The 144,179-nt window shown below is 46.6% G+C and overlaps 1 protein-coding gene across 1 annotated transcript; it reads left to right on the top strand.

Moving 5' to 3' along the window:
- Positions 1-40,214: 40,214 nt before the first annotated feature.
- Positions 40,215-83,979, top strand: LOC147700936 (taste receptor type 2 member 40-like). Its single transcript, XM_086929276.1, has 3 exons — positions 40,215-41,005; positions 45,028-45,229; positions 83,872-83,979. Exons 1-3 carry the CDS (start codon positions 40,215-40,217, stop codon positions 83,977-83,979), a joined length of 1,101 nt encoding a protein of 366 aa, XP_086785402.1.
- The last annotated feature ends 60,200 nt before the right edge of the window (positions 83,980-144,179 follow it).

Here is a 144,179-nt window from a genome sequence, read left to right as displayed (position 1 = left end):
CCCGCATGAACCAAGCTGTTGTAGGAACGGAACCATCTCGACAAGTAACAACACCTACGGCTGCAGTGGGAGAAGTTATACAGAATAACCCTGAATACCGAGTGGATGCTCATCCACCAGATGACTGCATTATTAATCTTTACAACCATCAGATGTCTCCTGCAGAAAGAAGTGTTCTGAACAAAGGTCTTTCGTTTGTGCCTAGTAACCGACCAGATGCCTTCACTACAAAACTGGAATTGCAGAAATTCTTCTGCAAAGTGAGGTTGCAGTACTACTTTGGAAGGAATGAATACACCCCGAAAATGGCTGCCACACCATTCAAACCACCATCTACTTTCACTCCTGGTTCATATTGTGTGAATCAACGGATATTGGCATTTGAACAGATTGTAATGCAAGAAGTGATGATGAGTATTGAAGAGAGGCACTACATACGATATAACCTCACCAAGGAAGAGGCCCTTGCACTTAAAGACCTCAGCAACAACACCTCCATCATCGTCAAAGCAGCAGACAAGGGTGGAGCAGTAGTACTACAGAATACGGATGATTATGTGGCTGAAATTAAACGTCAACTGGCTGTCACAGAAAGCTACCAGCAGATACCCAGGGACCCGACCACCAACATAAAAGCATTGATCGAAACATTGGCAGAGGATGGGGTCAACAAAGGCTTCCTGAGTCCACCGGAGAGAGACTTCTTAATCAAAAAGGAGCCCCGGATTCCAACAATCTATACCTTACCCAAGGTACATAAGGGGTTAAACAACCCACCTGGAAGACCAATAATATCTGGCTGTGGATCTGTGTTAGAGCCAGTAAATCAATTTATTGAACACTTCCTGCAACCACTGGTACCTGAAACTAAATCTTATGTGCGGGACTCAATGCACATCATTCAACTTCTAGAAGGGCAACCATATGACGAAGCCACACAATTCATGGTTACACTTGATGTCTCTTCGCTGTATACATCGATACCGCAAGACAATGCAATCAAGGGCATCCAGGACATATTGGAGAAACGTCCTGCACCCCATTGGATACCTACCTCTTTTCTGATTGACCTTCTGGAGATCGCCATGAAGCGAAACTACTTTGTGTTCCAGCAACAATTCTACCTACAATGTAAAGGGGTAGCGATGGGAGCGACTTATGCCCCGAGCCTGGCGAATTTATGTATGGATCAATACGAGGAACGTCACTTGTACACAGAAGAAAATCCATTCATTGACTCAATTTCGATATGGAAACGTTACATCGATGATGTGATTATGATTTGGACTGGATCTGAAACTTACCTAAAGGATTTCTTCCTCTGGCTGAATGCAAGGAGCAAAGACATACAATTCACTATGAACTACGACAAAAGGAATATTGCGTTTCTGGATCTTGCTTTCAAATCAGAAGAGGGTGTAATAATCTGTGATCTCTATAGGAAACCCATGGAGAATAACACCTTACTGAAATATGACTCTCATCACCCACGCAATCTACGGGACAACCTGCCCTTTGGCCAGTATCTGCGGATTAGACGCAATTGCACCAAGAAAACAGACTTCTTTAATGAATGTGAGACTCTCACTAAAGGCCTACGTGAACGTGGCTATCCATTAGGACTCTTAAAACGGGCTAAAAAAAGAGCTTGGTATTGTCCGAGAGAAGAACTATTGACCCCGAAAGGAAAAAGTCCCGACTCTGTTGGCCTAGTCTGCGTCACCACTTTCCATTCAAAGAGCAATGTGGTGAAAAAAACAATAAAGAAATATTGGAACCTGGTGGCATCTGAACTGAATACCGAAGCAACTCCACTGTTTGCATTCGAAAGAGGGAGGAATATAAAGGACAATGTAGTCAAAGCCTTTTTGGAACCACCTAAACCACTAACCCTCAGAGACCATTTAGGCTTACCACCTATAAAAGGACATGTCAGATGTGGAACTTGTAAAGCATGTCCCAAGTGCATGGATGGACCATCTTTTGCCTACAACAATAAGACATATAACTTACCCACCCTGACTAATTGCAACACTGCTAATGTCGTATATATCATCTTCTGTCCATGCAACAAACCCTATGTAGGACAGACGACACAGAAAGTAAAATCCCACATATTACAACACATGAGCAGGATTCGTTGCAAAGTACAGGGCGCACCCATGGTAGATCACTTTCTCACTAGCAATCATGATCCTATAAGGTTGCGCTGGCGCATCTTAGAGAAAATCAATGTGAATCCAAGAGGTGGGTCTTTGTCCACCACATTGAGCAGAAAAGAGTGTAAATGGATCCACATTTTGAACTCTGTGAGTCAGGGATTGAATGAACATGAAGAAATCTCAAAACAGATGGCTTTACTTTAACCTGTATTTCCAAATTAGCCATATTTGTTTTCACACTTCTGTTTTCCAAGAGATAACACACAAATGTCGATGTTTGTTAACATTTACCTAGAACATGCAATGTATATGTATCGAACTGTGTACTTTGTGTTGTTTTAAACAGAATGGCTTCATTAACTGTTTTGAAACCTGTGATATTGCCATCAGACATCACGGCAATTACCCTTTCAATTTACCTTCCGAGAGACTACGCCCACCCCCTCCATGACTGGACTTAGGTCGGCTCGGCATTCCTCTGTAAACGTTGCTTAGTAACCGACGCACAGTGCGTCCTCGAGGAGACAGGCTTCACGTCGTCTCAGGCTACGCCTCCATCCTGATTGGCCAAGCCGGCTCCAATTCCATTTCCGGCTTGGGTTGCCTGGTTACGAGTATACTTAACATTCCAATTTGAGCCCCTCAGTACGAGCATTTCTCACGGACAGCTCGCTTGGCGTTCATATCCAGATCGCTTTTGCTACATCGCGGAGTTTCATCGCTGATGATACTGCATCGAGGGTAAGCCAGCCCACTGAGTATATGGATTTCTGATCTCGGATTTGCACCGAGTGAAATCTGTAATCCCATTTGTTAGGACCCCGCCTGCAATTTCCGTGCCCGGAATTGCACCGGTTTTTAAAGGATCACTTAGGCACTCCCATTAATAGGTTAAACTACTTTGTCACCTAGGCACCATAATAAAAGAAATGTGGTTGTTAGAACTTCACACCACATGGTTCTAAAATTTCTCTTTTGATTTAGGTTGACCAACGGGCTACCCTCTGGAATAAATCACCTCTTGACCGATCCCCCTGTAAGTAACCTTGAGCGACTCTTGTCATTTTTGACGTCATTTACAAGCATCTCTCTGATACCTATCCCTTTCCTTCCAGCCCCTCCCCTGTCTTGATAAAGACCCGCCGCGACCACCAACTGGGGCGCAACAAGGGTCGAAACGTCGACGCTCCTACATTTGGCCAAGCTAACTCCAGGAACTTGGACACTAACCACTTGTCTTCCTTGGAATATTTATTTGTATAATACTGGCCACAAAACGATAGAAAATACCTCGTTCTTACTTCCCCCGGTCCCTTTCTCTGTGATTTTATTGTAAATAAATGTTTTGTATATAAATGTCACTATATGCATTGCACTTGTCACCTTAATCACCACAGTCACTACTCACAAATTTAATAAGTACTCGTCAGTAATGTAGTGGAATGAAGTAATTCCAATATATTGTCTTTTTCTTGTTTTTAATATATATAAAAACTTTACCTATCAGAGAGTTTTGCTTGTTGTGTGTATTGGAGCTGTTTTTCAGCCTACCCTAAAGAGATCATTTTCGATACCCAACAGAACCACTTGTTTGTTAATCGGAACGGATTTTGCGCCCATGCTTATTGATAATCCTTGTTTAGGTTACTTGGAGCACACCGGTGGAAAGGGTTAGGGGAGATGAGGGAGGGGGAGGCATCAAGCTCGGATTCCATTATGTTGTGGGATGTTACAGACTGCATTTACTGATGGCGATATTGACAGAAAGGGAGGAGGCTGGGAAGTTTACTGTGGCACTGATCAGGGTGAGCATATAAACCCAACTGAGAAAAATGACTACTTATGCACTGTACCAAGCAATGTGACCCCATCGAAAATGTGCTTTAAATGCAGGGGTTTTGAGTGTGTTAAAAAATCAATGCAAATATTATTATTATTAAGTCGAAGACAGACGATAGGTCAAGCAGTATCAGAAAGCATGATTCATTTCAATCCAGCATTTTTAATATGTCATCGACCAAATGGGTAAGCGCAGATTCAGTGCTGTGACCTTGATGGAATCCTGAGTGGTGATGATCAAGAATTTGATAGTTGTCACTGTGATTGCAGAGTTGGATCTGTACACATTTTTCTAAGAGCTTTGCAAGAGTAGGGATATTGGATATGGGTCTGAAGTTATTAGGCTCAGAGCAGTCTGAGTTTTTTTTTAAAGCAGGGGTTACTTGTCCTGCTTTTAGGCAATCAGGGATAATACCTTAATGGATTAAGTCATTTACAATCTTAGTCCACAAGGAGAGAATACATGCTTTGATCTCTTTGAAAATAGCTGGAGGTAGAGAGTCAGTGAAGTGATTGGATGGGTTTAATGATGAAAGAGTGTTGTAGATGTCTCTTTCGTTATATCTGTTTTAATCAAATAAGTGATGGGGGACGTGGTGGTACATGGTGTAAAAGTGTTTCAGGGGTAATGAATAAAAATCATGAGGGAACAAAGGTGTCATAAAAAACAGGAAGGTTGAATGTAGGAAGATTTTGAGGAGAGTTACACCCAGGTGAGCCCTTCAGCACATAGCTAGCTGTTAGTCCCATGATTTGGTCAGCTACAAAAGCAGTACACTGTAGTAGTAGTAAGCTTTATTGTTTGGTTAATTAAAACCATAACAATGCTACTTATAAAACTTAAAAAAATTATTATATCAATTAAAATGTGGTACCATACAGTACATCTAAACCTTCAATATCATATCAGTTAAAATATAGTACCATACAATGCATGATTGCTGTCTTCTCAGTGAAAATAGTATACTTATTCTTCAAATACAATTCTGTGCACATTTCTAGTTATACTAAAATCAATGTCCTGATCCCTCTTGCTATGAAGTTGGACCTTAACAAAGTGGTGCATGCAGTATGCAAATAAGGGCAAATACAAACCAAGTGAATAAAATCCTCCTTTTTATGACCACAAAGTCTGCATGTTGTGGGACCGTTCCCCTTCCAACTTGGTTGGTCCGCTGTTGTTGGTAGCTGGCCAAACTGAAGAGCCATCCTGCCTTTCTTGTGAAATGCCGAAAAGGTGAGACATAAAGAGGGTGCTGGTTTTAAAGTCTCATAATTACAAATTACCATACATGCATGTGCTTGTTGACTAAAGATTGTTGTTGCTGGGTTATTAATGATTTGTTTAAAGGCTGTAAAGGAAAGGTTTGTCTTCATGAATTCCCCATGTTGGGGGTGTGAAGGGCTTTGAATAGGTATTGTTTATAAGAGGATGTTTTGTCTTTTTCCACTTCAGTCCATAAAGCTTTAATTGATTGGTGAGGGGTCTGATTATAGTTTTACTTTGTACCAACGTTTTATAGTAGTAAACAACCTCCCAACGGATTCATTAATTATCCCAAATTCCAACCGCACCTGCGCTGATGTTGCCTTTTTGGGTAGTCGAAAAACCAGTTTGTAGGTGGCAACATGCAGTTTATTCAAAAGTAGTGAGTCTTTTCCATATAAGGTGACACTGCTGTAGGATATTGTTGGAAGGAATCTTGCAGCTATCACGGATAACAGTGGCATTCCAGTGTTTTGACTAGTGTGCTAAGGACAAATATTAACACCTTAGCTGCGTGTAAACATTTCTCCCCAGTGCTGCGCTGTCCATTAGAACTAGTGCTGAATGGACGTTCAATGGTCGTGCGCAGCACTGGGGAGGTAGTGCTGCTGACGACCATTGGCCGTCAGCAGCACTTAAGGGGTTAATGCACCAGCCCTTTTAGACAAGTAGTTCTTCTGTTCCTGTTGGTTGAATCTATTATCTAAATAGACTCCTAGATATGTGTAATTAGTGACTTCTTCCAGCTGCTTTTCATCCAACCATATTTTATGTTTTTGGCTAGGTTGGTTTTGGATTAACATGGGTTTGAATTTTGTTTTGTTGATTTCCAGCTTATTGGTAGTAATATGATCCTGCATTTTGGCTTGCAACTGTCGGGGGCTAGACTCATTAATACCACATCATCAGCATATGAAAGATGTGACAGATTTAATTTGCCCAGTCAAGGTGGGTGATATTTGATCTAGTTAACCTTTGGTTCTAGATCTTACATGAACAAATTAAATACATGGGGAGCCAGCTTTCATTGTTGTTTCAAGTCCTTGCTTGTGGAAATCCTTCTTGAAAGACTGGTGCCACCCCCCAGCTTGACTCTTACCCAGGTGTGCGGGTAAAGTTGCATTATTCCTTTCTCTCTGGGATATTCCAATCTTTCAATTTTCTCTATAACAGATGTCGATCCACACAGTCAAATGCCTCCTTTCGGTCTATAAAGCAAAGATGTAATCTTTGCTTTTTCCTTTTACATTTGTCGGGTATGAGCAAAACTGCTAGGATGTTTTTTATTGTTCCAGTCCCTTTCCAAAATCCGGTCTGATTAACTGGGATCAGATTGTGATTATCTGTCCACTCCATCAAGTCAGCCAGGATCAATGATACACAATACTTTGCTTCTACATTGAGAAGTGCTATAAGCCTATATTTTGCCAGATTAAACTGATCTCCTTTGGGTGGCCATACCACTCATTTGTATTTGTTTCCACTGTGAAATGAATGAAACCTTCTAGGGGTAGATTATCCAGGACCCATATCTACTTGAGGGCTATTATTATATCATACATTTTCCAATCCTGGGGTGGTATGTCTTCTTCCAACTGTTTTTTGCCACCCCACTATGTTCCATTAGAGAAGGTGTAGGTTGTCTCTCACTTTATTTCTTGGTGGGAACTCCCTGGGTCATTCTCCCTTATTCACATTTAATGTGGTTGCAAGTCTATTTTAGTGGCCAGGTTGTTTCTCCTCAGAGAGAGACTTGGACTTCTTCCTCTGGCATTCTGCACAACTGAATTAACCAGAATCTTTTCAGGTGATTTTGTTAGGGGTTGATTTATTTGATGATGGGCTTTTGCTATCAAAGGGTGGGGGTAGCATGTCTTTGTTTGGTTAGTTTTATGCCCCATGCTTCAAATTGTTGTGTGTGGTTGAGTATGATTTGTACTGTTTCTTCTAATTGCCATACAGTAAGAGTATGTTCTGTGCATTTTGAATCCTCGTTTAGGAGAAATTCAAGTGAAAGCGGATATACTGTTTCGATATGCTTCAGACCTGGTATTTCAGTTGTCAGTTTTTGTATATTTGCCCTCTAGAGAATGTTGTGTCGACCCTGAGAATCATATAGTGTAGTAAAGATGATTTGTAGCATATTATTGCTGGTCAGGGGTAAATGGTTCTGGGTCTGGTGAGGTTTCCAAAAGTTTTTTTGTAGATTCAACTTTCTATGGGTTTGCACTGCTGCCCTAAAGCCTGAATGGGATGTGGTTTTGTCCACTTTCACTTACTGTGTTAGGGTGCCCTCTTCAGGTGTAGTATGAAGGAGGAACCCCTTCATTCCTTCCTGCTGATCTTTTTTCTGGTCCAATAGCTGGTCTCCCAGTGCTATCTCCAGTGCACTAATCATTACATCTTTTATTGACAGGATATGCTGAATGGGATCCTTCTTGTTATTTGCTGTAGTCCCTTTAGTCTGGTTTGTATTATTAACTTGATGGTTGCTTAATGTCATATCTTCCTGACTTCAGGGTCAGTGGCCTGGACCATGTTTATCATTGTCACTGATCTCTGGATAATGCTGCGTTGTGTCTTTTATATTGTTTTTAAGTTGCTTTTGTTGATATGGTGATTTTAATGTTTTATGTATTCTGCTACTAATTATTTTTTTCCGTAGCGTTGATCTTATTTCTTCCTCTACCACTTTAAGACCATCATTAATGATATCTGTTGTTATCATGCTGTCTAGTTCTCTTATTGATGGAGATTGCGGTCTAGGTTTGTTTTGACATACATTTTCTGATCATCTGCCTCTTCTGCATCACACTTGGGGGCACATTATGATGGCGGACAGACCTGAGTCCGTCCGCCACCATAGAGTAGGAGGGAACCTCCGCATGGGCTGCGGATTTCCCCCTGTGCAATTAGGATGTGACCGCCACCCTGGCGGTCACATCCTCTATTTTTAACATTGCGGCGGGTGCGGCTTCACGCTGCACCCGCAGCAATGTTAAAAATGCACGCATTGCATTTGTATGTAGAAAGTGGCAGGCACTGTGCGGTGACTGCCCCTTTTAGCATACAAATGCAGGGGGGTACCATAGGTACCCCCCATGTGCACCCCCACCCCCCCTTCACCTAGGGGGCCCGCCACGGGCCCCCGCAGTGAAGTTACACATGCTTTTCCACGGCAGAAAAGCCGCCATGGAAAAGCATGTTTCAGAGCCCATCCTAACCTGGCTGACGGTGTCTGAGAGACACCGTCGCCATATTAGTGCTTTTCCGCCACGGTTGTAAGCCAACCGCGGCGGAAAAGCTGCGGACGGAAACCAGGACCCACCAGCCATCCTAATGTGGCGGTGGGTCTTTGGTGGGTCCGCACAGGATTTTCCGCATCCTCCGGGCCGGCGGTGGCTCCCGCCGGCCCGGAGCATACGGAAAATCCTCCATCCTAATGAGGCCCTTAGTTTGGCATTCTCCATCTACTGTACTGGAATTCAAGGAATTACGCACACTGAGATCCATCCAGTTGACTCAGGGTTTTTTTAAATATAGGATGTATTCTGGATTCTTGTTGATTTGTAACTTGTCTTATTTTCTGTCACTTTTTTTCTTGCCTCCTTGATTACCTCCCCTTTTTGGTGTCATTTATACTAAGACCTACCATTGAGGTCTGGTCTTCCTTTATGACTGCCTTTCCCAGTTTCTGTTTCTTCAGGTCATCCACCGCTTCCTCTGGAGATTCACAGGATACCTTTGGTTTTCTTTCCCCTATATTCCACTGTTCACTGGGTTCCTGAGATTTAATTTCCTGGTTTTTGTTTGGTTTGGTGTTCTTTTGTGATTCACAGCAATTGGTCAATTGGATGTTTGCCAAATTGATATTTTAATATTTATTATCTGTCCCAGAATTGGGGGAAGAGTGCTTAACTTGTCAATATTAGTTCCACATGGGCATGGCGTTGAAGTGGGGAGTGAATGTTTTGTACTCTTACAATTAAATCAGTGAGTCTTTCTGGTTTGGTGTTGATACCTACAATGTACATGGCCATTATATTCATTAAATCTATTTGGATTTCCAGTTTGTCTGATTGCAGTATGGGTGCCTTTGTTGTGCCTTGTAAATTTTGTAGTAACAGAATGTAGACACCGTGCAAACAGCATGCAGAATGCTCTTTTGCTGTTTCTATGCTGGGTTTTGGTTTTGGTTCTGTTACATCTGTATTTAACTGCGAGGGGTCCAAGGCAGTATCTAGTAATGTTTGAACAGATTTACTAGTGATAGTGCTCTTGCTCTTGTCGTGTGGTTCCATATCATGTTTTATAGTTATTGTATACTCATTTGATGTTGTAATACAATCATCATCTTGTTTTCCCAATCTTTTAGTTGCGCTCTCCTGCTTGATAGTATTTTCATCCATAGCCTGTTGAAGTTCACTGTTGCCTGTGAGGGAGACAGATCTCAACTAGCAGTTTTCTATATCATCTGCTTTTACAGTAACATCTGCATTTAACCCCTGGGAGATCTCCTGATTTATGATTGCTCTTGGCGTGAAATGTGTGGGTTTTGTTATGTTAATTTGAAACCTGGTTTTAAAAATTTTATCAATCACCATGTTCTCTAATTTTCCACTTTTAATGTATTTTATAGGTGTATTTGCTTTTATCGCTTCAGTGATGATTCTGTCTTCTGTGACCAGATGGGGTGCTGTAGCCTGAATTTGAGCCTCCGTGATTGTTCAATGTTTTGGTATCTCACTGACTGCCTTGGTGCCCCTTTCTTTGTTAGCAGGGTGTCTGACCCCTCTATCATCTCTGGCCCATGGCTGCTTCCTTTACCCTCTTGATCTTTTGGTGTGGCGTATGTTATGTTTATTGATAACTGTTTAGCTTGCAGATTTACTTTCTGTGGGCCCATGTGTGTCGGGAGAACTGTTGCATTTCCTGGCATTGAATACATTATGGCACCTGGATCTTATAGGAAACTGAACTTGGGGCATGTGTTCAATCTTCCAAACATAGTTATTATTGCAGTAATAAGAGGGCTCCTTTGAGTACTGCTTACAACACTTGCCTCACTTGACCTAATTGCATTCGTATTCTTATTCACTTTTATTCTTCTTCATTCACGCTTCTGATTGGTATTCGCCTGCCCAGGCGTATGTCTTATTTTCCCTGATCTCATCCTTTTTTTAAATTTTCTTGACACCTCTCCTACTCTGGAGATTTTGAATCGGAGTCTTGCTCTTTGTGCTTGGTCCTTTTCCTCCTTTCAATGTTTTCCTGTTGAGGGTTTTTTCTGGCTGGGCTCACCAGGGGGTCCACGGGCCACACCCAGTCCTGACCAGGTCCTAGCTCCTTATGTCTGATCCTTTTACTCTTTTTGGTGTGTACCTGCTGCTGTTCTTTTTTCCTTTCCCCCCCCTTGGGCTGGTGTAGAGCTCACCGTGGGTCCATGGACCCCAACCAGTCCTGGCTGAGTTTCTTCCGTATCAGTTCAGTGTCTGGCCAGGGGTCGACTACAACCACATTGCTTGTCCTTTTCCGGTATGCTCCTGTTAGTTCCTCACTTAAATGGCTGCATTGGGGTTTGTAATTCGGTTTGTAAGAGGGGAGGAGAGAGGGGGCATGAGAGATGAGGTGAGCAGGCCCCCTCCCCAAGGGCAAGCCACAACAGTCTAATACTAGCCGTTTCTGCACCCGGGGGGGGGGGGAATCCCACATCTTTAAGACTTACGTGGCTCCAAGACTCACATGGCTCTGACGCTGGCACCACCCTTTTCGTCTTTCTCTCCTTGCTCGCCACACTCACTTTCGCTCTTTTTTTTCTGCTGGCGCCAGCGGCCTTTAGCTGGAAGTCCGTAATAGCAGTGGCGTCACTAGGTGGGTCCGGGGGGTGCGGACCACACCGGATGACACCCTCACATGGGGTGACACCTGCCCAAAATACAAAATATTACTGAATGTCTGTTTAACCTTATCCGGCCAAGGGAAAGATTATTGGCCAATTAGGCTACCGCTACGACGTTGGCGTCCGGACGTTGACGACGTTCGAAACGTCACTCACGTGACGTGGCTCCCGGACCCGCCGTTTTTATCACTGCCCACGTCCACCACTGCACTTGCTATGAAATGTGAAGGAGGAATAAGCATTGGTGAATGGAGTCGCTGGAGGTAAGCGGCAAGCTGAGGATCGGGGAGGTTTACAAGCCAGGCTGCTCTGGAAATGGGCCCCTAACCTAAATCTGATCAGGCCCGCTAGACTGGAACGCATTGACCCGGCAACACCAGGGCCTGTAAATAAATCACAAAAGAGCTGCGCCTACGTGCCGCAGTGTGAAGGCCAAATTTCGGCTTTTTACGATTAGAATGTAATCGACATAAAAACGACACTGCTTAACACCTCAAAGAGTGCACAGACACTACAATTGCTTTGCAAGTGTGAACACCTCTACTGTTGGTCAGGGCGTGATTTTAACTGATGTGCATGGAAAATGCCACGGCCATAAACCTTACGTGCAGATGAACAGAGTATCATAAAGAAAATTATTAAAATTGTTCTGGGAGTGGAGGGGCATCTGGACTGACTCAACACACACGTTTAATAGATAGCATAAGTCACACTGCGCATATGCATCTATAACATGTGCCCCCACACCTGACATACAGAAAGTGCTGCTATATGGTATATAGAGATAACTCTAATCACCAGTCTCTTCTTTGTGTGACTTTACATCTTGTACATTTGTAATTTTTCCTGTTTGTATCTTTTATGTAGTGCATGTAATCCTTAGTCCTTATGTTTTGCAACTGGTTCTTATGTAAAGCGCTCAGACACCTTCGGGTAAAGTTCGCGCTATATAAAATCACATTAAATAAATAAAAAAATAAAAAATAAGGAAGACGGCAGCCTGGACGGTCGAGGTATTGCACTTTCGTTTGTTGATCCCGTCGGTAACTTAATGCATGTTTAACTTTGTTAATCATTTTGTTGGTTTTGCATTCCCGCTCGAAATGATTTTTTATTTTGTAATCGCTTCCATGCTTGTGATTGCGAAGATGTCACTCCAGTTTGCAGCTGCTTCGTCCATTTTACATCTGCACATGTTATGCTCACATCACACAACAATTCGTGATCTCTCCAGCTACCGCATTCCAGGCACTGTAAAACAGACCGTGTGTGGAATTAAATTAAGTAGTGTGATTTCGAGGATAACATAAATGCTTGAAACGTTTGAGTTACATGCAGCAGCATTTTCCTTGCGCCGTCTGATTGTTTGCTTTCTGTTGCTTCTGTTCTCGACTGAACACCCTTGTACATTTCTTAAAACTAGTCCTAAGATCAGGTAAGAGCGTGCCACCCTACTCCATTTCTCTGCTCTCTCCCATGCTCATCCTCCGTCTTCTCCTGTGATTGTTTTGGAGTGATGTGGTTCCTTCGACACCGCCACCTTCCCGGAGAGCTGGAAGCACGCCGAACTCAGCGCCCTACTCAAGAAACCTACAGCGGACCCCACCGAACTCAAGAATTACCGCCCCATATCGCTCCTCCCGTTTCCAGCCAAAGTCATCGAGAAGACCGTCAACAAACAGCTGGCCGCCTTCCTCAAAACGAATGGATCCCTCGACCCCTCACAGTCTGGCTTCTGAGCCAACCACAGCACCGAGACCGCCCTCATCGCTGCCACCGATGACATCCGAGCCCTGATGGACAACGGAGAATCAGCGGCCCTCATCCTCCTAGACCTCTCCGCTGCATTCGATACTGTCTGCCACCGCACCCTAGTGCAGCGCCTCAGCAACGTCGGAATCCAGGAGAAGGCACTGGAATGGATCATCCCCTTCCTCGACGGAAGAACACAGAGAGTCCGTCTACCACCGTACAAGTCAGAGGCCACCGAAGTCATCTGCGGCGTCCCTCAAGGATCCTCGCTGAGCCCCACCCTCTTCAATGTCTACATGAGCCCCCTCGCGGCCATCGCACGCCAACACAACCTCAACATCATCTCCTACGCTGACGACACCCAGCTGATTCTCTCCCTCACCAACGACCCCGCCACCGCCAGAGCCAACCTTCACGAAGGGATGAAAGACGTAGCCGAGTGGATGACAACCAGCCGCCTGAAACTGAACTCAGACAAGACGGAAGTCCTCATCCTGGGCTCCTCGCCCTCTGCCTGGGATGACTCCTGGTGGCCCCCCGCCCTGGGCACCGCACCCAAACCGACAGACCACGCACGCAACCTGGGCTTCATCCTGGACTCATCCCTCTCCATGACCAAACAAGTCAACGCCGTCTCCGCGTCCTGTTTTAACATCCTGCGCATGCTACGGAAGATCTTCCGGTGGATCCCCACTGAGACCAGGAAGACGGTCACCCAGGCCCTCGTCACCAGCCGACTGGACTACGGCAATGCCCTCTACGCCGGAACCACCGCCAAGCTCCAGAAGAGACTCCAGCGGATCCAGAACGCCTCAGCCAGACTCATCCTCGACATCCCCCGACGCAGCCACATCTTCGGACATCTGAGAGACCTGCACTGGCTCCCCGTCAACAAGAGAATCACCTTCCGTCTCCTCACCCATGCACACAAAGCCCTACACGACCAAGGCCCGAGCTACCTCAACAACCGCCTCAACTTCTACGCTCCCAAACGCCACCTCCGATCGACCAACCACGCCCTCGCCGCCGTCCCCCCCATCCGAGGAGCGACAACAGGAGGGAGGTCCTTCTCCTATCTGGCCGCTAAGACCTGGAACTCCCTCCCGACTGACCTGCGCCTGACCCAAGACCACCTCTCCTTCAGGAAGAAGCTCAAGACCTGGCTGTTCGAGCAGTAGCAGCACCCCCTCCCCCCCCGCCCCCCAAGCGCCTTGAGACCCTCCGGGTAAGTAGTGCGCTCTACAAATGTCTTTGATTGATTGATTGATTGGTTTCTGTTCTCTGGTAAATAACTGGGTTTTTTTGTTGCTCCTTGTGGTTAACACATACTAGACAGCTTGCTTTTGTGGACTCAACATGATGCTAACGTTGGCCGACTGTGTGCTGAGCCTTTTTTTTAAACCATGCTTTTAGATGAGAGTATGAAATCAAGAATGTGGGTCCAATTCCTCCATTGGTTAGTAAAAGACAGCCACAGTTGGGGTGCACTGGCCCCATCCCTGCATTGGGCGGCACCACTGTGCTGTACTCTATTGACAGCTACACCCCTGTTGTGTAGAAAGAAGTGGGTTAAGAAATCTTAGCTGTTGTGCATGGAGTGATTTATAGAAGTTGATCTTAGTGAGTGTATACTGGAACCATAAATAACAATCTCACTATTTTTCGAAATACAGACATTCATTGTCTGACGTCACAGCAGTGACCAAACACAGGATTTTCACTGCTTTGATGTGATATTCGGCCGAAAGAAATTCCCATTAAGCACCCTCTACTTCCTAAAATACAAGAAGACCTCAACGCACATAAAGGGAACAGTCCGGAAAACATGACTTCCACACAAAAATGAAATAAAGAGAAATACTCCGGAATAAACACAGGCTAATATATTTCAAATGAAAAAAGCGATTTTGTGGTGTGCATAAACACAAGTAAGCTAAATATAAATGGAGACGTGTTCTTATCAGTTAAAATACCATTCTCCATTGATAATCATTTTAACATCGTTTTTACCTGTAACTACAACAAAGAACGGTGTGTTAATAATTACCATATATGGGAACCATATCATACCAACATTCTCCGTGGGTATCTGCCAAAAAAGAAGATGTTTTCCACAGGGCGGGTCTTTGTGACATCATAGAAAGCTCACATTTTGCGGTAATTGTTTAAGATGTCCCATGGAACCTCTTTGTGGAATTCGCTCCCTTTGGTGACATCACCTGTCAGCACTTCCTTTTGTTCTTTGCTCTTGTGCAGTGGTAACAAAAACAAGGGTTTTCCTTTCTACACAATCAGCACAGGTACATTGGGAGTTTGCCTGCTGTTTGGTGAAGTCCGATAATGCCGCATGGTTTTCGCACACAAGTGTATGTGCCTTCCAGGAGTGAGCTTGCAGTTGTGAACATGTTGGTAGAGCCATAGCATTTTATACTGAATAAGCAATCAAGCTCAAGTCTCACAGATTTGCCAGTGACCTTTTTCGAGTACTTAACTTGCTGCAAGTGTGCCTAACAAAATGAATGTGTGTCCTTGTGTAACGTAACTGGTGCTATCTAAAGCGCTCTGATACCCGGTTCAGTTCGGGTCTAGTTCGTGCTATTTAAAACTGCAAAAAAAATAAAAATTCCCTGTATTTCCAGAGTTACATAAGTAGAGTATTGAAAAGTCAGACTGCACCCATATATACGGACTCAGGAGCCTTGAAGTGAGGGCAGTATTTTCACAATGCTTACCCTGGCCGGACCTGTAAGATGCTGGAGTAGGATTCAGGAGATGTCATCTTGTAACTGTGAAGGAAAGGCGATGGTGTGGAGAGCTGAACAAGCCATGAAAGCTACAGTGATTAGCACATTTTAAGGCTGCGGATGGGTGGGAGTGGGAGGTAGTGGGAGTTAGCCGGGAGATATGCACAAGGCCTGTGTTGTAACTCAAAATGATGGCAGAAGAAGGACCCCCTCCATGGGTGCTGCACAGATGAATACATCTCCTCGAGGAGGATGGATTCATGGGGTAAGTCGTGTCGTGAGGGGGTGACACCATGAGTAACCCGCACTGGGTGACACCAACCCTAGTGACGCCACTGCGTAATAGTGGTGGGGTTGTCGACTACACTGGGTCTAGCAAGCCCGCTTCCTTCCCCCTATATTCTGGCCTGAGTAGGGGGGTCGAGGGTGGGGGTCCGAGGGGAGCAAGTTCTGAGGTCAGGGCTCCAACCGCGATGACTGCCGCTGACCAACTCCGCAACCTCAAGACATGTGACGTCAGTGTGAATCCACTTCAACAACCAGCAGGACACATGAACAAACGAATTTCTTAATACAAAGTGAAGGAGACCTTGTTGTAGAAATGACCAGCTTCCTACTTGACCAGAACATTGTGTTTACCTACGGGTCATTCCCCTTACATGCCCTCTGAGATCAGTAAGTGTCAAAACATCATGCACTTGCTCAGAGTTGCTGCATAGATGTCAAAGGTGACTTTGTAAACCAACCTAGTGCTCCGAATTCCACTTTTATAAAAATCCGTTTTTCAAATAATTGATCTTTGACTCGAGGGCCAAGGGATGAGCTTGGTTTGTTTGAAAATGTCTTTTCTGTTGAGTTTTAAGTCAGAGCCTCTGAGTTTGCAAACATTCTAACCACAGTATTTGAGAAGAAGCTAAACATTAAGTTCAGCTCATATATTAGCATTCTGAAAACCATAAACCACAGCAGAACAATTGTGAAATGGGCTAATGAAAAAAACCTGGAATATAGGGACTATGAGGAAATGGTGATGTTGAAAGAGGGTCTGTGTGCTTATGTAGAGTCTGACAAATGTTTCAGAGAGGGTCAGTTCATGAACCATTTAAGTTTGAAAAGAAGTTTAAGGGATGGCCACAAAAGTGGTCATAATATGAGAAAAGAGTAGACTGGTACTTTTTTGAGGTTATAAACTTTTCTTTATGTCTCATCATTATGACACATTATCAGGGCGACTTCACTTCAGTGTACAAAAGAATATAAAAACCTTAAATGATAGTTGTTAGAACTGGGGGTCTCTAGTTGGCAGAGGTAGGTACCACTGTCCAAATAGGGACCATTGCTTCTAGTCAGGGTAAGGAGGAAGCACTCTTCAGATAACCCCTGCTCATCCCCTTGGTAGATTGGCACGAGAAGTCAGGCTTATCGAAGGCAATGTGTAAAGTATTTGTACCCACATTCACAGTAACACAGGGAAAACACCGCAAATGGTGTTCACAACAGTTAAAAAAATAAAGGTATTTAATCTAAACTACACAAGACCAAAATTACAAATATCCCACATAGACAGTTCAAGAATATGGGTTCAAGAGTGTTCTTAAGGTTGCGTTAAAATAATCCACAGTTGCGTCACGTTTTAGCCAACAGTACCTTTAGATGCGACAAAAGTTCCAAGTGAAAGCTGTAGTGTTGAAAAGCAAGCAATGCATCACTCCTGAGACCCTGGGGAGGCAATGCGACAACCCCGCTGGATGCAGCGGGTGTTTTGTGGTGACTCCGGTCTGTATGGGGAGGGATGCAATACCTTGCGTGAATTCCTGTGCACAGGTTTCGGTGGAAGCAGCTCACAAAAGGTACAATGCGACGATCTTCGGGGCGGCGAGGGTCTCAAGTGCGACGACGATGCGCGGCTCAGTGGCGATTTTCTCCTCTTGCGGCCCCTCGATGCGATGTCTCTGCTACGACTCTCGCAGCGACGTGAGGCGGTCCCCAAGCAAGCGGTGCGATGATCTCACCCAGTGACGACAGGCTCTGCGACAACACTTGCAGCGATGATACTCTTCCCGCACCGGACTGATGCGTTCTGCAAGCGAAGGATGCGACGACTCTTGCAGCGGCAACAGGCGCTGCGATGATCTCGGCCTTCGAAACATCGGGAATTTCCTCGCACTGACGTGGATACGTTCCGCTGGCGAGCGATGCATGAAACTTTGCAGAAAGATCTTAAAATCTTGGATTCCAGCTTCCCAACACAGGTACAACTTCCAGAGGCACCACAACTAGCCCAAGTACTCTGGGAAGGACAGAACTCTCTCAGTAGAGTTTAGTTAAGCTTCTTCAGGCCCTTGGAGATTCCTTCAAGCAAAGGGACACAGCACAAAGCAAATTCCTTCCCCTCTCATTGGCAGCAAAGCAACTGCAGGTGAGTCCACAGCATACAGCAGGACAGTCTTCCTTCTTCAGTCTTCCAGCTTTCTCCTTGGCAGAAGTTCCATCTTGATTCTAGGATGATCCAATTTTCTGTAATCTGGGATCCTATACTTATACCCCAAAAACAGCCCTTTGGTATTGCTTTGTTCGCCCTAAGTTGGCAGGGTATGCCCAGTCCCTTGCTCACTCTACCAGTGGATTCAAGATAGCCTGGCTGATGAGGATTATGAATCCGAAACCGGTCCCAGGATGCTGGGAAGACATGGCGTGGCAGTTCGGGCTGGACTATTCCCATGAGGCACAAGGTCAGACTGATTTGCAAATGGCCATGTCTGAACTGGGGTGGTGGAGTGAGCTAAAGAATGGTGATGGGTTAAACCCAGATCAGTTGACTGGGGGTGAGTGTTTGATTTGCTCAAACGCTCCGTCCATCATCCCCTTTGGTATCGTGCAGGCCCACTAATTGCATTTGAATCACCAGACCTGGCACACCCAGTACACTTTACTAGGGAATTCTTGGTGATACAAATATTCCAATCGTGGATAACCAATTACAGTAACAATTTATACAGAGAGCATATGCACTTTAGCACTGATCAGCAGTGGTAAAGTGCCCAGAGTCCTATTGCCAAAAAACACAGGTCAGGAAAAATAAGGGAGAAAGATGCAAAATGTTTGGGGATACCCCTGCAAAAAGGGCCATTTCCAACATAACCCCCTTCCAGCCTAAAGCCAGGGTAGACCAAACGATACCTCAATGGGATTCCCTGCTTAAGGTGATAGAACACGGAAACTGGCCCAAACAGCAGGGCACTATTTCTGTTCTACACCGTCCTGAACCCAGTTGTATCCCTCCAGCCATACTCTCAGGATCCACCAAGCCAACCCAGGTGGAACCCTTCTCCACACCTTGAACACCACCTGTGCAGCACCTAACCTTAACTTACTCACAGGTGTGTCCCAACAGACAGACTGCCAGCAACAGTGACCACCGACAGTGATCAGGGATGAGGCCCAGGCCTTATGCCTCTCAGGAATCTCAAACCCCTGTGGCATCAGAGGGTGGGGGCAGTAGCCCCAGGTGCTTGGCACCCTTTGTCCACTCTCCCTCTTGTCAGGTCAGGTCTGACATCCTGGCACAGACCCACCAGTCCCGGACCTGTATCTGGTGGCTGGACAGGAGGCTGGGGTGGGCTTCCCCACACCCGGTCCTCCTCTTCCTTGGGGATCTGTACCCTCCCACCTGGAGAGGTACTCCCTTCTAGAATAGTCAGGGTACCTGTGGCAGGTGGCCCGCACCGTTCACCCACCAGTTCAGGGGTTCTATCCTGCAACTGGGATTTGAGGTCAGGGGGGACATCCCGGGCTTGGCCCTCAAACCTAGGCTCCAAAGCCTCCAGGTCAGACAACACCTGAACTTGGCTTCCCTACCCAGGGACCAACCCCTGCGGTGGAACACTTGCCCGACGCACCAGGACCTCACTCACAGATGTGCCCACACTGGTAGACAGTACCCACCTGGCCAACACAACGGTGTGGCCCCGTCCACCCCCAGGGTGAGACTCCTTCCCCCCTTCCAGGGGCAACCCTGTCCACCAGGACAACCAGCCATAGGGGTCACTGACAGCTGTCAGCTATGAGAGCCAGGCTGCATGCCTATCAGGCCTCTCTAGCCTCTGTGGCGTCAGAGAGTGGGGGGCAGTAGCCCCAGGTGCCTGGCACCGTTCCTCCACTCTCCCTCTTGCCAAGTCAGGTAAGGTATCCTGACACTGGCCCACCAGCCCAGGGTCTGTACCCTCAGGCTGACCAGGAGTCACGGGCGAGGCTCTCCTCTACCTACCCCACCTTCTGGGTTCCCGCACTCTACTCCCAGGAGAGGCGCCCTCAGAACACAATTCTACTACCAGTTCAGGACCTCTCTCCAGCAACTGATCTCCCAAACTAGGGTCTAAACCCTCAGGTTGTACCGGGGTCAGAGACGAGGACTCCCTCCCTCTGTACCTCTTTCCAGAGCGCTGCACCCTCCCTACTGGAGGGGTACCCCTGGAAGCCAAACTGGTCAGGAAACTGGTTACAGATGTCCTTCCTTCCAGGTCAGGTAGATCCTGAACCTGGTCTCCCAACCCAGGGATGAATACCTGCGGTTGTGCACTTGCCTGGCACGCCAGGACTTCTGGGGACTCACACAGTACCCCCTTGAGGGTGACACATGATTCATGTGTCCTGTGACAGTCTGCCTAGCGCAGATCTCCCGACACCTGTCCACCTGACAGTGCGCGAAGATCCCCAAGGACAGAAGTGGGGTCACCATGGTCACTCCTGGGAGACTCGCCCTTCTGGCTGGCTCCTGACCCACTGGTTATCCCACTGGGGACTCCTTCCCCCTCCCACCCCTCAGTCTGGACTTCTGTACCCTCCAAATGGAGCGGCGCCGCCAGACACCAGAACCACCAGAGCTTTGTTTACTGAGGCTCCAGGTTCTCCTGACACTAGGCGATCCTCCTCAAATGGCCTACTAGCACCTTCTAGGTCCCCAACCTGGTGTTCCCTTAAGGAACCCTCCAGGCCCTGAGACTGGGTTTCGGGCACCGTGAGACACACCGTCCCACACTCACTCCTTCTCCACTGAGACCGGACATGAGCCCCTGCACCCCTCCCACTACACTGGGACCTAACTGGGCTACAGTGAACCTCTTCCTCATCACAGGTCTGCAAGATATCGGTGCCACTTCTTTTGGGATCACTCCCCAATGCCTCCTCAGAATCTCTGGAATCCACCAAGAGTTCTGCCTCCAAACCAAGCTCTCTGGGATCAGAGAACTCACACTCCACCGGGTGTTGGCATAGCTCAGGAAAACAAGGATTTAAAGTATGTTTTCCAACAAATGAATCACACAGCCCCCCACAGTTGTAAACCAAGCCACCCTTTGCCTCACCCCAAGTGCCTCACACAAGTACCCCACGCCACTCTCCTGAGATTGGCAAGACAGTGTCCTACTGTCTCTGTCACACAACCCACATTCTTCTGGCTGATCTTCACACTCACACACCAAAGTTTCTACCATGGGGGAACCCCTCTCCCTGCACCTCTCATGTAGTGTCAGTAGAGGATCCCTCCCATCACTAGGAATATGATCTCCTATGTCAGTCCCCCAATCTACTTCAGGGATACTGCACACCACTGGCACTGCATCATAAACCTGAACCCCATGGTGTATGTCGACCCCCTCCTTCAAGTTAGGCGCCACATCTCTGGGTGTTTGTACCTTTCTCTCAGCACTGGAAACTATCATCTTGCTGCCACCATCTGAGCTGGACTCCACCTCCAACTCAGCAAAGCTCACCTCTTGAGCTACCCATGTGTCTTCTTTAGCTGAGACACTCATGGCCTCAAGCCTCTCGAGCTCCAAATCAAGCTCCCTCATTCTCAATTCATGGGCCAAGGTCAATTTCAATTCCTCCAGGGCACGGGCATTTTTGCTTTCCTCCACCGCCCTTTCTCTCTCCTCTGCCACCCTTTCTCTCTCTTTCTCTATTTGCTTCAGCTCCAATTCAAGCCTCAACATTTCTAACTTATGATCTCTAGCCATTTGGTTTTCCCCCAACTCCTCTGGGGAAAAACTTTCAGCTGAATGGTTGCTGCCAGCCCTGGAGGCTGCTCTGGACACAGGCAGATCCTGTGACCAGAAACCATCCCTTTCTGTATCCTCCTCCACTTCTGCATCATCTGTCTCCCCAGCCTCTTTGGTTTCCCACCAGGCCCTTAAGTCCTTCTGTAGCTCCTCCTTCTTGGAGCGGTGCTTTTAATGGGGCATCCAAAGCTCCTGCAGAACTGCTTGAGTTGACCTACTTTGTAACCACTTAACATTTCAATATCAAACTCCAGTTCTGCAACCTCAATTGCTGGTTTGCCATTCAGAGACATGATGCTTGGATTCTTTCAGGGTTATGGAAAAAAATAGAACCAAAACAAAAAAACTCAACCGCAGTATGTGGTGGCGTAGTGGTCTGCACTCACTAGTGATGTACACCAGTCACTGGGGGTCTAGTACAAATACAAGTTCAAATCCCATCACTGACCAACAATGTTAGAACTGGGGGTCTCTAGTTGGCAGAGGTAGGTACCACTGTCCAAATAGGGGCCCTTGCTTCTAGTCAGGATAAGGTGGAAACACTCTTCAGATAACCCCTGCTCAATCCCTTGGTAGCTTGGCACGAGCAGTCAGGCTTATCGAAGGCAATGTGTAAAATATTTGTACCAACATTCACAGTAACACAGTGAAAGCACCACAAATGGACTCCACAACAGTTTGAAAAATAAAGGTATTTAATCTAATCTAACGACAAAAATCCAACATACACAGTTCAAGAATATGGTTTCAAAAGTGTTCTTACGGTTGGGTTAAATTAATCCACAGTTGTGTCACGTTTTAGCCAACAGTACCTTTAAATGCGACAAAAGTTCCAAGTGAAAACTGTAGCGTTGAAAGGCAAGTGATGCGTCACTCCTGAGACCCTGGGGAGGCGATGCAACATTCCCGCTGGATGCAGTGGGTGTGTTGCGGTGACTCCGGTCTGTATGAGGAGGGATGCGATACCTTACATGGATTCCGGTGCACAGGTTTCAGTGGAAGCGGCTTGCCAAAGGTACGATGCGATGATGTTAGGGGTGGTGACGATCTCCGGTGCGACGACGATGCATGGCTCAGCGGTGATTTTCTCCTCTCGTGGCCCCTCGATGCGATAGCTCTGAGACGACGCTCCAGCGACGTGAGGCCGTCCGCAAGCAAGCGGTGTGACGATCTCACCCAATGACGGCAGGCTCTGCGACGATACTCGCAGCGATGATACTCTTCCCGTACGGTACTGATGCGTTCCGCATGCGAAGATTGCGATGACTCTAGCAGCGGCAACAGGTGCTGCAACGATCTCGGCCTTCGCATCGGCTGGAATTTTCTCGCACCGACGGGGATTCGCTCCGCAAGCGAGCGATGCGTGAAACTTTGCAGTAAGTTCTTAAAATCTTGGTTTTCAGCTTCCGAACACAGGTACAACTTCCAGAGGCACCACAACTGGCCCAAGCACTCTGGGAAGGACAGAGCTCTCTCGTAGAGTTCAGGGAAGTTGGGGGTGAAGTCCTTTTGTTCCTGGGATACCTTAACAGGAAGCCAGCTCCTCTTCAGGCCTTTGGAGATTCCTTCAAGCAAGAGGACACAGCACAAAGCAAAGTCCTTCCCCTATCATTGGCAGCAAAGCAACTGCAGGTCAGTCCACAGCATGCTGCAGGACAGTCTTCCTTCTTCAGTCTTCCCGCTTTCTCCTTGGCAGAGGTTCCTTCTTGATTCCAGAATGATCAAATTTTCTGTAGTCTGGGGTCCTATACTTATACCCCTAAAAGTCTTCGTTCCCTTTGTGCAGGAGGGCTCTGAGCTCGGTCTGAACCAGTTCTGGGTGTTCCTTGAGCACTTTGTTTTCCTGGCTTCTCCTTTCCTTTCAGTGTGAGGGGCAGGGTCGTCAGCCGCCCAGCAGGAGCTGGATCCAGCATTGTAAACGGCCCGATTCAGGCCCAGGTGCTATCCCCTCCCTCCACTCAAGATGCAGATGCAGTCATTCAACCTAGGGCTGACTCATCCAGCCTCCTGGGGGCTCCCCAGCCCCTGTCACTCTCAAACCAGACAGTCAATTCACAAACAGGCCAAGGCACACAGAAAGGTCAGGCAAGAGAACAGCCACATTCAACACAGGATTTAAAAACAACCTTTCCTAAAAGATATGTTATTAAATTCTGAGTACAGGGATTCCAGACTTTTATGTCCTATCTTGCTCCTATCGGAAGATATGCTGGTAGCCTCTGTAGCCAGCATTCCCCATGATAGCCTATGGGCAAGATAGCCTTACAATACTGAAAAACAAAAATGGCAGTAATTCATTACCAGAGCATGTCACCTGCACTAGTACATGCTCTACCTTTCACATGCACTGCACCCTGCCCAGGGGGTACCTTGGGCCTTCCATAGCGGTGACCAATGTGTACAGGAAGGGAAGAGTTAGGCCTGGTCAGTGGGGACACTGGCCAGGTTGACATGGCAGTTCACAGACTGCAGTACAAAAGGGGGTGGTGATGGACGGAGCATCTGAACCAATCAAACACTCACACCCAGTCAACAGATCTGGGTTTAATCCATCACCGCTCTTTAGCCCACTCTGCCACCCCAGTTCAGACATAGGCATATGCAAATCAGTCTGACCTTGTGCCTCGTGGGAACAGTCCAGTCCGAACTGCCAAGCCATGCCTTCCCTGGACCGGAAACAAGCTTCCTAGGACCGGTTTCTGGCATTCCAGCCGTCTTCAGTCAGGCTAGCTTGAATCCAGGGGCAAAGTGATCAAGGTACTCACGTCTGAGCATACCAAGTTCAAGTTCAAGTTCGGAGATTTGTATAGCGCACAACTCACCCAGAGGGTCTCAAGGCGCTTGGGAAAGGGGGGGTACTTTACTTATCGAATATCCAAGTTTTCAGTTGCTTTCTGAAGGATAGGTGGTTCTGTAAAAGGTGGAGGTGGGTGGGGAGAGAATTCCAGGTTTTGGCCGCTAAGTAGGAGAAGGTTCTTCCCCCCATGGTGGATCTATGGATGCGCGGAATTGCGGCGAGGGCTTGATTGGATGATCGTAGTTGGCGGGTGGGGGTGTAGAAGTACAGTCGCGTGTTGAGGCATTCGGGTCCTAGGTCGTAGAGGGCTTTGTGTGCGTGGGTGATGAGACGGAACGTTATTCTCTTGTTGACGGGGAGCCAGTGGAGGTCTTTCAGGTGACCGGAAATGTGAGCTTGACGGGGGATGTCCAGTATGAGTCTTGCTGAGGCGTTTTGGATGCGTTGGAGTTTTTTCTGTAGTTTGGCTGTGGTTACGGCATAAAGGGTGTTTCCGTAATCCAGTCGTCTTGTGACCAGTGCGTGGGTGACTGTCTTTCTTGTTTCGGTGGGGATCCAGAGGAAGATTTTTTTGAGCATGCGTAGGATGTTGAAGCATGAGGATGAGACGGCGTTGACTTGTTTGGTCATCGAGAGGGAGGAATCCAGGATGAAGCCCAGGTTACGTGCGTGGTCCGTAGGTATGTGTGCGGTTCCCAGGGCTGGTGGCCACCATGAGTCGTCCCAGGCGGAGGGGGATGATCCTAAGATGAGGACTTCCGTTTTGTCCGAGTTCAATTTTAGACGGCTGTTCTTCATCCACTCGGCTACTTCTTTCATTCCTTCGTGTAAGTTGGTTTTGGCAGAGTTTGGGTCTTTGGTGAGGGAGAGGATCAGCTGGGTGTCGTCTGCGTAGGAGATGATGTTGAGGTTGTGTTGGCGTGCGATTGATGCGAGGGGACTCATGTATATGTTGAAGAGGGTGGGACTGAGTGATGATCCTTGTGGTACGTCGCAGATGAATTCGGTGGCCTCTGATCTAAAAGGGGGAGGCGGACTCTCTGGGTTCTTCCGGTGAGGAACGAGATGATCCAGTCCAATGCTTTTCCTTGTATTCCGACGTTGTTGAGGCGTTGTATGAGGGTGCTATGACAGACTGTGTCAAAGGCTGCGGAGAGGTCAAGTAGGATGAGGGCAGCTGTTTCTCCTTTGTCCAGTAGAGTTCGGATGTCGTCTGTTGCTGCGATGAGTGCGGTTTTGGTGCTGTGTTTGGCTCGGAAGCCGGATTGTGAGGGGTCGAGAGATTTGTTGGATTCAAGGAAGGTGGCGAGCTGACTGTTGACGGCTTTCTCAATAACTTTGGCAGGGAATGGGAGGAGCAATATGGGGCGGTAGTTCTTAAGTTCCGTTTGTTCTGCTGTGGGTTTCTTTAGAAGGGCGCTGAGTTCGGCCTGTTTCCAGCATTCCGGGAAGGTAGCGGAGTTGAGTGAGCAGTTGATGACGTCTCGGAGATGGGGTGCGATGATGGAGTCTGCTTTGTTGAAAATGTGGTGGGGACATGGGTCGGTTGGCGATCCTGAGTGGATGGAGTTCATCAGGCGGATGGTGTCTTCAGTGGAGATTGGGTTCCAGGCAATGAAGGACTGGGTTTTCTTAAGACCCAGCGGTGCCAGGGATAACACCTGAAACCTTCGTGGGTAACCTGTTCCGGCGTACAAATGACAGAGACACGGGACACTTCCTTCGGCGTCAAAGATTAGAGGTTGATTACTGCAGGGAACACAGAAGTCACAGGAAGTACAACATGTGTAGGTTCGAGGAGTCTGATTCGACTTGCCTCTGTGGATCGCTCCTTTTATACAGTTTTCATGCATTGAATATCATAGTACACAAAGGTTTACAACTCGGTTCCCATCGTAAAGACCATAAGGGGTTGCTTTCATGTATTCAAGGCCCGGAACATAAGCACAGAAACGTTTGGTAGTTCCCAACTGTAAAAGCCCATCTTCCCACCGTTAGTACATTCCAACCAACAGTAAGCAAATCGAGGAAGGGACAGAAACAGGTGCAGAGGAAGACAGAAACAGTGGGGAGATCGGAAAGGGTGTAAAAGGGGTGGTATCGGGAAACACGAGCTGCAGGCATCAAAGGGGACGTGCTTAATGAATGCACAACTAAGACAATAGACCGGCACGGCAAGATGAGCCTCGAGCGGGGCCATCTGCCTTACAGTGCCATCCCCCTCATCATAAAGACACTTTCAAAGGAAACGTGTCTTCCGCAAGAGTTTGGGAATCCCAGGGTCGCGAAGCGGACAACGTCCGTTCGCTGGCTACTTGAGGGCAAGAGACAAAATGGATGCCGCATCTAAGATGGAACCCGTGGGCTCGGATGTAGAAACCCACGAAACAAATGAACGGTTTAGGCTAGCACAGCGAAAAAGCGTACACCCACTAAACTCGTCATTTGCGGTTCATAGATACCAGACTCGACCATATTCGTGCGAGTCGAAAACACCACTTACGATCATCACGGAACCTCAGCGAAAAGGTTGTTAGAGGGGTTATTGGTTCGGAGGTGGGTGGAGTGGACTGGTCCCCGGACTGGTTTTCAAAGCTGTTATATATGTCGGCGATTTTGTTGAAGAAGAAATAGGCTAGGGAGTCGCAGAGGCCTTGGGAGGGAGTGATGTCGTTGGTGCCGGCTGTGGGGTTGGTAAATTCTTTGACGATGTTGAATAGTTCCTTGCTGTTGTGGGCGTTGTTGTCAAGTCGATCCTTGAATGCTGATTTCTTGGTGGATCGGATCAGTTGTTGGTGTTTGCGGATTGCGTTCTTGAAGGTGGTCAGGTTGTCAGTGGTTGGGTTTTTTCTCCAGTCTTTCTCGAGGGTGCAACATAGCTTCTTGGATTTCTTAAGGTCATCGTTTAGCCAGGGGGCTTTTTTGTTACCTTGATTGATTTGATGGTTTTTCAAGGGTGCTAGTTCATCTGCGCTGTGGGTGATCCATTGTGTGAGGTTGGTGGTTGCTTGGTTTGGGTCCAACGATTTAGCAGGAGGGTTGTGGTGAAGCGATGTGAAGAGCTGGTCGGTAGTAATTTTGCTCCAGTTTCTTCGGGGGATAGGTTGTGGGGGGTTGTGGGTCGTGGTCTTTTTGTAGTAGAAGTGAACGCAGCTGTGGTCCGTCCAGTGGAGAGCTGTGGTGTGATTAAAGGAGATGTGCTTGCTGGAGGTGAAGATTGGGTCGAGCGGGTGTCCAGCATAGTGGGTGGGGGAATTGACAAGTTGTTAGAGTCTGAGGTTGGCTAGGTTGTCCAGAAGGGTGGTGGTGTTGGAGTCGTTTTTCTTTTCCAGGTGGTAGTTGAGGTCTCCCAGTAGAATGTAGTCCTCGGAGGGGAGGGCGTGTGGGCTGATGAAGTCAGTGATGTCATCGCTGAATTGTGTGCGGGGTCCTGGTGGTCTATAGAAGAGGGTGCCTCTGAGTGTGGTCTTGGAGTCGGTGTGGACCTGGAAGTGAAGGTGTTCGGCAGATGTGAGGTTGTCGTCGGAACTGGCCGTGATGCGGATGGTGTTCTTATGGACGAAGGCGATGCCTCCTCCTGTTTGGTTGGTGCGGTCCTTTTGGATGATCTTGTAGCCGTCCGGGATGGCTATGGCAATGTCGGGAGCTGATGAGGCGTTCATCCAGGTTTCTGTAAGGAAGGCGACATCCGGCGATGTAGTGTTGAGTAGGTTCCAGAGTTCAATGGCGTGTCTGTGGACCGAGCGGGTTTTGAGCAGGATGCACTTTAGGTGGTTAGTGTCGGAGCTCAGATTGGAGTCTGTGGATTTGGTGTGGGTCCTGATGCAGTCGAACTTGCAGGAGTGGCAGGTGAAGGGTCCATGGGTGTGTCCTGGGACGGCTTGGTAACAGTTTGGTGGGCGACCGGGGTTAAATGCTGAGAGGGTTGAGGCGTCGTATGTTAAGCGGGCGGAGGGGATTTTGCAGGGGCCAGGGGGTCTGGCGCTGGGCGCGGTCCAGGCGCGGACGGGCGTAGACGGGCTTACCTTTGGCGCACCTTCAGCGCACATGGGGCGCTTCCGCTGCGCGTGGACGCTGCGCGCGAATGCATCTGTCATAAGAGGATGGTGGAGGGGGGCGGAGCGAGGGAGGAGCAGCTGGGAGGCGAGAGTGGGGTGGAGAGCCGGGCAGGGAGGCACAACAACAAACAACAAAATGGCAGCAAGCCAAAAGCCTAACAGGACGAGATTGGGGCAGAACTTAGATAATGGCTATGGAATGGCCAGTGGTACTGACAGAATCAGGCACAAATGAACAATCCGGCCAAAGGCAGCAAAGCACAACCGAATGTCCAAGAAAGCGCACCTCAGCCACACAGCGCTACGATATAAACGCTATCAGCGCTACAATACAAATGCAATTATCAATCAGGCACAATAATGAGCAGGACCAATGCGAGCAATGCGGGTAATGCGATATGGCTTAAGTTGCAAAGAGCGGTTTGGGGGAATAGCGCTATGATACCAATCCGAGCCTGGAGCAGCGTGAGGAGCGACCACTTCTGATGAGATCAGGACGAAAAAGCGTAACAAATGGCGACAAATGGCTACAAAGCGGTACAAAAGGGGGTGGTGATGGACGGAGCATCTGAACCAATCAAACACTCACACCCAGTCAACAGATCAGGGTTTAATCCATCACCGTTCTTTAGCCCACTCTGCCACCTCAGTTCAGACATAGCCATATGCAAATCAGTCTGACCCTGTGCCTCATAGGAACAGTCCAATCCGAATTGCCAAGCCATGCCTTCCCTGGACCGTAAACAAGCTTCCTAGGACCGGTTTCTGGCATTCCAGCCGTCTTCAGCCAGGCTTGCTTGAATCCAGTGGCAAAGTGAGCAAGGGACTCATGTCTGAGCATACCCTGCCAACTTATGGCGAGAAAGCGGTACAAAAGGAGCTGGTGATGGACGGAGCATCTGAACCAATCAAACACTCACACCCAGTCAATAGATCTGGGTTTAATCCATCACCGTTCTTTGGCCCACTCTGCCACCCCAGTTCAGACATAGGCATATGCAAATCAGTCTGACCCTGTGCCTCATGGGAACAGTCCAGTCCGAACTGCCAAGCCATGCCTTCCCTGGACCGGAAACAAGCTTCCTAGGACCGGTTTCTGGCATTCCAGCCGTCTTCAGCCAGGCTTGCTTGAATCCAGTGGCAAAGTGAGCAAGGGACTCATGTCTGAGCATACCCTGCCAACTTATGGCGACAAAGCAGTCCAAAAGGGGGTGGTGATGGACGGAGCATCTGAACCAATCAAACACTCACACCCAGTCAACAGATTTGGGTTTAATCCATCACCGTTCTTTAGCCCACTCTGCCACCCCAGTTCAGACATATAGCCATATGCAAATCAGTCTGACCCTGTGCCTCATAGGAACAGTCCAATCCGAATTGCCAAGCCATGCCTTCCCTGGACCGTAAACAAGCTTCCTAGGACCGGTTTCTGGCATTCCAGCCGTCTTCAGCCAGGCTTGCTTGAATCCAGTGGCAAAGTGAGAAAGGGACTCACGTCTGAGCATACCCTGCCAACTTATGGCGACAAAGCGGTACAAAAGGGGCTGGTGATGGACAGAGCATCTGAACAAATCAAACACTCACACCCAGTCAACAGATCTGGGTTTAATCCACCACCGTTCTTTAGCCCACTCTGCCACCCCAGTTCAGACATTGCCATATGCAAATCAGTCTGACCCTGTGCCTCATGGGAACAGTCCAGTCCGAACTGCTAAGCCATGCCTTCCCTGGACCAGAAACAAGCTTCCTAGGACCGGTTTCTGGCATTCCCGCCGTCTTCAGCCAGGCTTGCTTGAATCCAGTGGCAAAGTGAGCAAGGGACTCACGTCTGAGCATACCCTGCCAACTTATGGCGACAAAGCGGTACAAAAGGGGGTGGTGATGGACGGAGCATCTGAACCAATCAAACACTCACACCCAGTCAATAGATCTGGGTTTAATCCATCACCGTTCTTTGGCCCACTCTGCCACCCCAGTTCAGACATAGGCATATGCAAAGCAGTCTGACCCTGTGCCTCATGGGAACAGTCCCGTCCGAACTGCCAAGCCATGCCTTCCCTGGACCGGAAACAAGCTTCCTAGGACCGGTTTCTGGCATTCCAGCCGTCTTCAGCCAGGCTTGTTTGAATCCAGTTGCAAAGTGAGCAAGGGACTCACGTATGAGCATACACTGCCAACTTATGGCGACAAAGCGGTACAAAAGGGGGTGGTGATGGACAGAGCATCTGAACCAATCAAACACTCACACCCAGTCAACAGATCTGGGTTTAATCCATCACCGTTCTTTAGCCCACTCTGCCACCCCAGTTCAGACATAGCCATATGCAAATCAGTCTGACCCTGTGCCTCATGGGAACAGTCCAGTCCGAACTGCCAAGCCATGCCTTCCCTGGACCGGAAACAAGCTTCCTAGGACCGGTTTCTAGCATTCCAGCCGTCTTCAGCCAGGCTTGCTTGAATCCAGTGGCAAAGTGAGCAAGGGACTCACGTCTGAGCATACCCTGCCAACTTATGGCGACAAAGCGGTACAAAAGGTGGTGGTGCTGGACGGAGCATCTGAACCAATCAAACACTCACACCCAGTTCACAGACTGCACACAGGCACTGCGGTGGCAGGCCTGAGACACCATTTTAGGGCTACTCATGTGGGTGGGACAATCAGTGCTGCAGGCCCACTAGTAGCATTTGAATCACCAGCCCTGGCACCCCAGTGCATTTTACTAGGGAATTCTTGGTGACACAAATATGCCAATCATGGATAACCAATTACAGTAACAATTTATACAGAGAGCATATGCATTGTAGTACTGATCAACAGTGGTAAAGTGCCCAGGGGCATATTGCCAACAACCACAGGTCAGGAAAATAAGGGAGGAAGAAGCAACAAGTTTGGGGATAACCCTGCAAAAAGGGCAATTTCCAACAATAGTTGATATTGATAACTTAAAATATAATGAATAACACTATAAGGATGACCCAACTAGATGAACATAGCATGTGCCAAGTCTTCTTTAAGCTGCTACAATGTCACTTGGTATGTATTGGCATCTTCAGGGCCCCAATAAGCAGTGGTCTCAAATGGATTATCCTTTTCTTGTCATATACCATAGTCCAGGCTTCCTTAGACCATTAATGGCCTCATTGGCCCAGTTTATATTCTTTCAAATATTTCCTATTTGTTGCTGAGGGATGAGGAAAGGGCCATGGTGTGAAAGTGCAGAGAGCAAATGGGGTTCCTGAGAAGATCATTTGCATCTGTTCTTTATCATCCCTGGAGTGGTAGCAGCAGGGGCAGAGTAAGGGTCACTAAATGGCAACACCTTTTACTTCTAATTACTCTTGTTTAAGTCCATGCCCCCTGGTGATATGACTTGGAGACAGATAAAACAAGGGTTGGGAATGGAAGTGATGCGGTTAAAAAGTTAGACTCAAGGGAAACTCAGAAGATTGAAGGGAAGGGGGTCAGAGGAGGAAGGAATGAAAGGGTGAGATGACATTTAAATATCTGCCACAGCATTTCCATACACAAAGTGTTATTTTTGAAGAGGGAACTAGTACAGTGCTGAAAAAACAAGGTCATTAGGAAAATATCTGTGCGTCAGGACCAGCAGACAAGCAGAAGATGTAAATATTAAGCTTGAGTGCGGACTTTCCTCAGACGAACAACATAGATAAGGGCTCTAGTCATCAACTACAATAACCAAGATGTCTCCACTTCATCTTTTATTCGTTGTCATTCTTTCAATTAATCTGCTAATGGGCATCACCTCTAACACCTTCATAGTAGCTGCGATCGGTATCCAGTGGGCTGGAAGCAGACACCGGCCACCAACAAGTGATTGCCTCCTGCTACTCCTTGGGCTGACCAATGCTTTTATGCAAGGTTCCACATCATCTGAACACCTTCTCCGTTTGCTCAGGAGAGAGGTGTACGACAGAGAGAGTGTTTGGAAAACCTTCTTAATCCTCAGTCCATCTTTTTATTTCTCAAGTTTCTGGATCAATGCCTGGATCTGTGTCTTCTATTGCACCAAGATCATCAACTTCTTTCATCCTCTGTGCCTTCGTCTAAAAATGGTTATCCCTGCCATGCTTCCGTGGCTTGCGCTGGTGTCTGTGCTTGCATCCTTGGCCACCAACATCTTAGGTACCTGGAGTTTGGAAGGACAGCTTAGAGATAATTTTACCACGATAAACGCTACCTCTAACGGCACAGGCGATATCATTCACCTTTCCTACAAGCTCTTCCTGTCAATCGCAGGATGCTTTTTGCCACAGATCGTGATTGCAATTACTGCTGTGCTTGTCCTAACCTCACTTTACAGACACACCAGACGCATGCAGCAAAACAGCACCGGGCTTAACGGTGGACCCAGCATGGAAGCCCACACCCGGGCAGCAAAAACCATCCTGTCCTTGGTAATCCTTTATGCCTGTTTTACCTTGGCTATAATTTTGTTTTTAAAAGATGATAACTGGTTTACAGAGTCAGCTATTTTCTATAGCTATGTGTTCATAGGTGTTTCCTACCCTTCCCTTAACTCTTTCATTCTCATATTTGGTAACCCCAAATTGAAAGAAAAAGCAAAAAAAATTCTTTGCTCGACTCTGGCTTTTTACAAATTTAATGAACATAGACAATGAAATCAAATCTTCATCAGTAAGTATACACTTTGTATACCAGACTATATTTATTTATTTAAGAGCAATTATGACATGGAGCTTAGTTGAAAACCACATGGAGCAAAGTAATCATCCCAACATTCATCCTCAGGAAGTCCAGCTTTGCCCTTGTGGTAGAATTGCTTTTATCCCAAAACCACATTGAATTACAGGGAACATTTATTGTCCATATTTTATAGCTGTTTGTATCTCTAAAACCACATTTAATGCAGTAGAAACGGGGATACTATTTCTTACCATTTTCCATCTACTACTATAGTTAATATCTGTAAAACAACATTAGATGAACTAGAAGGGCGTATTTTGTTGTCATATGCTAAAGATGGTTTGTTTTCAAAATTACAATGAATGACTCAGGAGAGTAGATTCTATTATGTGTCTGAGATTAAGAATAAGATCCAAATTCACCTCTGTATATCTTTCACAAGTCCCTTTACATATATTAATGCAAATGCAAGAATCCATATCATTTAGTCACCAACAGCCAGAAATAGATTTGGCAGATGGGATACTCGTCACAAACGTGACAGATGTCCAGTGCGTCGTATTTCAAGTCCATTAAATGTAAATGTAAATGTAAATGTGTGTGTCTTGTAAAGCGCACTGCTACCCGGAGGCGTCCTGGCGCTATAGACCGCTGGGGAACCCGTCCTGGCTTTCCCTGTGAGAAGTTCCCTCCTGGGTATCTCCAAGGTAAAACCAGGCAACCCCAGCGTTTGTGAGGTGCCATTGTGGAGATGAGGCAAGCTAATGCCCAGAGTTGCCGAGTGTAATCCCTGATTAGAGTAGGCACCGAGGCGAGAATTATCGAGTCCGCTGCCCCTGGTTCACGACCCTGCCACGTCGGGGATTGAACCCTGGTCCCGGGCCGTCCTCTGCTTCCGGGTCTGCCGCCTCTAACCAGTGAGCCACACCACTCCATTATACTTAGTGGCCTTTGTGGTACGGCCAACAAGGAATTTGGTGCATTTGTGACAGAGTCCCATCCGCCAAACTCTAAATTAAGCCCCAAGCTCCTATTTGTTTAGAACACATTCAGCCTCAGACTTATCATAAACTATAGTATACCATACGGATGTAGATATGAAAATAGATGTAATAATTCCTATCGGAAACAAGGTTTCAATGAGTTGCGTAGTTAGATTAGGATGATATATGATGATAGTTCTTCAGATGTATTGTTTTTTGTTTTTTTCCATGTATTTATTGTGACGTAGTGTATTATGTTAAAATCTGCTTTCTTTACTTTTGACTGCTTATAAATATAGTATTTAACACATCGAATATTAGGATTAGGAAGATGGATCTCCAGATTCTCCTATTTTTTTAAAGAATTTGTGATAACATTTTTGTGATGTGGTGTATTATGTTATAATTAGGGCTCCCGGTTTTATGGTATTTATTTTTTTGACATTTCCGTCTGTATTTATCCATATTTATTTTTTGCTCATTTTATCTGTATTTATCCATATTTATTTTAGGTTTTGTGAAAAAATGAAGCTGAATTGCGTTCATTTCTACATTTATTTAACGAGTTAATGTACACTCGTGCCTGAACAGCTGCCACGTTTCCCACCTGCATCCCATAATTATCGGATGTGTTAAATACCTCAACATTCGTAAAATATTGGCAGGTCAAACAGGCGCCAAGCAAACGTTATTTACCGTATCATCCTTATTTTATTGCATTAAACACCAAAATCTGCCTGTTATCCTTACAAACTCTAAAGATGCTATTTCTTGTACTTTATAAATAATGTACCCCATGTTATCATTATTTATCAGTGTGATAAATAGCATTTATACTCGTAATCATGGTGTTAATATTGTATTTTTTAAAGTCAATATAGCAATTCCTCTAAGTCAAGTTGGATATATTTTAAATGCAGCTGTTCTCTTTGGTGCATGTAACTTCTACTATTTGTGTAAAAATACTGCTTTCATGTCATTATTGGCCTGTTTATTGCGATCAATCTAATATATATATATATATTTTAATTATCTAGAAAAGGCACTCTCATATTGTCTTTATGGTAGATTTGTTTATATCTCAAAACTATCATTAAAAGTACTAGATCCACTGATTTAATACGTGTTTGTTTATTTATTTGCCTCTATGTTTATTCACGTGTTACTGATTATCGAGTTTTGTAAATACAGCTTGGTTGTTGGAGAGGAAGTCAGAGCACAGGCAGGTAAGGTGAGAAACCATGTCCAATATTCCTCCGCCTGACCCTTGTCAGGAGCAGCGCTCAGTTGATGGCAAGTCTGAAAAGTTAAAGTTTCTTAAGGTGACTGAACTATTAGGGGCAGGAGTTTTGCCTTTAATTTACAAACCTGTGAGGTGTAGCCAAAGCAGAATCATTGAACCTTTTACACCCTTCCCATCAATGGCGGCTGATGACATTTGAAAGTGGTGGGCCGTAAAAGTTCTCAATTAGTGACCTGCCGCGAGCAAGCAAGTCTGACCGTCATAAGTAGGGTATGGGGTAGGTTCTCCCCGAGAAACATTAGGGAAAAGAATGGGCAAATCATGCATTTTCAAGCAAATTTGACAAAGCAAGAAAGTAAATAAGGCAGTTCTGAAAGTGTAGTTATGACATCAATAAAGAGATTTCATATGACAATGATGTAGGTACCTGCTTATTCAGTACAGCCGCAGAACTAGATCCTAGATCAGCTATAGGAATATACCTCCCTTGAGGGGACCAGCCTCTCCCACCTCAAACTAACTGCCACTGCTCGTGCAGGGCGTTACACCGGGCAGTGACGTCAGGCAGATGAGGGGCAGGGTGGGGGGTTGTAAAATGCAGGATATAGACGATGTCAGGTAAGTACCGAAAATAAATAAACGAATTTCGTTACCCGCGCTGGCGTTTGGCGATGCAGCGCGGGTAACGAAATTCGGGGTTTTTTTTTTCGGTACTTACCTGACATCGTCCATATCCCATATTTTACAACCCCCCCCCCCCCTGCCCCTCCTCTGCCTGATGTCACCACCCGGTGTAACGCCCTGCACGAGCCGTGGCTGCAAACTTAATCGCTCCATGAACACCTGTCCAGCTGGAGCAGAAACCTTCACCAGGCCAAGATCCTAGAACGTTTTACCACTATAATTCTGAGTAGTGCAAAAACACCTTTGAGCTCAGCTCATAAACTGTTTGATTGCTACATCTCCAACTGGAGGTAAAACCTTCTTCTTGACTCCTTCATGAACACATCTCCTAGGGGACGAAAAATCTTCCCTGCCTTTCGAGACCACCTTGACATTTCATCTCTCCAGAGCTGCGGCTGCTCTATTACCAAATCATTTGCAAAATCTACTCTGCCCGACCCCATCCACACTCCTTGGTAATATCTATACTCTTGTCCCTGATCTGCTGCCTCTTTAACCATACAGCCTGTTTATCCCATTACAAATCCGGAGTATATGTCCAAGAATTGAAAGAGAAACCTGGACTAGAGCATTAGGTCATACTTATTGCATAACTTCTGGTTTATATCAGATGACAACAATATTTTCCCCCAGCAGAAGGTTTTTCACTCACAGCTGTGTTGCAGGTTTCATTTAGGTTTACTGTGACTTTTAATATCACAATTACAATCATTGCATTTTACAAAATAAAAACAAACAAAAAATGCTAATGAGTAGGCGACTTGCCAGAGTCTTTTGCTCCATCTTGGAGTTCTAGTCACAGGTTTCAGAAAATGGACCAGCCCACAGCGTTGCATTCTGGTACCTGTAGTTCTGTTTTTCTATCCAGTGCAAAAGCTACGAGTAGCAACAACATATAGCACTGTGATCAGAGCGCGCTTGGGTGTCAAACAGATTAACCCTGATCCTGCTGAGTAATCACCACGAAAATCTGTTGAAGCAGATCAGGTTTTCTAATTGGATCACACAGCAGCAGGGCATATATTTACTCCCAGAACAAACAGTGGGGCATATTATCAAGCAGGGCGATAGGCAATTATCGCCACTTTAGCGTCCGTTTTCGGCCGCTAAGCGGCGATAATTCTATCGCCATATTAGCAAGCTGTCGCTAACTGATGTTAGCGACAGCTTTTAGGCGATAGCGAGCGGTTTGGGGCCCGCTTTGCAAGTCAGCGATGTTTATCGCTAATGACATGCAAAGTGGGCGTACCCAACCAGTTAGCGACTGAAAGCAGTCACTAACGTCGCTATCGCCTATTAGCAAGGCAGGCATAGCGATGGAAATATTAGCGCTAAGCGCGAATATCTCCAAATACTAACACCTGCCCAGACCAGTTCTTAGCCATGTTATCCAATGGGAGGTGGATAACATGGCTAAGAGCATTTTGCCTCTATCGCTGGATATTTTAGCACAATGGAGAAAAACGTTGCTAATAGCATGTTTTCTCCGCTAACATATCCAGCGATAGGCAGCGATAATAAAATTGTCGCTAAGCCTATTTAGCGATAATTATTGCTACTTGTTGGTAATATGCCCCAGTGACACTTCTTGCATTGCAAGCTCTCAGGGGTGGGTCATCTTTTACCATCGGTACTGGAAGAAACAAGAACAAAACAATCACCGAATGTAGAATTCAATTGGGATGCTTTTAAGTGCTGCTGAAATATTGTTTTATGAAATAACAAGTAGATATGTGAATACATTATGCTATAATGTAGATAAAAAAGCCACGCAAAGCATTTCATTACTTCTCGAAAAAATGTACAATGTCATTAGGATGTCTTTACAATGTTATATTAATAAATGCGTGTTTTTCAAAAAATTATTTACCATGTAATCATACTGTAACCTGAAGAGTAACAAGTCCCAAAAACCTTTCCTTCGACTTTTGCTTTTACGAAAAGAAGCACTGTGTGCCTGCTTAGCATTCATGTCGTCTTAGAAATGTGCGGACTTAAACAGTGGTCGCTTAACTTTTCACCCATGTTAGGTCATTGCAATAGAATACAAAGATCCTACTAGATTCATACAGAATAATTGGTGACAGGAAAATGTATAAAATGGTGCTTCCGAATAATATAGATGCTTGCTTTTCCATTGCTGACTAGCTTCGTCTACACAATGAGGGTCATATGTACAAGAACTGCGGCTAACTAATGCTAAAGCTAGTTAGCTGCAGTTTTCTCAACACGGCCTATCACCAAAAACGATTGCTCTGTTAGCGATGTATTTACAGCACGGCGCTCCATGGCGATAGTTTCAGGTAGCAGCGGTGAAAACTGCAGTTAACACTAGCATGAAGACGATACAAATTCTGACGTTAGCAGGTGAAAACTCACAGAAGGCCCATTAGTGAGGGGCAAAAATACAACGCCCAAAGTGACTTTTTTTCCTCAAGAGGCAAAAAAAGCCTATAAGTCCACCACCAAGAAAAATAGGAAACAAAACCAGTGGAATGCAGAGTGGAGCAGCCAGTGCCAAGTGCAGCACATATCAACAACCACCCCCCAAGCCCCGCAACAGCCAGGATGACCAGCCAGAGTCCCAGGAGGAGAGGAAATTCAGGGCTACAACCATGAAGAGGCGCATCGCTGGGCAAAACCAGTGATGCATCACTTATCTTAAGCACTCCTTGCAACACCATGGCATCCAAAACCTTGAAAGTGTGGAGAGTCCCTGGGACCCAGGAGGCATCGCTGGGCCTACGTCTGGGACCCAGAATGGGATGCGGAGGTGCCGTGGAGTTGCTGGGCCGTGATGGTAGACATTGGGACATTAGAGATCGCCCATACCTGGTGGTGAAGTCTGCCAGGTCGCATGGAGACACGTTGCTGACCAGTGTGAGAAGACCATCTGGTACTCCTTGGAGCTGTGAACAGTAGAGATCCTCCTGCGCACGGGAAACATCCTTAACAACGCGGGCATTACCCCGCGCTGCTATTACGACGCTGCCTTTTCAACGCAAGTCATTACGATGACTTGCGCTTGAGGGCGCTATTGGATAGGGAATAGTTAATTTTCTATTCCAACACCTTCCCTACTGTAACGTGGGCTGGAGTTGGAATAGAAAATTAAACTATTCCACTATCCAGCCCATACAGCGCAAGTCGTTGTAACGACTTCCGTTGTAAAAACAGCGTTGTAAAGGCACGTGGTGTAAAAGCCCGCGTTGTAATGCCGCACATCCCCTGCGCACTAATGTAGGGAGGTCTGCATCGCATACCACGAACCACCACTACACTGGGGTGCATGGAGGGGATTACCAATGGTGGGGCCGCGCCTCTCTACATCACAGGTCAGAGGATGTTCACCAGACGTTTGTGAGGGTGAGGCCCCTGAGCTGCACCGAACTTGTGTGGCGGGAGTGCTGCACCTTCATGCCTAAGGGCACCCTGTTGCATCACCTTCATCAGGAGGTTCACCAGTGGACTTGATGGTGACTCAGTGGCCCAGTATATATTCTTTCAATGATCTCCTATTGGTTGCTGAGGGACAAGGGAAGGGCCATGGTGTGAAAGTGCAGAGAGTAAATGGGGTGTCTGAGAATGATCATTTGCATCTGTTCTTTAACACCCCTGGAGTGGTAGCAGCAGGGGCAGAGTAAGGGTCACTAAAGGGCAAGCTGGGGCAGCTCCTCTTACTTCTAATTACCCTTGTTTAAGTTCATGTCCCCTGGTGATATGACTTGGAGACAGATAACAAATGTGTTGGGAATGGAAGTGAAGCGGATAAAGAGTTAGACTCAAGGCAAACTCTGAAGATTGGAGGGTTGGGGTCAGTGAAGGAAGGAATGAAAGGGTGAGATGGCATTTAAATATCTGCCACAGTATTTCCATACACAAAGTGTTATTTTTGAAGGGGGAACTAGTACAGTGCTGAAAAAACGAGGTCATTAGGCAAATATCTGCGCGTCAGGACCAGAAGACAAGCAGAAGATGTAAATATTAAGCTGGAGTGCGGACTTTCCTGAGAAGACCAACAGAGATAAGGGCTCTAGTCATCAACTACAATAACCAAGATGTCTCCACTTAATCTTTTATTTGTGGTCATTCTTTCAATGAATCTGCTGATGGGCATCACCTCTAACACCTTCATAGTAGCTGCGATCGCTAACCAGTGGGCTGGAAGCAGACACCGGCCACCAACAAGCGATCTCCTCCTGCTGTTCCTCGGGATTACCAATGTATTTTTGCAAGGTTTCACATCATCTGAACAACTTCTCCGTTTGCTCCAGAGAGAGGTGTACAACAGAGAGAGTGTTTGGAAAACCTTATTAATCCTCAGTCCATCTTTGTTTTTCTCAAGTTTCTGGATCAATGCCTGGATCTGTGTCTTCTATTGCACCAAGATCGTGAACATCTCCCATCCTTTGTGCCTTCGCCTGAAAATGGTTATTCCTGCCATGCTTCCAAGGCTTGTGCTGGTGTCTGTGCTTGCATCCTTAGCCATCAACATCTCAGGTATCTGGAATTTGGGAGGACTGCTTAGCGTTAAGTCTACTGCGACAAACGCCACCTCTAACAGCACAGGCGATAGTATCCACCTGTCCTACAAGCTCTTGATGTCTATCACAGGATGCTTTTTGCCACAGATCGTGATTGTAATCACTGCTTTGCTGATCCTAACCTCACTTTACAGACACACCAGACGCATGCAGCAAAACAGCACCGGGCTTAACGGTGGACCCAGCATGGAAGCCCACACCAGGGCAGCAAAAACCATCCTGTCCTTGGTAATCCTTTATGCCTGTTTTACCCTGGCTATGATGTTGCTTGTAAATGATCATAACTGGTTTATAGAGTCGGCTATGTACTATATTTATGTGTTCATAGGGGTTTCCTACCCCTCCCTTAATTCGCTAATTCTCATATTTGGTAACCCCAGATTGAAAGATACAGCAAAAAACCTTGTTTGCTCCACTCTGGGTTTTGACAATTTCCATGAACAGAGAAGATGAACACGTTTATTCCTCAGTTTGTATACAAATCGTATACCAGACAGTAGTTATTTGTTCAAGAGCAATGTTGACAAGGAGCTCAGTGGAAAACAAGATGGAGCAAAGTAATCATCCCAACTTTCTTCCTCAGGAAGTCTGGCTTTGTCCTTGTGGTAGAATTGTTTTTATCCCAAAACCACATTGAATTACAGGGAACATTTATTGTCCATATTGTATAGCTGTTTGTGTATCTAAAACCATATTTAATGCAGTAGAAAGGGGGATACTATTTCTTACCATTTTCCATATACTACTCTAGTTAATATCTGTAAAACAACATTAGATGGACTAGAAGGGCTTGTTTGTTGCCTATATGCTAAAATTGGTTTGTTTTCAAAATTACAATAAATGAATAAGGAGAGTAGATTCTATTATGTATCTGAGATTAAGAGTAAGATCCAAATTCAGCTCTGTATATCTTTCCCAAGTCCTTTTACATATATTAATCCAAACGCAAGAATCTATAGCGCCGATTCACAGAACTAACTTAAGACAAAATCCTAAACTTACTACTTTTGGTATTCACAGAAGTTAGGATTTTGTCAGACTTAAGACAAACTTAAGACAAAATCCTCATTTCTGTGAATACCAAAAGTAGTAAGTTTAGAATTTTGTCTTAAGTTAGTTCTGTGAATCGGGCCCTATCTCCTTTACTCACAACAGTCGGATATAGACTTTGGCAGATAAAATACTCATCACAAAATTGACGGATACCTCATGCGTCATATTTCAAGTCCATTATACTCAGTGTACTTTGTGGTACGGCCAACAAGGTATTTGGCACATTTGTGACAGATTGTCCCATCCGCCAAACTCTAAATCAGGCCTCAAGTTCCTATTTGTTTAGAACACCTTTAGCCTCAGACTAATCATAAACCATAGTATCCAATATTGATGCAGATATGAAAGTAGATGTAATATTTCGAATCAGAAACAAGGCTTCAATGAGTCGCGTAGTTAGTTTAGGAAGATGGATCTCCAGATTACTTGTTTTAAAAAAAAAAATTGTGATGACATTTTTGTGACGTGGTGTATTATGTTAAAATCTATTTTCTTAACTTTTGGCTACTCATAAATATGGAGATGATAAGCAAAAAACCTTTTGACCTGTTACTACTCTAAGGGCCTGATCAGAGAGGGTTGTTATATTCGCACCCTAGCAAGAACCCCTGTCAGAATTACGAGTTAGTAAGTTTTGTAACGCTTCCCATAATTATCAGATGTGTTAAATACCCCAACGTTCGTAAAATATTGGGAGGTCAAAAAGAAGACAAGAAACAGAATTCACGGTATCATCCTCATTTTATTGCATAACACCAAAATCTGCTTGTTATCCTAAAAAACTCATTAAAGATGCTATTTCTTGCACCCTATAAATACTGTAACCCATGTTATTATCATTTATCAGTGTGATAAATAGAATCTATACTCGTAATCATGGTGTTAATATTGTATTTTTTAAAGTCAATATAGAAATTTCTCTAGTTGGGTTTGGTAGATTTTAAATGCAGCTGTTCCCTTTGGTGCATGTAACTTTTATTATTTGTGTGAAGATGCTGCTGCTTTTATATCATTATTGTCCTGTATATTGTAAGCAATCTAATAATATATATATATATATATATATATATATATATATATATATATATATATATATATATATATATATATATATATATATATATATATATAGATATATAGATATGTAGATATATATATAACCCTGGTGGGGTTTTACATTTCCATCTATCTTATACTGAGGAACCTAATCTGGAACGTAACCTAAATAAACCTATCCTGTTTATACACCTGGCTCAAGGACTTCTATTTATAACATTTACACACAGGGACACTTCTTGCATTGCAAGCTCTCAGGGGTGGGTCATCTTTTACCATCGGTACTGGAAGGAACGAGATCAAAACATTCACCGTATATAGAATTCAATTAGGATGCTTTTAAATGCTGCTGAAAAATTGCCTTAGGAAATAACACGTAGATACGTGAATGCATTGTGCTATATTGTAGATCAATAAGACGTGTAAAGCATTTTATTACTTCTCGAAATATTTTACAATGTCATTAGGATGTCTTAAGAATGTTGTATTAATAAATGTGTGTTTTTCAAAAATTATTTACCATGTAATCATACTGAAATCTGAAGTGTATCAAGTCCCAAAAACCTTACCTTTGACTTTTGTTTTAAGAAAAGAAGCTGTGTGCCTGCTTAGCATTCATGTTATCATAGAAATGTGCTAACTAAAACAGTGGTCGCTTAGTTTTCACCCATGTTAGGTCATTGCAATAGAATACAAAGATCCTACTAGATTCATACAGAATAATTGGTGACATGAAAACGTATAACATGTTGCTTCCGGATAATATAGATGCTTGCTTTTCCATTGCTGACTAGCTTTGTCTACACAATGAGGGCCATATGTACCAGAACTGCAGCTAACTAGCTGATAAAGCTAGATAGCGGCAGTTTTCTTAACGCGGCCTATCACCAAAAATGATCGCTCTGTGCTCCATGTTGATAGTTTCAGGTAACAGCGGTGAAAACTGCAGTTAACACTAGCGTGATACAAATTCTGACGTTAGCAGGTGAAAACTCACAAAAGGCGCATTAGTGGGTGGGAAAAATACAACGCCCAACGTGACTTTTTTTCCTCTAGAGGCAAAAATAGCCCATAAGTCCAACACCAATTAAAAATATGAAACAAAACCAATGGAATGCAGAAGAGAACAACCAAGTGCAGCACAGATCAACAACACCCCCAAGCCGCACAACAGCCAGGATGACCAGCCAGAGTCCATGAGGGAGAGGAAATTCAGGGCTAAGAAAAGAGGCGCATCGCTGGGCAAAACCAGTGATGCATCACTTATCTTGAGCACTCCTTGCAACACCATGGCATCCAAAACCTTGAAAGCGCGGACAGTCCCTGGGACCAGGAGGCATTGCTGGCACTTTGTCTGGGACCCGGAGTGGAATGCGTATGTGCTGTGGATTTTTCTGGGCCGTGGCGGTAGACATTGAGGCATCAGAGATCGCCCTTACCTGGTGGTGAAGTCTGCAAGGTCGCATGGCGACACGTTGCTGACCTGTGTGAGAAGACCACCTGGTGCCCCTTGAAGCTGTGAACAGTAGAGTTGCTCCTGGGCAATATCGTAGGGAGGTCTGCCTCGCATAACACGCGCCACCACTACACTGGGCTGCATGGAGGGGATTACCAATGGTGGGGCCGCGAATCTCTGCATCATAGGTCGGAGGATGTTGTACCAGACGCTGAGGCCCCTGAGCTGCACCGAACTTGTGTGGCGGGAGTGCTGCACCTTCATGCCTAAGGGCACCCTGTTGCATCACCTGCATCAGGAGGTTCACCAGCGTACTTGATGGTGACTGCTGTACCCAGGCTTGTGAAATCCCACCTCGCTGAGACTCCTGCTGCCTCAGTCACGGATTTGGGGAGAGTGCAGCAGATTGTCAGTGTCCAAGTGAGGAGAAGGTGGGATGTGCAGCGGAGGAGGCCCGGGGGCCGAGTTGGGCCCAGGCCTAGCACCTGTGGGTGATGCACCCCCAGTGGTGACACCTCCACTAAGGCAGAAGAGCATCGCCCCACTGCTTTCAAGCAGTGCAAGAAGACAAAACATAACCTGATGATAACTTTCTGATGTACACATGCATTGTTTCCTTTGTGGGCAGACGGGTGGGGCTGCTCTACTCACGGAGCAGGAAAGGGGCGATATGGTATGCCCACTCATATGCACAATGACTGTTTGGTTGGCCCTCTCAGGCCACCTAAAGTAGTCATGCGCACATCCCTGTTCTTCATGCAGGCTGCATTACAGCCTGCATGAAGAACATGCCCCCGCCTCTAGCCCCTTGCTGAACGCCTTGCAACAGCACTCAAGAACAATCACGATGCCGCATTGCAGCAGTGTCATTGGCTTTGGGGAGGGAGCCTGGCTGCCTGCTTCCTGTTCGCAGAAGAAGTCTCAGGAGAGCAGAAGCACAGAAGACGCGGGACCCGGCCTGGAGGTAAGAATTATTTTAAAATATATTTACAACCTCTGCTTCCCCCCTGCATCCCCACCCCCTCCAGTGTCCTTTCCCGTGTGTCCTGCCTCCCAGCTGTCCAGTCCACCCGCAGTACTACTTAATGGTAGCTGCTGTACAGTCATGTGCAGCACGAGTACCACTGGTGCGCCAAAGGCAAGCCCATCTGCGTCCGTCTTCCCCTGGACTGCGACCAGCACCAAGGACCCTTCCTCTTGGACACTCCTCCGCTATGATGCCAGCACCCTCCTCGCCATCAACCCTGGATGCCATCTAGCAACACTGTAGATTCTCTTGCACCCTGCACCTGTCCAAACTGCAAACACACCTTTTGCCACATCAGCACACCAGCGCCTCCTGCCACTCAGCCGACCAACAGTGCAGCCGGCTGGCTCAACTGCATCTTCCTCAACATGCGGTCGGTCCACAAAGATGCAACAGAAATCTGGGACCTCCTCGATGCCACCTCTTCAGACATTGCTTTCTTCACGGAAACCTGGACCAACCTCTGGTCTGTACCAGACATCGCCATAACCATCCACAGCAGCTACAAATTCACTGACACGGACCTCCCCGGGCTGCCAGGAGGAGGCAATACAATTTTCTAAAAAAGCCCACTCCAACTGACGAAGCACTCTAATGAGTCAATGATGACCATGGAACACCTCCACTTCCAGATCCGGACTGACCCCAACACCACCCTCTGCAGCACCCTCACCTACAGGCCCCTCTGAGCCATGGACCCCCTTTCACCAATGCCATTGTAGACCTCATCGCACCCCAGGCTCTCCCATTCACCGACTACATCCTACTCGGAGACCTCAAGTTCCAATAGACAACCCCATTGACCAGAACACCACCCCCTCCTGGGGAAACTGACCAACATCAGACTCAAGCAGCTAGCCACGACACCAACCCACATAGCCAGACACACACATGAGCCTGTCTTCTCCACCATCAGGAATTTAAACTACAGTCACACTACAGGACTCTCCTGTATCTACCATCATTGTTTACAGCACACCTTCATTACGCCCACCGTACACTATTGCCATAATTGCCCCCATCGCAGCTGGATCAAGGACACCAAAGAACTTCCCGCCAACTCCCTCAGTACCACGACTCCGCCAATGCTTACAGACGTCAACACCACAGCGCACAACCTCCACTGATGGATCACCATCTTCGAGGAGGCCCTCCTAGGGAGCTTAAAAACTAGCAGAGCAGCCGCGTTCTGTATGACTTGAAGCCTTTGCATAAATTTACCCATGACCCCCAGATACAGAACGTTGCTATAATCAAGGCGTGAGGTTACCAGGTCATGCACCATGGTCTTTCTGGAGGCGGTGGGCAGTATGTCCAGGGTTTTCCGGAGGCCCCTCAGGAATCCAAAACAAGCCCCTGCTACCCACCTGGTGTGATACTCGAAAGATAGCTTCGTATCCTGCCGGACACCTAAGTTTTTTACCCACTCACAGGGCATCGTGTGGCTCCCAGAGACTGGGGCCACCATGCCGATGACCACACCGATGGGGCTCTTCCCACCACAAGCACCTCGGTCTTACTGCCATTCAATTTCAGGCAGTTCTTCGCCATCCATGCTGCAACATCTTGCATGCAAGCCACAAAGTTGACGTCTGCCGTCTCCTGTGCTTGTGTCAGGGAGACCACCAGTTGCGTGTCAGTGGCATAGGACACATCCCTGATCTTAAAACCATCTGCAATCTCCGCTAACGGTGTAACATAGAGATTAAACAGGGTCGATCTCCGGGTTGATTCTTGCGGTACTCGCTGTTTCAGCTTGATGACCCTGGAGTAGTGAGAGCCCTGCCTCACCTGAAAGCTGCACTCAGACGAGAAGAATTTCATCCAGTTCAATGCCCTCCCTGCCACTCCTCCTTTCCTCAGACACTGCAGCAGGGTATGGTGAGCCACAGTGTAGAAGGCGGCACTTAAATCCAACAGGATTAAGGCCACAGTCTGTTCCTTGTCTACGTACTTCCTGATGGTTTCCGTGGCGAGTAACAGGGCTGATTCCGTCAAGTGGTGAGCCCAAAATCCAGACTGCGTGGGATGTAAAAGATTATATTTCCCAATATGCACAATACATTGTGTATTTACTACCTTCTCCGCAACCTTTGCGAAGTAGGGGAGTAGAGATTGGGCGAAGATTATCAAGTCGATCTGGGCTAATATGCGGTGTCTTGGGTAGTGGAAGGACTACTGCTTTCTTCCACCTCACTGGCGTGGTCCCTGTCCTAAAAGATAATTCCAATAGGTGTCTAATGCATGGCTCAAGGGTTCCAATAATCCCTTCAAGTACTTTAGGGGAGGCAGGGTCTCTTGGGGAACCTGACTTGACACTCCTACAGATTTTCGTTAACAGTTCTGTAGGTGGTACAGTAAAACTGACAATGCGTTCTCCCTCTGGATTGTGGCCTACTTCCCCAGGGATCTCGTGATCGACACGTGTGATGGGCACTCATTCACTAAAAGTGCTTTCTCAACATTATGGCAAAGGGAAGATGAAATAGGGAGACCTATATGTAAATAAAGCATTCCTATCATTAGACGAATTTGCCGGGGACACGTAGAGGACCCCTTTGGATGTCTTCTTGTATCATTGATTGAAGAGCTCACTGGAGGCATTAGTATCCGAGTTTCCAGTGGAACGGGTTCCCCGCTGGACACTAGACACACTCCTTGCCCCAGCTCCATGACACTATTAATTATAACATGCTGCACTTGTGAATCTTCTGGGGCTAGGGTACTCTATGCATGTTACATGGGAGGAAGAATTGGTCTTGAGATACCAGAGAAAATGTGGTCCTTCTCTTGTGCACAAACTGACTTGATATCCGCGAGTAGGAGGGACCATGTAACCCAAATTCAAAAACACCGACTGACGTGGAGGAAGAAAAGATTTCACTTTACGCGAAAGATAACTTGTTATATGTTACCCAACCGGACCTCATGGTCCCCGCACTGTTCGAGCTTCTGGGCAAGTACGGCTCCTTCTCGGGATATGCTATAAATTGGCATAAATTGGTCCTATACAGCCCACAGGCTAGTGAGACGTGGCCTCCTCTTCCCGGGGCTCTCCAGGTAACGCAGACGGGATTCACGTATCTCACCACAGATAGACAACTCTCCTACCGAAACAATATCCAGCGGGTCATAACAAACTTTGCAGCTGACGCTCTGAGGTGGAAAGCATTCACCTGATGATTCTTGAACGAACTACGATGTTCAAAATGATCACCTTGCCCCGCTTTCTGTATGTCCTCCAAAATTAGTATTTCCCCCTCCTCAGGCAGACATTCCGGGTGATAGACGCGGAATTGTGCTCCCTGCTGTGACTCGGGAAGCAACCAAGGATCGCCCTGGGTATGCTGCAGCAGAACCAATATTATGGAGGGATATCCCTGCCTGACATTGAGGCCTATTACTGGGCAGAGCATCTGGCACCGGTGAATGAATTGTAAATAAAAAAAATTGTAAATTGATACTTGTATAGCGCACTACTCACCCGCAAGGGTCTCAAGGCGCTTGTACGAATACCGCTGTGGAACCCATCCTGGCTTTCCCTGTGAGGCGTCCACTCCTGGGCACCCCCAAGGTGGAGGCCAGGCATCCTTAGCGTTGTGGGGGCCGTTGTGGAGATTAAGCAAGCTATTGCCCAGAGTTTCAGAGTGGGACTCCATGATTGGAATAGGCACCGAGGCGAGAATTATCAGGTCCGTGGAATTTTGAGCCCAAGACCTGCCGAGGCAGGGAATTGAACCCTGGTCCCGGGCCAGACCTCTGCATCAGGGTCTGCCGCTCTAACCATTGAGCCACACTTCTCCACGAATGGATCCACGTCCCGGCTGATCACCCCTCCTATAGACTAGAGAGACACACCATGGCACACTGTTCATGCTTACATTACTTATATGGGGGCCATGGTACGGGACGCCTACTCCCGGCCCCGCAAATAACTTTGGAGGTCTGGGACAGGGTGATTAAGGCAATAGACTGGACAAGCAAACCGACCAAACAGACACCAATCTGGCACTGCACCTGGTGGAGGGAACTCCACATACTTAAGGGCTTTGGAGGCTGGGGTGGCGTTGGAATCTCCACTCTAGGGGATGTGGTGGCAAAGGGGGAACTCAAACCCTTCAGGACATTGGCAACAGAGTTTGGACTGCACTCCACTCAAATTTTTAAGGTCGCGCAACTGCGACATGCCTGGAGCTTGCTCTCCTCTCCCCTGCCAGACTATGCCCCGATGGAGGGACGCCTATTGCACAAGCAAATACCCAACAAGGCAGTCACTCTAACGTACAGGACACTGAACAATATTATGCCAGACAGACTGGGGAAACTGAAGGAAACATGGGAGCAGAACCTGGGCACACTAGACACAGTGGATCGGGAGGCGGCCCTGATGAACCACAGGGAGGTGGCGATTAAATCCCGCATTCGACTCATTCAATACAAGATATTACACAGGGTGTATTTTGACAGTGTTTGACTCAACCGAATGGGTCGAGCCAGTGAACGAACTGTCTGCGTTGCAGACAGCCACAGGGGGACTTCTACCATACTATCTGGGACTGCCCTGTTATCCACACATATTGGGTACACGTATTAGGAGAACTGAGTAAAGTATTAGATGTAACACTCCCTCTAGATCTTATATTCGTATTGCTGGGTATACCTGGCAATGTTGACTTGGGTCGCCCACAGCTTATTTTTGCACTACTGGCATTCGTGGTAGCGAAAAGAGATGTGGCACACACATGGGGGTGAAACTACCTCCAAAATTAGGAGAATGGAGGAGGGGGATTGACATGTATATGGCAAGGGAAAGGGTCACATACAAAGAGAGAGGGTGCCCCCGAAAGTTCTGTAAGATAATGGGGAAATGAAGAAAATATCATGGATTGGATGGGGGTCTGGGAGCTGACCAGCATAATATGATTTTTGAATTTCACTGGGCTCCGGGCTGGGGGGCCACTGGGCCTGTGTCTCCGATCCTGGGGAAAGACAAGTAAGAGGGGGCGGAGACTGCCAGATCTGAAACTTACGAAGGGGTCGTGTATCTTCCTGATTCAAGGAATAAAGGGGGTGACATGTCTCGTGGGATGGGTGGTGGGTGGGCACTTCAACGCGTGTGTGACTAATTGTGACATGATAGCTGTTTTGTATTGGTTGAAATTGCAAATAAAAATATTTATTTAAAAAAAACCTTAAAAAAATAATAATTCTCAGCGTTCCCTAAAAATAATTTTCATGATCATAGAACTTAGAGTGGATAAAAGGAAGCAAGGCACACACATATTTCATGCAGAGCTGGTAAGCAAATTACCATAGGGGGGCACCAACCTACATTTTGCCTATGGTGCCACAACTCCTAGAACCAACTCTAGAAAGCGAGAGTGTTCATGCAAGGGAAAACATGTTTTGAATATAGGAAAATTGTAAGGAGGTAGAGTTATAATCAGCAACACATTTTACATCGAAGCCTGTGCTACAGTCCACATATTTACCTAGCTGCATATGCAGGACACATGATACATCTCATTTGTTAATCAAACAGAAACAACAGCTCACGGTGCGCCACTGATTCTGTATTTTACAGTCGTGTTGCTCTTTCAATCAAACCATTATGGTTCTTTCAAAGATTAGACCTCTCTGCCCTCTGTGATCCATAAGTGCCAAAAAATGTTTGTTACCTGAAAGCTTCAACAGAAATGTTAAGAGTTCCACCAAACTAACCCACTGTTCAAGATATTACACTGTAAACAAATATAAGACATCAGTCTTCTAGTTTTGGCACTAGCAAGCAATCCAAGTTTGCATAGAAGATTGGCCTGTCCTGGGGTTAACCCCGCACCTCCGACATTTTATCACAGCAGCGAATGTCTGTCGACATTTGCCTTCGAAAAAGAGTTCGGGGATGTGTGGAAATCTGCGGAAATTAGCGCGAAAACACCAAGTGCCCGGCTCCAACTCTCCTCTCACCCCCAGTCTGGAGCTGGAGAGCGCCGCTGCCATAGCAGCACCAGGATGGGCACTGCTGGGACGACGAGGTGCCCAGCTGGGGACGTGGACAGTGCAGCACATCCCGCCTCCTGCAGCAGCGCGGGCACAGAAACGGGCGAGACATGCAGGACAATGTTTTATACTAACTGAGCCTAAACTCTGAAATCGGCGCCACCTGACTCTAAAATGGCGCCTGTGGAGGACATAAGGCCTCGTGAAAATTCCGGACCATCTCAACAGCCAGTTCCTCGCCAGGGAATCCTGTCCTATGCTGCATCCCCCCTCTGAATCCAGGGGCACTCCTATAAGACTCATCGGAGAGTCGGATGACCATAATTACAAACCCTGGTACGGGAAACACTTGAGGCACTGCATTTGTGGACCAGAGACTCTTGGACTCCCTCACTTTTCCTTCTGTCCTGCCCGCCATTTTGCTGCTGTTCTCGGCCGTTTTTTCCCTGGTCCCCGGCCTGTCTTCTTGTCCGTTCCTTCGTCTTTTACCCTTTTCCCACGTTTCCCCCTTGATGTTCCTCAAATGTTTCTTCCCTTTTCTGCATTGTCTTCTCTCCTTACCCTTGATTCCCTCCCACCCTCCCTTGGTGTTGTGACCACATCTCCCCTACGACCCCACTTAAGGGAACTCTGCCTGAGGATATCTACTATGTGTGTATATTTGTATATAGGGATATCTCTAATCACTAGTATATGCAGTAGACCTTTGTACCATCTACCGTTCCTATGTGACTCTTAGAGTATATCCAGTAATATCCCTTCCCTATGTGTATATAGAGATAACTCTAATCACTAGTATATGCAGTAGACCATTGTACTCTCTACCATTCCTATGTGACTCTTAGAGTATATCCATTTGTATCCCTTCCCTATATATATAGAGAGATAACTCTAATCTCTAGTATATGCAGTAGACCTTTATAATATCTACCATTCCTATGTGACTCTTAGAGTATATCCATTCGTATCCCTTCCCTATGTATATAGAGATAACTCTAATCACTAGTTTATGCAGTGGACCTTTGTACCATCTACCGTTCCTATGTGACTCTTAGAGTATATCCAGTCATATCCCTTCCCTATGTATATAGAGATAACTCTAATCACTAGTATATGCAGTAGACCTTTATACTATCTACCGTTCCTATGTGACTCTTAGAGTATATCTACGTGTATCTCCTCCTTGTGTGACTTTACATCTTGTACATTTGCAATTTTTTACCGTGTGTATCCTTTTTGTAACGCATGTAATCCTAAGTCCTTATGTTTTTCAACTGGTGCTCATGTAAAGCGCTCTGACACCTTCGGGTAAAGTTCGCGCTATAGAAAATCGCATAAATAAATAAATATGTACAGCTTGCATATTTTCCCTTTTATGTATGACTTGTCTGCGTTATGTTTGGCGCTCTGATACCCTTACTGGTGACGTTCCTGTTATATAAAACTCCTCAAATAAATAAACTCCTCCCTATTTGCATTATTTTGTTTGCATATGAAGAGTTCCTCACCTCCGTTTACAAAAGAAACCTCAAAAGCAAAAGGATAATGACAAAATATAAGACAGTGGTAATGGTACATGGGACCAAACCAGATGAACCTACAATTTTTCACAGTATTTATTGATGTGCCACAATGAAGCCATGTCTGTGTTGGTAGATTCAAAACAAGGAGACACCCTGATATGACATATTCCTTGTAAGACAACTCTCTGTGCACTCCTTCATCAATGTCAGCATTCTTCTTTCAGATCTGAGGGGAATCAAATGTCTTGATCTTATTTCAGGACAAACAGAATCAAAATTCTTACCCAGAAAGATTTCCTTCCTGTACAATAATTGATCAAAATAGAAAAAGTGGCACCTCCCATCCTTTCATGGCTGATGGAATCACATGATTGAACTCAGGTCCTATTGTAAGCCCCTACGCAATGTTTTACTTGCTGCTCTGAGACTTGGGAAAGAACAAGCATTGGAACTTATTAGAAATGGAATTCCTTGTTGGCTGAGGTATGCACTGAAGTATGCACCATACTACTTATGGTAAGCCAGATACACACCAAAAGATAACATGTGCTCACCCTATAGTAGCTTGGCACAGAGCAGTCAGGTTTATGTAAAGAGGCAATGTATAAAGAATTTTCTGCAATGCACACACAGAGTAACACAATGAATACACCACAAATAGACTCCACACAGCTTTAGAACAATAGAGAATGTTTATCTCAGCAAAATAACACCCAAACAACATAAATTATATCCGTAGAAGTCGAGATATGAATTTTTAAAGATTAAACAGAAAAACAGTGCTAAGAAGTCACCAGCCGTTTAAAGGTTACTTGAGGTCATGAGGGACTGGCGCAAATCCAAAGTTCAGTCTGACGGCGAAGGAGGCAGACCAGCTCCAGGACCCATGTAGGGTCCGCTGAGAAAGTACCTTGAATGGAACAAAGCGTTGACACTAAGGCAACAAAGTGCTGATCTTTTCCTTGCAGTCAGGTCACTGTATTGTCGTTGAGCTTTGCTGAGGTGAAGGAAATGCGTAATTGTCATGCCGCACAGAGCATCATCATTGGGCTGCGCCGGCTGTAGAACTACTGTCTTTGAACAGCCTCTGCATAGACATCGAAGGACCATGTGTCAGTTCCGATCTGCGGAGTGGTGAAGATGCATCGGTTTTGTAGCAAAACACCTGCAGAATCCGCATATGAGGCCTATAACTTGGAGCGGGCACCACAGGCAAGGGTAGGACTCACATAAGGAAGAGTCCAGCAGACACAGCAGAATTTGAGGAAGTCCTTTGTGTCCCTGGGACTTCAGAAAACAGAAAGCAAGCAAGAAAGCCCCTGGGAGCACTTGGAGGGAAGGCAGAGTCAAGCTCTCCTTCAGCAGAGTCAGTGAGCAGCAGGCTGCAGGGCAACAAGCAGAATAGCAGATCTTCCAGAAAAGCAATCCAGTTGAGTTCTTTAAGCAGAACAGCAGTCCTTCTGACACAGGATCAGTTCAAATATCAAGAAGTGTCTGATTTTAGGATGTCAGAGACCCTGTACTTCTACCAAAAAGTTATTTTGATGTAGGGGGTGATTTTAAATCAACTCTCTGAAGTGCTCAAGGGTCTCTTCCACCTCAGTCCTCTCTGCCACGTTGCCTGTGTGGGATAAAACAGTGAATTGTGTGTGGACAGGACACTACCTATTGAAGTGTAAGCGTCAGCCCATCCCATTTCTCTATGCCCTGGAAGACCCTTCAGAATGCTGATGAATGCAGATGATTGCTCAGAATGTAGATGAGCCTCACCTTCCTGTGTTTGTGGCTGTCTAGATGGAATGCACAAAGTGTAGCTGTCACCCAACCCAGGCGTGTAATGGAGACATGCTGTCAGGGACAAAGAACAGTATCTTCAGAGAAATGTCGACTTTCTAAAAGTGGTATTTCTAAAACAGTAATGTTAAGTCCAGCTTCACCAGTAAGGAGGTTTTATCATAATCATTTCATATATATAAAACATGGAAAAGCTACTCCTCCCTGATCAGGAATTACAGCTTAAAAGTATCTTAAGGATTCCAAATGCTGGCCTTTGAGGGGCTAGGCCTCACAGTAATGAAAAACGAAATAAGTTGTTTGTCACTACCAGGACATGCAATAAATAAAAAGGCACATATCTTACCTTTTACTTACATAGCACCCTGCCCTTAGGGTTACTTAGGGACAATTTATGTAATAATATGGGAGTTTAAGGCTTGACAAGTAATTTTATATCCCAAGTCGAAGTGGCAGTAACCTGCGCACACAAGCACAGCAGTGGCATGCCTGATACATTTTTGAAAGGCTACTTCTCTGGGTGGCACAGTTAGTGCTGCAGGCCCACCAGTAGCATTTGAAGTAAAGGCCCTGGGTATCTGTTATACCACTTTACAAGGGGCTTACTAGTGAATTAGAGGAGTTTAGGGAAGAGGCTTAGCACTTGTTAGCTTTGCTAAAGTGCTTACAGTCCTATGGCCAACAAAAAGAGTTCAGCAAAAAGAGGAGGAAGGCAGAATGTTTGGGGTGACACTTCAGAAAGCACCATTTTCCAGCAGAACTACATAGAGTAAAGAGGGCCCTTAAATCCCAGGTTAATTTCTGCCCCTTTATGACCTCTCACTAAGAACAAACCAAACAGCCACCAATCTCAAGCAATGGATCACCCACAGTGCTGACGAATTAGCACCCCTGAAAACAGCACCAGATCAAATCAGCCAGCAAAAAGGCTCCCTGGTTCAATGATGACCTTAAAAAATCCAAGAAGCTATGCCGCACCCTGGAGAAAACAAGGAGAAAAAACCCAACCACCGACAACCTGGCCACTCTCAAGGCAGCCACCCGCAAACACCACCAACTGATTCGATCCGCCAAGAAATCAGCATTCAAGGATCGTCTCGACAACAACACTCACAACAGCAAGGAACTTTTCAACATCGTCAAAGAATTCACCAACCCCACCGCAACATCTAACGACATCACTCCCTCCCAAGACCTCTGCGATGCGTTATCCTCCTTCTTCTACAACAAAATTGCCGACATCCACAACAGCTTTGAGAACACTCCCAGCGATCAACCCTCCCCACCCCCCTCAGATCCTACTCCGCCAACTAACAACCTTAGCGCCTGGAACCCAATCACCACTGAAGACACCATCTGCCTAATGAACTCAATCCACTCTGGCTCGCCAACCGACCCCTGCCCCCACCACATCTTCAACAAAGCTGACTCCATCATCGCACCCCATCTCTTTGATGTCATCAACTGCTCCTTCAACTCTGCCACCTTCCCAGAAAGCTGGAAACACGCCGAACTCAGCGCCCGCTTGAAGAAACCCACAGCAGACCCCTCTGAACTTAAAAACTACCGACCCATATCCCTCCTCCTTTTCCCCACCAAAGTCATTGAGAAAGCCGTCAACAGCCAGCTCGCCGCCTTCCTTGAATCCAACAACTCCCTCGATCCATCTCAATCCGGATTTCGAGCCAAACACAGCACCGAAACCGCCCTCATTGCAGCGACAGACGACATCCAAACACTACTGGATAACGGAGAAACAGCGGCCCTCATTCTACTTGACCTCTCCGCCGCTTTCGACACAGTCTGCCACAGCACCCTTATACAACGCCTCAGCAACATCGGCATACAAGGAAAAGCCTTGGGCTGGATCATCTCGTTCCTCGCCGGGAGAACTCAAAGAGTCCGACTTCCCCCATTCAACTCAGAGGCCACTGAAGTCATCTGTGGAGTACCACAAGGATCATCACTCAGTCCCACCCTCTTCAACGTTTACATGAGCCCACTCGCATCCATCACGCGCCAACACAACCTCAACATCATCTCTTACACAGACGGCACCCAATTAATCCTTTCCCTCACCAAAGACCCTAACACCGCCAAAACCAATCTTCACGAAGGCATGAAAGAAGTAGCCGAATGGATGAAACATAGCCGCCTAAAACTCAACTCAGACAAAACGGAGGTGCTCATCCTAGGATCTTCCCCCTCTGCCTGGGACGACTCTTGGTGGCCTTCCGCTCTGGGCACAGCACCCACACCCACAGACCACGTACGTAACCTTGGCTTCATCCTAGACTCCTCTCTCTCGATGTCCAGACAAGTCAACGCAGTCTCATCCTCCTGCTTCAACGTACTTCGCATTCTCAAAAAGATCTTCCGCTGGATCCCCCTCGAGACAAGAAAGATTGTCACCCACGCACTGGTCACGAGTCGACTGGATTATGGTAACACACTATACGCCGGAATCACAGCAAAATTTCAGAAAAAACTCCAACGCATCCAAAACGCATCAGCGAGACTCATATTGGACATCCCTCGCCAATCACATCACCGGACACCTAAAAGACCTCCACTGGCTTCCCGTCAACAAAAGAATTACGTTCCGTCTTCTAACCCACACACACAAGGCCCTCTACAATCTAGGACCCGAATGCCTCAACACTCGACTGTCCTTCTACAAACCCACCCGCCAACTAAGATCGTCCAATCAAGCCCTTGCCGCAGACCCGCGCATCCGAATATTCACCAAGGGTGGCAGATCCTTCTCCTTCCTGGCTGCCAAGACCTGGAACTCACTCCCCACTCACCTCCGCCTTACTCAAAACCACATCTCCTTCAGAAAAGAACTTAAAACCTGGCTATGCGACAAATATTGAACCCCTTCCCCAAGCGCCTTGAGACCCTCTGGGTGAGTAGTGCGCTATATAAATGCCCGAACTTGAACTTGAACAGTGGTAGGCGTGTTGTGTTGGCGCCAGTGGCTCTCAGTGACAGTCCTGCATAGTAAAATATTGTTGTGCTCATTTATTGCAGTTTTGTTGATATAAATAACCCTATCAATATGCATAACAAAGAGCCACGGGTCCTAGGAAATGTCATGGAATTTTAAATACACAAATAGCTACAGCTAGAGGGCAGCACAGGACTTCTTAAGCCTGGCACTGGTTCACCTAGCTCCATCTGGCTGTTCTACCACTAAGCTCCAGCTCAACATGTCTTACTGAGTAAATGTAAGCATTACTTGCTATATGATGCGCCTATAAATTAATGGACTTTACTTAGCTCCAGACCCATCTTCTGAATTCTATATATTCATTATTCACCTGGGTCGTTTTATTTTAAAAATTGCAGACACGTCAAAACTGACATTAAGGGTCATCCAGGACACGATGATGTTTTCTGGCTAGACATGAGCTGCCATGCTGGGTCCCCCTAGAACCCTGTGGTGTTCTGCAGCTTTTTCTAGTGTGTCTGTATGTTTGGTATACAACAAACCAGTGCATACAAAGAAAATCTAGTGAATAATTACCATGAACAATAAGTACCTTATGATTTAGTAAAGGATTTCTTCTATGCACCTATTTATTGCACAAAATAATATTTTGGGATATTTTATGATAATTTATTGGATGGCCACCAACCAAAGTTGTTCTGGAAGTGCTTATCGCTTTTTATTTTATCCTAAGAGTAGGTAAGTTTGCACTTTTGTTCACCCCCCCACACACACACAACTCGTATTTTGTTTTTGCGATGTTTATTGCAATCCTATGATCGAACCAGGTCCATCAGTCTGTACTGGTGCATTAAATAAGATGCAAACTATAAACTAATGATAGACATTAGTAGCTTATGGGAGAGGTTAAATATCAATGAATGGGAAAGGTTAACAGACCTTTCTCCAAGGTGTTCTAAAAATGACACATCCCTGTGAGATTGATGGCTAAAGTGGCACACAAGACCCCAACATGGAGCCGGCGAACCATGGCACAGATCCCCCAACTGAAGAAGGCATAGATGGTGGGGGATTTTGGTGAATTAGAAGACACAAAGATCCCTAAGAATACCACATTTGAGAAGGGGGTTAGGGTTCATACACCACCTTTGTTGTCCATCTAGCTCTTGATGAATTGGAAGAGGTATTTTCTTGATGTTTAATCTTTTATTGAAAAAATGGTGGATCACGTTTTGGTGGTCATGCCTGGTTCCAGCCCTCTGAGTGGAGGTCAGGGCTGCTATAAAGATGTTGGAGGTGAAGCACTTTAGCACCTGAATTACAATTATCACATTTAAATATGAAGTGGAGCCATCATGTTTATGGTACCGGCTTGCTGTGGCCCCTTGCCTTTATTGTTTTGCTGAGGGAAGGGGGTGTTGGCACTTACTTTTCTTTTTGCAACTGTATTTCCTTAATAACAAATACCTAGTTTCTCTGCACATTCGATTATGGATCTATGACAACAATCCAATTTTTACATGTAAAAGTTATGACATAAAGTTACAGAACAGTTGTCGCTTGGTGCAAACAGCCCTGCCTGTTCTACTTATTTATTTATTTATTTATTTTTGACATTTGTAAAGCGCTACTTATACCCTTAGGCGTCAAGGCGCTATGAGAAGGGGGAGGGACCTCAAAGGGGGCGGGGCCTTGTGCCAAGAAGTACCTGCAAGTACCTGTGGAGAAGTGTGGCTCAGGGGTTAGAGGCGGCAGACCCGGAAGCTGAGATCGGCCCTCGACCAGGGTTCAATTCCCCGCCTCGGCGGGTCTTGGTCTCAAAAATTCCACGGACTCGATAATTCTCGCTCCGGTGCCTTCTCAACTCACGGGTTCACACTCTGCGACTCTGGGCAATAGCTTGCTTAATCTCCACAATGGCCCCTCGCGGCGGGATGCCTGGCTTTCACCTTGTGGATACCCTACCGGGGTTATCTCACAGGGGAATACCAGGACGGGTTCCCTAAGCAAGCGCCGGGAAACCCTTTGTGGGTAGCTGTGCGCTATATAAGCTCAAATACATTTACATTTACATTTACATTTACAAGGCACTTTCGAAGTTCACCCTCAAACCCCTCCTCCCTCAAAAAAAAAAGAAATTGCTTTGGCTGGTGCTGATGTCCTGGGCTATATTCACACCTTTTATTGAATGTCGATAGTCCAAAGCCAGAGCAGTACTGGCCATAGTGGGCACTTGGCATTTCCCCAGTGGGCCGCCAGGGTTGGGGGCCGGTTTTGGCCCCTGGGGGTCGATTTTGTTAGAGGGCTGTTTTTGCAGCATAGCTGCAATATCGGCAGCTGTACCTAAATTGCCAGAAACCGACCTTGGTAAACAGCTCGGCCACACCCCCAAACCCCTGGGGGACAGGCCAAGCACTTTGCCAGGGCTGAGTAAGAGCGAGCCCTTCACCTGTATCCAGCTTCCACTGTTTGACTTGGACAAGCTTCTTACACTAATTTGGTGAAAGGAGGGACAGAGACAGACTCCATGGCTCTCTTCCTCAAGGGTGTTTGGACTACATCCTAGGGCTGAGGAGAATATGTTATTGAAAAGGAGCTAAACACCACTATGGGGTGATTACGATGGCAGAAGTCCTGCCACCGCCAGCCATGTGGTTGGAGGCCCTCCACCATCTGACAGCAATTTTTCCCCACAAAATTAGGATGGCGGGGGAATCGTACTGCGACCGTGCAAGCGCAAATAACACCCGCCACAGATCCACCACAGGCAATCGTTCCGATTGCCTGGCAGAGTGGTCAGCATCAGTAAAATAGTGGCGATGCCTAGCAGGCACCCTCTGCCAAATTACAATGCTGGTCGCAGCCCGCCTCTCCCTGGCAGGTATACCGCCATTGAAAGGCTGGTGGGGATTGGCCTTGGGGGCCCGTTGCGGGCCCCCCTTGTGCTGGGGGAGGTGGTGTTGCACTGGGGGTGGGGGGGTAGCAATGGAGCCTCCACATCAAAGCACTGCAGCTATGGAACTAATGACTGCCCCTGTGAGAAGCACCCCATGAGATGCCCATCACGGCTGGGAGCCGCTGTGGTCCATCAATGTTGCAAACCTCCTGCACCCAACAGAGATGCGGCCCTTATGTGACCCTGCAAATGGCAACCCATGTGGTAGCCCAACAGCCGGGCTGAACCTGAGTGTCGGCATCCCCAGCTCTACAAAGAAGACACCATCTCCCCAGAGCACCTGCAGCTTAAAAATAAGTATTCTTTATATATATTTAACACAAGACCATAAATGACAAAAATCCACAATACTGTACTTAAAATGGTAGTTTTAGCTTAGTTCTCTTTAATTCTTAAAATGCGACACTTTAAGTCAATGTACCTTACCATGCGTCATTCTTCCACAACGAAAATGTTGCAGAGATGTAGATGCGGCAAAGATCCCGTGCAAAGAAATTAAGACTTGAAGTTCTTCATCATGCGGCATGCTTCTCCGATGTTGCAAGAAGTCTAGACTCGATGAGTCAGCTGCAGCTGCGATACCCTTGTTCAGTGATGCGACAACAGCGGCTTTGGCGGCGACACTCTTCTCCGATGATGCGAGACGCTTCCGCTCGATGCAACAACTGCAGCGGTGACACACTTGTTCAGTGATGCGACGACAACAGCTCCGACTGTGGCACACTTCTCCGTGGATGCGAGGAGCTTCTTGTGATGTGGCGCAATGCGACAGCTACAGCGGCAACATCCTACTCACAGATGCAGCGGCTGTGACGGCGACATGCTTTTTCCTCATTGCATGAAGCTTTTTTTGATGCGATGCAATGCGTCAGCTACAGCGGCGACATCCTTACTCAGAGATGCGACGGCAGCGGCTTCAACACGCTTCTCCCTCTTGAGTCGCGCTTCCAACTCCTTGCGACACGCAGTCCCTAGAAGGCCCAAAACAGCATTAAGCACTTCCAAAGAACTCTGGGGAGCTGAGGGTTGAAGTCTGTTGTCCCTGAGACTTCAGCAGGAGACAAGCTCTTCTCTCAAGCCTTTGGAGATCCTTCACAAGTTGAAATAAAGCACACAAAGTTCCTTTCTCCTTCCTTTGGCAGTCAGGCAACCACTGCAGGCCAATCCCCCACAAGCAGCACTTCAGCTTAGGGATAGTCTCTCCTCAGTTTCTTCAGGTTCCTCTCCTCAGCAAAGGTTTCTTCTTGTTGTCCGAAAGTGATCTCAATTCTTGGGATCAGGGTCCCAATACTTATACCCCAAAATCCTTTGTGCTCTGAGGGCAGAGGGGCCTTTGCCTAGACATAACCAGTTCTGGATCGCTCTGTTGACAAGACTCCTTCCTTCCTTTCACAGTGTAGGGCAGAACCATGAGACGCCCCACAGGAGGTGGATTCAGCATTGCGGAGGGAAGGCACAGCCCTGGAGCTCACTGTTGACATAACTCATTCTCTTCTTTCACAGTGCAGGGCAGACACATTTGACACACCACAGGAGGTGGAGCCAGCATTGTGGAGGGAAGGCACAGCCCTGTTCAGGTCTCAGGTGCAACTCCTCCCTCCCATCTAGATGCAGATCTCTATATTCACCACTGGGCTGACTCACCCTGTCTCCTGGAATCCCCCAGCCCTGTCAGTCAAACTCCAGACAAGGAATAAACAACCTAGCAGAGGCAGGCTTGGATAGTTAGACAAGAAAATGCCTACTTTCCAAAAGTGTTTTTTTCAAACACAGAATGTTAAAACCAACTTCACTAAAAGATGTATTTTATCATTCTGAGTTCAGGCATACTAAACTCGAATTTCTACCATGTTCCCTGAGTCAGTTAGGATTATACAATGAAATAATCTAACTCATTCTGGCCTGTGGAGAACAGGTAGCCTTGCAATAGTGAAAACAAAAATGGCTGTAATTCCCTATTAGGACATGCCAGACACACCAGGGCATGTCCTACCTTATACTTACAATGCACCCTGTCCTTGGGCCTACCATAGGGGTGTCTGATATGAAGAAAAGGGAAGGTTTAGGGACTGGCAAGTGGGTGCACATGCCCAGCCAGCATGGCACTACCAGACTGAACACAGGATCTGCAATGGCAGGCCTTAGAAACACTTTTACAGGCTGCTCCAGTGGGTGCTGCAAGCCCACTAGCAGCATTTGGTTTACGAGCACTGGGTCTGACCAGTAAACCAAATCAGCCAATCATGGAATCACTAATCCATATATCAATTTACAATAAGGAGAGCATATGCACTTTAGCATTGATCAGCAGTGGTAAAGTGCCCACAGTCATTAAACCAACAAAAACAGGTCAGATAAAAATACAGGAGGAAGGCAAAAAGTTTGGGGATGACCCTGCAAAAAGGGCCAAGTCCAATACAGATCTATTGATTACTTAAGTAGTGTTTGTCGTTCCTACCTGGCTTGATGTTGGCTTCATGTTGCTTGAAGGCTCTGACATAGTTCAGGTAACCTCTACTTATAACAAAAGGGTCTGGGGGCCAGTTCCAGAACTCAAATTGGGTAAAGAGATCCTTTCAAAACTGAAAGGAAAGGGGATCCATACTCCCAGTGAAATAACCTTACTGATAAAGTCTCCTCTCTTATGAACCAGCATGGTTAAAGAGAGAAAGATCTATAATCCACCCAACTTAGAGGTGGGAAGAGTGAAAAAACTATTTTTTTTATATATAACCCTCACCCACTTCATGCTCAAGCTTTTCTTTAGCACACTACGCATCTACCTGTATAATTTGCAGGGGTAAATCAGTGGGAGATCATTGTTCTCTAGTATCGTTGTGAAGAATGCCCAGAACCTATATAGGCCAATAGAGTAGGGCAGAAACATGTTGACGCTTTTAGATTAGGGTCAAAGGACTACAACATACTGTTTGCTTCTTCCCATATTTTTTTAACCAATCCCACTCACCCCACTAATAAAGGGATACCTTGTGGTAAATTAGGGGTTTTTATTATATGTAAAACCCACGAAAAAATCAAGACTTCTCCAAAGAGCTCAATGGAACCTGGTTGATCCCACCCTGACCTTTAGGAGTCAGGGTGAACCCAATGATGAAGCATGCCACTACTAAAATGGGTGAGGGTTATATATAAAAAAAAAGTCTTTTCCCTCTTCTCACCTCTAAGTGGGGTGGAGTATAGATCTATCTCCCCTTAATCACGCCAGTTCATAAGGAAGGATACTTTCTAGGTAAGGCAGGGAACCCCTAGCCACTATTCCACACTACTCTGCCAGGTTCTGGCTCTCAAAATATCTAGGGGAGTGAGTACCAAATAGGCAGATAATGGTAGTTCTCAGACTTAAAAATCAAATGAAAATAATGCAAACACACAATGTTCATTTTTAGTATGACAGGTGGAAATTTTACACATTGAAGAAACATCAATTTAAAGAACACTACTTCACAAAGAATTAATAGCCCAGCAACCATCTAACTCTACCACTACTGGTTGTATTTGAGCTGGTCTTTGATCCTGCACAGTGCTCCGCTGTCTTTTGGCTGTGTTCTTCTAAAGAAATACCATATACGTACATACATAAATACATACATGCAAGAAGACTAGTGTTATGAGAAAGATTGATTGCGAAATACTCGGTAAAAAGAAAATGAGTGATTCTGCCAACCAAAAAGGAGTATTTTCTCATTTTCTAGCTCTCGGACCAGCTATTAGATATTGCCCTGTGTATGTTTGTGGATACTTTCTGATCACTTTCTAGGGGAACTGACCAAGAAACAGGGTGGCTGAGGGAACTGCCTACCCACCTGGTATAATCTGCAGCCTATGGGTTCCTCTGCTGACATCCCATTATCATTGATAACAGCAGCTTGGCCATCACCTTCCCTGCCTTAAGCTCCACACTGGAATCTAAAAACAGCCAGGAGGCTGAGAGCTGAAGGGAGCCATGAGCCACTGTTGAGTAGGCAGTAAGCTTAATTTGTAAAAGAATAAGTGCAGGCCACTTAAAAAAAATGTATTTTACAGAAGCTTGCATGTATTATTGCCAAATGCAGAGAGGAAGCTTGCAATCATCCTTGGTGAATGCTGAGTAGAAGCTTGCATGCATTATTGCCAAATGCAGATGAGAAGCTTCCATGCATCATTGGCGAATGCCAATGTTGTTGAATACCAAGGCTATCTACTCTTGATTTCAGCTTGTGGTTCTTTCATCCAGCAAAATACTCTCCCTCCACATTATTTCCCTCTTGCAGGTTCTTTCTCATCTTTGCTTTCTCCCTTTTCACTGTTTCCATATTTCCCTTCCACCTTCTGCCCACTTCCCTTGATATCTTTCCCCCTCTTGTTTTATTTTACAGGCTAATGGTTTAAAACATTTACCAGTCTCTGAAAAATAATGCAGTCTGGCCCCACCTGCAGCCAGCAGCTAAAATTAAGCATCCTTAGCTTGCAGCTCACCAGTCCCAGAATGCTTGTTTCCGGTCCAGGGAGAACGTGGCTTGGTAGTTCGGGCTGGACTGTTCCCACAAAGAACAGGGTCAACCCTGATTTGGTTGAGTCCAAACTGGGATGGTCTGGTGAGCAAAATAATGATGGATTTAACTCAGATCCTTATGACTGGGGTTGAATGTTTGCATTGTACAGCATTCTGTTCATCAATTGTTTCCTTTGTATATGCACCCCACAAAGGGTATGCCAGAGTGGCTAGTCTGTGGCCCCTTCTGTATTTTATCTCCTGCCTGAAGAGCAGATACACCCTTTTCTCTACTGCTTCAAGACAGAAGAACCCCAGCCCACTCCCTTCTCCAAGGTGTAGAAGAGAAACATTATAGATGACCAGAAATAAGGGCCACATGGCCAACCTCATTTCAGAGTCCCTGCCCCCTTTCTACCCCAAACAATCTCCCAAGTTAACTGTGATTATTCAGCACAACTGACTCTGGTGTTAATCCGAGCCCATTTTAATATGGCTTCTCCTATCCTTGTTACTTCTGCTGGTGTACTTACATTGCTATTTCCATCAGAGTGAATGCTGCTTCAGAGCATCTCCAGCTGCCAGTCTCTTGCCTGTAATTGTCGAAGGGTTCCGCTACTAAAGAATGCTTGCCAACTGCACTGTGTACAGCTTCTACTCTTTCTCATTCATGCCTCTCCACACATAGCCTCCCCTTGACTCTGCAAGAATATGGAGATTCCACAGGCAAGACTTGCCGCTTGTCCCCTGTACCATGGTGTTCTCACTGACGGTATTTGGAAAGTGCACACGTAGTTGAAAGGCAGCCAAGTGCTTTACAGGGTCAAAGGCAGGGATCCAACCAGAAAGTGAATCTGGGTGGGAGGTCCTGAGTTCTGCAATAGAAGGTGGACTCTTTACTGTGTTGTGATGTTGTGTTCTTTAAAACATGCATCCTTAGCTCCTTCCTAACTTTGAGAATCCTTGGGGCTGTGGATACAGGGATGTAGTTACAGATCCTCAGTGTGTGAATGGGAAAGGCCTGTTTCCTCATTGTTATATTAGTTCTTGCACGTCTTTATCCCATGAATCAAGTGTCTGAATATGTCTCTGACTGGCCAGTTGATAATTTTGCATTGTGATTTTTTAGATGGAACCTGCATGACTGGGCCCAATACGGCAGATGAGGCCTCACCAGTGATGTGTACAGAACTTGCAACTGTCTGCTGAGTTTGCACCCCAACATGCTATCCAGAAGTATTCCCCCATGCTGTTGACAAGTGAATTCCACAGATTGCATTCTCTGAGAGCCCATCCCTCTGTCATCCTGGACCCAGTTTCATGCCTAGACCTGTTACCCTCCTAGCTGACAATTGGTCACATGTCAAATTTAGGCCCTTCAGAGAGTTCTGGATTTTTGACCCACTGTACTTTGCATGCCTGGATTTCAAAGGCCATTGCCTATAGTAGAAAACATAAAACTAATAGTACCAGAATGCAAAGTGCTGCTGGCAAAAGAGTCAGGACCGGCTGATTACCTCATCCATGATTCTTGTCCACTTGAAGCTTTAAAATTAAAGTTACTCTTCTAAAAACCTAATTTGTACAGTTCTTCAAAAGCATAGTTTTTCCTTGAAAGCCTACTTGAGTGTCCCTAATTCAAGAAAACCACAGCTGTCACAGATAAGCACAAAGAGACAACGTAGAGGGCATGTGGCTTGGCACATGTTTTATTGAGTGTTTCAAGAAGATGCACAAGCAGGCCTGGGATTTCTAGAAGTGGAAGGCACGGTAACTGGTGCAGTGGGGTCATAAGGGCTACTCATATTTCAAATGTTGATGCAATACTGTGAGTAAATCACTTGCACTTTTTGTGAATCATAAACACAAGCATTACAAGCCTAAGTTTTACATTTGGAACATTGGCAGGCCATTAAAGGTGCAGACATTATAATGGGCCAACTTGGCTTACATTCGGCACACCTGCAAAAAGGGCCCTCATATTTCTATCCAGGTTCAGAGTGGTACTGTCTGCATAAGTCTGGCTTACCAGAGGACTCCATAATATCATCACAGATACAGTGGTCAAATCATGAGCTTTCCTTTTTCCTGTTATTGCTCTCAAGTGTATTAGTCCAGTTGGTTGAAATGAGGTAACACAAGACTACATATCCCAGAATGCTTTCTTGTGTTTAAAAAATGTCAGGGACTGCCAAATAGGTTTTTTTTTAATACGGTGTCATCTTGCACCTTTATTAGGCTTTATTAATGAAGTGGGACGACTCAGCAGAAGGTGTCCTATGCAGTCTGCGATTCCTCATTTCAAGCCCTGTGATCTGCGACTGCAGCGCTTAACCTTCACTCTTCAAGGTGGCAGATAGGGTAGTGATGAGATAGGGCAGGATCACAGAGCATTCAACAGTTCAGTGCAGATTGCAGGCAGCTGTGGAGGCGAGCTGAGAAAGAATTCCTGCAGGGTGCAGCATAACAAAGGGCAGAGGGCGGGTAGCTTCTGTAACTGGAGGCAGGTCACAGGTCAAGTAATGTGCCATTTTAGTAGCACTTTCACATGCTCCTGGTCAGTCTGCTTGGACCTCGCGAGGGATTTTGTAGCCTTTGGGGATGGCGATGGCAATGTCCGGTCCAGAACTGGGGTTGGTCCAGGTTTCCGTGAAGAAGGCAACGTCGGGAGAAGCGGCATTGAGGATTTCCAAGATTTCTGTGGCGTGTTTTGTGGAGGGATCGCATGTTGAGGAGGATGCAATTGAGTCAGTCGGGTGCGCTGTTGGTCGGATGGGTGAGAGGAGCTGGCATGTTGGTGTGGGTGAAGGTGCTGTTGCAAATCCGGCAGGCGAAGGGTCCATTTGTCTCCTTCAGCAACACCAAATGGCAGGCGGTGCGGCATCCTGAGTTGAGGGTGAGGACGGTGCTTGCGTTGTAGTGGTGGAAGGTCCAAGAACGAGGGTCACTAATGCTGGGTGTGTTCCAGGTGCAAAAGGGCTTGCCTTTGATGCACCTTTGGCGCCGCAGCGCTTGCGCATCATCCGCCAATAAGTAGTGCTGCGGGGTGGGGGGCATGGACAGATAAGAGGCGGGAAAACACAGGAGGGTGAGGGGTCCCTGGAGGGGGCAGGGTCGCTGGGATAGCAGGGGTGATGAAGGAGGAAAAAAAGGAAAACATGAAAAAGTAAAGAAAGTACAAAAGGCAGAGGCAGGAAAAAATAAAGAGAGATAGAAAAGCAGAAAGAGAGACAGAAGGGCAGTCGGGAAGCAGAGCAGTGACGATCTACCACTAGATGACCAGGGATGAGGTGCAGGCAGGAGCCTGCGGGTGGAGGAGGGCCTCAAACTCCTGACCAGGGGTCAGCAGCAGCAACAGGAAAAAGCCGCAACCAGACTGAGCTGCACAGTGAAAGAAGGAGGTCCACCAACAGGTTAGTGGACAGCACTTTAACTGTGCAGCTGCAGCCATTAAGGAGGGCTGCGGAGGGGGGTCTGGACAGCTGGGAAGCAGGAAAAGGTAAGAGCGTGAAGGGTCACTGGAGGTGGGCAGGTCCGCGGGAGATCGCAGAGGCGATGAAGGAGGAAAAACAGGAAAACTTGGAAAAAGTAAAGTAAAGCAAAAGCACAAAAGGCAGAGGCAGGAAAAAATAAAGAGAGAGAGAAAAGCAGATAGAGAGACATAAGGGCAGTTGAGCAGCAGACAGGTGATGCTCTACCACTAGAACAACCAGGGTTGAGGTGCAGGTAGGAGCTTGCAGGGGGAGGAGGGTCTCAAACTCCTGACCAGGTGTCTGCAGAAGCAATGGGAACAGCAGCTGCTACCAGATGGAGCTGGGCCATGACAGGAGAAAAACCACTGAAGGCTGAAAGGGTGGAAAGCCCTAGGAACAATAAATATGCCACAGGCAACCCGAAGCGTAATAAATGAATCCTGAGACATTAGAGTGCACTGTTCATTGCAATTTTAAATGAATTCATGGCACGAGTTGCCAGCATTGAGATCAGCACAGAGCACCAACATGCCAAAAGTGGTTCTTATCGAAGATCTTCCTTACTTTATGTCTCTGTTCCGGTAATAATTTTCTATTTCAGAAGCATGGTGTAATGGTGCCACCAAGTGTTTATTGTGTGTATTACATGCATTCTTTTCTTTTGAGATTTGTTACATTAATTCGATGCAAGCCAGTTTTGTTGGTTTTGCCACTGCTTGCTCTGCAGTTCTGAATTGTAAACACAGGTTATTTTAAAGAAACTAACTTCCTTCAGTCCTGTTACTCCGCTTCTGGGAACAAATAAAATCCCTGTTCTTGACAACTGAAAAGAGATTGTTCCCCTCCAAAAGGCAGAGCAGAATACACAACGTCCGGGTTAGTGTTACGTTCATGCCCAGAGTTGAACATACAACTAGAACGTACTTAACTCTGAGCAGGTTTCACTTGTGCACCACGTAAAGTGGTACATGAGTGGGCTCTCATAATGATTATGAAGCCAGCCTGCGTGCCTTTGAGCGGCCTCATAAATCATGAGTAAGGAGATGTAGCATAAAGCACTGCGTCACCTTATTTCGCACCCGGGCGGCATTCCATGGACGTTGCAGTGGGTTTTTCTATGTAACACCCTGATATTTGATGCTGCCCCAGATTTACAAAGTTATGTAAACCTGGGGAAGTGACAAATCCGTATGCCTCCCGAGGTGCGGTGTAACACTGAAAAATATGGTTATTTCTATTGGTTTTCTCCTCTTTCCATGTCTGCTGCATTCTGCAGCAGACATAGAAAGAGGAAGCGCCTATTAGGTCTGTTTCTGTGCATGAAGGGGCCTCTTCTTGCACGAAAAGAATCCTGCATGTAGTGGAGGAACCCTTGCACCATTGTGCAAGGGTACTTGCGTTGGTGCTAGGCTGCCGGAACAGTGCTAGTGCAGTCAGAAAGGACAGGAATGCACTGTATTGCTTAAATATGGTGCATAACACCCTTTCACTTTGGTATACGACAGTGCAGCATGGCGCCTTGCTGTGCAGCCCAGCGCCGAAATCCTATAAATGAGTCCCCATGTTTAGAGCGGGGCACTCTTTTTGACAGAGATAATATGGGGTTTTCACACCTATGGAGCCTCCTGGCTTACGGACGGTGCAAAGTGCTGGAAGCAGGCTTCTAGCTTGCCTCATGGCACATAGAAGGTCAAATGCTTTTCCTTCTCCATTGGGATCAGGGCCCAATGAGTTCCCATTGGAAGGCGGAGCTTGACCAGATAAAGTGTTCCGATCTGGATGTTGGTCACTCCACTGAGAATCACATGAACATTCCAGGAAGTGGCAGAGGGTCTTCCTCTGAGGCCAGTTGCTGCTTTGGTACATAAAAGGTAGCGCTTGGAAAGGGTGGATGTGTCTCAACACACATAGGGGCATATTATCAAGGGGGTTTATCTCCGCTTTTTTGGCTTTAAAAGCCAAGAAAGCGGAGATAAAATTATCTCCCTATTACCTAGCTGTCGCTAACACCAGTTAGCGACAGCTAGTAGGAGATAGCGACCACTTTGGGCCCACTTTGCATGTCAGTGATATTTATCACTAATGACATGCAAATTGGGCGTGCCAAGATGTTAGCGACTGGAAACAGACGCTAACATCGCTATCTCCCATTACCAACTTTTGGAGATATTTGTGATAAGCTCGAATATCTCCAAAAGCTAACACCAGCCCTGAGCAGTTCTTAGCCTTGTTATCCAATGGGAGGTGGATAACATGGCTAAGAGCATTAGCTCGGTAATGCATGAATATCGCTGACTTTTCAGCGATATTCATGCATTGCAGCCGATTTTTATCGCATTCGCGATAAACCTTGGTAATACCAAGGTTTATCTGCGATAAAAATCGCCGCAGCTCGGCAGTAAAGTTTTGTCTCTAACCAAGCAATAGCGCTAATTATCGCTATTGCTTGGTAATATGCCCCTTAATTCCTGTATTTGTGTCATGCTCAGTGCCCCATTGCTGTTCTTTTTGTTCCTGCTTTTTCCTGGGAGATTTGGATCATTCCTTCTGGTTTTTCTCTTTTCTGTTGCCTGCTTGAGCTTTGCTATTTCAGATGCTGTTTTCCTCTAACCAGTTGAGGATACATGTCCATGAGGATCATCTGTCTTTGAGCCCATTATCCTGCTTAGCTCCTTTCCTCTCCTGACATCAGGGGAAGTTTGGTACCTTGCTGATTATCATCATTGCAATCGACCTCATGAATCAAGATTTAGAAATGGCCAAAAGAGTTGTTGACTGAATGACGCCTCTCTCCGAGTATGAAAGAGCTTTGGTGTAAGGCTTGGTTGTGTTTATTCGTCGAGATGCAGGACACTTGTTATTGAAGGGAAGTCTGTTAGTATGCTGGTGGACAAAGTTATCTGCTACTGTTTACTCAATAAACAAGAACAATATGCCTTTGTACGGCTGCATTCTCTCACTGCACCCATTTGAGTATAGATATTTGGGAAGAGAGGATGCATTCTCGATTACAAACAAGGAACATGCCCTTGACGTGCCAGAGCTAGGAATGGGGCACGGGGCGGCAGTGATCTGCAAACGTGCCCAGTAGCAACAAGTATAACCTGGCATGAATTCACGGGTCATGTTGTGCTTGGCATTGTCCATGCTGACAGCTAAAGCTCGGTGATGGCAGCTTGAAAGATGTCATGTATTTATTCAGAATAGACACTGGGTTTGACAAAAGTAGGGAAGTGGCGAGTTATCCAAACATCAGGAAACGATCAAAAAAATCTAATTTCAGAAAGTGGAAAGCTTGCAAACTCCAGTCAGACCAGTTGCTAAAATACAAAACCAGCTGGTAGACCGAAGAGGAAAAATGACTATTGTTTCTCTGGCTCATGGTTGTTTGGCTTTTTCTCCACAGAGTTTCTTCAGATATCAGTCCAACCTAGCAGTCCTTTATGGAACAGGAAACTAGGGTCATCAGAAAGTGAATTACATTCAAACAAATCTCATAAGCCTCCCTACCCACCGCGCTTCACGCCCTCGACAGGCAGCTTCAGGACACCTGTATGTAACACGCCTTCCTAGTACCATGATCAGAGGTGTGCATTCCAAGTCAAAACATGAAATGAGCGAGTCAAGCCTATTCTGCCTCAAATTATGAAAAGAGGGGAAGAGAACCGTGGGGAACATCCCAAACTCGTGTCCTGAAACCCACCAGAGTTGAGACCAAACTCTGCCTGGTCCTCACAGCATAGGCACTCTTCCCCGCCCTCTGTAATCTGGTTGGTGCCATGTTATTATTGTCTACTGATGGTACTGTTTTACAGCTGTCTTCATTGTTCAGTGTTCACAACATGCAGGACTTGGTCTTTCCTGATCCCATGAGCACGGCTAAGTAAACTAGGACCAGAAAGCAACATAACCACCGACACACACATGCTCCTTCAAACTTCTGCTGACAAAGGGTGGAGCTAAAATATGAGTCACATAGTTATGTACAGCATCCAAAACAATGATGCCAGGGATAGGAGACTTTGAATGTGAAGTGGGGTTTAGTCTTAGGTAAGGCTCCTGCTGCTCAGGAGTGGGTCTCCATAACACTATATACAGCTAGGGTCTCTAGGAATGCCTGACTTATGCTTTTGCAACTCCAGTGGTGCTGGAGCAATTTTTAGAGTAGGGGTGCTGCCACTTATGATGTCTCTGTGAAGTCACAAGGATTGTGAAAAATCCAAGAGTCACACAAAAAACAAGTGAATCAAATGTGCCAAACCCATTCAGCAGGAGAGTGTGATTTTGGAGCACTGTCATTTACAGACAGCACATTTTGTGTTGAAATGGTCACCAAATTTACATAGACTTACAGGTAAAAGCAGGCAATGCACAAATGAGAACGTGTGGAAATTGTTCCAGCGGATATTCATCATTTGTGCATCATGTAGTAAAGTATAATGATATGTTTTGATTCTCTTAATATCTTTGTTTCCATCACACTTTAGAATTACAAAAAGAAATGTGCGTCATTACTTAGTTATTTCCTAATTGCTGATATATTTTGAAGTGTGTAGTTGATCTACAGGTATTTAAATGGCATGTACTAGAGGAGTAAAACAACTGACCGCCTTTTCTTTCATTTCGGAAGATTGCCACAAAGGTCACTATTACCAAATCCTCTCACTTAGCAGTCAGAGAAATAAGAGAAAATAAGCAGCAATTTGCCAAAAGACAGACCCTGATATTTGACCCTTGTCTTTAAACCACAGCAAATGTGACAAGAAACACATAAAATGTAAATGCTCTTAATTGCTCATTTACCTTCTGAACTTCAACCCAATTATTACTCTTTTTTACTTCTAACACCCAAATTTCCAGCACTTCTGATTACATCCATTGTAACACACTGCTCTTTATTAGAAAGCCACCCCAAACCAACTGCATATGTACAGACTATGACTATTTCCAGCTTCTGTGCCCATGCCAACACCTGCAACAACAGGGACTGCAGCACTACACAAGGACATACCCTCTCTACATGTTGAAGTCTACACAGTTGATGCCACATAGCTCTAGAGATGGGAGCGCCACTAAAAGTTAGTGCCCTGCTCGAACTTTAAGCCTGGCTCAGCTCGAGGTCCTGTTGGAACCTTAATATAGTAATGAGTCGATCTTTCATGGAACTGGACTTTGGAACTGGGGAACCATGTTGGAGTCTCTTCATCAGAGATTAAGTGATTCTGGGCGGGGAACAACCTTTACAACGCAGTCATTACATTGCACTACCTTTACATAGCAGTCAATACATTGCAACATCCTTTACATCTTATGTCATTACAACGCAGCCATTACATTTCATGTCACTACAACGCATGTCAATACAACGCAGGTATTACATCTTAAGTCATTACAACGCATACCATTTCAGCGCATAGTACCCTTACACTATCCAACCCTTACCCTACTGTTTCACTCACTGGAGTTAGAATAGTAATTTTAACCCCTATACTATCCAACACTTAGCTTAAATGCAATATATTGGTATGCATTGTAATGGTATGCGTTGTAAAGGTATAATGCGATGTAACGGAATGCGTTGTAAAGGTAGTTTCTGAAAATGCGATTGAATAGCATGCTATGTAAAAGAATGCATTGTAAAGGATGTTGCAATGTAAACTCTGTGTTATAAAGGCATGCATTGTAAATGTATGCATTGTAACGTCATACATTCGATCACTTAATCTCCCTGTGTGATTAAAATGATCATGACAGTGTGTAATGTAACTGAAGTTCATGTAAAGTGCTCCAATACCTTTTGGTCGAGACCATGCTATATAAGAACTGCACAACAAGGTAAAAACAAAGCCTTAACATAAGGAAAGACAAATAGATAACCATTTTGTGGCTGATTTGTATCAAATGAAATCAGAAAACCTGGATAAATTGCAGTTTACGCCGGCTAAATTTGTGATCTTAGACAAATATTTTATTTCACCAAACTCTTTTTTGTTCATTATCCCATATAAGCACTTTCAAATATGTGAGCTCAGAATACCAGTAGCACATAAACCTATTGTGTTAGATTTATTGGATCATAATGTTGCTCTATAGGAAAATGAGCGACATACAGAATTTACATGACAAATGTAGTGCTTCTTAGTTCACAAATGGTTCCTGTTTAAAAACTATCATTTTTAATACACACATCTCAGTGTGGAGCCATATTGTGGCGTTTGTAGGCTCTCCCTGTTATTTGTGGCCTCGCTCACCTCTACACATATGTCATGCACAGCGGTAAAATTGAACTTCTTTATTTAAATTTGACATACAGAATCACTTCAAAATATGTATTAAGTTGAAGTGATTAATTACACGTGTCATGTTTAAAGAAAGATATAGCTTCTTTTGAATTTTAATGACCAGCACTGTTCCGCACTTCTTAGCTACTTGCAGTGATCCAGTCATCCAGAAGAGAAGAGCCAACTAAAGGGAGGCCCACACCAACAGTGAGTGGAAAATGACAAAATGTGTAGGGTACTAACAGTAGACAGTATATTTACCAAGATTTAGATTAGTGTTTGCGTCAGAAAAGTAATGTAAATTGACACAAAATCTTCTCCACCCCTTCCCCCCAATTTCAGCGTATAGTTCATTTTGGACCATGTTTGCATCATAAAAATGTTATAGACACAAACTCTTTTTTTCCCCAATTTACATTCCCTTGCAAAACTTGTTCGCACTGGAAATTCACCTGAAAGTAATGCAAAGCAGTGCAGAATGCGGCTTTGCTTTACTTAGAGCCAACAGGGTGACCCTTGGTTGGTGTACGGTCATTCCCAGGGAACCACCTATGGTTTTCGACACACAATCCAATCTACGAAAAACAATAGACAGGGCTTTGAGTCAAAACATAATGCCCATTACAAATAGGTGCTATCAAGGAAAAATGCTTTTTTTATTTTTTATTTTCCAACTGTGCATGGGTGCTGGACTGTACAGCGCACATGCAAAATAGAGAAATGTTTAAAATTAGTCTAAGCACTGTATTTTGTGCTGGAGGGTTTTCCTTCCAGACTAAAACCTATTCTAATCTCACGCAAACACACCTTTCACTATAGTACAAAGGTGTGTGATTGGCGCACAGTGGCCTGAATGTGTGTAGGGCGAGGGGGGGAATGAGACAGCTCTGTAAATATGGCGCTCAGCTGTTCTCTCCGCACACAGTGCAACATTTTTGGCTTCTGCGCTGTGTGAGAATTTGGTGAATGGACCCCCTAAGTAGGTTGCTTTGGCTGCGGCTCACGTTGTGTTAATGGCCTCATATGCAGTCACACTACACATAACCTTGACACGATGCACCCTGCCCCGCCCTGAACAAAGGAGACCCCAAGGATAGTGGATTACACAATCAATTTACTGCATAATTGATTATATATAAATATATTTGAAGCAGACAAAGAGGGTAAAAGGGGCAAGAGGTGAATAAAAACATGGGCAGGTGAGGCTGCCCTGCACAAAATATTGTTATAGATGTACTGACGTGACGTACTACTGGCTTAAGGTCCACTTAGTGACCAGGAGCTCAGGAGGCTGTGGGGTTTTAAGTTACGCCACTAGTGTCAACAACACCATGCAGGCTCTGGTGGGTCATTTGACACTGCTCATTATTGCTCCACAACCTCTCTTTATGATAGTGACCAGGACCCACCATGAAGGAAGGGGATGAGTGGTGCAAGCCAAGCACCATTGACTGAAGTATTAATGGTCCCTCCATAAGCTCTGGATGAGGCGTTCCAGAGGCTCCCAGTTTCATGACTCAACCTGGTGGTGCCCACCCCATGAGAGACAAACTGTAACTACAGGACTGCAGATGAAGATACACTTTGGTGGCAGCGATGGAGCAGTATGCAGAAGACTGGTAGTAATATAGGCTGGATGAATGACAGAGTGGCTTAAGACAAGATGGCTAAGGACTGGAGACAGTAAGTGAAAACAAAATTACTCCCCTTAGTGTGGTTATAACCTGCTTCAGCCTCAAGTATATTTGTACCAGGTCATCCTTTTTATTGATACTTGCACAGTTGAAACTTAATTTCTCAATCTAAACACTCCTTGATTTTCAGGGTGAGATATTATTTAGGTTTTTATTTGATTTTTAACAAGCAGCATGTGTATCACTCATTCCAGACAGGCAGACTACACGTGTTTCGGCCCATTGGAACCTTTTTCAACACTGAAAAGTGTAAGATAGTTGTTTTGCTGTCTTGGCTAGATCCAAGTTGTTGATTTTGTTGAAAACATAAGGTTTATCCACTAATCAGAAGAGGACATTTTAGCTAGAGTATGATGTTTGGTCTGTTGTTGTGAATTTGACAGCAATTTGCCCATTAATGCTGGCTATTTGAAATTAAACCTATATTTGATCACAATTAACTCCCAAACTATATCTAATACAAAAATACCATGAAAGCCTAAAAGGTACGCTCTATAATATCGACGGCGAAATAGGCAAAAGCGGCTGTCGGAGGGAGTCCAGCCAAGAGGACTGCCATGCTGATTTGATGCCTTTGCATCGAGTCAACTTTGGCACGGAAACCTTCAAACTCGAATTGGTGGAATTGAAGAAAAAGTGGTACCTTTTTTTGGTTTCCCACTTCTGTTTCTGTCTTTAACCACATTATCCAGGTCCTGCCTGTGCTGCTACCACTTCACCACAACGCTAAGAAACCAGTTTGCTGCTGGAATCTAAGGTAAACTTCTTAGTCATTCGTCAAACTATGAATCGTGTATTAGGGATGAAACTCATAACAGGTACTATTTAACACACCCAATAAATAACTAACCCCACAGTATTGTTATTTCTCAGGTGCAATAAATACTCCACCTAACAACCGGCCAGTTGTGATGAGGGCCTAAGTGCCCACACAGTAACAAGCAATGGCAAAGCCAGCAGATAAGGCCTGAATGATATTTTATACAGCAATATTGAATAAATGATAAACTTAATAAAAAATGAGAATGTGTGTATATTTTTAGGTTTCACGTATAATGATGCCTGCACCAGTATTGGATGTGGCATACATTGGTGCTTGCACCATTTTATAAAACATATTGCATTTAATACATAAACCATACATATAGAACTGAACTTCAGGTCAGCTTTCTTCTATTAATGGCTTGAAACATTGTGTAAAACAAGTCTTGGATCATCCCACAGTATTTTAATCTCGCATCTTTCCATCAGCTTAGGTGTGACCTTTTGCTTTTTTTGTGGAATGCATGAGGACCTACTTTATATCTGAAAAGCAGACTCTGACATTACACATTTAATTCTTTATCTTCTTCATGCTTGTGTACACAAAGCATCTTTTTTGTTCTGCACTGAAGGAGAACTTCATTCGTTTTTGCCATTGGTGGACAAGGAGATACAAGTCTCCACGCAACCCAAAGGTGGAAAAGGCCGGTTCTCCTTTTACCAGGGTGGGGGGGGGGAGGGGGCATAAGTTTACTACTGGAAATCACGCTAGTACCAGGAAATCTGCAGATTTACTATACAGCTGACAGATGCCCTCAAAGGAGAACACAATTCCTTGAAAACTGATATGCACTATCCAAGATTTCCTCACAATCAATACAACGGAGATAGAAAGTTGCATTTGCACTACACTACGGACAGATGTCACCTCAGAAAAAGGAAGACTGGCACGCTCACATGAAACTATAATGTAGGGAGAGAGACCTGGAGACTCGCTAAACTGTCTCTTATAAAAGAATAATGCCAAAGGAGGGCAGGAGGGACATAGAATCTGAGGGAAGGTAGCACTTTCTGAGTTTCATAAAAAGATACCCCCTTGGGATATTGTAGGGTGCCCTGGTTGTGAATAATGGAAGAAGAAAGGAAGGGGAGAACAACCATCAATGTTGTGTGAGGGGGTGTTCTGCAAAGGAACAGAACACCTAGAAGAGTCTGCACTTTACTGAATCAGTAATGTCCCCGAGTTGTCCCCGGATTGGAATTCTTGTGTAGGTGTAGGTAAATCTCGTCCTGAGGCGGAAAGCCGGGACTTTGTTAAAATTGCTGTGCTGTTTTAACCTTCGCCGTATTTTTAAAATTGTTTGCACACTCAGATCGAGGCACTGACTTTTTGCCCCTGACCTGCTTTCACACCGCCGCAGTTTCAGCGTTTTTCTAGCTCCCCAAAATCGGAACTTTTCTAGGTATTCCAGGACTGATAGAGCTGTTACCTTTTGCCTGACTTTACCTCCAGCAGCCGATTGGACGCTGCCTGGGGGGTCGCCATCTTGCGTGAGGAGCTGGGACAGGGACACCAGTTGAGCGCTAGGCCCCTCCCACCCTCCCGCCCCCGGCCACTACAAAAAGATCTCTCTCCCTCACCTCAATTGATTGGAATTGTTGTGTAGGTGTAGGTAAATCTCGTCCTGAAGCGGAAAGCCGGGACTTTGTTAAAATTGCTGTGCTGTTTTAACCTTCGCCGTATTTTTAAAATTGTTTGCACACTCAGATCGAGGCACTGACTCTTTGCCCCTGACCTGCTTTCACACCGCCGCAGTTTCAGTGGTTTTCTAGCTCCCCAAAATCGGAACTTTTCTAGGTATTCCAGGACTGATAGAGCTGTTACCTTTTGCCTGACTTTACCTCCAGCAGCCGATTGGACGCTGCCTGGGGGGTCGCCATCTTGCGTGAGGAGCTGGGACAGGGACACCAGTTGAGCGCTAGGCCCCTCCCACCCTCCCACCCCCGGCCACTACAAAATGGAGCCCATATCCCGGAGGCGCAGCGGACGGGCGCAGCGGGCGCGCAAGCAACGCGCCCGTCTTCGCCCGTCCGCGCCCGCCCGGGCCCAGGGGCCAGGAACCCTGGCCAACTTATCACCTACTCAGCAACTGCACTCAGGGAACTGCAGCTCCCTACCCCTCCGGTCCCACCAGGTGTGTCTGAACGCGCTGCGCTCCTCAACATCTCTAACCATCCATCGGGCCCTCATACCCGAACTGACCAGAGTACCAGCTACTCCCACTCTACAGCGCCCCCACTGGTATCAAACTCTGACACTCACCTCCGAGTATTCTATCTCAATACTCGCTCCATGGTGAAACATCAGCTCGACCTATTCCTTTTGCTTACCACGGATAGACCTGATGTATTGCTACTCACCGAGACATGGCTCACTCCAGACTCCCATCCTGACATCTTAGCTGCCCTCCCTCCAGATTACTACATCCTCAATGTTAACCGCCCTTCGAACCGCCCTGGAGGCGGAGTAGCGGCTATTATTCGTAAAAAGTTCAGATTTCTCACCTCCGCCTCACTCACTCTACCTGGGACAGATAACATAGTCATCACTCTGGAAACCGCAGGTGGTGCCCTTGTGCTTGTACTTCTCTATCGTCCCCCCCTGCCGATGCCATCCTTTCCTTTATCTTTGAGCGAACAGGTAGCTGACCTGCTTACGCACAACTCAAGAATCGCCATTTTTGGGGACTTCAATTATTGGTACGACAGCGATCTCGCAGGGCCTCATGCTATGGAGCTTTTTGAAACCCTGACCAGTTTGAACCTTACTCAACACATTACCTCACCTACCCACTTCAAAGGCCATATTCTTGATCACGTCTGAACACATAACCTTGCCCTGTCCCGCCCCAACATTTCCCCTTGTCTCTGGTCAGATCATCATCTGATAGAGGTTACCATCACCATTAAAGGGAGCATCAAGGCCCCTTCCCTTCCTGGTGGACAATGTCGCAAATGGAACTCCTATGACGCCCAGGGGTTCCTCGACTTTGCAGCCAACACCTGCCCCACCATCAACCCAGCATCCGGTACCGACTCTATGGAAGGTACAATTACCACCTGGCTCCAAGCGGCCGGCGACAAATTCGCCCCTCTCACCAGTTTTGCTCACACGAGGTGTGGCAACTCCCACCGCTGGTTTTCTGAGGAACTTAAAGCTCAAAAATTGAAGTTACGCCTCCTTGAACGCAAATGGAGATGGAGTTACTCCACGGAGAACCGCGCGGAGTATGTGAAAGCTCGCAATGAATACAAAAATGCTATCATAAAAGCTAAGGCTTCACATATCTCCGAAAGAATCAACTCAGCCTCTAACAAATCCAAAGAAATCTTTAAAATCATGAATGATTTCTCCTCTGACCAAAGAATTCTTCCCTCCCAGGCTCCAACCCAAGACACTTGCAACGCGCTCAATACCTATTTTGTCCAGAAAATCGCTGATATCAAGAACGCCATTTCTCCGTCTATTCTCTCTAGTTCCTCAGACTCCTCCCCTCTCAACCCATTCATCTTCACTCAGTTTCCAGCTATTACTCCCAGTACCCTCACCGAGCTTACAACTCGTATTAAATCAGGCTCTCCCAAGGACTGTTGTCCGCCCCCGGTCCTCAGGGCAGTTTTCTCAGTTTTACCTGACAGTATTCTCCCTCTCCTGAACACCTCCCTAAGTACAGGTACGGTCCCCTCTGTGTTCAAACAGGCCATACTGGTTCCCCTCCTAAAAAAAGCTGGAGCTGACCCTGCCAACCCCGCCAATTACAGGCCCATCTCCCTCTTACCTTATTCTTCTAAACTGCTGGAGGCCCATGTGACAACCTGTCTGTCGGCGTTCATAGAGAGCTCTGGCTTTCTAGCACCTAACCAGGCAGGCTTCAGGCCAGCTCACTCTACTGAGGCAGTTATTCTAAAAGTCATTGATACTCTTCGGGAGAATGCCGATAGAGGGTCCCCCCAAGCACTAATCCTTCTGGATCTCTCGGCCGCGTTCGACACGGTGGACCATGACATCCTTCTCCACCGTGTTGGACAAGCAGGCATCCAGGGCCCTGCACAGGATTGAATTAAGTCCTTCCTTTCTGGCAGAGTGCAAACAGTCCACCTAGGCCCATTCACTGCAACCCAGGTACCCTCCACCTGTGGAGTCCCCCAGGGATCCTCTCTCTCACCTCTACTTTTTAATTTATACCTTCGCCCGCTAATTCACTCACTCAGCAACTGGAACTGCACTGTCCTCAACTACGCAGATGACATGCAGGTCATCTTTCCTTTGGACACCCCGGATGCGGCATCTAATTTCCAGGCAGTAATGCTGCACATCCAACAATGGATGATATCTAATCAGCTCAAATTAAATCCGGAAAAAACGGAACTCATCCTGCCTTGCTCTAGCTCTGCACATTGGGGACCCCAATTCTGGCCAGCCGAGCTGGGCACTGCCCCTACTCCGTCGAGTGCAGTAAAAAGTCTGGGTGTCACCATTGACAATGACCTCTCCCTGAAAACCCACGTCGGGGCCATCATCTCTGCTAGCATGTTCCAGCTACGCAAAATTCGAAAAATTTCTCACCTGCTTTCCCACGAGGCCTTGGTACAAATTGTCATTTCCCTCGTTCTCTCCCGCCTCGACTTCTCCAACTCCCTTTACTGGGGCCTACCCAGGTCCCTGCTCCACCGCCTCCAGATGGTGCAGAACCAGGCAGCAAGACTCATTTGTAAAGTCCCCAAATGGCAATCTGCTAGACCCCTCCTGGCCAAGCTGCACTGGCTGCCCATCGAACAAAGGGCTGCCTTCAAAATTGGATGCCTAATCTACAAAGCACGTCACACCAAATGCCCGGCCTTCCTGAAATCCCTCATTAACCCACACTGCCCGACCCGCAACCTCCGCTCTGCTCATCTTCATCTTCTCACCTCCCCAGTGATTAAGTTAAAAAAATTGGGTGGCCGGAGATTCAGCTTCCTGGCACCCAAGCTGTGGAACTCCATCCCCCTACACATCAAAACCTCTGACACCAAAGAAATTAGTGTCCACTGACAAATTAGTGCGCATATGACATCTTGAGAAAATAAATGCAGAAATGCCCTGCATCTAGGTTTCAAGATTTCACCAGCCTTAGCTGGTGTAACTCAAGTGTCACTATGGAGCCTACAGATGGCCTCACAGTAGAGAGCAATGGAGATATGGAGATGGAAAGCTGCTGTTGCTCTATTCTACCAACAGAGGTCCTCACAGAAGAGTAGAATGGCACCCTAGCCCGTCCTGTACGTGTGCTTACACTTTGGCAGAAAGTGTTACGCAACAGGCACATAACGTTGACATTTGAGAAAATACATACAGCACTACTTTGCACCTTGGCCCAAACAGTACTCAAACAAGGGCTTTACACAAACATATTAACATGTGCAAGATCACATTTGCCATGGACTGACTTCCACCATTAAACGTTTCCTTTCTTTTTAGGACTCAGTATGTGTACCCCAATGGACAATTCATCAACATCCTGGAGATTTTGCACACAATGAACACATGAAACTGCAACACTAGTGTATCACAAAGTGCATGGGCTGCAAAGCTGCTGCAGTTCTTAAATTTGTGAATGGGGGCGCCATTCAATTTAGACATAGTTGCTTAAAATTGCTTGAAATGTCAATCACGAAGCTGAAGTTGTGTGGCTTCAAGCTAGTAACCTGCATGGACACTCTTGCTGCCTTGTGCTCATTTTTCTAAAGGATAAATAAAAATACCAAAGAGGGTTAATAGGGAGGAGAAAATATTGCCACTTACTGTAAATGTCTTTACTGGTCATGAAAATAGTTGTTGACACACTACTACAAACAGCAACTAGCAGTCACTGGAAGGCAAAATATATATTGCAAAGTGAAGGCATCTAATGGCTGAAGTCAGCTAGTCCATTGACCTATACTTTGTGCTGTGGTGGGAGGGAGTATTATTGATTGACATTTGAATGGAACAACAACGATGTTGAATGAGAGCCTCTTTATAGGTATGCATGTTTTTTGTATAATATGTTTTGGAAAGCATAACGTTAGCAAGAAAGTTAAAGTGGTTGTTAGGCCAGAAAACAAAAAATGAATATCTACAGAGGTTCTGGTATTATATCAATTGTATTGGAAGCACATGATTCAATCATTACAACATGGCTTAGAGCATAATGTAAAGGATACTTATAAAAATTCGAATTTGAAATGTTAAACTTCTGTATGACAATGTATTCTAATATGCATCACATTTTTTGAATAATTAGTTAAAAGAATAAAGACGATATAAAAACTTAATAAATACAATTTGTTTCTTCCTAGATCCTCTTGCCACAATTTGTAACAAATGAATGTCTTTCTTTTGTAAAATATGTACTAAACACTGCTCTCTCTTCTACAATGTCGATGATATATTGTATTAAACAATGTTTTCAACACGTTTGCAAAGACAGTGATTGCAAACAGTACTGAAAGATGTCTAAAATGCCTGGAAAAGCTTTAATCAGACACCAATATTACTGAATGTACCCATAGATTTTCCTTCATCTCTCAGTTTTACTACACTGTATAATTTGTCTTAATGCTTTTCAGACCTTTGATCTTCAGATCATTAGGAACCAGTGTAAATCTTGGGATAAAAGCCTGAATACAGAAACAGAGAAATTACATGGAAAAACTATGATCTATTTGTGGGAGTAGCTAGAGTTAAGTTTTGAGCCTAAAAAAAATATGTACATAGGATATTTATCATAAAAATGAACCGACTCTTTCTTAAAGTGTACCATGCAGCACACCTTCTTTTATTTGGCACACTGAGCCATATGTATGTGCAAACTTTCCATAGACACAGAATGGGTAAAACCATTTGATAGACATGGCCCACTATCTTTTGTTACCGCCTTTCTCTGACTTTAAGAGAAGGTGCAGTTGTATTTCCTGAGGCTTGGTTAGTCGGACAACAGCAGCACTAATGTATTTTATGGTGTATCTTCTTTTGATGAATCCTTTCCTTCATCAATTTATGTCTCTTGCTGCAGACCCAGTGGCGAGTTGATGAACATCGAGAGCTAGCAACCTCTTGGAGATGTAAATAGGCACAGCTTGATCCACCTTCTACTTCAAACCTACAAAACAAAAGGCAGGCTGAGTCAATTGCTGCAAAGAGAAACTTAACAGAATAACATCAACACAAGGAAGGTTTCCATTGAGTCCTTTTTCCTCGGACAGTTCATACTTGGAATTCTGTGGACAGTCGAATGATACGGGGTTGGCATAGACGTGTTGGCAGCTTGAGCCATTACATTATGGATTGGTCAACCCCTGCAATTACATGAGAGGATCCTGCATAGGGAAAGTTGGATCCATGTCTGATTGGCAGGATAGCCATTTAACAAATGTACAAACAAGAGGTCTAAAAGGAACTCAAAATCTGGTCATTGGTTAACCTGAAAACCTGCCACAGATTCAGCCTTCCTGAATCGATGTTCAACGGCACTGGAATAGGCAGCCAAGATCAGCTCTGCATTTCCACTCTCTTACGAATCCAGAATGATGGTCCCATCAAAGCAATTCATCTGCCATCCTAACCCAAGTCAGAGCAGACCGGGTTTAAGCAGGGGCATCAGTCATTGGCTATAGTAGGGGTTAATGAGACCCACTGCTGAGGCTAGTGCTCGGCTAGGTCCAGAGTAAGTAACTTTACGTCAACACGCCTGGGAGTGAACCTTACATATCATGTATTTAAATTAGTAGTGCTACAGATATCTATGAATTACCTTAATGTGGCACAGTTGTCGTGCACCTTCAGTTGCCATATTTTAAATTCTAATATTTTGTTGAAATTTGCATTATTTAGGGCACATCCAGAGCTTGTCAGTGCAGCGTGGAGGGTGTTCGAATGCCGGTGAGGATCCGACTGCTTGTGGAACAAGCACTGTATGATTTCAAGATTAAAGACCACTTTGTGTCCACCATGGTTCTTGCAGAGGAAAGGGAATTAGGATATTTACTGAACAGCTCCTGCCACTAGAAACACCTAAATATATGTCACTCTGAATAAGACTCAGAACAAAGAATACCTCAGCCAACAATTTGGGCCAATGCTTGGATTACAATTGGTACTTCAAAAATAAATGTGCACTACTTTCAGGTTTAATGTCTAGATTAGCTGAAATTATGGAATGATTGCAATTAACACATATTTTGAGTACTATCTAAAATGTTAAAAACATGATGAAGAGAAAAAACAAAAACATTAAAAAGCCAATTTAGTGAAAAAACAAAAAAGCAAAGAATTTGTGTATTTATTATTCATTGCATTAATGAGATAAATATGTAGGGCTTCATTTAGAGATTGGAAGATGGTTTACTCAATCACAAATGTGACAGCTTAACTTGAAGGCAATGTATAAAGAATTTGTGTAACATTTCAAACAGTAAAAACAGTGAAAACACCACACAGAAAGACCCCACACCATTTTAGAGTAATCTAATACGTAGCACTTGCAACATTTATTTTAGAGGATTTAGGTAAGAACAGGACTAAGAAGCAAAAAGCACTATTTGTGATATCTGGTCACACCGGATCGGGATATTGTCAAAAGTTCATTCCGTCCATGATGGAGCATGGGCCGGCAAAGGGACCCAGTGAGGTTGGCCTAACAAGAGTACCTTAATCCTGGATGTGTCAACACCAAGGATGCATGAAGCAGTCCTGGCGATGAGCCGGCGCAATCCACGCAGTTGTGAAGATACGCTTGTCCTGATCTGCACAGCAGCAGAGATGTGTCTGCTCCAATGAGTGTGGAGCTGCGATGCATGTTGAGGCTCCCATTAACTGAAATGCGAGGACCCTGCGCCAGGAAGAGCATCGACCAGTGGTGGTTCCGAAGGTGATGCGTCGGGTCCAATCCACACAGCAGGGGCAATGCACTGGTTCTGATCCACGCAACAGGGTGATGCGTTGGTTCTGATCCACGCAGTAGCTGTGATGCATCGGTTCAAAAGAGGGTGCATCAGTTCCCCTGGAGCAAGCACCTTAGGCACGCTTCCAAGGGTCCAAGACTGGGGTGGCACCACTTGGCAGGGTAGACCCACAGATGGCAGAGTCCAGGTTCAGATGCAAGGTTAGTTGGAAGTGTTTTATTTCCCTGAGACTTCAGACCAGGAGGCCAGCCAACTAGTCCTTGGAGTCACTCTAGGGTCAAGCGATGCACGTGTGGTCCTTCTCACCCAGGCCAGGAGGACAGCAAGCAGCAGGTCAACCAAGCAGGAGTCCAGCAGAATAGCAGTCCAGCAGAGTGGCAGTCTTCAGTTTTTAGCAGAACAGCAGTCCTTCGTCTTGGCACAGTATCCACAAGTCCAGAAGTGTACTGAAGTGGTGGCATTAGAGGCTTAGTATTTATACCCAAGTGTGCCTTTTAAAGTGGAGTAGACTTCAAAGACATGCCTCTGAAGTGGATAGAGGTCCTCCCTTCCTGCCTTGGCTCCAGACTCACTAAAAGGGGTTATGCAGCCCTTTGTGTGGAGACAGGACACAGTCGATTCAGGATTAAGTGAAGCTAGGTCCAGCTCCTTCCCCCCAACCTGCTAGGAGGGCCCATCAAGTCACATCTAAGCCTCCACTGTGTGTGGCTGTCTAGGGGGGATAAACAGAGCCCAGCTGTCACCCTCCCCAGACAGGCAGCAGGCACCAAATGGCTAAAGTAAGAACATGCCAACTTTCTAAAAGTGGCATTTTCAGAATTGCAATCTAAAATCCAACGTCACCATAAGTTTGGATTTTAAATTGGGATTGCCGAGACATCAAACTCGAAAAGTCCCTATCTTCACAATTGGGAATTAAACTTATAAAATGCACTAAGGAAATCCCAATAGTATCCTCTGGGAGAAATAGGCTGTGCAGTAGCGTAAAACGACTTTGGGAGTTTTCACTGCAAGTACATGTAAAACATAAAAGTACATTTCCAAATTCTTAAATACATTGCTCCCTGCCCTCTGGGCTGTACAGGGCCTACCCCAGGGGTGACTTATATGTATTAAAAAGGAAGGTTTGGAACTGGCAGGAGGTTTACCTTGCAAGGTCGACATGGCAGGTACAAACTGCACATACAGGTTCTAAAATGGCAGGCCTGAGACTAGGTTTGAGGGCTACTTAAGTGGGTTGCACAATCAGTGCTGCAGGCCCACTAAAAGCATTTATTTTACAGGTCTTGTGCACATTTAATGTACTTTAATAGGGACCTATAAGTTAATTAAATATGTCAATTGAGAATAAGCCAATGCAATCACATTTTAGGAAAATAGGGCAAGCACTTTAACACTGGTTATCATTAGTAAAGTGAATAGAATCCTATGGTCAGCAAAAAGAAAGTGAGCAAGAAAAAGAGGTCTGAAGACAAAATCTTATGAAAAACCCCGGCAAGGATTCCAGGTCTAACAATGCACTTCGTAGTAAGGCAAGCGGGATGTACGTCACATTTGTAACTGAATAAAATGCCCTTGTAGTGAGGTGGATGGGATGTCCTTCAGGTCTGTGATGGAGTAATCCATCTGTAAACTGGAAAAACGCTGCACCCCAGGGGAGGTAGCATGGTCTCACTGTTCAACCTTAACAAATGCAGATGGATCCATATCCTAGATTCACTAAACACCGGTATAACAAACTTGAGGAGACATAGGCAAATGGTCAGACTCTATAAACCTATTTCTTGATCAGTTTATATACCTGTCATTAATACTATCCGTACTGTGCCTGCCTGTATAAACTGTCCATCGTCTAGCACATTCTTCGTTCAACCAGGTGTATGTTAGACTCCCCATGTTAGACTAATGTTCTGATTTGTTACCTTTGCCTCAAATTGTAAAGCACTCTGATATCCTTCGGGATCAAGTTCGCTCTATATAAAACTTTATAAATAAATAAATAAATTAAAAAAATCTGGCCACTATTGGGCGGTCATTGAATTTTTTAACTATAAAACTGTCCCTTAACCAGTTCAAAGGAAGATGCATTGAACAGCCAACAGCCTGAGTTGGAAGAAATACTCCTCTGTACAAAATCAAAGCCCACCCTACGTGTATTTTAAAGAATTTGCAGGAATCAGTCGCACAGACAGCTCCATTTTCAAACGACATAAAAAAGGGTCTGGTGCATCTCTGTTTTGACATTTTTAAGTATTTAGACAGGAAAGGGGAGTGGTGGCAAAAAAAACACAGAAATGTACCAGTTATACGTCACTGGCCTAAGTATAATTTGCACCGGCGTAATGCACTGCTTATGACCTCACATTATAACTTTACTGATTACATCTGAAATCTATGGCAGGGCGAGTTATTCTTATGTCACTTAGGTATAACTGGTGAACTTTTTTTGAATGGTGTCTTTTTGTTTCAGAACGGTAGTTTCTTTTTTAGTTTTACAAGACCTACGTATAAACTCCTCCTTAACCTTTGTTTTTTTCAGTAAATTTCTTAGGTTTTTTCAAACGCAAGTTAAAATCTTACTTACGTATAACTCCACTTTAACCTTTCCTTTTTTTCAGTGAAAATATATATTTGTGTTTATATGCACAGGAATGATGGCAGCAGGTGTAAAATCACTTTTCCCTGTAAAATACAGGTAGAGAAAGCACTGCCTTTTGTGCAATAAATTCAGAAAAGGGGGTGGTGATGAACAGAGTGTCTGAATTAAGCAGACCACTCTTACCCAGTCCAAAGATCAGGGCTTGATCCATCACCGTTATTTATCTCACTGCACCATCCCAGCTCAGAACCCGGCTATATGCAAATCAGTCTGTCCCTGGCCCAGTGCATCATGGGAACAGGGCAGACTAAACTACCAAGCCAATTCTTCACCAGAAAGGAGACAAGCTACCAGGGACCGGTTTCTGGCATTTCAGCCGTCTTAGGCCCGGCTTGCTTGAATCCTGATGGTGCAGTGAGAAAGGGACTCATGTCTGAGTATACCCTGCCACACCTATAGTGGCCAAAATCGATTCAGAAAAGGGGGTGGTGATGAACAGAGTGTCTGAATTAAGCAGACCACTCTTACCCAGTCCAAAGATCAGGGCTTGATCCATCACCGTTATTTATCTCGCTGCACCATCCCAGCTCAGAACCTGGCTATATGCAAATCAGTCTGTCCCTGGCCCAGTGCATCAAGGGAACAGGCCAGACTAAACTACCAAGCCAATTCTTCACCAGAAAGGAAACAAGCTACCGGGGACCGGTTTCTGGCATTTCAGCCGTCTTCGGCCCGGCTTGCTTGAATCCTGATGGTGCAGTGAGAAAGGGACTCATGTCTGAGTATACCCTGCCACACCTATAGTGGCCAAAATCGATTCAGAAAAGGGGGTGGTGACGAACAGAGTATCTGAATTAAGCAGACCACCCCCTTTTCTGAATCGTTTTTGTCCACCATAAGCGTGGAAGGGTATACTCAGATGTGAGTCCCTTGCTCATTGCACCATCAGGATTCAAGCAAGCCGGGCCGAAGATGGCTGAAATGCCAGAAACCGGTCCCCGGAAACTTGTTTCCTTCCCAGTATAAGAATTGGCTTGGTAGTTTGGTCTGCCCTGTTCCCATGATGCACTGGGCCAGGGACAGACTAATTTGCATATAGCCAGGTTCTGAGCTGGGATGGTGCAGTGAGCTAAAAAACGGTGATGGATCAAGCCCTGATCTTTGGACTGGGTAAGAGTGGTCTGCTTGGTTCGGACACTCTGTTCATCACCACCCCCTTTTCTGAATCGTTTTTGTCCACCATAAGCGTGGAAGGGTATACTCAGATGTGAGTCCCTTGCTCATTGCACCATCAGGATTCAAGCAAGCCGGGCCGAAGACGGCTGAAATGCCAGAAACCGGTCCCCGGAAGCTTGTTTCCTTCCCAGTATAAGAATTGGCCTGGTAGTTTGGTCTGCCCTGTTCCCATGATGCACTGGGCCAGGGACAGACTAATTTGCATATAGCCAGGTTCTGAGCTGGGATGGTGCAGTGAGCTAAAAAAACGGTGATGGATCAAGGCCTGATCTTTGGACTGGGTAAGAGTGGTCTGCTTGATTCGGACACTCTGTTTATCACCACCCCTTTTCTGAATCGTTTTTGTCCACCATAAGCGTGGAAGGGTATACTCAGATGTGAGTCCCTTGCTCATTGCACCATCAGGATTCAAGCAAGCCGGGCCGAAGACGGCTGAAATGCCAGAAACCGGTCCCCGGAAGCTTGTTTCCTTCCCAGTATAAGAATTGGCTTGGTAGTTTGGTCTGCCCTGTTCCCATGATGCACTGGGCCAGGGACAGACTAATTTGCATATAGCCAGGTTCTGAGCTGGGATGGTGCAGTGAGCTAAAAAACGGTGATGGATCAAGCCCTGATCTTTGGACTGGGTAAGAGTGGTCTGCTTGGTTCGGATACTCTGTTCATCACCACCCCCTTTTCTGAATCGGTTTTGTGCAATAAAAGCAGGCAAACTGTACATATAGACACAGATTGATAGATGTACTGTTTGGCAACTTTTATTGCACAAAAGGCAGTGCTTCCAAGCTCCTGTATTTCACAGGGATAAGTGATTTCACCGAGGACATCATTCCTGAGCACTAAGGATTTCAGCCTAGCCCAAGTTCGATTTCCTGCCCTTCAAACTGCTAATTAACACAGACCTATGGCAGAGTGTTTAGATAATGAAAGTTCTCAAACCACTATGCTAATCCTTACTATTTCGATTTGTTTAATCAGAATCCCTTTTCCATTTCATGAAAAAAAATCTGAACATTCGAATTCTAATCATGGCTTTGGATAGCTGTACCTGGAAGTCAGCACCCAGATTTCCACAGACAAAATGTTTAACACAGCACATATATGTTTTTTTTAACTAAACCCTCATCTTGTTACTACAAAATCTGTATATTATTGCACTATGGTCTAATATTCCCATCACTTTGTCCTGTTGGCATATAGAAGCCTCCCTGCCTTCAGCCCATGATGTGCACTGTCACCAGAATCCCTGTATGGCAATAAAGGCAGGGGTGAATCCTCCCCTAGGGAGTTAGGGTATTTCCCCCTCATATCTTTGGCCCCCATTTAAATGTGAATAATCAACTTTTACATTTACATTTTACATGTGTTTTTAATTCTCCTGCTGCAGTCAGCTGTCAGCCGTGGGCTGGTTCCTCTATTGAGCCTGAGGAGGCTTCAAAATGCCTGTGGGCTTAAGGGGGTGGGGCTTAAAGAATATTAACAGCAGCAAACACCATACTCAGACGCGCATCTGGGCCCACTAAGTGTGCATGTCGGACTGGACTGCTGACTTTCTCTGGCCAGTCTGACATGCGCACGAGAGACGTCTCTTGAGGAGTCTCTAACTGCATAATTAGTGAGCCGGTTGTGGAGTTTTAATCAAAGCCACAGCCCCTGGTCTCCTAAAGAGCGGTGAGTTTGCCTGCCCGAGCCAATCCTGGTGCTGCTCTCATGCAGTGTTGATATCAAGGGAGCAGAGTCCGGATTGGCTCAAAGAAGCACTCACTAAGCCTCTAGTGGAGGGAGAGGGGGAGGGGGAGGCAGGCCTCTAGTGGAGGGAGAGAGGGAGAGGGAGAAGGGGAGAGGGAGAAGAGAAGCGGGAGGGCGAGAGGGAGAGGGCGAGAGAGAGAGGGAGAGAGAGAGGAAGAGGGGGCGGGGAGAGGGAGAGTGAAGACGAGACCGCACCTGATCTCGTGGTGTGAGGCGAGGCCTTGCAATCGAAATGTCCTCCACCTCCGAGGAGCCTGATCTCTCTCAGCAGACAGAGACAGAGATGAGAGCCCCTTTTGTCTGGAATGGAGTCTCTGGCCACAACATCCATCATCATGTTTGAATGGTCAGTACAAAATAGTTTGCACATTTGGTCAGCCCTCTCCCGAGTCCCCGCCTATCTTTCACCAGCAGAACATAATACTGAACTGTGCACCCCAAGGACCAGCAGAGACAACGCTGGTGCTGGTAGTGGCATGTGGGAGTCTGTCCTAATGCCAGGGACATCCTCAGGACTTTGAGGGCCTTGGGACAAACATGTTTTAGGGGCCTCTGTGCCGGTACAGTTTTGAATTTATGATCCAATTTCAGCTTTTTTTCATGCCCTCTTTGACCACGTCACTGACAGTGCACAGGCACCCTCGTCCAAATTCCAAATGTGTTTGTCTAATATTCAGGGACAGTGAAGTGTGTTTTGAATACTGTAACAGCAGCAGCTTACTGATATCACTGCAAATATTATCTGTGACACCCTCCAATTTCTCATAGACAGTTGAAAGTTCTCATGAACCTTCAACTGTCGTCCTTTGTTGTCTCAGAAAATTTTCTGGACTCCACACAATATGGTTTCCAGTAAAGGGCATGGTAAGGAGACAGCCCTGGTCAAGGCAGCAGAGGAGCTTCGTTCTTCGCTGGATTCATGTGCAAAGGCCTCCTTGATCCTTTTGGACCTCTCAGCGGCCTTTGACAGAGTGAACCACAACATTCTTATTCTAAGGCTACAGAAACTGGGAGTTTCATGCTTAGCTTTAAGCTTGCTCAAATCCTATCTTAACAATAGGCGACAGTTTGTTCAGATTGATGACTCATGTTTGATGCAATTCTCACTTCCTTGTGGGGTTCCGCAGGGCTTATCTTTGAGCCCTACATTGTTTAATCTGTATGTTACCCCTTTAGCGGATGTCATCAGGCAGTTTGGCTTCTCGCTAGTGTCCTACGCTGATGATACCCAGATCGTAGTTTCTATCTCTGGGAATCCAGATGAAACAGCGGCTCGTTTCAGTCGGTGTATGACCTGGATGGATCACTGGATGAGTACGAACTGCCTAAGGCTGAATGGAAGTAAAACCGAGGTGCTTCTTCTGGGCTCTGACTCCTCTATGTGGTCTGAGAAATGGTGGCCTCAGACGATGGGAACACTTCCAAATCCAGCAAAAAAGGCATCATGTTTCAATCTCAAACCAATAAGGTCGCCTCTCAGGTGCATCTAACTCTGAAATTAATTCAGAAGGTGAAACCTTATATTCCGCCAGCGGCAGTTAAAACACTGGTAACAACCTTGGCACTGGCCAGACTGGACTAGGTAATCCCTTTATTTGGGTCTTCAGAAACAACACCTCCTCAAACTCCAACTGAATCAAAACTCCACTGCTAGGATGTTGTTGAATATCCCTAATTTCCAGTCTGTGTCCCATGGCTTTAACCCCTTCCACGCTGATGATGGAACCGCTCCGTCACCAGCCTCGGTCGTGCTGTGCTGGTGACGGAGCGGTTCTGTCACGGCCCGCTCGGTGCACCTGCACAGCGCGGATTTCACGCCTGCGCGGCGCGTTCTAATGAGTGGGCGGGACAGTGACAGAACCGCTCCGTCACAAGCACAGCGCGCCCGAGGCTCGTGACGGAGCGGTTCCATCACAAGCATGGGAGCGGCGTGCGCCCCCTCTCCCCCCTTGCGCTGTGGCAGAATTGCCGCCGCAGCAAAGAGGTTAAACACCTTCATTGGTTACCGATGAGGAAGAGAGCTGAATTCAATGCCTTAGGTTTGGCTTTTAAGGCCCTTCAGGGGACAGGACCGGAATACTTTAATCAGCATCTATTATGGTATCATCCAAACAGGACACTTCCCTCAGCCTCGAGCAAACTTCTTCAGGTACCAAAGTTCAGGATGGTGCGCTGAGGAGGAAGCAGTTTTTTCTTCCACACCATCAAATTGTAGAACTCACTTCCGCTACCCATAAAGAACAGGAGAACTCTTCTTTCCTTCAGAAAGTCGTTAAAAACGTGGCTTTTCTTGCCCTAATCTATTTTCTTTCTAGCATTTTTCCTCCGCTGCAGCGCCTAGACGCCTTCGGGCATTCGAGCGCTATATACATTTTAAATTCATTAATTCATATGTGAGGTCCTGATTTGATCTAAAACAACGTTTTTTTATGGATGTTGCAGGTAACAAACGCAACATATCTCTGCAAAATGTATGTAATAGGCACACATCACCTACATAAAAAATAATTTAACTGAATAATGGTATTTAAAACAATCTGCGTATACAAGGTCATCAGGGCGTGCTTCTGTAAAACAGAGCTGGCTCTATCAGCCCCCCCCCACACCCCCAAGGCTCGGGCCCCGGGCTCCGAGTCCCGTGCCAGGGCCCACTGTGCCCTCGCCTTAAAACGCCTCCGCTGAATGCAGCTAGTATTAACTTAAGACAGTACTACTTACTTACCTGTTTAATTTCAAAACTGTTGTTGAGGAGATGTTGATGAAAAGAACAGATGATCGAGGTGGGGGGGGAGGAGGGGTGAGTGACGGGTCAGAGGAACTCTTATGGACAAACGTACAATATTTCCCCTCTGAACTTTGGAGCACTTCCCAATTGCAACATTTATTGTCATGTGATGGTTGAAGGAATGCGAGGGATTCATTCTTAAGCAAAGAGCACCCCATGAACTTTTTGTTTAGTATTTATTACTGATTTATTAATGTGTACTACGACACTTGTGAGTGCAGCTGGGTCCAGCTGACGAACTACGGAAGCCACTCGAGTCAAGCCGGCCCTCCCTCGGAGCAGAGAAGCACTCACGCCGCGGGGATACACATTAATAATCACAAGGAGCCTTTCTGGTTGGATTTGGGTCGTTCTGATTCTGGGACTGGTGTGCTGGAGCGGCGCGCGGCTCTGCCCGAGTTTTATGAAGTAAGGGACAGAGGCGACGGGACAGGGGTAAGCAACTCGGGCATGGGGCCCGGCATTTCCTTTCATGTACTTATCGTTTCATTATTATCTATTTCCGTGTGTAATACATGCTTAAATTGTCGTGATTGTGCCCCCTTTTGGTTCTGGAGAGTCAGAGACACAACTTTTTCCCGTCTCCTGATCAGTGAAGGCGGGCGCCAGGTGGTAGGATGGGGCTCGGAGGGGGCGACCCAGGGACCAATGCCAGTCTCACATTGTCAAAGCGCTCTCCCTGCACCTCACCAGTGGCAAAGCGTGGCATCTTCTCTCCCCGGGTCTCACCTGGGCATTCCATCAAACTGTGCCCGCCTCCTTTACTGTCTGCTGCAGTTTCCAGGCTGCGACGCTCTCTACAGAGAGACCCCTTGTGAAGACAATCCCAGAACTTAAAATTCAAGTCATTGAGGAGTCTGCACCCAATAAATATAGATGTGCTCATTTTATGTACAAAAAGTGAACAACTTGTGTTATTCCTAACATTTCTTGAATGCTGATAGTCTGTGACCTGCTCAGGTGTTCCTCGTCTGCTGGACAGATATTGGAGCTCTGAGACTCAATACTGAGCTCATTTTATGATTGTGCCTCAGCAGCACCTCTCGCATTAACTTGTGTGGGATGGTTCATGCAGCCTTCTTTGCAACTGCGATCTGTTCCAAAACATCCATTTCATTTTTGATAACTTAGTTCTGCTCGTCTATTACACTCGTGTTTCTAAAATGTGGTGCTCCCACGCTTGTCCCCAGCATGAGCGGGGTGCTGCAGATCCTGATGGCTTGCTGGCCCACTACATCATGAAAAAAAGCTGCATCTTTGCATTATCTGTAGGTGATGCAGCCGGTTTTGAGGATGTAGAGGACCAGCGAGGGGGGCGAATGGAGGTCCAGCAGGATCAGGATGGGGGTGATGTGATCATATCTCTTCATCCCCTGAATCAGACTCGCAGTGCCTTGTGTAGGATGCCACACTGTCTATTAATGTTTATTCCCTGCTGTCTCATTGTCTCCAGTCCGACAAATCACAATAACTTATACTTCCCTCAGCAGATGTAATGTGTAAAGGTTCATCTATAAATAAAGAAATCTGCGAGGTACTCAGCATTGTTATCTCAAAGAATGTCATGAAGTTCTCTATTTACACTGAATAAGAAGCAACCATGTCGTTATCATATGAAATCTCATTATTGATGTCATAATTACACTTTCACAATAGCACTCCTAACCATTTTGCTTTCTTAAATTTTCTTGAAAATGTACCATTTGCCAACTCTTTTCTCAGACTTTTCCCGGGGTGGAGGGGCCACCTTGAACCTACCCCCGTATACAGTCAAGCTCACATGCTATGCTCGCTCTCCAGAGGACACTCATCCCAAACTTTTATGGCCCTCCACTTTCGAATGTCACCAGCCACCACTAAATATAAGATTCTAATTTGTGGTCTCCAGAGACTGATTAAACAATAGCAGGAGACAGCATGCGAATGACAGAGACAGAGAGATAGAGATTAACACAAAGCAACAGCAAACACCCGCAAACACTGACATTGTTACCTCAAAGTTCCCTGACATGCCCAAAAAATATCTCTGTAGTGTCAGAGATTTGAATACCTAGCTATAGGTCAGTGGTGGTACACAAAGGGCGCTCAGCATAGAGTCATGGTTCTAGTTACTGGACACAAGTTGATTCCAACACAACCACAGGCATCACAGTGAGCTGAAGACACGCGAGGATCAGTGCAACTTGATTCAATGTGGGCCTCAGCAACAGCATTAACCTGCTGAGCTATTGTATGCACTATGTAAGAGCAGCAATGAATACATGTGCCCCTGACGTGAACTCCTCTGGCTCAGGTCTGCTCGTGTATTCAGATCACCATCACCAGGGGGGACAGGCAACTTGGATCAAGGGGAATTCGCTTGTCAGTGCTGGGTGTATACACACAAAACGTAATTTACTAGTTCAGAACAGCCTGGAAACCTACCAAGGATGGTAGGCGCTGCCATCCACCCACGCCCACCTTTCTCCTTTTTGCTTCTCGAGTCCAACCCAGCGATCAGTAGCGCCTTTATTTTGCATCGTAAAGTTCTGAAAACAAGAATGAGTTGCAAGTTTGAGGCTTAAGCATTACTCGTTCCATTCAGCACATAGTACGTTACTGTAGGACATATCACGTGTCATCTCTGTGCAGGAAAAAGCTGAAGGATAACTTTGTTAATTTAGCAGATTTCATGAGCTTAAAAATGTAATTTGCCCAGGGCTGGCAGACCCTAGAGTCTTAAAAAACAGCAGTTTCTTAGCATTTTCCCTACAATTTCCCGCTCACAGGACTTCTCGTTAGCACGAAAGATGCTAAAAAGGTTAGGAATGTATAGGAGGTCTGAGTTGAAACGGTCCGGTTTCCAAGGTTGTGAGGTCAGAGGCTGTACTAGCACGAGTCACATTCAAGCATCACCCTGTATCTCGTTCTATAGAATACACCGTCAGATGGCACATTTTACTATTATTGGGGGTGTATATAACTCCTAGGAGTATTCAACCCTTTCATAGCCTTTCTCACGTCTAAATGTGTCATAAAATGGTTAACAATGCATAGGCACCCACGCAATGAAGGGGTTAATTAGATGTTAGCCATGTGAACAACTGGTCCTCGAAGCCCACTGTCAGGGCCATCTTTAGACTGGTCTCGACAACTATTCATATAGAAAATGTTTTTTTTTTGTTTTTTTTAGCATTAATAGGTTACATGTGTACTTGTTATCCACACCGCAGCTAAAAGTACCTTCTGCTGGTGGTGTGGGTGAGGGTGTCCTGAACACTTCTTGTCCCCCACGCTAGTCATGTTTTGCTTGTGACACACTAGTGTCCCTGCAGTAATGTACTGATTCAAGGTACTGCTTCCTGCTGTCTGGTGAGGGATGCATCAGCGCCTAGAAGGTCTCATCTTGAAAAACTGCTCTGTTTGCGCTAGTCTGCTTTCTTTCCACATCAATGATTGGCGGCACTTTGCACTATGAGTTTATTTGTAAGTGATTCATCTAAGTGCTGTTGGGTTGAAATGAACTGAAACTTGCATCCTTTCCATGCATGCAGCTGTGGAGCCTCGAGTTCAAGCAGTATCAGTTCTGCGCCTCGTGTCAAACTGTTTTTGTATCTAACTTATGACGTGTTTCTATGCAGTAAACAATCTGGCCAGCACGGGCTTCAAGAGGGGACATCTCTCTTTCAGATCAACATATTCGTCATTGTGTATTTGGGTCTCTTCTACATACATTTATTTCTCTTTTGATATCTAATTTATGCAGTCTCTAGTCTTCAAAACTTTTAAGATTTTAGGCAAACAAGTTATGCAAGAACACAATCTGGATGTAGCTTAAGACCACCTTATCGCTGTTGAACTATGTGAATGTACTGTGAGGTCCAGTCCTGCAATTTTTCCGACTCCTTTAGTTCATACGTTTATCCTTATAATAACGTATAGTAACTGGAGGATGGCTTCAAGAGAGGCTGCTAGGATCAGATACCTGAAGCTCACACACAGCAGCTCCTTCTCTCAGGGTCACACACAGCAGCTCCTTCCCTGAGGTTCACACACAGCAGCCCCATCCCTCAGGGTCTCACACAGCAGCTCCTTCCCTGGGGCTCACACACAGCAGCTCCTTCCCTGAGGTTCACACACAGCAGCTCCTTCCGAGGCTCACACACAGCAGCTCCTTCCCTGAGGTTCACACACAGCAGTTCCTTCCCTGAGGTTCACACACTGCAGCTCCTTCCCTGGGGTTCACACACAGCAGCTCCTTCCCTGAGGTTCACACACTGCAGCTCCTTTACTGAGGTTCACACACAGCAGCTCCTTCCCTGAGGTTCACACACTGCAGCTCTTCCTCTCAGGGTCACACACAGCAGCTCCTTCCGTGAGGTTCACACACAGCAGCTCCATCCCTCAGGGTCACAAACAGCAGCTCCTTCACTGGGGCTCACACACAGCAGCTCCTTCCCTGAGGTTCACACACAACGGCTCCTTCCCTGAGGTTCACACACAGCAGCTCCTTCCGAGGCTCACACACAGCAGCTCCTTTACTGAGGCTCACACACAGCAGCTCCTTTACTGAGGTTCACACACAGCAGCGCCTTCCCTGAGGTTCACACACAGCAGCTCCTTCCCCGAGGCTCACATGCAGCAGCTTCTTCCCAGAGGTTCACATGCAGCAGCTTTTTCCCTTGCAGCAGCTCCTTCCCTGAGGTTCACACACAGCAGCTCCATCCCTCAGGGTCTCACACAGCAGCTCCTTCCCTGGGGCTCACACACAGCAGCTCCTTCCCTGAGTTTCACACACAGCAGCTCCTTCCTTGAGGCTCACACACTGCAGCTCCTTCCATGAGGTTCACACACAGCATCTCCTTCCCTGAGGTTCACACACAGCAGCTCCTTCCATGAGGTTCACACACAGCATCTCCTTCCCTGAGGCTCACACACAGCAGCTCCTTTACTGAGGTTCACACACAGCAGCTCCTTCCCTGAGGTTCACACACAGCAGCTCCTTCCGAGGCTCACACACAGCAGCTCCTTCCCTGAGGTTCACACACAGCAGCTCCTTCCCCGAGGTTCACACAGAGCAGCTCCTTCCCTGAGGTTCACACACTGCAGCTCCTTCCCTGAGGTTCACACACAGCAGCTCCATCCTTCAGGGTCACACACAGCAGCTCCTTCCCTGGGGCTCACACACAGCAGCTCCTTCCCTGGGGGTCACTCACAGCAGCTCCTTTCCTGAGATTCACACACCGCAGCTCCTTTCCTGAGGCTCACACACAGCTGGGTGCTGAAACTTCTACTGTTCTTTAACATGGAGGGAAAATAAGCACCAAACTGCGTGACAAGCCAGGTATGGGAACACATGGAAAGAAATATCGCCTTTCAGCTAGAAATGGTATAGTCCAAAGCTCTGTTTTTAATACAAATTCAGGGCCTTTGGTAGTCATATCACTGAAAATACAAGATTTGAAAAAAAAATATCCTGGTCTATGGGTGCTCGTGGAAGACAATTTCTATGGACTGGATTCTAGAGTATGCTAAAGTGATTCTGGTATTTTAACCTCTGCTGGCCGTTTTCTATTAAGAAAGTTAAATAGAGGCAGTTGCCAGAAAAAAAAAAAAAGAAAGTCCCTCAGCAGAAAGCAATTCTGGTATTTAACTGACCTCTACTGGTCGTTTTATATCATGACAGTTAAATAGAGGCAGTTGAACAGAAAAAAGTCCCTAAGCTGAAGCAGATAAGCCCTAGGGCTGATCTCCAGAGCCCATAAAGTACAAACACATATAAGTATATACTAAAGTATATACAAGAGGTCTCGAATGCGCTACCTAAAAATACAACTCTGTGTGTTTGGGGGTGGTGAAGTGAAGACGATGCGTGGAAGTGCATTCTGGACAGAGTGAAAAGAAGAAAGAAGAAGAAATAGATTTGCTGTAAGATATGGAGGTGGACAAGATGTGGAGAGAAAAAGAGCATGCATGTCAAACATAGAATAGACATAAAGGGAGTGACTGAGACCACTACCCCTTTCAAAGGCCTCATCAATGTTTAATTCACACTCTCAATGTCATAAATCAAAGTATGCAACATTGCAAACCTATCCTAGAATCCAACTCATGGGGCATGCCAACAGCTCGCACTGGGAGCAGTGTAGTCCAGATACAGACTTTGGGGCTCCCCGGCCAGAGCGGTCATTTGGCTGACCTACAAAAGGCTGAGTTGAGGCCTCATTTGGAGTGCCTGGTATCTGGCGTGACATATTACTTCTTCCACACTCCCAGTTAAGTCCAGAAGGTGGAGGTTGGTCAGAGTTGGCAAAAATAAGCACTGCCAAAGCCAAGATGTCACCCCATTGCAGAGGCTGTGCAATACGGCTAGGAGTAAAGAAAATAAAAGCGCTATGACGCGGTCAAAGTTGGCAGTGTCATATCGCTTTTTTGTGTGTTGACCTTTCAGCCATGTTGTACAGCAGCTGCTGGACAACATGTCCGAAAGCTATGATGCAGAAGTGCTCAACGTCACCAACACTATTGGCTTTGTCACTACTTTTTCTAAGGATGCCAGTCTCATACAGCAAATCATGCTGATCATTTTAGGCATTAGCAACCGTCTTGGTCATGAGATTACCAGGGCCGGACTGGCTGTAGCAGGCACCAGGCATTTCCCCGGTGGGCCGGGAGGGTGGGGGCTGGTTTTGTTACTGGGGGCCGGTTTTGCAGCAGTGCTGCACCATCGGCTCCTGTAACAAAAGCGGGAGTGGTGCTTCCACTAGCACCCCCACACTCCAAGGGCCGGTCCGAGCATCAGTCTACCAGGGCTATGTTGTTGTTCCCACTCCGGCTCCTGGACATTAGCACAGTAGCAAGGAAACAGCCAACGTCATTATCCAGGCACCAGGCTGACTGTTGTGCTTCAGACACTTTCGCTCTTTAGAGACACTGAAATAAAACACTTAGCTATATTTTAGTAGAGAGTATTTGGAATGACTGTGAAATGTCCTACAGCTGGGATTGAGACTGGGATTGAGACTGTACCTGAACATGTTGGAGGTTTAGAGAGTGCCGCCGTTCTCAGGCTGACCAACAATGGAACTGTGTTCGGAGCGCTCTCCTTCTCTTCATCTTGAGGCTTCAAGTCGGCCAGGCAGAGAACAGGACCTTAGCTGGCCTAGAAAATTACACTTCCCCGTATGTGTTATTAATATTATTGACGAAAAGTGTGACTCGCAGCAGCACTTGTTGCAATGGGGAGAGGAAGTGGTGTCACAGCAATAGCTCCGGACTTTGGATGACTTTAGAACCAGGTTCCAGTCTTGTTGTCAGCTCAGCATCTTATGATTCGGGACAAATCACGTAAGTTCCTTGTAGCAACAAAAAAAACAAAAAAAAAGAAAACGTGAACTTTTGTAAATTAATGGTGCTCAAATTTTGCGCTGTGAAATAAAAATGCAAAACAAATAAAATTAAAAAATGGTACCACAATGAGAGTGCGAGCAGGAGATGAACACTAACTCTAATCAATATACTTGGTCCATGCTCCACACAAAGACCAGCAAGTGACAGCATCGCACTACTGCCAGATTAGAAGGCAGTAAAGGAGTGTGATAATTAATAATACCAACAAATGGTAAGTAATAGGTGGGCTTAAAGCCTCTTTTTAGCCTTTTATTCATGATACCATAGATCGCCAAGCTATAAAAGCGCATGTGCCCAGCATGCAGGCTCAACCTGATTAGACAACACACTATACCAGTGGTTCCCAAACTTTTTTAACCCGTGGCTCCCTTGACCTAATTGGCAGTTGGCCGTGGCTCCCCAACATTTTTTTACCGGTGGGCGGGGACGGGGGTGGGGGTGGGTGTAAGCAAGACCTAGGGAATACTTCCTGTTGGCTTCCTTAAATTAATTGGGATGCAATGAAGGTATTAGGGATAACAAGCAATTGTAATGCAATAGGTCCCGCATTTGCAAAAGTTTGAGCTATTGTTATTGTAAATGACAAACCTTTTATCTATGTATTGGTTATGAAAACAGAGAAATAGCTTAAAGTTTTACATTGTAAATGACAATGCTTTTATTTATGGTTAAAAAACAATAACAAAAACATTGTTGTTTATAATAGCAATAGCTCAAACTTGTTTTAGATGCACTGCTACTAACAGTAATAATAATATTAATATACATAAAATATGCCTCAGTGCCAAAGTGGTACAGCTTTAAAGAACTGTAAATAACTGGAGTAGTAACGCTAAGATTTCATGCCAAAGACCTGCAGATGACAGGCCCCAAACACGAGAGGGCCCACCCAAATAACTTTTTCAGCTTTTCTGCAGTCCTTAAAATGAGGGCAACTACATTGGCAAAAAAGACCTGTTATTTCAGGGTATACAGAACAGACAAGCTATTGAGCGTTTCATCAATATCCAATATGCCTACTCATTTATGGTAATTTAGGACTCACGTCAGTCGAGCCTTAAATGGAGTGTCCGGGGGGGGGGGGGGGTAAAAGAAGGGAGAGAACAAGCTGTCCTGGCAGACAGGCCAAGAAGCAGTTTGATCTGCAGTATTCAATGTATAATTGTCTCACTCACTGACCTCAGAGTCAAGATCCGTCACAACGGTGTCCCCAGCTCCACATGGAATGGATTGCCGCAAAACTCAAATGAAATGCAAAAGGCATGCAAAAACGCCTGATTTAGGAAGGATATTCTCAAACTCGTGGTATTTTAGCTTGCTCCCTTTTAAAATGTGCTCAACCCTGGGAAATCAGTGGGTCTCTCGCACATCTGGGCTCCGTTGACACTGTGCCTACTGTACTTATAACATGCACACCCCACATGTGCCCCCATGTGCATTCATCAGTCGAATGATTATTTCACCCAAGATTTTAGGTAAAGAAAGAGAAAGGCTGGGTAAATGCACAGGAAAGGACCGTGTTATGCTGGGAAACATCATTTACAACGATGTCTTTTCCACGCTTGACGTTTTTAACGATCCACTTACCCCGCAAACGTCTCTTCAACGAGGGAGCCTTCAACGACCGTCTTCACCACGCAAGTGGTATTCCTTTTGGTCGTCCAGCATGTAAGTTCTGCGTGGCCTTGGGGGGTTGGGGGGGTCTCCCCCCCCATTTAAAAAAAAAAACGAGCAGGCTACATACAGTAAAAAAACGCACTAAAGTGTCAATAAAAAAAAAAAAAAGAGCTGCACCGAAGACGTGGCGAGCACGTCATAAATGAAGTCCTTTTTTAGTTTTTGTGGACGTGTAAGAGCTGGTGAACGTAACGTTTATGAAATGCGAGGTAAGAACTTGCGTTCTAAAAAGCTGCGTGGTACAGCCACTTGCGAAGAAAAATTTGCGTGGTAATGCCATGCGGGGTATTTGTGTTCGTGGTAAAGTCATATATTCGTTATGCACACAAAGGCCTACATGCTGTGTGCTGACCTTCAAAACAGGAGGTACATCCAGGGTCATTCAGCAGCGAGCCTAGCAGGGGTAGTGGCATGCACCACATACGCTAGCCAATATGTATGACCAAGCAGGAGGAAAATCCCGAGAAAAAAAGCGAAAATGCAGTAATAATAATGAGCAAAGACGAGGCGGAATGGATATTGAGTGCACACGGGGAACCTGACAGAAACATACAAATGGAGGACGCCGCCCCAGCATCCGCCCCGCACCACTGTGGCCTGCCGAGCCGATGAGAGAAGGGAAATGCTATGTTTGTGCACGCAGCGTGGGGCAGGGCTTATAGTACAGAACGGGAGGAGGGGATCCAAAATAAACAAGCAGCAATGGGCTGTTTTTGACACCTGATTGATTCCGGTCTCCCCATGTAGGAAAAGAAAGAAAATGGGGCTTGGCTTGTTAAAAATGAAGCCTGTGCGTGGCGTTTGTGTGTTTATTCATGCATGAGTGTGCGTGTGATCATGTGTTTGATGTTTTTATAGCGCACCATTACTCTGATGTTCTGGCGCTCTGCACTTCTGACATCGCTGCACAGGGGGCCTAACGCAGCCTGATGCTATCTTTCCCACATCGTGCGCGCGGCGCCCCTGGCTACTGATAACTGCGCACCAGGGCGCCACGGCGCACAGTTTGGGAACCACAGCACTATACAATTACAATGCTCCTCTGCCTTCAATGCTTAGCTTGTTCTGCCCTCTAGTGGTAAAACCGAAGTAGTGCTGGCCTAGTCACCTGAAGCAACGATTTTCTCATTTAATAATTTCCTAAATTGACCTCAATCGCAATTTTAAGAACAAAACGACTGGCAGTCACGAGCACTGGTGGCCGCTACTTAAAGGGAGTGTTGGGGAGGAGGTGTGTGGAGTATAGGTGGGGGTAAAAAAAAGGAAAAAATACCACTTACCTGCACACCAGCCAGCTGCCGCCTCTCGGGTCTCTTCGTCACTCCAGGAAGGAAGATGGAACCAGGATGCACCCAGGCTCCCTTGACCAATCACAACGCTGCAGTGACTGGAATGAGCACTATAGTTCGGCACTCAGAAAGGGACTGGGGGCCTGGGGGCCTGGGCATGTTTTCCCACCCAGGCCGTAATGCAGCTTGGGTGGAGAACATTCACAGTGCGCATGACTGTTTGGAGGGTCCAAGATCAGCTTTGCCAAGTATCACGCATTAGGCGTTAGACTAACGCATTTCAGTGTGGTGATCCGCATCACCGAGATGGCCAGCCAAACATTCATGTGCACTTAAGGGAATGCCACCACTGTTCCTGTGATGTCCAGCCCCGCCCCATACCAGCTGAGACACAGACTGAAAAATACAATTATAATACCATTCGTTATTATCATTTTATTTGTACTTTTACGGTTGCTCACAGAGCAGTGGGGCTATGCTCCTCCACCTCAGTGGAGGAGCCGCCTCTGGTGATGAACGAAGGAGTTGGGTTAGATCGCCACCATTCATTACTCAGTTATGGAACAATTTATATCTGTGATTTGTGAAGACAATTATTCTAGGCAATTCACCGCAGGGACTGAAGGTGAGAAAAAGTGTACCATGATTCATGGTAAGTTCGAGGTGCAAAATAGTCAGCGACAGCTGCCGCACTGCAATAAGCCCTTCCTAGAAGCTGGAATCACACAAACAGTCAATAATAAGAGGTGAAAGACGCTGATCCTTTGAAGCGCATTGTATGCATTCATTTTTCTTTTAGAAGAGCAGTGGTAAGAGCTGTGGCAGATGGCTGCACTGTAAAGGTGGACCTAAAAAGGGTATTAGTAAAAGGTAAGACCTGGCTAGAGGTACAGGAGAGAACATAAGGCACGGAAAGGAGACGCCACCCGCTGTCTTTCACTGCTTTGCTTTCCCACTTCTGATTTAAACTACGTATTGGCAAAGGGTGGACTTAAAGGCCATTTCAAGTTCTCCAGAAGACCCCTTCCCTCCTCCTATACAGTTCTTCGATCATTTATTTTCCCAGACCTACGTAAGATAGGCCTCAATCCAATGCCTACTTGCCAGGCCAGGATGATCCAGGTTTACAAATGTTCTCCCAGGTCTAGACCATACATTCATACTGCATACATCAAATATGGCACAGGGCAGTAGCAGAAATGTCTAAATCCATATCTGTGGAGGTATGTATTGAAGCATAACCATATCAACCTTACACTGAGATATAGGCACGCCTTACCACTCAAACAAAAGTGTCAAGACTATCTAATCCCTCTTGTACTCACTAGCACCCAAAAGTCATATACTAGCCATTCAGTCAGGGGCGGCCTTAGGCATGTGCAAGCTGTGCACCTGCACAGGGCCACTAAATCCCAGGGACCTCCACGCCAATATATATCCTTAATATAATAAACCTCTGAGGATGGATACATATTTGCGTGGCGGCCCCTGGCAGGGATTTGGCAGCCTCTGGCTCTGTTCCACTTCCAAACACCCTGAACCCTCCCCTTCACTGGCCTCTGCACTCCGCCCCGCCTGGACCCCCTCTTCCGGAGCCCCCTACCTACTCTCCCTGCCCAGGGCTGCCATGAGCCTAGAGCCGCCCCTGATTCAGTCAACCAACCTGGAATGCAAGCCTGAGCTTTCAAGAAAATGAACAAAAAGTGCACAACATTTCAGTGCCATGCTGCCAGTAACATAGCAGTGTGTAGTGGTCACAAACAATGTAATATAACACACCAAGTGAGTACACTGAGCGAGGAGAAGGAATCCAAGAGGTGGTGAACAGATAAATGCCATTGCCCTCTCCTGGCTGTAATCCAAGTATCACTTAGGAACAAATACACGCTTGAGAAGACGGCCAAATGTTTCTGTTAAAATACAATAATTGTATTTGCAATTGTGATACATCATAACAGAAAAAAAGAAAAGTCTACACGTTTTGAGACATTGACAAAATATAGTTTCTGATGTCACAAATCGTGTGTTGACTTCTCTTTTTCATTTAAAATATCTTTGATTAATCACAAATATGAATAAATGTTTTCCTTAAAAAGAAATATAATAAGTAGCATCTTTTAGCTTGAAAATGTGTTCCAAGAGCTCAGTTTTATGTGGTTATGCGTAAAATAATACATTTGTGTTGAGCTTGGGAGACACTCAACAAGGTTGAGGTCTGTCTCTGCCACATGAGGTCTATATCTGCCGGTTTCTTAGGAGGAGTCATTCTCACAATAGAAGGTTTCATCAATTTTCTTTGACTGCTAATCGAATATTAGACCATGTCAGCCCCTGCGTAGCTGAGAAGAACAATAGTTACTTACCTGTAATCTGTGGTTCTCCAGTATTGGTATCTTTCATAGAGTCACATGCCTGAATAATTCCCCGTCGTCGGAGTGGGAGACCCCACTGTAAATAAAAAAGAAATAATTATGCACATATTAACCATAACATAGGCAACATAGAACCAGGAAGTAAAGTAGCCAGAAACTGCAAGAAAAAGAAATTCCACATTTATGACTTGTCCAAGTCATTAGATACAGTCCAAACTGCAGCCAATCAGGCAACAACGACCTTCAGAATGTTCTCCTCAGAGGCTCAGGCTCTCAGATTTTCTCACACAAGAGTGAGCCAAGTGAAAAGAGCATAAACAAGCCTCTGAGGGGCGGTGGGTGGATTGCATGTGAATCTATGAAAGACACCAATACTGGAGAACCACAGATTACAGGTAAGTAACTATTGTTCTTCTCCTGTATTGGGGTATCTTTCATAGATTCACATGCCTGAATCAGAGTAGAAAGCAGTACATCCATAATAATACTCGCAAGACGCTACTTGTAACATAATCATATGTACGAAAGGCATTACTGGCAGCTTCTAAACAGTAGTGCATGTTAAAAGTGTGCCTGCCGGACCATGTTGCAGCTCTGCAGATTTGATGAAGAGGCACAAGAGCAAAAAGAGCAGTAGAGGAGGAAATTGCTCTTGTAGTATGTGCTCTCGGAGTTGTTTGTAATGGTCTTCCTGCTTGCTGATGGCAGAAACAAATTACAGCAGAAATCCAATGAGCTATGGTTTCTTTTGATATTGGGTGTCCTGGATGTATTCTTCCATAGGCCAAAAATAGCTGGTCAGATTTACGGATCGTAGAAGTCTGTTGTAAATAGAATTTGAGACATCTCTCGATGTCAAGGGTATGCAAAGTCCTTTCCGCAGGTGCTTGAGGATTAGGAAAGAAAGTCTTTAAAATGATTGGTTCATTTAGATGGAAGTCAGAAGGTACTTCAGGCATAAAACTGGGGTTAGTGCATAGCAATACCGAGTTTGAGGTGAATTGAAGGAAAGGTGGAATAATAGTGAAGGCTTGAATGTCACTGACCCTCCTAGCTGATGTTAAAGCTAATGGCAGAGACACCTTCCACCACAGAAACTTCAAATCCACTCTATGAATATGTTCAAAGGGGTGTTGCATACTTTGTGCAAGCACCACGTTAAGATGCCAGGGTGGAGGTGGGCGCCGGATAGGAGGAAATATCCAAAACCATCCCTTGAAGAACTGTTAATCCTAGCTGAATAAAGAGAGTTGGAACCATCTTGTCGAAATCTTGAAATAGCCACTAAAAATACCTTCAGGACAGAATGGGAAATGCCTGATCTTGCCAAGTGCAAAAAGAATGGTAGAATCTGCTCCGGTTTTGCATGGATTGGATGAATATTGGCAGTTTGACACCACATGCAAAATCTCTTCCATTTAAGCCTGTACGTCTTAATAGTGTAAGGCGCTCGAGCAATGGCTAAGACTTCCTTACAATCCGCAGGAATGTTTAAATGAGCGAATTCAAGGTGTTCAGGCGCTAGGCCGCTAATCTCAGAGATGCAGGGTCTGGGTGGCAGATTTGTCCATTCGGGATGGACAGAAGGTTCGGTATTAGTCAAAACTGAATGGGATCGCATTCTGAGAGGAGGAGTTTGATAAACCAGAACTGGCGAGGCCACTTGAGAGCAATGAGAATTAGGCGACAAGGCTCTCTCTACATTTTCCGGAGAACCCTGGGAACCAACGGTATCAGAGGAAAGGCGTAAGCATATATCTGAAACCAATTCATCTAAAACGCATTCACGCGTGACCCCTTGTGGGGATGCTAACTTGCAAAGAATGGGCATTTACAGTTCTGATTGGTCGCAAACAGATCTAGATCGGGACAACCCCAATCCTGAAAAATTCAATCTAACGTTGCTTGATGTAGCTCCCACTCGTGATTGAATACTGTTGATCCTCTGAGGGAATCTGCTAGGACATTGGAAACTATCGGAACATGGATCGGCGACAGGCTGATCCTGTGTCGTATGGCCCAGTCCCAGATTTGTTGGGCTTGTGGAGAGAGCAGGGCAGACCTTGTTCCTCCTTGTTTGTTCAAGTCGTGCATACTTGTTGTGTAGTCTGTCTGAATCAGTACTGAAGCTCCCAGAATGATGGTGCGAAAGGATTTTAGGGCCAGGAAGATGGCTAGCAATTCTAGAAGGTTGATATGCCATGTCGGCTGCTGAACGTCCCACTTGCCGCTGACCGTCAGACCTTGAATGTGCTCCCCACCCCTCGAGGGATGCATCTGTGGTGATGGTAAAACTTGGAGCTTCTACTAGGAATGCGCACCCTTTTTCCATGTTCCTTGTGCAAGTCCACCAGAGTAAGGCTTCTCGCATCCAGGGAGTGATGCGAATGAGATTGTCGAATGACCCCCAAACCTGCAACCATTGGTCATTGAGCTCTTCTTGCAGGGGCCTCATTCTGAGACGGCAGTTGTGGACTAAAGGTTTGCAGGAAGAAATCATCCCCAAAAATGACTTTTACTGCCGGACTGAAATGCACCTTTTTGATCGCAATAGGTGGGCAAGTTTGCACATTTTTTGTTGTCTTTGGTTTGAGACAAATGCTTGTGTCAGTTGTGTGTCTAAAGTGGCTCAGAAGAACATCTTTCTTTGCGATTAAACGAGATGAGACTTGTCAAGATTGATGGAGAGGCCCAGAGATTGGAAGAGGGACAAACATCTCTGAATTTGGGCGCTTGCAACTGTGAACGAATTCGCCTTGATAAGGCAGTCGTCTAGATACGGAAAAATGTGGATCCCTTCCAAAGGTGTGCGGCCACCGGTGCTAGAACCTTGGTAAACACACGGGGTGCTGAACGTAGTCCGAAGGGAAGGACTTTGAACTGGAATTCCCTGCCAGCCATTCTGAACAGCAAGAATTTTCTGTGTCTGGGTGGAAGTGGCACATGGAAATAGGTGTCCTGGAGGTCGAGGGTGGCCATGTGATCCCCGCAGAAAGGAGTTGAAGGATTTCTTGAAGCGTTAACATCAGGAAAGGATAACTTCTTTAAGTATTTGTTGAGGGAGCGAAGATCCAGAATGGAGCGCCATTCTCCCGATTTTTTCTTTATCAGGAAAAATCTTGAATAAAATCCAGTTCCTCTTTGCAACTGGGGGACCATTTCGATTGCTCCCTTTTGTATCATCAAATTTATTTAGGAAAAAAACTCCTTAAGATGAGCTGGAGGTGGGCCTGTGGGAGGAGAGTTTGGAGGAATCTTAATGAACTCTAGAACATGGCCTCTGGCCACAATGTCCAGGACCCACTAGTCTGATGTTATAGCACAGAGTTTGAGTACAATTGGAAGATTCTGCCTCAACTTTTAAAGGGGTAGGCGGTAGAAGAGGTGGCCGGTGGCAGTTGTCACTGTATTTTTAGATGAATCCGGTCCGCGTTAGGAGGGCTTCCTTTTATTCTGTGAATAGGAGGTATTTTGTTGTCCATAAGACTGTTGCCGTTGAAGCTGGTATTGTTGGCTACTTTGAAAGGACTGGTATGACCTTTGCTGGTTATAGCCTCCTCGATTAGAAAAGGATCAATGTCCCTTAGCGCCACGAAAAGGCGGCTTCCGAAATTGGAGTGTACCAAGAGACCTTGATGGCTCAGTATTTTTCTTAGTGGCCTGAAGGGCCTCCTCCACATGTTGGCCAAATAGTGTTTCACCATCAAACGGCAAATCAATAATCTTTGTCTGAAACTCCGGGCAAAAAGATGCCGATTTTAGCCAGCCTTGCCTTTGCAGTACTGCAGCACCCGCTAGTTGTCTAAATCCTGTAGATGCGACATCCACGGACAAATCTATGATTTCAGCAGGATCTTTAATGCTTCCGATTTAGATGGTTCGGGCAACATGTTGAGGGAGAGATGTCTGACCACATCTGTCTGTCGTACCGACCTAAAATGGCCAGTGAATTAGCAGCACGGACGGTCATCTCTGGCATGGTGGAAACCTTTCTTCCAATAGCGTACAATCGTCTGCCATCCCTATCCGGAGGAGCTGTGACCGGACAGGAGGGGTTTCTAGCTTGTTGTTGTGCTGCTTGGGCAATAACAGAGTCAGCTTTTGGCTGACCTATGAGGCATGCAGGTGAGTTATCTGGTGCCTTATATTTTTTGTCGAGGCAAGGCAGGGCCACAGGAACAGAAGCAGGAGCATTCATGACCTTCAATCATTCTTTCCAAATGAAGTCAATGATAGGGATAGTCCGTACCTGCTTCCCTAGCTGATCTTTAAAGTCATAGTAGAAACATTTGGCTGTGGTGCGAGAGACTTCAGGATGACAGAACTCATTAATGTACACCCAGGGACGGCTGGTACCCTTTGAAAATAGGGTGTGAGCAAAGTGCCTTTGGCAGTACAGCTGTACTTCTACTGTAGTATCCCCGGGTCCAGGAGTGTACCGAAGAGTGGGTCTCTTTTTTAAACTTGGTACCAGCTTTGAAGTGGAGGAAACGTCTGGGGTTTTCTCCCCACAGAAGTGTCTGGCATTTCCTGCCTCCCTACCCAGGTTCCACTAGGTCTGGAATCACAAAAGGCTAGTGTGAAGTTTTTGTATGTGTGTGTGTGTGTTGAGGCTTTTTCTTTGAGGTGTAAGTGTGACTGTGTACAGCCCTGACCGATATCTCTCTCCTCGGTCCAGCTAAGATGGTCCAGCCTGCTAGCACCCAGTGTCCATATTGTGTGGCTGTCTGGGAGGAATACACAAAGATCAACTACCAACTATACCTAGTTATCTGTCCCAGGAAATAGGCTGCAGGCACTAAATGGTTAGGACAAAAAATGCCTACTTTCTAAAAGTGTCATTGTCACAATTGTTACTTTACATCAGACTTTAACTTTACATTTTTAAATTACGATTCTTTAAACACCAGTCATAATATTTCTACCTGATCTGAAACACAAGTTAACACTTATTAAATGTAATAATCTAACCCAATGTTATCCTATTGGAGAGGTAGGCATCACAGTAGTGAATAAAGAATTTGTAAAATGTTCACTACCTGGGCATGATGAACTTGAGTACAAGTCTAACGGTCTAAATACAAAGCACCCTGGCCTACAGGCTGTGTGGGACCCACTAGGGGGGTGATATATCTGCATTAAACAGGGAGTATTAGGCATGGCAAAATGTGTATTTTGACGTGAGAATATAGGTGTGTGACGTGCTGTCAGTAAGTAAGTAAGAAAGTAAGTAAGTAAGTAAGCTTTATTTCGATACAGTACATATCATAAAAGCAATACAAAGCATCAAGTAAAACAATACAAATTACATAATATAAAATACCTTCAGGTTTGATAATAAAAGCAATAAGAGCGAGATGTGCAAATAAGGATATCATTAACATTTGAACACCCATACGGAATATAGTTCATCAAGGGGCACTTTACTGGAGCAGCAGCTTCCTTGAGGTTCTTATACGCCAGGCCCAACCTAAAAATTTTGCCATACAGCATGCAAAAAATGGGCGTGCATCTGAGCATAGTATGCGTAGGGCTTCTGAGTGTGATCTTGTTCCTAGGCTCCTACACAATGGTTTTAGCCATTTCGATCTAGGTGCTGCATAGGCCTTACACTCAAACAGTAGGTGGGCGATGGACTCAACCCTTGAAGCACAGAACGGGCAATGTGGAAGCGTTTGAAGTGGAGGTTTCCAGGTAGAGGTAAACGAGCCTAGGGGGAGCACACCCACCCTAAATTTAAAATACATGGATCTGTCTCCAGAGTTGTGAATCAGGTCCAGATAGGGTTCGCTATAAGGGAACTCCTTAACTAACAAAAACTTGGCGACAGATTTGCAGTGGTTGGAATTGTGTATTCTCTTATTGTTTACCCATAGCCAATACACCTTCTTCAGGAACTGCTTAGGGGGTGCGGTTTTGTTGACCCAGGCGTCACCCAAATCCAGCTCATAAAGAAGGCGCTTGACTTCCCTAAACCAGGGTATCTTACTGGAACCTGGAAGTGACAGAAGGTCTTTTAAGGCGTCAGCATAGCTGCACAATTCGGGGACGTTCCAAATCCGGGACCAGAGAAGCAAAGGTCGTACATTAGCTTGCTCACAGATTGGGCGAGTGCCTGTATCTAACAGTAGTGGGATTGTAGGAGTACTATGGGGCAACCTCATCAAATCCTTGTGAAAATTATTTTCAAGGTGGGCCAGGGTATCAACTTTCTGTAAGCCCCACAGTTCAGCCCCATAGAGGGCGGCACTCACAACCCTCGCTCTGTAGATATCTATCAATGCCCCGATTGGTTTTAAGGATGAGGCTCGCTGTTCCTTAAGCAAGGCTCCTGTGGCCCTTTTGTGAGTCAGGAATACCTTTTGGTGGTGTGCCTTCCAGCTCATGGTATCACAGAGCTGTATTCCAAGGTAATCAAATTCCTTGACTCTTTCAAGGGGGATAGAGTCTAAGGCAGGAGGGGTAACCGATTTCTTAGGAGGGTTGAGGACAAGGAATTTAGTCTTGCCTATATTTATTGCCAATCCCCTGGAGTCACAAAAAGATTTAAAGCTTGTGAGCAATTTCTGAATGCCCGCAGGTGTTTTAGATATCAGGAGGGTGTCATCCGCAAACAGGAGAGTTGGAACTTTTCTGCCCGCCAGGGTGGGTGCATCTGCTGGATGTTCCAAGAGATGCTCCACCACTCCGTTTACATAAAGAGAAAACAGAGTGGGGGCAAGCACACACCCCTGGCGGACGCCCCTGTCTACTGGGATACGAGATGTTTTTTCTCCCTGGACACCCCATCTAATCTGGGCGAAATTGTCTTCATGGAATTTTCTAAGCAAAAGCAGCAAGTAGGGTGGTAGACCTAGTCCATCGAGGACATTCCAAAGTAGTGCCCGTGGGACCAGGTCGAAGGCAGTACGCAAGTCTATAAAGACTAAGTACAAACTGCCCCCTCCCAGTACCACCACCTTCCAATATAACATTAGGAGACGGAATGTCTGCTCGATGGTGCCTGTCCCTGATCTAAATCCTGCCTGAAAATCAGACAGAATTTTTCCCTCGTCAACCCACTGCAGAATCCTACCCAGAACCACCTTGCCTGCCACCTTTTGGGTTGAATCCAGCAAACTGATGGGACGGTAGTTGGCTGGATCGTCCCTGCTGCCTTTCTTAAATATTGGCACAACTTCAGCGCCCCTCCAAGAGTCAGGAAAGGAGCCTCCCATCAAGACCTCGTTTAGCAGTGAAGCAATTAATCTGCTCCATACTGCTGGATGGGACTTCAATAGGTTGCCTGGGATTCCATCGGGGCCCGGTGCCTTGTTAGGAACAATACCACCGATTGCCCTTTCAACTTCCTGGTTAGTGAAGGGGTCGACGATGACAGGGGGAAAAACTGTTGGGCTAATCAAGAGGCCCGAGCCCGGGCATGCAAGGGATATCCCCTGAGTCTCAGTGTATAGTTTGGAGAAGTGAGCAAACCAAACGTCACCGGGAATGTTGCAGGTTATCTGCTGGTCAATGGGCTTGTCCCTTGCTCTTAAAAGATCCCAAAACCCCTTCGAGTCCTTCCTTTTACTTGCCTCAGTTAACTCACACCAAAAATGATATTCATAATTCTCCTTGGCCTCAGTCACCATTTTTTTATAGAATTTCCTTGCGGATTTGATAGTGACTGGATCCCTATTCTTTACTGCAGTGATGAGATCCCCCCTAGCAGCTCTACATTTGGCGGAATACCATTTAGCTCTAGCTTTGATGGCACCATTAGCTACAGACCTGACCTTGGGTTGAGGAATAACAAACAGATCACTCAAGGATACTACGGTCTCTGTGAATAATGGTAGCACTTTAGTGTTCAGTGGGCAAAAAGTGTCAAGCCGGGATGCCACCACAGACAAGATGGTCCCAGCTTGCATCAGTCTAGCCTCGTCTTCTTTAACTTTGGCCCACTTCAATCGTCTGCCACAGTTCGTTGGTACAATGTTATGGGATGATTTCCAGATGTGGGAAGGCTTGACCTGGTTCTTCATCTGCCACGGGGAAGACAAGGTTAGGGAGAGGGGGTTGTGGTCGCTGTCGGAAGACATGATGACCTCCATGTCATGGTGAAGAGGCCAGAGATTATAGTTCAACATGATAAAATCTATTCTGGAGGTATGGCCCGTCCTGTTATATGTGTGGGCACCCCCAGGATCCGATTTGGATCGACCATTCGTTGAGCGCAGGTTGTGTTCCATGCAAAGTGCAGTGATGTCTATCGCACTTTGCGTCCATTTTGGAATTGGGTCGAGAGTCAAAATCGGTATTCCTCTTTTAGTGTCCTCATCGAAAGACTCCAAAATGTCCTCCCTTGCCAGTGGTTCAAAGCAACAGTTAAAATCGCCTGCAAGGAGGACATCGGAGTTGATGTTGCAAGCAGCTAGATCTTTACTTAGGCCTGTCGATGGCAAACTGGATGACCCATTTCTAGCACCTCTCAAGTACAGATTAAAAACCTCTAGCATCCTTCCCCCATCACAATGAATTGAAATCCTCTGTAGGTCAGGAGATTGGGTGGGCCTATGACTCACTTTTAGGCCCAGAGCAATACTGACCCATATCAAAAGGCCGCCAGATGGGCGACCCTTAGATCCGCTTTGCAAGTGAGCTGGGACAAAGTAGGTTGTGAACCCTACCCTATGTTTAGGTTCCTGAGACCAGGTTTCTTGCAGGATGCAGATGTTATAAGACTCTAAGAACGCATTCCATTCAGGGTTATCGAGGTTGCGAGCAAGCCCTGCCACATTCCAGCTTACAATCTTTAGCAGTGATACCTCTAAGGAGGGATGGTTGATAGAATGGGTAAGTACAAATGGAGAGGACACAGCCAATGTCGGTGGCCTTTCTAAGGGCTCGTTTTTAGAGTTGTTAGGAGCCATAGTATCCTCCAGTGGGTAAGCCGGTGCTGGGGTGAGCCGGGGTAATGAAGACAGTGGAATATGGGAAGGAACCAACTGGGACTCCCTACCATAATGACAAGGCTCACCTAAGACGATCGAATCAGCCAATGCAACCTTGCTCATATCTGTCAACCCACCCTCTGGCAGTGGAATGTTAAGTGTTCCTGTCAAGTCAGAAGGGCGATCGATGGCTAAGGATTCCTTAGAGACATAGGGGGATTCACAGGGCCTTCCGGCTTGTAATGATATTACGATCCCCCCCATGTGGTGATCAGAGTGCTTAAGGAGTCAATCTACTTCCTCTATGCCTCCAAATCTATTAGAGGTAGGGAAGCCGTTCCAGTGTGAGTAGGGATCCACATTCTTAAAATGGCCTTTCCTTGGTTGGTGGTGAACTAATGACCAATTATTAGTTTGGTTGTGAGTGGGGCGTGGAGGATAGAAAAAGGACAATGGCCTGGGGATAACAGAGGAACCTTCGCTACAGGGCCATGAACATATATGCTGCGCCGTGTGGGGGTCATCGAATGTTACGACTATACAGTCCCCAGGAGTGGTTTTCCTAGTTGGGCCCACCCATGACGTTCTGAGCACCATTAGGACTCTACTTCTATGGCCATTAGGGATGGGTCTATTGACATTAAGCCAATGCATTATTTTATTTTTCAGGGACCAGTGGTTCTCATGTTGGTCGAGACCTATCTGGGGAACACCCGTCAGGACAACCACAAAGTCATTGGCCTCCGGTGGAAGGTCGATGTAACCCCCTCTAAAGTTGTTCTTAGCTGGGAAGTCCTGGGTGGGCTGGCTGGCCAGTTTACTGAGATGTGGTTTGGTGGTGACTCCAGCTTTGGGGTTAACCGGAGGGTGTGTAGGGACACGTTTAGGGGCCTTAGGATTTGAAATGGTTGGAATTTTATCCACAGCCACAGTCCTTGGTTTAGGGACCAGGCGTGTAGAACATGGAATTGTAGGAGGAGGTTGGGGGGCTTGCGGTGTGGGAGCTGAGGGTGTTAAATCAGCGACAGGGACGCCCTTATTCTCAAGACTTCTCAGACCGAGAGTGGCAAGAGCAATAATGCTCTTTTCCATCTCAAGTAGATTATTTTCGATCCGCGAGAGTCTGAGATCTAGGGGAGAGAGGAGATTTTTTAGGGTTTCCCACACCAGCTCTATGAATTCTCTGTCATTCTGACCCAACCCATCCGCCTGCAAGCCCTCAGCCTCTACAGTCGCATTGGCCGACACAGCGGTAGACCCGACCCCCCCTTCCACCATTTTAGGCTGTACCGCCGGAGCCTGACCACCTTGGATTAAAGTGGTCCGGCCTTCTGGCAATACCAGATCATGTGAAGCAACGATCTTCGCCTTCTTCCGGGAGTAAGCGGAACGGGAACGATGTTTCGATTTGGTTTGGGATACACTGGGGGCGTTAAATATCACTGGGGGTGGAAGGTTAGAAATAGGATTCTCAGGACCGGCAATGGCAGGTACGCTCATATCGCTTGGTTTGGGTGATAGTGTAGATTGCGAAGTAAGGGTGTGTGGGAGCAAGGTTGGATGGACCTCGGCCTGAGTAATTACACAACGGGGTATGGTTGTTCGCTCTGGAGTGACCGCGGCAGCTATGGGGCCTAGGGAGGATTTTTTAGAGGTAGCAATAACCTCCGACAGTCTTCTAGCCGCAACCGAGGCGTGGCGGCAGCAGCTGGCTCTGAGGGCTCCCGCTGGAGTGCAACAATCCTTCGTCCGCTGGTGGCAGGTCAGTTAGTGAGGCAATCCGGTGAGCAGAAGCACGGAGGTTCTTTAAAAGTGTTTGGGTGGGGGAGGGGCCGGCAGGGAGAGCAGCCCAGATGGAGACGGGCGCGCGTGGGCTCCTGGACCTTGGAGTCCCCACGCTGCTAGCTCGCAGCCCTGCCGGTCAAGTGCTGGAACAGAAACACCCCTTGCAGTGCTGGTCTGGCCGCTGCTGACCGCGAAGCGGGACCCGCGAAGCGGGTCCAGCGAGGCGTGGCGGCAGCAGCTGGCTCTGAGGGCTCCCGCTGGAGTGCAACAATCCTTCGTTCGCTGGTGGCAGGTCAGTTAGTGAGGCAATCCGGTGAGCAGAAGCACGGAGGTTCTTTAAAAGTGTTTGGGTGGGGGAGGGGCCGGCAGGGAGAGCAGCCCAGATGGAGACGGGCGCGCGTGGGCTCCTGGACCTTGGAGTCCCCACGCTGCTAGCTCGCAGCCCTGCCGGTCAAGTGCTGGAACAGAAACACCCCTTGCAGTGCTGGTCTGGCCGCTGCTGACCGCGAAGCGGGACCCGCGAAGCGGGTCCGGCGAGGCGTGGCGGCAGCAGCTGGCTCTGAGGGCTCCCGCTGGAGTGCAACAATCCTTCGTCCGCTGGTGGCAGGTCAGTTAGTGAGGCAATCCGGTGAGCAGAAGCACGGAGGTTCTTTAAAAGTGTTTGGGTGGGGGAGGGGCCGGCAGGGAGAGCAGCCCAGATGGAGACGGGCGCGCGTGGGCTCCTGGACCTTGGAGTCCCCACGCTGCTAGCTCGCAGCCCTGCCGGTCAAGTGCTGGAACAGAAACACCCCTTGCAGTGCTGGTCTGGCCGCTGCTGACCGCGAAGCGGGACCCGCGAAGCGTGTCCGGCGAGGCGTGGCGGCAGCAGCTGGCTCTGAGGGCTGCCGCTGGAGTGCAACAATCCTTCGTCCGCTGGTGGTGTCAGTACCGTATCTAGTGCACAGTGTGGGTGTATATATATCACACTGTTGAATGTTTTAATCAAAAGTTTAAGTTAAATTACATCAAACAATTTATAATGAATATCTTTAAATCTGTGCGATTCTGAGACTCAAATTTTCACAATCTATTCACGTTCTTTATGCGTTCTATTTTATTTAGATTTTTACTGCAATTCTTAAATTTAAATCAAATAGCTTATGCATTCATTTTGATCTATGGTAATCATTACTTCATGATTCACATATGTTTACAGTCTACTACATTTTAGTCGACGCAGCGGCGATTGATGAGGGTGTCCCGATGCATTTCGGGACGCCTGTCCCTCCTTCAGGGGCCTCTGTTGAAAAAAACGATGTTTCAATTTTTAAATACATTTACACATTCTAATTCATATGTACAAAATGATTATGTAACTGTCATCTATGCCAACATTATTTTTAAGCTTTTCGAGACATGCAAGGGTTTTTTTCTCCCTTTTTTATGCGCTCAGTGTATTGTTAAAGAGCATGGCTACTTTCATGGTCATACATTGATGTATCTTTGGATTCGATTTTAATCAATTATTTGCTGTTCTACATAACATGTTGCCATATATTCTCTATCCTGCGAATCGTTCTGTGACTCGGTGTGAAATCTCGTGCAAGATGTGCTCTCCTTGTTTATGAAACAATGATGTGCTGAAGTGAATCTGGTGCGCATGCTGACATTCAAAAAGTACCAGGGTGCTCCTGGTGCGAACATGCGTGATAGTGAAGCGTGCTGTTTCTACTGGTAGGAAAATTCACTGACCTTTAATACAAACTCCGATACTGATAACTAAATGATAGCCACAGTGGCTTATCGCGACGGTTCTGTGAAACATTAAATAGAACAGTACCATAATTATGAGATACAAGTGCTCAAACTGTGATGCATGGTGATTATGTGCTCGTGATCTCTCATGCATGTAATTACCTTAACAAGTTGTATAAGGCTTTCTGATACAGGTGTGGGACGATGGATGTTTCTCATGAAGTACTGCTATTGCTTGCAGTGGATTCTAAAAACATGGAAGGCGGTTACCTGGGGGCTCTATCACCATGGTATTTAAGTCTACTGACATATTGGAGCTTTGGCTCACCCTAATTCCTTCTTGCCGATACGACGGTAAACGTTCCGTGCAGCTTCCCGGGACCTGTTCGGTGCGGGTGCGGGACGGGCGGAAGTTTCTTCGAAAAGTGCTGTTGTGGCTTATTGTGGATTCTAAAAACGTGAAAGGCAGTTACCTTAAGGGCTCTGTTGCCTCAAACGTATCTGTTTGAATTTGGGCTCACCTTTATTCTTCTTTGGTAGGTGAGACTGACGACTGCTTGTGGTTTAATAATGCTAGGTGAATTCAAAATTTGCAAACATTCGTGACAAGAATTTTCAATTCTATTAAGGACTAGGAGGCGAGGATTATGCTTTTCTCATTTCTTTAATGAAATGCTCAGCAGCCAATAAATGAACAAAAAACTACATCTCCCATGAACCCCAGGGAGTAACCATAGAGTACAGTGTATAAAAGGTCCACACACTAGTCTGTCTTCCTCTTTCTTTGTGGGAAAATGTCCAAGTTAAAGTAAGATCCTAAATACAACAGGAACAACAATTCCAAACAGGCCGCTGTCATCCAGAGGATCCTAAAGAAGGCAGCCGAAGAACCATGGGTCCAGAAACCAGGAGGAGCAACAGATTCCGCCGAGGAACAAACATCATCACTTCTGGTCTGAGCCTGGAAAGAAGATACGAAGCCATAATATCCAAAGTAATATTACTGAACAACAAATCAGGGAGGGAGAACAAGGAATGAAATATTTGTAACTGCGTATATACAGTCATAATACATTAGCATACAAATATGAAACACGGGTGGGATAATCCTCGCCTCCTAGTCCTTAATAGAATTGAAAATTCTTGTCACGAATGTTTGCAAATTTTTAATTCTATGTCAGGACAGGAGGCTCTGATTATGCTTTTTTAAAGCTGATCCACCACCACAGAACCAACACTATCGATAGGCTTGAAATAAAAGGTCTTAAACACAGAAGCAGATGACCAATCTGCAGCCTTCATGATATCAAACAGAGTAACACCCATGGAATAAGCTTTGGACGCCATCGCTCCACGTGCAGAGTGTGCACCAAACACAGAAACATCAATTCCAGCTTCAGACATAAGCCCCCGCACCCAGCGCGCCAAGGTGGCTGGAGAGACAGGGCGAAAAGGTTTTTGTAACGCAATCAGAAGCTGACCCTGCATGTCTGAGCGCAAAGAAGCGGTACTCACCTCATAATCCTTCAGGCATTGAACCACACAAAGGTTGGGGTGAGAAGGAAAAGAAGGATAAGAAATAGAAGGCGTATTAGATTTGGTACGTCTGGAGAGACGAAAGGAAACTCCTTCAGGAGTGAAGCTGCGACCCGCCAGATCCAAAGCGTGTACATCCGACACGCGCTTACATGAGACCAAACATAGCAACATAGTCAGCTTTGCAGAGAGCTGCTTGCGAGATAAGGAAGTATTGGAAGGCCAGGCCTCCAGAAATCTGAGGACAACTGAAACATCCCACAAGGTAACATACTTAGGGGTGGGAGGTTTCGCAAAACGAACTCCCTTAAGCAACCTGGAAACAAAAGGATGTTCACCCGCGGGTTTCCAATCTATGTGGGCATGACCCGCCGAGATAGCTGACCGGAAACCGTTGATAGTCGAATAAGCCAGACCAGAGGTGGCTAAGGAGGCCAAGAAATTAACAATCATGCTGATATCTGCTGAAACGGGATCAACTTGTTGTTGTGAACACCAATCACACCAACGCTTCCAAGACCCCTTATACCGTTTGTGAGTATTGGGAGCCCATGCTTCACTAAGGAGCTTGGAAGCGTCGCTTGAAAGGCCTGGGAGCGACCAGCGATCCCCGAGATCCTCCACGCGAGAAGGGGGAGGGAGCCTGAGAGGATCAGGGGATGAGGACCTCCGAGAGGGTCCAACAGGAGATTCCACAATGGGGGAAGGAGAAACGGTGGGGCCGAACACATTTCTAGAAGGACCGGAAACCACGCTTGAGCCCTCCAGAGAGGGGCAATCAGAATCAGATCCGTCTGAAATCGTTTGGAGTAGGCCAATACCCTGGGAATCATTAGAAATGGAGGGAAGGCATAGCAGAGGGTCGATGGCCACTGCTGGAGAAAGGCATCCGTGGCCAGAGCCTGAGGGTCCGGCCTCCAACTGTAAAAATGCGGAAGTTGCGCATTGAGGCGTGAGGCAAAGAGATCTAGTTGGCAAGGACCCCAACGCCGATGGAGAGCACGGAAGACCCGGGGATGCAGCCTCCAATCGCTGTAATCCCGGAGATGCCTGGAGTGCCAGTCCGCTATCTGATTGTGGCATCCCGGAAGGTACTCCGCAATAACAGTGATCTTCTTCTGCAGACAGAAGTGCCAAAAATCTTTGGCGATCTCCGCCAGGATTCTGGACCTGGTCCCGCCCAGTTTGTTTACATAGCGGACTGCCGAGATATTGTCCATCCGGAGAAGGACACAACAACTGGTCTGCAGGGGGGAAAAACATTTGATCGCAAAGGAACCCGCTAGAAGTTCCAGACAGTTGATATGAAGCTTCAATTCCTGAGGGGACCAACGACCCCCGGTCGAGACCGAGCCGCAACGGGCTCCCCAGCCCCACCGACTGGCATCGGATTCTATCACCAGATCCGGAGACACACCGAAGAGGGCTCGGCCGTTCCAGGCCTCCATGTGGTCCAACCACCACTGCATCTCCCACCGGACCTCCTCCGTAAGAGGAATCTGATCGGAATATCCGAGGCCTTTCCGGAGATGAAGAATTTTCAGGCGCTGCATTGCCCTGTAATGCAGGGGCCCCGGAAAAATCGCCTGAATGGATGACGCCAGCAGACCGACTACACGTGCCAACGACCTCAACGACACAGTCGGTCTGGAAATAACAGACGTCAACTCTCTCTTGATATAACGCATCTTTTGGTTGGGCAAGAGAAGTTGACAAGTAACCGAGTCGATCTGGAAGCCCAGGAAATCGATACGCTGGGCTGGAACCAAAACCGATTTCTGGACATTGATTAGAAACCCCAGAGACTGTAAAAGAGTGATGGACAATTCCAGATGTTGAAGAAGTTTGAGAGGACAATCCGCCATAAGGAGAATATCGTCCAGATAAATAATCAACCTGACACCCAGCGACCGAAGATGTTCCACAACTGGTCTCAACAGCTTCGTGAAGCACCATGGTGCTGACGAAAGACCGAACGGGAGAACCTGATACTCGTACCAGACTCCCTGCCAGAGAAACTGGAGAAAACGGCGATGAGGTTTGTAAATCGGAACCGAGAGATATGCATCTTTGAGGTCCAGCCTGACCATCCAATCCCCTTCTCGAAGGAGATCCCTCAACAGATGGATGCCCTCCATCTTGAAATGTCGATAGACGACTCCGCCGTTGAAGTCTTTCAGGTTGAGAACAAGACGAGCACCGCCCCCTTTTTTCTCGACCAGAAAGACAGAACTGGCAAACCCCTTTGGATGACGGGTGGTTGGAATCACCGCCCCTTTCTTGAGAAGAGAGTCTATCTCCTCGGAGAGACAAACCTGATCCTGAAGAGAAAAACGCAGACAAGGAGGGGGACAAGTCTGATGCATCGGGTGATAGAATTCTATTCTGAACCCCTGAACAGTTTGTAGCACCCAAGCATCGCCGGAGAGCATGCGCCAATTCTGCAGGAAAAACTGAATGCGACCCCCCAACATCACATCGCATGCATGAATCAGGCTCACCTGTAGAGTGGGAATCTTGGTATTGTCCCTGATGACCACCGGAACGTCCTTTGCCGTACTGGCCTTTTCCTTTTCTTGAAGGATAAAAGTTGGCTCTCGATGAATAACCTGCGTCGTAGGAGCCTCTATGCTGAGAGGAATTGCCCCTCTGGGACTGATTGGCAGAGCCACGGCCGAACGAGCGTCCCCTACCTCGTCCGGCCTTTCCAAAAACCGGACGCATGGCTCGCCGCAAGGAAGCCTGCGCCTTGTCGATGCCACTGAAGGTGGATACAAAGCGCGTGAGCTCCTTAAGGAATGGCTGACCAAACAGGAGGCCTTCCGCCTCAGGGCCCGACTCAGATGTGGCCAATTCAGAGAGTCTAGGGTCAAGCTTTAACAAGATGGACCTGCGACGTTCCGCAGACATTGCACAATTTGCATTACCCAATTGGCAAATCGCCCGTTGCGCCCATTCGATCATCTCCTTTGGGTTCACAAGGGCAGAAGCTTCTTGTGCTCTGAAACCAAGGTCCAAAATCTTAGTGAGAGGCCCAAGCAAGTCTAACATCTTATCTTGGCAAGACCGCCAAGATCTATCAAGGCCCTTCTTCGGGTCCTTGGCATATTTTTTTAAATACGTGACCATCATGGGGTCAACGTCTGGTGTCTCAGCCAAGTGGGCAGACAAATCAGGCCTCGGGCACTCTGATCGCAACCGGGCACGAACTGAAGCCTCAAAAGGTTGGCGGATATGCGCCTCAATGTAGGCCGCTACAGCTGGAGAAGGTACCCATGAGGAAGAGTTCGGATGGATTATGTCTGCAGGCTCGAAATTGAGCACCGTAGGACGCTCGGGAGCGTCTACAAAATGTTCTTTACAGACCCGTTTTTTAGGTGGAGGAGAAACATGGTCTGAAGATGCTGAAGATAGCACATTGTCCGAATCCGCCTCGTGAAGACCAGCAGTTGAGGATGGCGCAGCTGCTAAACTTTTTGCCAGACGCTGAAAGTCAGTCTTGTGAGGGTTAACAGGCGACTTCGCCGTTTTCTTGGAAGCAGGCAACCAGCCCTGCTGTTGAGCATAGAGATTGAGATGACGTTTCAAAGGGTTAATAGCACGTACCAGTGCTTTGTTAACGGACTGTTGAACACCCTTGTCTAATTGTTCAACTAAGTCCTGTTCCAAGGAGCCTTCCTCCTCATCAGCATAGTAGTAGTCGTCTTCTACGTCATCAAAATATTCAGCCATTCTACACCAAGGTAGAGGTAAGAAGCCCACAAGACGACTAGAATTATGGAGTGTTGGAAACACCAGTCAGGGGGGAGTGTATAACCCCAAAGCAGGCTTAAAAGCAGGAAGAAACCTGACTTGTTAGCAATTAGAACTTGGAGGGAGCCAAAGCCTGCACCAAACAACACTCTAGGCAGAGCCTATGCCAAGAAATACACTACCAAAGTCCTAAAAGACCTCGGCGTCGGACGGGGTTAACTGCACTGACAGGCCGTGGGCAAGACGTCATTAAACGCCGTCACTGAACCAGCTGAAGAGAAAAACAACCGGAAATGGGACAGCGCGCATGCGCGACTGTCGCCTGCCAGTCAGAACCGCCGAAGAGCGCTCGCGCTCCCAAAACAAACGGAACCCCTGCTCCCGCTCCACAAGAAGCGCGCGAGCAGCTAGGAAGCGCTCGGCGACCGAAACGGAGGTGAGACACACGCTCCGGTAACTAAACAAACTGCACGCTGAAGCGGCGAAGAAGCGCGAAGAAAAACAACGGAGCCCAAGCCCCAGGCGCGCGACACACTGCGCAATGGCAAAGCACAAAGCGACAGTAAGCAACAAGGCACAATATCACATAACAGTAGAATGCCAAGCAATGTCACATAAACAGTAGAGTAAGAAAGATAATGCACTTAACTGGCTGCGGAGCAGCAAAGAAAGAGGAAGACAGACTAGTGTGTGGACCTTTTATACACTGTACTCTATGGTTACTCCCTGGGGTTCATGGGAGATGTAGTTTTTTGTTCATTTATTGGCTGCTGAGCATTTCATTAAAGAAATGAGAAAAGCATAATCAGAGCCTCCTGTCCTGACATAGAATTGAGCCAGAGGTGAAAGACGGTGAACAGTGACAACGGGTTCGTGAGCTTAGGTTGTGCGCGGCGGCCATCTTAGAGACGTGGATTTCTAATAGTATAACTACATTTTCGACCGCTTTCATTAGTAAATACATCACAAATACATTTGCAAACTTCATTTCGTCATTCATGCTGTTCAATGAGCGTTTATGAACAATGAGTTCTATACAATTAATTCTAATACATTTTCCTGTTGTGTATCTTTCTGTGAGAGTGAGTGGTGGATTTATATTACCTTCTTGCCTACTGTTTTTTGAATATTGATTGTTCACTGGTGTTGTGCGATAGGGATAAATGGTGGATACATCATGTGCTGAAGATTATCAGGAGGGATAGTTTTTCAGATTAAATAAAACAGCTTAAATCTAATTTGTTGTTTAGTCCATATGGTTCCATAGTTTGATATCTTTTAATGGCCTTACTTCTTGCTGTTACAGGTGCTGGCTTGTATCCCTTCCCTCTTTGATCATTATTTTTCTATGACCATGTACTGTGCTTGGGATATGTTATGTTGATGGTTAATCCAATGTACTACCAAATTGGAGATGGTATTTTTGTTTCTTATCATGCTTTTGTGTTCTCCTATTCTGGTTTTAACTTTTCTTTCTGTTTTCCCTATGTATAGAAGTCCACAAGGGCATTTGATACTGTAAAGTATGTGGCTTGAGTTGCAGTCAGCTGTAAATCTTAATGTTGTTTTTTCTCCAGTTCTTGGATGGATTATCCAATTTTGTTGCATCACGTTATTGCAGTGCGTGCAATCATGGCGCTTTCTCATGCCTTTATGTTTGACGCGGTCTGTGGTTTTGAATGTTGTGACCTGCTCCTTTAAATTGGGGCTTCTCGTAAATGCGAATAATGATCTTTCTTTATAGATGTTGTTAAAATCAGTATCCTTTTGGAGGAGTTCCCATCTTTTTGTAATTATCTATTTGATGTTGGTGGACCTGGTTGAATATTTGGATACAAACACACTTCTGTTGGTGACTGTGGGTTTAAGTTTGGTGGTTAACAGTTCTTTACGCTTTATCGTTCCTACCCGCACTTCCGCTTTATCTAGGCATTTCGATGGGTACCCTCTGTTGAGGAAACTTTCTTTAATTAGGGCTAGATCTTTTTTACAAGAATCTTCTGTAGATTATATCCTTTTAATCTGTTACATTTGGGAGAAGGGAAGGTTGGTGATCAGGTGAGGGGAATGAAAGCTTTGGTATAGTAGTGTGTTATTTCTGTCCCTTGGTTTAACGTATGTTTCTGTGTGTATTTCTGTGTTTATCTTCATTATTTTCACATCTAAAAATGATATTTCCTTTTGACTCATTGTGTGAGTGAATTTTATTCTGGCGTTTTGAGTATTCAATTTTCTGATGTTGTTTTCTAGATCGTCTGCGCTTCCTCACCACATAAACAATATATTGTCTATGAATCGGTGATACATTACTAGTTGTTGGTTCCATGTTTTTTGAGTCAGAATGTATTTTTCCTCAAATGCCGCCATAAAGATGTTAGCGTACGTGGGTGCTCCCCCGAAATCCATGCTTGTACCACTTTTTTGGAGAAAGTGTTCTTCTTTCTATCTGAAGTAACTGTGTTGTAAGCAAAACAGCAGTAGTTCTAACAGGAATACCTTGTTTGCTCCTATCTCTTCCATTCTTAGTAGCCCCCATTCTGCAGATTCCATTCCTTCTTTCAAAGGAATAGACGTATATAATGATGTTACGTGGATGTTGCAGAGTATCCATTGTTCACTGTATGCGGTTTCCAAAGTGTTCAATTTATTTAAAAAATCTGTATGTATCTTTGATGTTTGTCTTCCAGGTCATGATGAATTTCTGCAGAGAAAAAATCTATGTACTTTCCTAAAGGCTCGAACAACGAGCCTATCCCCGACACTATGGGTCGGAATGGAGGATTTTGTCGGTGCTTGTGTATTTTGGCTATAATGTATAAATGGGGACATTTCAGATGTTGTTTGGTTACGTACAGTTTGTTTTTTGTAGATATCCAATCCATGGTGATGGCATGTTCCAGTATTTTTTCCAACATTTTGGTGATTTCTATCGTCAGATCATGTTCCAGTTTCAAATAAGTGGACTCGTAGGTGAGATGTTCACTGACTTTTGCCAAGTTAAATTGCCAGTTTGAAACTGCCAACAGGCTGCAAATGCAGACCTGAGACATAGTGTAAAGGGCAAATTAAATGGGTGCAACAATAATTGCTGCAGGCCCACTAGTAGCATTTAATTTACAGGCCCCGGGTACATGTAGTACCATTTTACTTGGATCTTACAGTAAATCAAATGTGCCAATTAAGGTGAGTGCAATTTTAACATATTTTAAGGAGAGCGCACAAGAAGGTTAGCACTGGTTAGACAAACAAAACAAAAGCAGCAAAACAGTAAAGAAGAAGGCAAAAAGCAGGGGGGTGACCCTGCAGAGATGGCCAATTCCAACAGATAGCTAGATGAAAAGCAAAACAGCTCCGCATTTGCTTCCAGACTTTACAAATCCCCACAGATCACTCAATCAGTGTACACAGACACAAACTCACATACCAACACACACCTAACGTCTTTCCAGAAACAGGGAAAACTGGAATACTAGTGTCAGAGCTGCGAGGACGCAAAGATGCTCGAGTCTAACGGAGAGGGGGGGCAGGGGTATTTCGTCTAGTGGCTAAGCTGTTAACTTTGGAATTTTCGAACCTGGGTTCAAACCTTGTGTCCTGAAATAAAAAAATAATAATAAATCAGGTTCAAGAGGGCAGGGTAGAGGTACCGTTACCGTGACCAAAGCCAGCTTCAGTGCTGATGGCACCTAGTGAGACAATATTATTTGGCGCTCCCACCCCCCTTCTCCATGGAGTCACTCAATACAATAGCACCCCTGATCTCTCCATAGACCCCCCTCTCCCATGCATTTAATTTGTTTTAGAGCGCTACTCATACCAGTTTATGTGATGTCAGAGCACTTGACATCACATACACATTAAACAAAGAAAATTAATCAACATGGGTAAATCAATCTATAGGAAATGGTATATAACACGATGAGGATTACAAGGTATAGGAATCCGGTCACCCACACAGGTAGGCATCATATTTTAACAGTGTTTGATTTGCAGAAGCCCAAACATAGAATTTAAAATAAACCATGGTTGGCTTTACTAATAGAAATGCAAATGTACCCAAGCAAAACTTTTTTTAAAAAAACATTAGGATAATGAAAGACTGGGGAAAGAAGCATAACATTCTAACCTAAACCACGCAGTTTGCATGTGCTTCTTTAATGAGTGTTCCTACAGCACTGTGCTATTCAGGACTGTAACATGTCAACTGCATGTAACAAAAGAATCTCTGTAACAAAAGCAGTAACCCACTGAGCTAATGAGCGAGTTCTATGATATGCATGGTACGCTATTTTTGCAGCAGGCATATTAACCCTATGTACAACTTTGAAATGAGTTCAAACTGACCTAGAACAAACTCAGATTGCTCTTCAGCAGGAAAAATAATCACCAGAGTTATCTTGACATTTTTATTGTTGCCTGAAAACTGCTGGACACACAAGGAACTTTGCATAAGCTGCTTTTAAATCCATAAGTAATATTAAAACACACTTCCCCGTCAATTTTTTTTGGGGGGAGTGGGTTACGAGATCCCCCTGTACTCTTGTGGGAGTCAGTGAAGCTTACCTGCTCCAGGGAGAGTCCATTGGGAGTGCAGGGGGTTGCATTGTATCCAATCGAGAGGCTTGTAGGATCATAAAAACACTTCCAAAAACAAAAACGAAGACTGCAGCTTGCGTGTCTGTGGTGGACTAGCCGTGTATAGCTTGATGATCCTGTGCCTAACCTGTGCTGCACACAGACAAAAGCAGTGCGCAGCGGGGTTGACTGCATGCAGGGCTTTTTGCGCCCATGCCCTGCGGTCAACCCCACAGTCCGCATGAACAAAGGTCCTGCGCTTCAGAGGGTTGGCTGCCCACAGTGTGTTAGACACAGTGCCTGGAAGAAAAGGGGGTGGTGATGAACGGAGCATCTGAATCAATCAAACACTCACACCCAGTCAAAAGATCCGGGTGTAATCCATCACCGCTCTTTAGCCCACTCTGCCACCCCAGTTCAGACATGGCTATATGCAAATCAGTCTGACCCTGTGCCTCATGGGAACAGTCCAGCCCGAACTGCCAAGCCATGTCTTCCCTGGACCGGAAACAAGCTTCCGAGGACCGGTTTCTGGCATTCCAGCGATCTTCAGCCCGGCTTGCTTGAATCCAGTGGGAAAGTGAGCAAGGGACTCACGTCTGAGCATACCCTGCCACACTTATGGCGGCCAATAGCGGTACAAAAGGGAGTGGTGATGGACGGAGCACCTGAATCAAACAAACACTCACACCCAGTCAAAAGATCTTGATTTAATCCATCACCGTTCTTTAGCCCACTCTGCCACCCCAGTTCAGACATGGCTATATGCAAATCAGTCTGACCCTGTGCCTCATGGGAACAGTCCAGCCCGAACTGTCAAGCCATGTCTTCCCTGGACCGGAAACAAGCTTCCGAGGACCAGTTTCTGGCATTCCAGCCGTCTTCAGCCCGGATTGCTTGAATCCAGTGGCAAAGTGAGCAAGGGACTCACGTCTGAGCATACCCTGCCACACTTATGGCGGCCAAAAGCGGTACAAAAGGGGGTGGTGATGGACGGAGCATCTGAATCAATCAAACACTCACACCCAGTCAAAAGATCTGGGTTTAATCCATCACCGTTCTTTAGCCCAATCTGCCACCCCAGTTCAGACATGGCTATATGCAAATCAGTCTGACCCTGTGCCTCATGGGAACAGTCCAGCCCGAACTGCCAAGCCATGTCTTCACTGGACCGGAAACAAGCTTCCGAGGACCGGTTTCTGGCATTCCAGCCGTCTTCAGCCCGGCTTGCTTGAATCCAGTGGCAAAGTGAGCAAGGGACTCACGTCTGAGCATACCCTGCCACACTTATGGCGGCCAAAAACGGTATATAAGGGGGTGGTGATGGTCGGAGCATCTGAATCAATCAAACACTCACACCCAGTCAAAAGATCTGGGTTTAATCCATCACCGTTCTTTAGCCCACTCTGCCACCCCAGTTCAGACATGCTATATGCAAATCAGTCTGACCCTGTGCCTCATGGGAACAGTCAAGCCCAAACTGCCAAGCCATGTCTTCCCTGAACCGGAAACAAGCTTCCGAGGACCGGTTTCTGGCATTCCAGCCGTCTTCAGCCGGCTTGCTTGAATCCAGTGGCAAAGTGAGCAAGGGACTCACGTCTGAGCATACCCTTCCACACTTATGGTGGCCAAAAGCGGTACAAAAGGGGGTGGTGATGGACGGAGCATCTGAATCAATCAAACACTCACACCCAGTCAAAAGATCTGGGTGTAATCCATCACCGTTCTTTAGCCCACTCAGCCACCCCAGTTCAGACATGGCTATATGCAAATCAGTCTGAATCTGTGCCTCATGGGAACAGTCCAGCCCGAACTGCCAAGCCATGTCTTCCCTGGACCGGAAACAAGCTTCTGAGGACCGGTTTCTGGCATTCCATCCGTCTTTAGCCCGGCTTGCTTGAATCCAGTGGCAAAGTGAGCAAGGGACTCACGTCTGAGCATACCCTGCCACACTTATGGCGGCCAAAAGCGGTACAAAAGGGGGTGGTGATGGACGGAGCATCTGAATCAATCAAACACTCACACCCAGTCAAAAGATCTGGGTTTAATCAATCACCGTTCTTTAGCTCACTCTGCCACCCCAGTTCAGACATGGCTATATGCAAATCAGTCTGACCCTGTCGCTCATGGGAACAGTCCAGCCCGAACTGCCAAGCCATGTATTCCCGGGACCAGAAACAAGCTTCTGAGGACTGGTTTCTGGCATTCCAGCCGTCTTCAGCCCGGCTTGCTTAAATCCAGTGGCAAAGTGAGCAAGGTACTCACGTCTGAGCATACCCTGCCACACTCATGGCGGCCAAATGCGGTACAAAAGGGGGTGGTGATGGACGGAGCATCTGAATCAATCAAACACTCACACCCAGTCAAAAGATCTGGGTGTAATCCAGCACCGTTCTTTAGCTCAATCAGCCACCCCAGTTCAGACATGGCTATATGCAAATCAGTCTGACCCTGTGCCTCATGGGAACAGTACAGCCCGAACTGCCAAGCCATGTCTTCCCTGGACCGGAAACAAGCTTCCGAGGACCGGTTTCTGGCATTCCAGCCGTCTTCAGCCCGGCTTGCTTGAATCCAGTGGCAAAGTGAGCAAGGGACTCACGTCTGAGCATACCATGCCACACTTATGGCAGCCAAAAGCGGTACAAAAGGGGGTGGTGATGGACGGAGCATCTGAATCAATCAAACACTCACACCCAGTCAAAAGATCTGGGTTTAATCCATCACCGTTCTTTAGCCCACTCTGCCACCCCAGTTCAGACATGGCTATATGCAAATCAGTCTGACCCTGTGCCTCATGGGAACAGTCCAGCCCGAACTGCCAAGCCATGTCTTCCCTGGACCAGAAACAAGCTTCCGAGGACCGGTTTCTGGCATTCCAGCCGTCTTCAGCCCGGCTTGCTTGAATCCAGTGGCAAAGTGAGCAAGGGACTCACGTCTGAGCATACCCTGCCACACTTATGGTGGCCAAAAGCGGTACATAAGGGGGTGGTGATGGTCGGAGCATCTGAATCAATCAAAAACTCACACCCAGTCAAAAGATCTGGGTTTAATCCATCACCGTTCTTTAGCCCACTCTGCCACCCCAGTTCAGACATGCTATATGCAAATCAGTCTGACCCTGTGCCTCATGGGAACAGTCAAGCCCAAACTGCCAAGCCATGTCTTCCCCGGACCGGAAACAAGCTTCCGAGGACCGGTTTCTGGCATTCCAGCCGTCTTCAGCCCGGCTTGCTTGAATCCAGTGGCAAAGTGAGCAAGGACTCACGTCTGAGCATACCTTTCCACACTTATGGTGGCCAAAAGCGGTACAAAAGGGGGTGGTGATAGACGGAGCATCTGAATCAATCAAACACTCACACCCAGTCAAAAGATCTGGGTGTAATCCATCACCGTTCTTTAGCCCACTCAGCCACCCCAGTTCAGACATGGCTATATGCAAATCAGTCTCACCCTGTGCCTCATGGGAACAGTCCAGCCCGAACTGCCAAGCCATGTCTTCCCTGGACCGGAAACAAGCTTCTGAGGACCGGTTTCTGGCATTCCATCCGTCTTTAGCCGGGCTTGCTTGAATCCAGTGGCAAAGTGAGCAAGGGACTCACGTCTGAGCATACCCTGCCACACTTATGGCGGCCAAAAGCGGTATAAAAGGGGGTGGTGATGGAGGGAGCATCTGAATCAATCAAACACTCACACCCAGTCAAAAGATCTGGGTTTAATCCATCACCGTTCTTTAGCTCACTCTGCCACCCCAGTTCAGACATGGATATATGCAAATCAGTCTGACCCTGTCGCTCATGGGAACAGTCCAGCCCGAACTGCCAAGCCATGTATTCCCTGGACCAGAAACAAGCTTCTGAGGACCGGTTTCTGGCATTCCAGCCGTCTTCAGCCCGGCTTGCTTAAATCCAGTGGCAAAGTGAGCAAGGTACTCACGTCTGAGCATACCCTGCCACACTCATGGCGGCCAAATGCGGTACAAAAGGGGGTGGTGATGGACGGAGCATCTGAATCAATCAAACACTCACACCCAGTCAAAAGATCTGGGTGTAATCCATCACCGTTCTTTAGCCCAATCAGCCACCCCAGTTCAGACATGGCTATATGCAAATCAGTCTGACCCTGTGCCTCATGGGAACAGTCCAGCCCGAACTGCCAAGCCATGTCTTCCCTGGACCGGAAACAAGCTTCTGAGGACCGGTTTCTGGCATTCCATCCGTCTTTAGCCCGGCTTGCTTGAATCCAGTGGCAAAGTGAGCAAGGGACTCACGTCTGAGAATACCCTGCCACACTTATGGCGGCCAAAAGCGGTACAAAAGGGGGTGGTGATGGACGGAGCATCTGAATCAATCAAACACTCACACCCAGTCAAAAGATCTGGGTTTAATCCATCACCGTTCTTTAGCCCACTCTGCCACCCCAGTTCAGACATGGCTATATGCAAATCAGTCTGACCCTGTGCCTTATGGGAACAGTCCAGCCCGAACTGCAAAGCCATGTCTTTCCTGGACCGGAAACAAGCTTCCGAGGACCGGTTTCTGGCATTCCAGCCGTCTTCAGCCCGGCTTGCTTGAATCCAGTGGCAAAGTGAGCAAGGGACTCACGTCTGAGCATACCATGCCACACTTATGGCAGCCAAAAGCGGTACAAAAGGGGGTGGTGATGGACGGAGCATCTGAATCAATCAAACACTCACACCCAGTCAAAAGATCTGGGTTTAATCCATCACTGTTCTTTAGCCCACTATGCCACCCCAGTTCAGACATGGCTATATGCAAATCAGTCTGACCCTGTGCCTCATGGGAACAGTCCAGCCCAAACTGCCAAGCCATGTCTTCCCTGGACCGGAAAGAAGCTTCCGAGGACCGGTTTCTGGCATTCCAGCCGTCTTCAGCCCGGCTTGCTTGAATCCAGTGGCAAAGTGAGCAAGGGACTCACGTCTGAGCATACCCTGCCACACTTATGGCGGCCAAAAGCGGTACAAAAGGGGGTGGTGATGGACGGAGCATCCGAATCAATCAAACACTCACACCCAGTCAAAAGATCTGGGTTTAATCCATCACCGTTCTTTAGCCCACTCTGCCACCCCAGTTCAGATATGGCTATATGCAAATCAGTCTGACCCTGTGCCTCATGGGAACAGTCCAGCCCGAACTGCCAAGCCATGTCTTCCCTGGACCGGAAACAAGCTTCAGAGGACCGGTTTCCGGCATTCCAGCCGTCTTCAGCCCGGCTTGCTTGAATCCAGTGGCAAAGTGAGCAAAGGGACTCACGTCTGAGCATACCCTGCCACACTTATGGCGGCCAAAAGCGGTACAAAAGGGGGTGGTGTTGGATGGAGCATCTGAATCAATGAAACACTCACACCCAGTCAAAAGATCTGGGTTTAATCCATCACTGTTCTTTAGCCCACTCTGCCACCCCAGTTCAGACATGGCTATATGCAAATCAGTATGACCTTGTGCCTCATGGGAACAGTCCAGCCCCAACTGCCAAGCCATGTCTTCCCTGGACCGGAAACAAGATTCCGAGGACCGGTTTCTGGCACTCCAGCCGTCTTCAGCCCGGCTTGCTTAAATCCAGTGGCAAAGTGAGCAAGGGACTCACGTCTGAGCATACCCTGCCACAGTCATGGCGGCCAAATGCGGTACAAAAGGGGGTGGTGATGGACGGAGCATCTGAATCAATCAAACACTCACACCCAGTCAAAAGATCTGGGTTTAATCCATCACCGTTCTTTAGCTCACTCTGCCACCCCAGTTCAGACATGGCTATATGCAAATCAGTCCGACCCTGTCGCTCATGGGAACAGTCCAGCCCGAACTGCCAAGCCATGTATTCCCTGGACCAGAAACAAGCTTCTGAGTACCGGTTTCTGGCATTCCAGCCGTCTTCAGCCCGGCTTGCTTAAATCCAGTGGCAAAGTGAGCAAGGTACTCATGTCTGAGCATACCCTGCCACACTTATGGCGGCCAAATGCGGTACAAAAGGGGTGGTGATGGATGGAGCATCTGAATCAATCAAACACTCACACCCAGTCAAAAGATCTTGGTGTAATCCATCACCGTTCTTTAGCCCACTCAGCCACCCCAGTTCAGACATGGCTATATGCAAATCAGTCTGACCCTGTGCCTCATGGGAACAGTCCAGCCCGAACTGCCAAGCCATGTCTTCGCTGGACCGGAAACAAGCTTCTGAGGACCGGTTTCTGGCATTCCATCCGTCTTTAGCCCGGCTTGCTTGAATCCAGTGGCAAAGTGAGCAAGGGACTCACGTCTGAGCATACCCTGCCACACTTATGGCGGCCAAAAGCGGTACAAAAGGGGGTGGTGATGGACGGAGCATCTGAATCAATCAAACACTCACACCCAGTCAAAAGATCTGGGTTTAATCCATCACCGTTCTTTAGCCCACTCTACCACCCCAGTTCAGACATGGCTATATGCAAATCAGTCTGACCCTGTGTCTCATGGGAACAGTCCAGTCCGAACTGCCAAGCCATGTCTTCCCTGGACCGGAAACAAGCTTCCGAGGACCAGTTTCTGGCATTCCAGCCGTCTTCAGCCCGGCTTGCTTGAATCCAGTGGCAAAGTGAGCAAGGGACTCACGTCTGAGCATACCATGCCACACTTATGGCAGCCAAAAGCGGTACAAAAGGGGTTGGTGATGGACTGAGCATCTGAATCAATCAAACACTCACACCCAGTCAAAAGATCTGGGTTTAATCCATCACTGTTCTTTAGCCCACTATGCCACCCCAGTTCAGACATGGCTATATGCAAATCAGTCTGACCCTGTGCCTCATGGGAACAGTCCAGCCCGAACTGCCAAGCCATGTCTTCCCTGGACCGGAAAGAAGCTTCAGAGGACCGGTTTCTGGCATTCCAGCCGTCTTCAGCCCGGCTTGCTTGAATCCAGTGGCAAAGTGAGCAAGGGACTCACGTCTGAGCATACCCTGCCACACTTATGGCGGCCAAAAGCGGTACAAAAGGGGGTGGTGATGGACGGAGCATCTGAATCAATCAAACACTCACACCCAGTCAAAAGATCTGGGTTTAATCCATCACCGTTCTTTAGCCCACTCTGCCACCCCAGTTCAGACATGGCTATATGCAAATCAGTCTGATCCTGTGCCTCATGGGAACAGTCCAGCCCGAACTGCCAAGCCATGCCTTCCCTGGACCGGAAACAAGCTTCTGAGGACCGGTTTCTGGCATTCCAGCCGTCTTCAGCCCGGCTTGCTTGAATCCAGTGGCAAAGTGAGCAAGGGACTCACGTCTAAGCATACCCTGCCACACTTATGGCGGCAAAAAGCGGTACAAAAGGGGGTGGTGATGGATGGAGCATCTGAATCAATCAAACACTCACACCCAGTCAAAAGATCTGGGTTTAATCCATCACCGTTCTTTAGCCCACTCTGCCACCCCAGTTCAGACATGGCTATAAGCAAATCAGTCTGACCCTGTGGCTCATGGGAACAGTCCAGCTGGAACTGCCAAGCCATGTCTTCCCTGGACCGGATACAAGCTTCCGAAGACCGGTTTCTGGCATTCCAGCCGTCTTCAGCCCGGCTTGCTTGAATCCAGTGGCAAAGTGAGCAAGGGACTCATGTCTGAGCATACCCTGCCACACTTATGGCGGCCAAAAGCGGTACAAAAGGGGGTGGTGATGGAGGGAGCATCTGAATCAATCAAACACTCACACCCAGTCAAAAGATCTGGGTTTAATCCATCACCGTTCTTTAGCCCACTCTGCCACCCCAGTTCAGACATGGCTATATGCAAATCAGTCTGACCCTGTGCCTCATGGGAACAGTCCAGCCCGAACTGCCAAGCCATGTCTTCCCTGGACCGGAAACAAGCTTCAGAGGACCGGTTTCTGGCATTCCAGCCGTCTTCAGCCCGGCTTGCTTGAATCCAGTGGCAAAGTGAGCAAGGGACTCACGTCTGAGCATACCCTGCCACACTTATGGCGGCCAAAAGCGGTACAAAAGGGGGTGGTGTTGGATGGAGCATCTGAATCAATGAAACACTCACACCCAGTCAAAAGATCTGGGTTTAATCCATCACTGTTCTTTAGCCCACTCTGCCACCCCAGTTCAGACATGGCTATATGCAAATCAGTCTGACCTTGTACCTCATGGGAACAGTCCAGCCCGAACTGCCAAGCCATGTCTTCCCTGGACCGGAAACAAGATTCCGAGGACCGGTTTCTGGCATTCCAGCCGTCTTCAGCCCGGCTTGCTTGAATCCAGTGGCTCCGTCCATCACCACCCCCTTTTGTACCGCTTTTGGCCGCCATAGGTGTGGCAGGGTATGCTCAGACGTGAGTCCCTTGCTCACTTTGCCACTGGATTCAAGCAAGCTGGGCTGAATACGGCTGGAATGCCAGAAACCAGTCCTCGGAAGCTTGTTTCCGGTCCAGGGAAGACATGGCTTGGCAGTTCGGGCTGGACTATTCCCATGAGGCACAGGGTCAGACTGATTTGCATATAGCCATGTCTGAACTGGGGTGGCAGAGTGGGCTAAAGAACGGTGATGGATTAAACCCAGATCTTTTGACTGGGTGTGAGTGTTTGATTGATTCAGATGCTCCGTCCATCACCACCCCCTTTTGTACCGCAGTGCCTGGAAGACCATGGTTTTGATAGTTAACCAGTAGCTCTGGCAAGAACATGAATTAGGCACAGGTACACATTTGGTGCCAAAAATGTTAAATACCTAACTAGTCCTCCTCTATTCTAATTCTCAGTGCTGTAGTGGATAGGATTAGTCTCTATTCTTCATTCTCATTTCATTGTGTTGCAATGGCTTAGTCCTGATTGTATGGTATATAAGAGGTGGTCCCAGACCTAATGGAATTAGTCATACATTTACAGAATTCATTAAACCAAATCTTTTTAGAAACACTATTGTTTATTCAGAATAGTGTATGTACGTATTTACTGTATTTTCCTTTTGTACTCTTGTCTAAATAGCTACCACTCATTGATAATGCTAAGTATATTATCCTTTCCCTTAGGAACCGCCCACCCCCTCCCCCTGTCCTGAAGAAGACCCGCCATGTAAGGGGTAATATCCCTACAATTAGGGTCGAAACGTCGACCGACTACCAACTACAGCACATGATTCGAGTGTGATTAATGGACACCTGTCATTCTGTGATGCGGCAATAATGTTGATTTTGAGCTTAGAGATTAATTCAGCTTAGGCTCCCCTGTGAAGCCATCTTTTTCAATTGTTAGTAATAATTTACAATTGATTTGTTTTGTCACCGGTACCTACACTTTCCCCACACTGCACTTCCTTCCTTCCCTTGTAAAGTGGGCACTGCTATAATATGTTTTGATCTACTATATGTATATATGCACTTTAAAAGGAAAATACAGTAAATACATACATACCCTATTCTGAATAAACAATAGTGTTTCTAAAAAGATTTGGTTTAATGAATTCTGTAAATGTATGACTAATTCTATTAGGTCTGGGACCACCTCTTATATAACACATGATTACCCAGGTCCCTTGACTACCGGGTTTACCTTCTCATTGTTACACTAGTCCTGATTGTAGGCTGAGGTCTGTGGTATCTGCACACTGTGGCATTCGCGGTGGAAGTGCAGGCAGAGCCTCTTGATTGCAGACTGATGCTGCTCGGCGAGCCTTGAGCAACAGTCTTCAGTTCTCATCGATTGCAATCCGCTGTTGGGCTGTCATCAATGAACACTCAGCGCAGCAGTAGAGGCTGACCCAGGCTGGTACTGAAGTCACATAGCACTAAAAGTGTAGCATGACATGGGCCAATTAAGGATCAGGGCCGGCTTAAGCACTGGTGGCGCCCGGTGCGACAATCACTTTTGACGCTCCCACGTCCCATGACTGCCTCCTCGGATTCACTCAATTCAACCTTCTAAATTCCCTCTCATTTCCCATATCATAAGATATTGCTAAACCCAGCCACCCCCTAAGGTCACAGCGCCCCTCCACAGGTCAGCGCCCAGTGCTGCCGCACCAGTCGCACTGCCCTAAAGCCGGCCCTGTTAAGGATTCACACATACCAGCAGTAGTTGCCCGACATAGGCCAGTGCACAGTTCATGCTGTAAGGCAGGTGCAGCCTGATATGTGCTGGTGTTGTTCTTGATGCAAAAACATATCAGGAGTCCCAATGCAGCAAGGGTCGCTCCTGCCTTCGTTCTCTCAGCAGCCTTCAGTTCAAGAACAGTTATGGTCTTCCTTTCCTTGAAGATCTGTTGTTGCATTCCAGGCAATCCTCTTCCCCTCTCTCAGCAGACAAGCAGCCTGGATTCTAGGCACTAAGATGAACCTCAGCTCTTCCAGCAGGAAGTACAGATTTTAGGTGATGTATCTACACCTCTGGAAGACTCCTGCAGGTAGATACAAGCCCTGGTCACACAGGAGTCCTTTGAGTACTTTGCAGAGCACTCCTGCCCTTGATCATGAAAAGCCTGAAACTAGAACGAGGTGGGGTTATCTGTGCCCCTCTTTCAAACATACTTTGTCAGGTAATGTATATCCTCTGTCTCAAAGTTCAAGTTTAGAATTGTTCTTTTTTTAGTGTCCTCTTCAGGCTGTTCCACATCACAGCCTTTCTTTAAAGTGATGCTTCTCAAAGCAGGTAGCACTGGGGCTGCTTCTAAACTGAAGTAACTACAATATGGGCTTAAAGAAGTGTGAGATTTCTGCACCTGGCTGTCATCAACCTTCATGAACAGCAATCCGGGATAGACAAAAGGGGGTGGTGATGGACGGAGCATCTGAATCAATCAAACACTCACACCCAGTCAAAAGATCTGGGTTTAATCCATCACTGTTCTTTAGCCCACTATGCCACCCCAGTTCAGACATGGCTATATGCAAATCAGTCTGACCCTGTGCCTCATGGGAACAGTCCAGCCCGAACTGCCAAGCCATGTCTTCCCTGGACCGGAAAGAAGCTTCCGAGGACCGGTTTCTGGCATTCCAGCCGTCTTCAGCCCGGCTTGCTTGAATCCAGTGGCAAAGTGAGCAAGGGACTCACGTCTGAGCATACCCTGCCACACTTATGGCGGCCAAAAGCGGTACAAAAGGGGGTGGTGATGGAGGGAGCATCTGAATCAATCAAACACTCACACCCAGTCAAAAGATCTGGGTTTAATCCATCACCGTTCTTTAGCCCACTCTGCCACCCCAGTTCAGATATGGCTATATGCAAATCAGTCTGACCCTGTGCCTCATGGGAACAGTCCAGCCCGAACTGCCAAGCCATGTCTTCCCTGGACCGGAAACAAGCTTCAGAGGACCGGTTTCTGGCATTCCAGCCGTCTTCAGCCCGGCTTGCTTGAATCCAGTGGCAAAGTGAGCAAGGGACTCACGTCTGAGCATACCCTGCCACACTTATGGCGGCCAAAAGCGGTACAAAAGGGGGTGGTGTTGGATGGAGCATCTGAATCAATCAAACACTCACACCCAGTCAAAAGATCTGGGTTTAATCCATCACTGTTCTTTAGCCCACTCTGCCACCCTAGTTCAGACATGGCTATATGCAAATCAGTCTGACCTTGTGCCTCATGGGAACAGTCCAGCCCCAACTGCCAAGCCATGTCTTCCCTGGACCGGAAACAAGATTCCGAGGACCGGTTTCTGGCATTCCAGCCGTCTTCAGCCCGGCTTGCTTAAATCCAGTGGCAAAGTGAGCAAGGGACTCACGTCTGAGCATACCCTGCCACAGTCATGGCGGCCAAATGCGGTACAAAAGGGGGTGGTGATGGACGGAGCATCTGAATCAATCAAACACTCACACCCAGTCAAAAGATCTGGGTGTAATCCATCACCGTTCTTTAGCCCACTCAGCCACCCCAGTTCAGACATGGCTATATGCAAATCAGTCTGACCCTGTGCCTCATGGGAACAGTCCAGCCAGAACTGCCAAGCCATGTCTTCCCTGGACCAGAAACAAGCGTCTGAGGAGCGGTTTCTGGCATTCCATCCGTCTTTAGCCCGGCTTGCTTGAATCCAGTGGCAAATTGAGCAAGGGACTCACGTCTGAGCATACCCTGCCACACTTATGGCGGCCAAAAGTGGTACAAAAGGGGGTGGTGATGGACGGAGCATCTGAATCAATCAAACACTCACACCCAGTCAAAAGATCTGGGTTTAATCCATCACCGTTCTTTAGCTCACTCTGCCACCCCAGTTCAGATATGGCTATATGCAAATCAGTCTGACCCTGTCGCTCATGGGAACAGTCCAGCCCGAACTGCCAAGCCATGTATTCCCTGGACCAGAAACAAGCTTCTGAGGACCGGTTTCTGGCATTCGAGCCGTCTTCAGCCCGGCTTTCTTAAATCCAGTGGCAAAGTGAGCAAGGTACTCACGTCTGAGCATACCCTGCCACACTCATGGCGGCCAAATGCGGTACAAAAGGGGGTGGTGATGGATGGAGCATCTGAATCAATCAAACACTCACACCCAGTCAAAAGATCTGGGTGTAATCCATCACCGTTCTTTAGCCCATCAGCCACCCCAGTTCAGACATGGCTATATGCAAATCAGTCTGACCCTGTGCCTCATGGGAACAGTCCAGCCCGAACTGCCAAGCCATGTCTTCGCTGGACCGGAAACAAGCTTCTGAGGACCGGTTTCTGCCATTCCATCCGTCTTTAGCCCGGCTTGCTTGAATCCAGTGGCAAAGTGAGCAAGGGACTCACGTCTGAGCATACCCTGCCACACTTATGGCGGCCAAAAGCGGTACAAAAGGGGGTGGTGAATGACGGAGCATCTGAATCAATCAAACAGTCACACCCAGTCAAAAGATCTGGGTTTAATCCATCACCGTTCTTTAGCCCACTCTGCCACCCCAGTTCAGACATGGCTATATGCAAATCAGTCTGACCCTGTGCCTCATGGGAACAGTCCAGCCCGAACTGCCAAGCCATGTCTTCCCTGGACCGGAAACAAGCTTCCGAGGACCGGTTTCTGGCATTCCAGCCGTCTTCAGCCCGGCTTGCTTGAATCCAGTGGCAAACCGAGCAAGGGACTCACGTCTGAGCATACCATGCCACACTTATGGCAGCCAAAAGCGGTACAAAAGGGGGTGGTGATGGATGGAGCATCTGAATCAATCAAACACTCACACCCAGTCAAAAGATCTGGGTTTAATCCATCACTGTTCTTTAGCCCACTATGCCACCCCAGTTCAGACATGGCTATATGCAAATCAGTCTGACCCTGTGCCTCATGGGAACAGTCCAGCCCGAACTGCCAAGCCATGTCTTCCCTGGACCGGAAAGAAGCTTCGGAGGACCGGTTTCTGGCATTCCAGCCGTCTTCAGCCCGGCTTGCTTGAATCCAGTGGCAAAGTGAGCAAGGGACTCACGTCTGAGCATACCCTGCCACACTTATGGCAGCCAAAAGCGGTACAAAAGGGGGTGGTGATGGACGGAGCATCTGAATCAATCAAACACTCACACCCAGTCAAAAGATCTGGGTTTAATCCATCACCGTTCTTTAGCCCACTCTGCCACCCCAGTTCAGACATGGCTATATGCAAATCAGTCTGACCCTGTGCCTCATGGGAACAGTCCAGCCCGAACTGCCAAGCCATGTCTTCCCTGGACCGGAAACAAGCTTCTGAGGACCGGTTTCTGGCATTCCAGCCGTCTTCAGCCCGGCTTGCTTGAATCCCGTGGCAAAGTGAGCAAGGGACTCACGTCTGAGCATACCCTGCCACACTTATGGCGGCCAAAAGCGGTACAAAAGGGGGTGGTGATGGATGGAGCATCTGAATCAATCAAACACTCACACCCAGTCAAATGATCTGGGTTTAATCCATCACCGTTCTTTAGCCCACTCTGCCACCCCAGTTCAGACATGGCTATAAGAAAATCAGTCTGACCCTGTGGCTCATGGGAACAGTCCAGCCGGAACTGCCAAGCCATGTCTTCCCTGGACCGGATACAAGCTTCCGAAGACCAGTTTCTGGCATTCCAGCCGTCTTCAGCCCGGCTTGCTTGAATCCAGTGGCAAAGTGAGCAAGGGACTCATGTCTGAGCATACCCTGCCACACTTATGGCGGCCAAAAGCGGTACAAAAGGGGGTGGTGATGGACGGAGCATCTGAATCAATCAAACACTCACACCCAGTCAAAAGATCTGGGTTTAATCCATCACCGTTCTTTAGCCCACTCTGCCACCCCAGTTCAGACATTGCTATATGCAAATCAGTCTGACCCTGTGCCTCATGGGAACAGTCCAGCCCGAACTGCCAAGCCGTGTCTTCCCTGGACCGGAAACAAGCTTCAGAGGACCGGTTTCTGGCATTCCAGCCGTCTTCAGCCCGGCTTGCTTGAATCCAGTGGCAAAGTGAGCAAGGGACTCATGTCTGAGCATACCCTGCCACACTTATGGCGGCCAAAAGCGGTACAAAAGGGGGTGGTGTTGGATGGAGCATCTGAATCAATGAAACACTCACACCCAGTCAAAAGATCTGGGTTTAATCCATCACTGTTCTTTAGCCCACTCTGCCACCCCAGTTCAGACATGGCTATATGCAAATCAGTCTGACCTTGTG

The sequence above is a fragment of the Lissotriton vulgaris genome, chromosome 7 (assembly GCF_964263255.1).
Source record: "Lissotriton vulgaris chromosome 7, aLisVul1.2, whole genome shotgun sequence".
In the NCBI taxonomy this organism is placed as follows: domain Eukaryota; kingdom Metazoa; phylum Chordata; class Amphibia; order Caudata; family Salamandridae; genus Lissotriton; species Lissotriton vulgaris.
The sequence above is the reverse complement of the archived record's forward strand: the minus strand, read 5'-3'. Positions and strand labels throughout refer to the sequence as shown.

Excerpts from the sequence above, each read along its gene's own strand:
- LOC147700936 (XM_086929276.1), top strand. The coding sequence starts at position 40,215 with ATGTCTCCACTTAATCTTTTATTTGTGGTCATTCTTTCAATGAATCTG. Across the intron at positions 41,006-45,027 it reads TGGTTTATAGAGTCGGCTAT|GCTGCATTACAGCCTGCATG; the intron begins GTACTATATTTA and ends TTCTTCATGCAG. Across the intron at positions 45,230-83,871 it reads ACGCGGGACCCGGCCTGGAG|ACCTTTGATCTTCAGATCAT; the intron begins GTAAGAATTATT and ends AATGCTTTTCAG.